The sequence below is a fragment of the Scomber japonicus genome, chromosome 23, assembly GCF_027409825.1.
Source record: "Scomber japonicus isolate fScoJap1 chromosome 23, fScoJap1.pri, whole genome shotgun sequence".
Lineage (NCBI taxonomy): Eukaryota > Metazoa > Chordata > Actinopteri > Scombriformes > Scombridae > Scomber > Scomber japonicus.
Window position 1 is genome coordinate 10,504,965 of NC_070600.1, and position 118,050 is coordinate 10,623,014.

The 118,050-nt window shown below is 40.5% G+C and overlaps 3 protein-coding genes across 8 annotated transcripts; 1 reads left to right on the plus strand and 2 right to left on the minus strand.

Annotated features, from left to right (window-relative positions):
- Window positions 1–39,977: 39,977 nt before the first annotated feature.
- Window positions 39,978–47,361, minus strand: il17rel (interleukin 17 receptor E-like). Its single transcript, XM_053314239.1, has 12 exons — window positions 47,284–47,361; window positions 46,626–46,697; window positions 46,459–46,513; window positions 46,193–46,356; window positions 44,618–44,662; window positions 43,892–43,949; window positions 43,647–43,792; window positions 42,105–42,170; window positions 41,959–42,016; window positions 41,093–41,224; window positions 40,466–40,525; window positions 39,978–40,354 (listed from the first exon to the last, which is right to left on the minus strand). Exons 1-12 carry the CDS (start codon window positions 47,359–47,361, stop codon window positions 40,233–40,235), a joined length of 1,056 nt encoding a protein of 351 aa, XP_053170214.1. The 3' UTR covers window positions 39,978–40,232.
- A 9,304-nt stretch (window positions 47,362–56,665) lies between these two features.
- On the plus strand, window positions 56,666–86,676 carry LOC128353194 (protein phosphatase 1H-like). Its single transcript, XM_053313868.1, has 10 exons — window positions 56,666–57,192; window positions 73,326–73,515; window positions 75,277–75,648; window positions 77,946–78,058; window positions 78,245–78,329; window positions 79,164–79,282; window positions 82,394–82,457; window positions 84,623–84,730; window positions 86,074–86,225; window positions 86,300–86,676. The coding sequence occupies exons 1-10, from the start codon at window positions 56,957–56,959 to the stop codon at window positions 86,445–86,447; spliced, it is 1,587 nt and encodes a 528-aa protein (XP_053169843.1). The 5' UTR covers window positions 56,666–56,956; the 3' UTR covers window positions 86,448–86,676.
- Window positions 86,677–96,562: 9,886 nt separating this feature from the next.
- Window positions 96,563–116,111, minus strand: LOC128353253 (ubiquitin carboxyl-terminal hydrolase 15-like). Of its 6 annotated transcripts, none has more exons than XM_053313940.1 (22): window positions 116,023–116,111; window positions 115,213–115,340; window positions 114,461–114,591; window positions 112,319–112,445; window positions 111,695–111,840; window positions 110,015–110,076; window positions 109,431–109,520; window positions 105,340–105,487; window positions 104,973–105,146; window positions 104,248–104,406; window positions 103,318–103,542; window positions 103,135–103,218; window positions 102,677–102,771; window positions 102,219–102,407; window positions 101,506–101,624; window positions 101,098–101,379; window positions 100,724–100,794; window positions 99,883–99,998; window positions 99,635–99,784; window positions 98,929–99,032; window positions 98,243–98,331; window positions 96,563–97,542 (listed from the first exon to the last, which is right to left on the minus strand). In XM_053313940.1, exons 1-22 carry the CDS (start codon window positions 116,109–116,111, stop codon window positions 97,027–97,029), a joined length of 3,294 nt encoding a protein of 1,097 aa, XP_053169915.1. In that variant the 3' UTR covers window positions 96,563–97,026. The 6 variants fall into 6 exon arrangements, with proteins under 6 accessions (XP_053169915.1, XP_053169914.1, XP_053169917.1 ...); XM_053313939.1 differs by having other exon boundaries at window positions 110,015–110,124; XM_053313942.1 differs by lacking the exon at window positions 109,431–109,520.
- Window positions 116,112–118,050: the final 1,939 nt, after the last annotated feature.

Consider the following 118,050-nt stretch of genomic DNA (forward strand, 5'->3'; position numbering starts at 1 on the left):
ACAGCAAAGTATAAAGCTTTATTTATTCTGATGCAGCACTTTTTGTATGGTTGATGGTCCACTGTGCATCTCAACCATACTATTCTGGAGTTTTTTAATTCACTAGTTTGTAATGGAAAAAGCAGAAATTCACACTTTGCTCACAATTCTCCTTTAAAGTTGCATGTTTCTCTCAGCTACAGAACAGTCATATGGTGTAATATTTGTATTCCTAACCAAGGTTCATGGTTTTTGATCAAGAGAGAACTTTACATACCTGCATCCTGTCATCATCACCTGCATGGGCTCCATCCACCTATACTTGACTTGTATTTTTGACAGTTGTGCCAGTTCAGCAGGTAGCCTTCTACTGCTAAATGGAGAGAAATTGATGAACTGATTCATTTTGTTGCTATTATAATAATCTTATTATGGCATTACTTCATCTTCAAGTGGGCATCCTCTCTCTCTCTCTCATCCTCTCTAAAAATACCTGGAAAGTGTTGTAATTTTTATGAGGTTCTTTCAATTCACTTGTTATAAAGTCATTGGATCATATTTCAGTTAAAAACTTGGTCTCCTCATGTGCTACTGTCTAGCCTGTCGGAACTTCCTGTAATCGGCCCAAAAGTCCGAACCATCTAAAAGATATTTTCACACTAGAAACATATCAAAACCATGGTTCAGTTTGATCCAGACCTGAGACCACCTATTTTCACTAAACCAAGGTTTGGCTGTTTGGTGTGGACTGTGGTCTGGAGGAGGTTTCACAGTTCAGATGAAAACAAGGTAGATTTGAATGCCCTTAATGTTTTTATGCTAGTTGTATTATGGTGTTCTTGTCCAAGAGTGCCACACACAACCACTCATCAATTAGGGACTAAAAACAAATGCGACATTTGCATTTTATTCACAAACATGGCGCCTGGCACAGCTCATAGAAAATAGTGATAGCAATAAAACCTGCCGTCTTCAGTCATCTCTGTAGTGACTAGGCTTGTTAATTAATGTCTCATTTGCATACTGTGTGATCTACTCAACTTTTTGTTAGAAAGAGGAAATTCTTACAGCAGTCAATCAACTGAAAGTAAAGTGCGTACATCTACATTCCTATCATTGTTCTCCATTTGTATGACAGTGACAGGTACAGGTCAACTGTTTAACAAGCTGTTATACATACACATACCTACACAGGATTTGAATATTCGTGTGCACAAACATACCTTTTGAGTCACTGTTTGCTATTGTGTTCAAAAGATTTGCATAAAAGACATTGTCAGGTTTGTCAACTTGCCACAGGCTAGATATGTCTCATCTGCTGAGACCTTTTACCTAGTTTTTAAAAAAAAAGCTAAAAGTACTGCTGAGGACATGAAGTTACCCATTTGAACTTAATATATATTATGTATTATTTGTGGCAGCTCAATACATAATGACCAGCATTCAAACTAATTTAGCTCCAATCATTCAGAGTACATTTGACATTAGGACTTTGTTTCACATCCCTGCAGCACATGCAGTCCATTCACAAACCAACACCAGCATTATATCAGGTGACAGTGGCAGCTCATAAGAAGATGAGACTCAGCTCTTGTCCTCATGAACATTTTAACAGAAACAAGCACACGGCTGCAACAGGATCAAACACACACACACACACACACACAGCTGACAGACAACACACACAACAGAGCCTGTTCTTATATGCTGCAGGCCTTCACCATCGGTTCCACATTGCTGCTTGTGTCTCATTTTCTGGTTGACTGTCCATGTCTTTTATAGGACCCAATCCAAATCTGATGCAAATATGAACAGAATAATAAAGTTAAAAAAAAAAGAAAGTTGAAAATATGCACACAAGAATGAAAAAGATATGTCACATCTGTTTTGTAGCTGCTCTTCTGTTTGCTTCAGACACATTTCAGGTTAAGTCACATGTGCTCAAGTTTGGACTGAGAGGAGACAGAAGCCAAACAAATCTGCTGTTGTTGTGTCTCCTTGTGGAGGGTTACAACAGAGCTGTCAGATAAAGACAAAAGATTGACTTAAAATCATGCATGTTGCCTGTCACAACTGAAACTGATTGGCAAATGAACATAGATCTGAACTGCACATTTTCTACTTTGATGTGAAGCATTTCCTGTATAGCTTTTTATCAGTTCCTGTAATAGAGAGACAGAGAGTGTGATTTGCCTCTAAACATGCACTGTCATCCTTATTTTTTTCCCGCTGTACGATAGGTGGTGTTTTTTTTCTATTTCCTGGCCATGTCATGTGTCCGGGTGAGACACAGAACATTCCAGCACTCTGTGTACCCAATATCTCCAGGTTTGTTCCATCCGGTAATTATGTAATACAAGTGAAAAGCTTTTTTGGAAGCTTGTGTGTATTTCTGTTGTGTATGTGTATTGGTCACACGTACAGTTTCTGTCATTCTGTCTTTTTGTAGTTGCCTCTGTTTGTGTCAGTGTGTTCTTTTTTCCTTCAGTGTCTCATCCGCCTGCAGCTGGAGGAGCTGGCCTTGTTTTTTAAGAGATGTTCTGTATTTTTTGGGAGACCGTTGTGTAATCTCATTAACGCCGGGTCTCTGCATGTGGGAAATGTGTCAGAGGCCGCGGAGCACTGCCATTGGCTCACAGGGCACACTCCCCCACCGTCCAGCCCCTCCTTTGCCTCCAAAGCGGGAATGCTCAGACGCCAGGGCGCCGTAGTCATGGCAACTGCCACTTCAGGAGGGTAGCGTCATGTAAATATCCCCCCGTTTTTCCCTCTTCACCCCTCTCCTCCTGTGCCGTCTTGTTTTGGTCTTACCTCTCATTCTTTCCATCTTTCTCTTTGGTTGTTTTTCCTCCTTTTGTCAACATCACTCTATTTTGGTCGGTCTCCTCTGCAGCAAAGTAAACCCACCTTTTTAGAACTGTTTGGAGTTATGCTTTGCTATGTTTTTAGTGTAATTCCTTACCTTATGATTACCACTTATGTGTGTCTTTACACCAAATAAGACTCTTGTAACTGCTTGTCTGTCAGGAGGATGACTGCCTGGAGCCTGTATCCAAATTTACATCCCTCCATCTCAACTCCCATGCCCATTTCTGGCCGCCCATTGATATACACACACACTTGATGACTATAACTCATCAGACATACACACAATATGTTTAAAACATTAAGGCCACCCACTCTTTCCATGATATATTGTAGACAGCCTCAGTGATTTCAAGTTAAAGTGAAGGTCATTTATTATTTTCACCTATTAAATCTACTTTAGGTGATGATATAGTGGACTCCCCACATTTGGATTATTACAGCGTCATCAAATAAATCATCTGTAGTAAGTAAATATTTCATAAGGGACAGTATTTGTAATTGGATTACAATATTGATAGGCTAAATCCCCTGAGAGCGTCAGTAACCGATAATGTCAAGGTATCTTTCTGGAAACAACATCACCGACACACGTCAGATGCTCACAGGCAGCGTCATTTTTCCTATAAGAGAAGATGAGATGAGTGTGTGGGTGTTGTTGTGGATTATCAGTGAAATGTCACAGGCAGATTCTTGGAAAGCTCCTGGTTGCCGAGCGGTCATCACGTTGCTCCCGACTGACCGTCCACACCGTGACTCACTCCTTCCGATACCCGCTGCCATCCTTTCACAGTCCTCCTCCTCCTCCTCCTCCTCCTCCTCCTCCTCTTGCCTCCTGAGCTGTCGTTGCAAATCAGAAAAAAAGAAAGGGAAATAGATAGCTGGAGAAGAAGAGAGAGAAAGAGCGAGAGGTTGTGAGAGTGGATGATGTTGATGGAGGTGCGTGTGTTTGTGTGGAGAGGTTGGGAGGGGTAGTGGGAGAGCCCTGCTGTTGAGTGTGCGCATGGCAACTCCTCTGAGTGTGTGTGTATGTGTGTGTGTGTGTGTGAGAGAGAGAGAGAGACAGAGAGACAGAGAGAGAGAGAGGAGACACCACACACCCAGAACCCCCCCCCCCCCCTTCAGAAAGATCTGCAGAATACTAAACACTAAAGGGGATCTCTCCCTTTCTTTTTTTACACACTGACACACTCCAATATGTGCAATAGTTCAACCAATTATCCAAAAGAGGAATCAAACACTGAGTCGAGCAAAATGAGCACAAAAAGGGGTGAAATTTCTGAGACTTCGGTATGATTCTGAGTCAGAGAAGGGAGGAAGGAGGGATGATGCAGGGGAGGAAAAGGCAAGGGAAGAGAAGCAGAGAGGGTAGGCGCGGGGGCGGAGAGGGGGAAAACCTGCAGTGCAACACAGTCTGAATTATTCATCGACGTCTGAGTGGGTCGCCTCAGACGGAGAGACAGGGGGAAAGACAAAAGAGGAGGTAGAGAGTGGCGTGGAGAGGAAAGGAGTGAAGGAGGGAAGATGAGCAGGGGAGGAAAAGATGAGAAGGAGGAGAAAGGTTTTGGGGCAAAAAGGAAAAAGAAAAGAGGAAAGAGCAGGAAGGAAGAGGAAAAGAGAAAGAATGAAAGGCAGAGTAAAAAGGAGAAAGGAAAAGAATAGAGGAATAGAAGGAAAGATGCAAAAGGAGAGAGAGAGGAGAGACGGGGGAAAAGGGAGGGATGGCGCAGTACTCTAGTCACGTTTGCACTGTCTGCTTCCTTCCTCTGCCACACACACACACACACACACATACACACACACACACACACACACACAATCAAAAACACACAAATACACACAAATACACACTGGCACTATTCATACACATGCTACACTAAACCACAAGCATGACCAGTACACACACACACAAACACACACACACACACACACACACACACACACACACACACACACACACACACACACACACACACACACACACACACACACACATACCTGAGACACTGCTTACACACCTTGATACAAGTGCAAGAAATCAAGTGTATGTACAAGAAGAAAAGAAGCCAGATACACACATCCCAGACATAAAAAACCCTACTTTGGATGATTTCTATATCCGTATGAGGTTAGAGAGGATACTCACAGTCACTCACCCACACACACTGGCAGACACACACACACATACACACACACTCACAGAGTCCTACACTATACATCACATTCAGACATCAGTAACAAAAAGCATCACACACATCAAGCATCTCTTTCGGAGGCTGCTTCAAAGAAGGGATGCATCAAACGGTCTCACTCGCTCACACACACACACACACACGCATACACCGAGACAGACCGAGGGTAAACTACACAAAATGTGGGAGGATCTGACATATACTGCCAAGCTATATAGAAGAAAGAGAGAATAAGAGAGAGAGAGAGAGACAGTGGGGGAGCGACTGAAGGGAAGAGAGACAGAGGTCAAATGAGGAGATGGAGTGAGAACAGCAGGAATAAAAGAGGTGGACGCACATATGCACACGAATCATAAAATGTCAAAGAGCTCACGAGGATCAAAGACGCACCAACATACCTGCATACGAGCTAGCTTCAAAGCAAAAATTTTTGGGCAAATGTTGGCTGAATATTGACTGATTACCATTTCAAATCTGAGATGAATACGTCTTAAAATGCTTCAGTTGTGCAGAGAAAGATGAAATGACTTTTAAGTGTGTATTTTATCAAACTGTAGTGGTGAAACACTCATTTCAAACACGTAGCGACAGGCGGCTTCACACAGGCGGGCTGGCTCACACGGCACAAAATGTACAGACATAATATCAGCCCCAAAGTGTGTGTATGTGGGAAAGAAAGAGAGGGAGAAAGAGAGACACGCTCTGTACATTTAGACAGACAGAAATACAGAGACCGTTTGAGGAGAAGGAAAAAAGACTCGAAGGGAAAAAAGTAGAAACTAGGGAGATGGAGAAAGAGAGAGAGAGAGATGGATGCAGAAAGAGGGAGAAGAGATGGAGAGGGGATGGAGACAGACAGCACTGCTGCAGTGTGAACTCTTTGTCCCTGACGCATCTCACACACACACACACACACACACACACACACACACACACACAAACACACACCAAAATAGATATAGCATGCAGAGGGAATGTCATATCAATGCCAAGCACAAAGCCAGACAGCAAACTCCACACACACACACACACATATACTGCACGACAGACACACACAGCTTCATGCATGTCAAAGTTGAGCAGTTGCAACCAAATAATCAGTTGTGCATTTGTACATAAGACACTGCAATTAATTTGTGTTTTTTTTTGTCTCATCAGAGCACACTTACCTGAACCATTCCCCTAATTTACATATTGAACTGTATGTTGCCAGATTGTGTTCATACCGGTCACTTCACAATGTGGATCCCTTTTTCCTGTCGATTATGTTTGGGTAACTGAGCAAGTAATAGTTATTTTGAAAGGAGCATCTGTGCTGGCCAGTGGTATTCAAAATGATATGACTATAGTCCCAGTCGATGTTATCTATTGCTGCTTATTTAAAACATAAATAACAGATACTAAATGCTAAAGTGTCCTTCCATTCCGTTGTGTATCGTCAAACAACATATTCTGTTGTCTTATTTGGTCTTCTAGGTCTACCTCAGGGTCACCACCTTGTTGGACATGCTTGGAACAGGGAGGTACCCTAATCTGATGTCCAAATATCCTCAGCTGACTCTTCTCTGGAGCTTCTTCCGAAGGTCTGAGCCTCTCACCTCATCCAAAAAGGTGAGCCTGTGGGGTTTATATGATCTCTTTGGTATAAAAATAGGTCCCTCTCTTGTGCTTATTTCCCTATTGTGACATTAAACAGTGGTTAAAAAGAAGGGACACATTATAAGGTAGAACATAGAAAGAGGAGTAAAGAAGGTACATATCTTTTGGCATCAGTTCTGACATCATTCTTAAGTCAATAAATGGTAACAGGTAACCAGAAGACTCTCAGCAACTCGTAGGAAAGCATTAAGAAAAGGGAACTGAAGTTTCTTTTCATTGAAGTAGAAGCAGGCAGGAGTTAAACAGAGTACAATCCTTTTATCCAGTTCTAAGTATTCTGATACCCTTTAGAGAATGTCTGTTTAGCTGATTGCACACGCCCTCCAGTCTGCGTTGGTAATCAACACACTGAAAGAAACTGCTCTCAAGAAACTTGTGACTCTGTAACAACTTGTATAGTTGTACAGAATCAATACATGTTCAATGTCCTATAGTCTTGCGTCAGGAGACTGCAAGTTTTTGTAAATGAACTTTTTGTTCTGTATAAAATGATTCTGTTAATCTACATTTTGAAGAAAGTCAGTATGTGGTAGTTGATGAAATTTTGAACATGTCTGCAACCCTGAGGAACCATTGGTTGGTTAAAATAACATCAAATTCAGTTTGCTGTTTCCAAAATAAAGTTGTCACATCATGCAACTTTTTAAAGATTTTATGAATGTTTTAGGTCTGAGTGACATGAAGTCAGAGAGAAAACTGGCCAACAAGTACAGCTGTGGACCATTTCTGGTCTCTAGTAACTACTGTATTTGCCATTATGCTGCCAAATGGACCTAAATCATGTTGAAAATGATGCACTTCATATGTTGTAAATTCAGAAGTTTAATTAGTATGTAATCACCTGGAAATAATAGGGATGCACGAAATATTGACATGTCATTGGTATTGGCTGGTAAAGACTTTAAAATAAAATAAAGTCATCAGCCTGAAATTAACATTTCTATCAATGCCTGGCTGTGTTTCCCTTTGTGGACTGTTTCACCTTGATGTTCCTAGTCCTTCCTCTACATGCTCCGCTTCAGACCCATTGCCTCTTCCCCTTCTTTCCAATTCAACCTGAATAACAAACCAGGGTTTAGTGCTTGGCTTGGATCCACATGTAACTAGCTGGAGCTAACTGGGAGACCAGTGAAGGCTAGCTGGCTGTGCTTCCCTCCAGCCATGCTATGGCTAACACTCTCCTGTCTACTTCCTATCTATTTTATGTAAAGCTCTATGAATTGTGTATGAAATGTGCTTTACAAATAAACTTGCCTTGCCTAACTGACATTTGGCAATTTTTTGGATAGTCAAAGTCATTTTTAACCAAAATAATTCCACTTCCGTCTTCGTAAATGTTAGTAAACTGATAGCTTTGGTTTCTACTGTTGGTCACACAAACCAAGCTGTATTTGAATATGTTCAATTGCCCTTGGGCTATTTTGAAGTGAATGTATTTCACAACTCTCTTCCTGTTTTAATTGAGACTCCTTTCATAGAATAACACTAATAATTCCTGAAATACTCATACAAACAATATTTACTCCTCTTTTGAAGTACGATTGTAAGAATCAAACCACAATCTTAAAAAAAGTGACATGGAAACAGATATGATGTAAATTGTTTTCAATGAAGTCCTTTAAAAATGATTTGATTTTGCCTCCAACACGCCACATTGCCTCCTCTTGAGTCACAGCAGTGCCCTGCAACTCCGCTGCCACAGCCAGGCACATTGGTGACATTTCACTGGTGTTGTGGTCACGATTCCACTCCTCTTTCCCTCTCTCTCTCGTTCTCTTTCCCATCCATCTCTCTTTCTCTCTCACTCTCTGTTTCTCAACCCTCTCAGCCAAATCCTTTCTTTCATGCCCACTTGTTTTCCTTCCCAGGCTGTCGTCTCTAATAAGAATTTGTACTTGAATGGGACTGGCTTGTTAGGCAAAGGTTACATAAAAAAATAATAACACTGCAAATTTTGGAAAGAAAAGCATGGCATCCTTTTGCATGTGTGTGTGTGTGTGTATGTGTGTGTGTGAGAGACGTGTCTGTGTGCATGTGTGTGTGAATAACTTGATGCTCACTGTACTAATATTATGTCTGCCATGATATAGCCACTATATAGGCCACTGGATACAGCTTAATGGTCAGATATAGCATATACTACAACTAATTGGGCCCCATCTGAGAACATTACATGGTCTATAAAATGGTCTGTGTGTAACCCTTTTAAACAAATATATATACCATGAATAAAGGAGGAAAGAATAGTGATGCACGTTTATTACTAAAAAGACCATCCAAGACTCAATGACCGCTGCATGAGCAAAGATCAAATGGCTGCATATATAAAGCTCAACTGACTCACTGATGGCTTTAACGTTGGTTGAATCCATTAGCTCAGTGGCACGAGCTGAGTTTGATGTCCATATAAGGCCATCTTAATATTCCATGTCTAAATCTAAGTCATTTCAGTTAAGACTATGATCCATCCGAGGCAGCGCTAATCTGAACACTGCAGTAGCCACAGTATATAGCGTGACTGAGTCATATTACACTAGACAGCTCCTGTAGTGTGTGTAAATTTGCATGTATGTGTATGTCAGATGTGCGTTTGTTAAGTGTGCATGTGTGGCATGCAACTTTTTAGTGTAATTACACATATCAGACTACGTTCTAGCATCTGTTTCGGGCCCGGTACTTACATCTGTGCGTTCGCATGTGCATTGTCTGTGTGTAAATGTTGCATGTTTGCGTGCACACATCGCAACATCCCATCTGTGTGAACTGGGTGCACGTGGAAACGCTCCTTTCCAACATGTGTGTGGCTCAAGCCTATTACAGCCGACGACTCCTGCGGTGCGGCTGGCAGGCAGTGAGATATGAGTGTCCATCTCTGCTCTTCCTCCTGCCGTGCAGACCAGCCGCAGTCTGTCACTCAGTGGCAGCGGATGATTCTCAACCACTGACTGAACATCCATAGCCACATACAAGGAGACGGATACCACTCAACGTATGTCAATTGCGGGTTAGGTTTAGGTTTGCTTATAGTTTATGACAGAGGACAAAAAAAAACGATGCAAAAAGCCAAGGCAGCTAAAAACCACCTTTCCATTAAGAAAGGAAGAAGAAAAAAACAGCCAAAACACATGTATAGTGCAGAAAAATTATGTAAGAGGGACAAAATGCCAACTGCATGTGTAAAAAATAGAAACAGCGAGAACAGTGTGTGGTCTCATACGAACAAGAATAACATGAGCCATTGGATTCAGCAAATTTAAAGTAATAGTTTGACATTTTGGGAAACAAAACTATAGTATTTTGGGGCATGCCTTTATTATAGACAGTAGAGAAAGAAATGAAGGAAATGATGAACAGAAAGATGCAACAAAGGATCTTGGCCAGACTCAAACCAGCCTCGTCCCAGTCCCAAAAATACGTTTTTTTGAACACTGTATTTTCTGTATGCTAAATATGAAAGTACAGCAAACAACTGGTAAACTTATTTTAGCACAAAGACTGAAAACAGGATAAAACAGTTAGGCTGGGTATATTTAAAGGTTGAAAAAAATACCAATTTGTACAAAAACAAAGTGTAAAAACGACATGTTGTACTTTTATGGGGTGAAGTGTGTAGGCGCTTGTCCAGGCGCTGGAATCTTCACTGGTTGCCTGTGATGACCGGACGGCCAAGAAAGTAACGTCATTGTTACATTTGGACTAAGTCAGACTTGCTCTTTCCAATTTTTATGCTAAATTAATAATCTAATTCTCAACAAGACAGAAAAATAAAGGGATTTCACAAAATGTTGAAGAGTTCTTTAAGGAATGACAAATGTCTCACTATAGTGTAGAGACAGTTTGAAATTGGGGCAAGTTTTAGCTTCAGGCGTGTAGCATGGTTCTTGTGCTCTGTAATGTTATGTAAGAATGAAAAGCAACCCGTTTCTGACAAAATTCATAAATATGTGTTGCTTTGTGAGATATTTAGCTATGACATACAATTTTATAACAGTGTGACTAAGAGAAAGTGAATTTGGACCACTGAAACTCTCATGTTATTGTCTATAAAGGGCAACTTATAGCTAGACAGATCATCAGAGGTTCTATGATGGTCAGTGAAAGCGTACACTGGTCCAAAATGCAACATATAAACTCCACACAGCAGTCACGTCATTAGAAAGCAACTCAAACCAGTGGCACTCCATGCATCTGTAGCATATTTCATGTTAAAAATCAATTCATGAAACTGTATTTCAACATATATTTTTTACTCAGGGAATTCATGCTCCTACTTATTGAACCTGTCAATGATTTGAACTGTGCTTAACAGCTTTATCGCCCACAGGTTAACCCTACTCCCTTCAACCCCTGCCACCAATACACACACAAGCACACGGGAACACACGTGCACACAGAGTCAGTATCCATGAAATGACATCAACCGCCAAGACAATCAGTGGTCAAGTTGATGTTTAAAGGTTTCCATGGTTACTGAGCCTGGTCACATACATGCGCACGAGTACGCACACACACACACACACACACACACACACACACACACACACAGAGGGAGATATGATTGGGGAATACCTGAAATTGACATCAATTAGCCTTAAATTAGCCTTTAACCTCTGGATTTGAAGAAAGAAGATTTGCAACATCAAACCCTAAAACATTGAAGTCCAGTTGAAATTAAACCTTTTTTGTCTACTACATATCTGCTCTGCAAATCGCTTATCCTGCGGTCCACTTTGATGGATGTACTTTTATCCCAATAATCTCTCAATCTAAATATAAAAATCAGTTAAAAAATGTCAATCTTTTTTAGAGCTATTCTAGAGGGATGATTAAATATGGTTGTCCGTTCATACAGCAGTTTTAAAACTAAAGCATCTGCACTTGCATTTTAGTTCAGTTTCCCTTACATGTGATAAATGTCACCTGGACATCCAGATGACCTGGATGTCAGAAAAACCAAACAGATCTGTCCTTCCATTACATTTGTGATAAATGCACCCTTTTCTTTTAAGATGGAGCAGCCCTCAATTGTATTATTCATATACAGTGGATTGCAGGATAGTCTTCAGCATGAACATTAATAAACATCAGATTGTGTTTTGCAAGAGTAACTATTATTGGCTTGACGGTATCCTGGTTTTACAAGGCCAGAAGCCAAGGTGATGCTGAGTTTATAGTAGGGGACGGCTGTTTTCAGTCAATCTTCTGCCAGGGTAAAGGTCAACCAAACCATCCTTCCATCTATCCCTCCATCCATTCATCAATCCATTTATCTATTCATCACTTTCCGTCTCTCTCTCTCTCTCTCTCTCTCTCTCTCTCTCTCTCTCTCTCTCTCTCTCTCTCTCTCTCTCTCTCTCTCTCTCTCTCTCTCCCTCTCTCTCTCTCTGGCCTCTTAGTAACCTCGCAGTGAACGAGAATGTCAGCGTTCAGTGGCATTTACAGCCCATTCCGGCTCCACTCAGAGGACCTTATTACACCTAGGTCAAAGGTTGGTTTGTGAGTTTTTGTTTTGTTTGTTTGGGGGAAGGGGTACACACACACACACACACACACACACACACATATACACACACATATACAGTGACCTCACCTGGCGGTCATGCATCTGATCAATCATCTGTGAAGGTATACTAGTTATTTAACGGACACAGATGAGGTAGCTATCACATGTGGTTAATCCACTGTGACATATTTGAGTGTGTGAGTGTTTGTGTGTGTGAATGCGTGAGTGGGTAGTGTGGAAGTGTTTCATAAATGTATTGATTAGATGAATGGCAAGAGTAAACACAGAGGCGCTACTGCATTATGCATGAAATGAGAAGATAGTTATATGTATATATGCGTGTGTGTGTAAATGACTGCATGTGTCTCTAAACGTGTGCAGATGTGTGCATGTATGAATTTGTTTGTATTTATTGTATGTGTGTGTGTGTGAGTGTGTGTGTGTGTGTGTATCTGCGTGTGTGTGTGTGTGTTTCTCCATGTACTAAGTAGCTTAGAAGTGGCAGCTGCAGCAGAGAGCACTGAATACAAAGACCCCCTCTGGACATCTACCCGTCAATCAAAGCCTCTCAGGGGGAGTGTGTATGTGTCTGTTAGTTTATTTGTGCTTCTGTCAATCAGCTGAACTGACGGCCCACCCATCTGTCCACCCATCCATACATTTGCAATGCATACATATATACATATGAGCAGCCATTACACAAAGTGACAAAGTGAGGTGATGAAGCTCTTTGTATTCTGTGGGATGCAAACAATGTCACTCCTTCTACATATAAAACCAGCAACATTACTTGGTTCAATCATCCTGGGAAGAGAATGCTTGTCTAAATGATGGATTTATTTTGCAGATGAATGACTCATTATCTCCTCAGCTGGATTTCTGACGTGGTATACATAAGAGAAATAAACAATTTAAGGGGAGGCGCAATGCTTTATATCCTCTGGCAATTTTTCCCCCTACTGTATCATTTCAAATGGCATGAGTTTAAAGAACCTAAAAACACATTTTCTGGATCAGCTTCTTACTACTACATGAACGCAAAATAATCGGCTGAAATTATAATCAAATGGTATTAAAATATTGTGTATCTGTATTGCCAGCTGCTGACAATCACATGTAATCAAACCACAACCACACAGTCCTGACAAAGAAGAACTCTTAATTACGTTTTTTCGTGTGGCTTATTTAGTCATGAATATTTAATGTGAACCAATCTGGCAGATCTCCTACATAGTTACTGTATGTTAATAACAAGCTAGCATTTTTAGCAAGAAAAAATAATGAAATGAATGATTGCTGCATGCCAGTTTGATGACACCATTTTTTTTCTTTTTTCTCACTAGGTGGAAAGTGCAAATCTATATTGAAGTTCTAAGCATCCTATACAGGTAGTTGTACTCACCTCAGTCATTGACATATGGTTCTTCACTTTCCCTGCAAACATACATCATTTTCAGCTAGTAATCACCTGCACTTTGATAAGGAGAGAACTGCATAACCAAAGATCGCAACAGTAGTAAACCAAAGTGAAAGCCAACTAGGAGGAAAAAGCCACATTATACATGTACGACACTTATTATGTTACTTCGGAATATTGGAAAATGTGAAAAACAGCCCCAGCAGGAATATGTTTTATGATCGTTGCAATCAAAAATACTTGATTTTGTAGCTGCTTTGAGATTGAGGAGCAATTTGTGAAGTTTATGGGATTTTTCACACTGGTTGTTTTGATTTAACTGAAGCAGGAAAGCGCGACAACTGGTTGGCAAATACTTATGATAAGACCACATTTCTCATAAATCCTGTCATTTCCTGTTTTGACGTTTTTTTCCAGTCAACCAGCATGGGGTTTGTTTTGATGATGACAGGAGAGGTTGAAGAGCCTTGCTAACTGTAAATGAGAAGTGATTTTTCCTGATAAAGCAAGGTTTGTTTGCACTCGTCCCAATTGTATTTCATCGCAAGGTATGGACATTACATTTATGACAAATTGTGATGTCAAAATCTTCCTAGTTGCACCTTTAATGCAGAGAAATTGCAGGATTTTTTCAAAACCATCACAAATATTGGAGAATGGTTGAATTTGCATCAATTATTGTGATTGCAAGATCAAGATTTCCTGGAGGGTCTGGTTCCTACTTTGTGTATGCACATTTATTGGTGCACACACTGTACACTGCATTGACATTCCCAGGTACAGTGTGCACGTGGAATCTGGCCTATTTGTACTTGCTCACTGACATTGAGTGTGTTCGACATGGTTGCCTTACAGTGTGTACCTTTAATTTGAGGCGGTTCTGTCCTTTTGTGTACAGTATGACTGCATACAGACTGTGAGTGTGTGTGTAGTTTTATATGCATGTGTGTTTACAGTGTGTGTGGCACCTCACGTGGAGGTTTGCCTCCCCTCCGGCTGCCTGGCAGCTCGGTGTGCTGGGACAGAGCCGGTATTGGTGCCAAGTTCCACACTCCACCACACTCACCTCACATGGCTCCCAGTAGCTCTCCCACCTCCAGTTTTGGTTATTTAAAAAGCATAAATTGTGCTTGGCACTTTGTGTGCTGAGTGAGATCCACAGAGCCTCTGAAAGCAGCTCAAACTGTGCTATGATTTAAAGACGCAACGAAATTCATGGGGAAACTGAAGTCAGTAATGCTTCCCCCGATAAGTTGTTTTGATACTTTATGGCACTGAATCAAGAATTACTGTTGTAGTATTAGCATTTATATCATAGCATACTTTGGTTTGTTGTATGCAATGATTTTAAAGTCAATAACTGACTACAAGGGTGAAATCTTCAGTCAGACATTAGTGGGGACGTAGTGGGTTTGACTGGGATTGACCTCCACAGCTCCAGTCCCAGCCAGAACACAACTGAAACACTAAAATTCCATTCTGTGTGTAATGCGGCTTATCTTGGACTTTTAGCTTAAAATAAAAAATATCCTGACAGCTCTTATGGAGCTCAGGATTCATTCAGAGAAGGGCTGCTTTATCACAAACAATCCCACCGTATGAACCTGGAAACAGTGTGTAACAGCTGACCTGTGTAACAGAACATCCCAACCAATCCTGTTTTAATGAAGTTACCGCTGCTGTGCCACATGCGTTAATGCACACATCACTATCAATTTAAACATGTACTTATCGTTTCTGCTGCTGTGTGATGCTGCAGGTGTTTACTAAGCCCAAAGGAAAGAATATGACTCACAGCAGCCTTGAGCAACAAACATTAGTACTGATGTTTCTGCAGCATCCCACCTTACATTTACTGACACTTGAATGACATTATTGTAAGATTCAGACAACCCAATATGTTTCAGACTCACCTAAATCCCAATAATAGCTGTATTTTGACAGACACTTCAATAGGTTATGTAATACATGTGAAATACTAGAGAAATAAAAGAAAACACCTTAAGACTCACAAACTGTATTGTGCTCTCTCTGCAGTTTTCATTATGGACCAATCTCTGCATGAAACACTGGAAACAGCTGTGCTCACTGTAAACAGTAACCTTACTGCCTCTAATACATCTATGGCCAGTGTGCATCTGGCTATGTGCAGCACCAAATTTCACCCCCCTTTTCACACCTTAAGACTCACAAACTGTATTGTGCTCTCTCTGCAGTTTTCATTATGGACCAATCTCTGCATGAAACACTGGAAACAGCTGTGCTCACTGTAAACAGTAACCTTACTGCCTCTAATACATCTATGGCCAGTGTGCATCTGGCTATGTGCAGCACCAAATTTCACCCCCCTTTTCTGATGCTTCGTGTTAAGCTCCGCTCTAGATTAAAATACCAGTTTTGAGGACCAAAAATATGCTGGGCTCGGCTCAAAACATCAGGGCTGAAGCAGTGGCGGCCTGTAGTACCTACTGGACGAAGCCAAAGCTTTGGCACTGCACTCATAGCTAATGTGTTCACTGTTGCTTAACATGAACAGCAACAAGCTGCAGCAGGTTTTCTGCGAATGATACACATCAACTGCATTTGGAGTAAGTTTGATGGTGAATATTGAGGGAACAAACAAATCAGCTTTCTTTCAGCTCCTGGGGGAATCCGATGTTGTGTCAAGTACAAATATTGTGGGGTGGTAGTGGGGGGTGATTGCGAGACTGACTGACTTCTACATACATTTTGAGATTAGTGTAAAGACATTGTGTGTGAAGTATAACAGGCTTGGTTGGTTCTACTGATCTCTCCTTTGTGTTCAAGCAAGTGTGATTTCACAGGAAATCTGCTTTGCAACACACACAAAAGAGAAGGGTGATCTCACTTCAACGCAGATGAAGTCAAAACTTTCAGCATTTCTTGCAGTGGCAGATTATGGAAAGAGTGGAAAGTGGAAAACTGGGAAACCCCAACCCTCCAGCACGTGAAAGGGTTCTAAGAAACATAACCACCAGCAATACCACTGGCATGAGAGAGGGGATACGTCTCCTCCAATGTCTCTTTTTACAGTAATTATTCAAAGGTTGTGACAATTCATTCAAAAATTATATATTGACGTTGAAAGAATGAACACATTTTATATTTCTGTATTTCTGCCGTGGCTGAATAAAGCTGTTTTTATTAAAAATGAGACTGTGAATGAGTAGTAGGTGCAAAGATGACCCTATTTTGTTTTAAATTAATGATTGAGATAGACACTATAGGTAAAACTGAGCTGTAGCTATCAGAAAAACACAGGTGGTCCATTACTGAATGTAATAACTGTAACCTGTACAGTACAAGAGAACAGCAGGGGAGAAGAACAAAGGGAACACACACACAGAGTGTAAGACTATACTCTCTCACCAGCCCCCTTGAATTATTTTCCACTTAGAAGTGAAAATACGCTGTGGTGATCATGTAAAGCTTCAGAGAATGTGTGTGTGTGTGTGTGTGTGTGTGTGGAAGAGAGCTGGCTCTGCTCCTACTGTGTGGTAAATATTTCTTCAGGAGGATCATACCAGTCTGTTTCCCAGAACAGCCACCCTGCTTTCAACCAGAACTATTTGTTATTAATTCCACTATTATGATCTTCTCATCTTCTTTCATTTGCCTCCCTGCTTACAGTCAGCAGCTGAAGCCCCAGGGTGTGTGTGTGTGTGTGTGTGTGTGTGTGTGTGTGTGTGTGTGTGTGTGTGTGTGTGTGTGTGTGTGTGTGTGTGTGTGTGTGTGTGTGTGTGTGTGTGTGTGTGTGTGTGATGGAGAAAAACAGAGTAAGAGCAACAGAAGTGTGAGTACGCAGAGCAGCATGTGACAGAAACTCCATGCACACACGAGCTGAATCAGGTGACGCCAAGGTCAGATCAAAACAATAACAGACATTTGTGCACGTGTGCGCACAGACCCGCACACAAACACACCTCCTCACTGCTCTTTTCTCACAAACACACTGCTTCACACACAGCTGTCAAAAGTCGGCCTCTTGCAGGGTTCGTTGCCTTTGTTTTCTCAGAAAACAACCTCTTTCACCCTTATCATGTGTCCAAACATTTTAAAGTCTCTTTTCAGATATTATTCAGAATATACATTTTCAGCATATCAAAAATGATTTTAAAAGTTTAAAAGTTATTTTAAAAGTTTAATAGTCATAAACAAATATACTGAACATCTTACTTTTAGCAGATTCCTCTTTAAACTGCTGTCGGATTCAAAGTTCAACAATGAGGAGACATGTAGAACACACACTTATACAATATAATACAGAACATTTCAATTATTAACTGCAAAACTCCATTGCTGACTAGTTGAGGGATTTTATTTCAAAACACATCTACTTTGAAAAATACTGGTTCAAATGTTTTAGCTAGCTAACATTTAAAGGAATAGTTTAACATTTTTGGGATATATGCTTTCTGATTTGTTATATTAGTGTTTCCCAAAATGTCTAACTATTCCTTTAATGAATACGTAGGATTTCTTCCTGATAGTACAATTTTCATTGCAAAGATAAATGTATTATAGACAGAAATATTACTATATATTATTATATACAGAGTTTGTATCCCATTTTGTTACCAAACTCCATTTGAAAAATCTTGTCACTTGTTAGATAAAACAGGCTCCACAAAGGTAATAACTACAACATTTAACAATGAGTTATTGCTTTCTTGCTTCGTTTGCCAGATTATCACAAAACGTGGATATCTCCTGATAAAGTGAAATTCTCCTGTGACTCTTTGGCCAAAAGCTTCAGTTTATCTGCCTTCCATACTCCTGGTTGGATCTGAAGAAATCACCCACTCCTAATAGGATTATGAGGACGCCAGCCCAACCACAGATCAGTCCTGAGAGGGCTGGATTGGCTTCAGTTTATCCCTGAACTAAGACAAAGGCTACAGATGGCTCCTTTTGTTGCGTTAGATAAAGGTAGAAGGAGGAGCACTCAACATACATACACTCAAACTGTTTTCCTCTCCTTGAACTTAGAGTACATGTTCATGAATGCAAACAAAATGACTAAGCAGCAATTTACTAAGCCTTAAAGCTCTGCATAATTAAGGGCATGGATGCTTTTAGTGACAGGCGGGTGCCATCATAGGTAAGTCACTAACACTGCGACAACATTGGTTAGGTAATGTGACCATGGCGTTACCCAGATTGACAGAGAATAGCGGTCACTATTTCAGTATTTTTTTTTTAAATTCATGAAAATCAATAGTCACCTAAAAAGGGCTTGTTCAATATTTGGTTCGACTAAAAGACCCTCTATGAATCAAATATTAAGTTTTTTTCTTCTTCTGGTAAGTACGTTTTGTTTGATGAAAAAATGATTTATTTTAATCTTTTATCTAAAATGTTCATGAAAATGTTATTGAATCCAAAAAACGGTCTCATTTTACTAAAGGTGTGACATCTTTTTGCTTTTTGGTCACCACATGCTTCTTCTTTTGTGGCTGTGAAGGACACTGTGTTCTCTTTTAGTTTTAGCTGCCTTTGATGATTTGACTCAAACATTCTTCTGCTAAAGCTGCTTTTAATTCACAAAAAATGTGCACATCATCTGACAGCACATGCCTAACTTCATTAAATGCGAACTTGACAAATCACAAATTAATGAAACAAGACTTTTGAGGCACCGATAACTGCTGCTTTTGTTAGTTCTCATTGTGATTTGCCCCAAAATTACTTCTCTGTGATACCTCCGTAGTATAACCCATTTAAACATTTCACACAAGCTGACCTTCCATCTGAGGACAACTTCCCTGCAGCTGATTTCCATACAAATTCAGACTCCCTTCAGCTTCACAGGAAGGGAAAAAGGGTTTAATTTCACCTTCCTTAGTAAAAATCACTGTCCATATTCCTCTTATCTCACCCACTGGGCACTGAGTAGAACATACTCATATGTGCACACACAGACACAGACAACTTCTCGATTAAACCCCTTCAAATCCAGCTGACATGATGCAAGGTGAGCTGGAAAACAGAGGTAGTGAGTGTGACCTACAGAAACCTTTTAATAGCTTTTCATTGCTTGATTTTCCCTTTTATCCATTTAAATCCACTTAGAATGGAACTCGGCCCCGTAGTGAATGACTGGGTCTCTCACCGTGAATTGGGAGAGAGAAGCTTTTCAAAGTCGGAGAACTGTGATTGAGGTCATTGGGGAGGTTGGCCGAGTACAGGAGGGAGTCATTTGCATTTGTGCCTGTGTGACCCCGCACCCGGTGGTAACAAGTCGATGAACAGAGCAGAATGGAGGGATGAAGGGGATAGAACATGAGGAAAGATAGATATGCAGCTCACAAGCATGCACAGACAAGTATTTCTTGTTCAAGTGTCTACTGTTACATAAGATCTACATTTGTTCATTATAATGAAAAGAACAAAAAAAGGGTGAGCAATCAAGAGAATACATATCTGCTCTGATCTTTTAAAAAAAACTGATGGTTTTACCTGATCACTGCCAGGTAACACTTTTATTCTCCTCTCTAAATTGCATATTACATCAAGTGGGCTATTATGCTCTTCTGCTCAAGTTTCAATTCATTTCCAGAAAAAAAGCACCATTTGAAATGTCAGGGAATAGACACTTTTTTTAAGTTGAACATCACCTAAATCATCAATTTCATTTTCTTTTCAACTAGATCCCACTGCTAATCTACTCTAAAATATCCAGGCTTTGTTCTAATTATCTTCACTATATTTATCTTGTCTAGTGTGAGCCCTGACATTGCGCTCAACAACATCACCGACAGTAATGGAGCTTGCTGAAAAGAGGCTCAAACCTCAGGCTCTGCTGTGTGCTTTTGCATTGTCCTCTATGAATAGAGAGAAACAGGCTCGCCCACAAACAATGATCAAAATTGAATACGATTTATTATTTGTGCCTGTGTACATTGTAATAGCTGTATCTATCATGCATTTCAAGATACTGTAGTGGTTTGTGGTTTTCTCTGATGTTGCCATGATTACAGAAACCATCTTTGATCGTAGAGAAGCACTAAACTGGAGATAATTGACTATTTTCAACTTAAGCAATGAGCTCATGCCTCTATCTTCACTGTCACCACTAGAGTGCAGAAAGTTGCCATTTTATATTGTGTCAAAGGAAACACCAGCTGTAAACTGCACATTGTCTGCAGGCACCATAAAGTGAAAACTCCACTCCTTTTTGAGTATCAAACAATCAGCCCTTATAGGCTTAATAAGGGCCTGGCCCCATAACCCTTGCCGCTTTGAAGCTCCACAGGAAGTTACATTTAGCCATATTTTGACACAGCAAGTCTGTAATTTAGTCCATCTGTCATTGGTGGTTGAAAGGTAGCGGACAGTGGGTTTTTTCTGCCAATACAGATGTATGCTGCATCTGGAAACGGTACTAATGAGAATGGTGAGAGCATAGACGGTATATAAAGACAGATGTAGCAAGGTGTGACATCATCCACTGGTTGCATTGGAACCAATTTGAAGCCCAGAGTTGCTACTTATGATCATCTTTTCCGTCTGGAGCCAGGACCATCCAAGTAAGGATTGTGAGGTGTTTTCTTTCACATTCTGAAACACCCCGCTACCTCAGACCAACCTCAGATTCTAACTTACCAGGAACACCAAACAATGCAAGCTTGTGCTAACATTAGCTAACTAACATGGCAGATATCAGATAACATTAAACTTAATGAAATAGTCAGTGCAAGTCGCAGCTGTCAATCATCGCTCACACTGTAGAAATCAAAGAATTCATTCATCTGTGAGTAAGTGGGAAGTGATGGAGAGTCAATTGGAGCCAAGTATTTTTTTAAGCCAGCATCTAGTGGCCATTAGTGGTATTGCACTTTAAGGTACTTGCCTCAAGCTGTGGTTGCTGTTGCTTCTTGGAATGAAGCAAAACAGTAAAGTTTCGGTCTTAAAGATATTCAAATGCTAAAAATATTGATTACTGAAGCTTTAAAGCCATCCACCCATGTTAAGGAGAAAGTCTCTGTCCCCTCTACAGATCACAACTGCTCACACTGTCAGCAGCACCATCCAAAAGCAGCACACCATCCATCTGGTTACCTGAAACGTATGTTTATGAATAATGATAATAACTTTATTTGTATAATATGGCATGTAAAGATTAATCCTAATGTGCTTTACAAAAAAAGATGAATGTTGTTGTTACGACATTGCAGTGTAGATCCACATCTTCCCCATATCTACCAAGTCTATAAACACTATTACAATACATTTGCTGGTGTGAAAATGCAATACAGACTCATTATTTTTTATAGTCGTACTAAACTAACATGCAATACATTTCAAAATAGTCAACAGGAAAGAGAAAGGCAAAGAGAGTTTCTTCTTTACTTTGCCAGTTTCAAATTACATCACATACTGCCATTTCCTTCCAAAATTGTTGCTTTTTAAAAATAAATAACTATTGATAAAAGACAGAAAAAAAACCTTTCTTAAAAATATGCATGATTATACATGTATATATTCATATGTTACATCTCTATGTATTATATCCTAAGCCTCTGTCAAATATATACAGTGAGCTTCACAGCTCTAAACATATATATATACATATACAGCTCTGGGAATAACTGTGAGCCAGGAAATAAATATGGATCCTGGGAGGGGCCAAGGAGTAAAACAATAAAATAGTGCTCTTGATTTAGTAATTTGTGCTGTCAATTTAACTATTTAGTCAGCTGGAAGTTTGAAGAATGTGAAAAAGAAGACGTTTCTTGGGTCAGTTATTGATCCACACCGTGCTTGTTTCAAGGCAGCCAGGAAGCACTCAAGAACAATGGATGTACGAAGAGAATATAATACATAATATACGTATATATCTTGTGCTTGCGTGGGTTGTCTCTGGGTGCTTGTTCCCACAGAACAAAAACGTTATAATTGGCATCTCTAAACTCTACATTTATGTCAGCCGTGTGATTGACTGGCTACCTGTTCATAGTGTACCCTGCCTCTCGAGATCGGGATCAGCTCACCTGCAACCCTTTATATATATTAATGGATTGATGTCTAAATGGAATGGTAAATGGACTGTACTTATATAGCGCCTTTCTAGTCTGTGCGACCACTCAAAGCGCTTTACATTAGACATGTCATTCACCCTTTCACACACATTCATACACTGATGGCAGGGGCTACCACGCAGGGTGCCAACCTGCACATCAGGGGGAATCTAACCATTCATACACATTCATACACCGTTGGCACAGCAACGGGAGCAATTAGGGGTTAAGTGTCTTGCCCAAGGACACATCGACATGTGGACTGGAGGAGCCGGGAATCGAACCACCAATCTTCCAATTGAGGGACGACCGCTCTACCTCCTCCTGAGCCACATCCCCCCCCCAACCCTACAACCCTGAAGCTGCATTTTTATGAACTGGAGCATTTCAAGAGCATGAAAGTGCTCTGTTATCCCATATTCCATGTTATATATTTAAGGTTCTCACAGATAACACAGTCCTGTACTTAAAGTATATCTACATCCCAGTTCAAGATCAAATTAAAACCTTATTAAATCCAAGCGACCCACAGTGATGGTGTATACGCTGAACAAGAAGATGGCATAATGGTGAAAACCTTCAAATCAGGAGCACCAATTATTACATCAAGCTCAAATTAATTATTTTTTTCTCCATGTCCCCTCCCAGGCTGGAGGGAAAGGAAAATCCATAATACATTTTGAAGTTTCTAGCCACGTATAGAATAGCGTCTTGAATTTGTACCTGTGTGTGTGTATTCACAATATACGGTGTGTGTGTGTGTGTGTGTGTGTGTGTGTGTGTGTGTGTGTGTGTATGTCACAGAGTGCACTATACCCCGAATAACTTGGCTGAGAATGTGAGGGCAGCGCCACTTGGATTTGTATGGTAATGCTTTTGGCCCCCAGCCAAAGTGGACCCTGCAGTTGAGTTATTCTACAAGAGCACTCACACACACGGTCAAACACACACACACACACCACGCCTTCACACTGGGAAAATAGGGATGCCCTTTACTCTTTTGGATGGAAAAAGAAATATGTTTCAATTAGCAGTTCAGTCCAAATACACCACTGTAAACACTGTGTGTGTGTGTGTGTGTGTGTGTGTGTGTGTGTGTGTGTGTGTGTGTGTGTGTGTGTGTACTTGTGTGTGGTGTCTGTGTGTGTGTGTAGAAGGGGGTGGGGGGGTGGGGCTTGTGAATAGGCCCATAGAGTCACTAACCACAGGCTGGCCATTACACCTAGTTACAGTCACCGCTGGATCGACAAGGAGACAGACAGTCTGCAACACTGACAGAACTCCACTGTGTGTGTATGTGTGTGTGTGTGCGTGTGTGCATGTCTGTGTGTCTTATATCAGGTAGGGGATCCCCTGAGTTGCCCCCGTCAGTACCACATGGTTAATAGAAAATGTAAACGCTCCCGAACAGGCAACAAGGCACAGAAAGAGGGAAAGGCGAGCTTTTCTCTTTCAACAGAAAGAGTCCTCTGTAACCTGGAGCTCAGGACTTCTAGTCTGTCTCTCCGTCTGTCTCCATGTAAGCTCTGAAAGAAGTATTCACAAATACAGATGTATTATCAACATAATGTAAAGTAGTAAAAATACCTGTTTTGCATGCAGGCAGAATGGTTCCCCTGTTTGATTTATTATGATTATTTACTATTATTAATTTTCTAAACTTACATTTTGCTAGTTAAATCTATAACAATGTATCATATTCAATAAGCTGGTCACCTGTTTTGCACATCACGCTAGCATTTAGCATATATTATAGTTTCAGGTGAAGCAAACATATTTCATGGGAACCAATGTGATCAGTGGATCTTCCATGGAGTTTTCCATTGATTTCAACATTAACAGGCAAACTCAAGCTGTAATTGTGTGTTCAGACAGAGCAAGAAGCGAATGTTAGAGGCCGTATGATTACATAGAAAGTCAATGGAAAGATGCAAGTAGACACAAATTCATCTGGGGAAGCACATATTGACACAAATATATGTCCATATAGCCCAGAGGTTAAATTTTAAGAAATAATTATTATTATTACATATTATTATTTCTTAATATGAAATACAGAACAAAAGTGTATTAAACAATTTGATCTAAAATATGACTATATATCTCCGATCAAGAAAATGTAAAGGAGTCTTTGCAAGAGTCTCCAAATTGGGACCAAAAATCACATACCTCAGTTAAGAAAAGCTGGGACAAGGGTCACACTAAATCTGTAAGATAAAATTCAATCTTTGGTGTCTAGTAATTTCATATGTTTGCACAAATAAAGTGTGTGTGTGTGTGTGTGTGTGTGTGTGTGTGTGTGTGTGTGTGTGTGTGTGTGTGTGTGTGTGTGTGTGTGTGTGTGTGTGTGTGTGTGTGTGTATGTAGAGAGCTCAGTTCTTGTTTTGCAATCAGAATCTACATGGGGACATAAGCAGCAGCATTCAATAAAAATAAATAGATAAATGCTCATTATGAAAATACAATGGCACTCCGATCTGTTATTTAAAAAAAAACAACATTGTAATGTGACATCCAAAAGGTTGCCGACCCCTGCTACAGCCTATATACTACAGACTCTCTGTCTCCGTCTCTGTTTACACACTGTGCTTTTGTTCTGTCGGTCTCACTTTTCTGTCTCCCCTTCTGTTGATACACAATATTACTATTCTTTTTCATGAGTTTTACAGCTCTCTCTCTCCCTCTCTCTCTATTTATACACAGTGTTACTGTTCCCTCTCTTGGCTCTTTTAAGAGCCTCTTGCTCTTGGACGCAGCCTTAAATGGAAAGTCTATACATGCTGCCTGTTTGTGAAGGCCAAAGAACTCCGTTCAACAGCTGAGCATTTATAATGGTTTGTTTATGTTTGAAAGGGCTTTCCACAGTAACCCACTGTCAAGTGTGGAGCCTGGATTCAAACGGTAGGCAACAGTAGCAGAGGAGTAGATACACACACACACACACACACACGCACACACACACAAAGATACACTGCTGTGCTTGAGAGCCTCAGCGATATGGATTTAATTAGTCTTATTATTCTAATCATAGGCTGTACATGACAGGCCATGCCACTGGGATGGGAGGAGGCAGGAGAGGAGTGAAGGAGGAGGGATAGAGAAGGAAAGAGGGGAAGAAATGAAGAGGAAAAAAAGGAGGGAGGGAAAGAAAGGTGGAAAAGACTGCTTTTGCGACTGATTGCTTCAATAGTGGGGTTATTATTGGTCGTTTTGAGGGATGGAAATTCTACACTAGCTTTAGCCTTCCAGGAAAGAGCTCAAATTTAATAAATTGATCGCTTGCTGGTTGAAGCTCTCCTTCTGTGCCTCTGTTTGATCACAGTTAGAGTTATTGGTCTGAATGGTGCCTGACTCTTAAGTGTGTGTTTCAGTCTTCATGCACGTGTGCGTGAGTGTGCATGGCTTATATTCTGACCACACATGCATACTACTGCAAATCTCTGGCATACTTAATGGGTCGTGTGTGTGTGTGTGTGTGTGTGTGTGTGTGTGTGTGTGTGTGTGTGTGTGTGTGTGTGTGTATGTGTGTGTGTGTGTGTGAGTGGGTGTGTATTTAAAACTGGAGATTTTTGATTGACGGGTGTCGAGGCTCTTTGCACCTGTCTCTGGCATCACTAATGGAGCTGTGAACACAGGAGGTGAAGTAAGTGTGCCTGTGTGTGTGTGTGTGTGTGTGTGTGTGTGAAGTAAGTGTGCCTGTGTGTGTGTGCCTGTGTGTGTGTGTGCCTGTGTGTGTGTGTGTGTGTGTGTGTGCACTTTAGCTGCTGCTTGATGGAGTGGTCCTCTGTGACATACACTCGGGTGGAGGTGGGTGGGTAAGTTGGGGGGGGGGGCATCTCCTCCTTGCTTTGTCGTTAATTGCCCCTACTCCATAACCTGCTGAGCCGCCGCGGAGGAGGAGGAGGAGAGACGGGGTGGGGGGGGGGGGGGGCTGGGTTGGGGGAACAAGAGTAGAGGGGGAGGAGTGGCGCTGTCTGCCATCTGCTCTGACTCCTGACCCCACCCCACAACCACGTGCACTCCACCCTCCTCTCTTCGCTACACATTACCTCTCCCGCCATTTTCAGGGTCCTCGGGGGATTGTTTCTTTTATTCCACAGTGAAAAGAAATCTTTGTATGCGCGTTCATTTTAGCATGTTGCTGTGTGTGTTTGTGTGTGTGTGTAACGTTGTTACCTTCCATGAACAAGCCACCCACCCCCTAATTACATTCAATGATGCACACGTGCCTCTGTATGGTTATTAGAAATACACAATGCACGCTTAGCGGTACCAAAAGAAGACAATTACTTACACAATACTTCCCTTCCACTGCTTGTCTGTGCAGCTGTGTGTGTGTGTGTGTGTGTGTGTGTGTGTGTGTGTGTGTGTGTGTGTGTGTGTCTGTGGGTGTGTTTGCAAATACACACTCGATTGAAACAGGGCGTTCAGTGAATTGAAGGAAAAAATCTCAGCCACCCCATGAAACACGTGGAAAGAGAAGGGGAGGAGAAGAAAAGGGGAAGAACTGTAAAGGAGATAAAGGGAGATAGATAGAGAGAGGGAGAAAAAAGGGAAGGTGGGAAAGAAAGAGGAAAAAATAAAAAGAGGGTGAGGCAGAAAAAAAGTGACAGAGAGAGGATCCTCTGTGAGAGTGGTAACAAGTGTCTGGCTCTTTGTGCCTTGATGTATTGTTCCAGTAGCAGAAGGAGACAGCCTGTCGTGGCTTGTGATTGACAACCAGATGAATTGTGGAACAGTCTTAAAATAGGTTGCCCAGCTGTGTGAGTGTGCATGTGTGTGAGTGTGTATGAGTGCGCACATATATGTTCTATTAAACAGGAGCAATTCATCCATTATTGACATGTGCTTGTCACTGTGGCTTGGTTTGCTGCATTCTGACTATATATTGGAGAATAGAATAGATGTTTGAGTGAGTTTGATTACAATCTCACATGCTAGCGTTGCTTGTGATGTACCCAACGTGACATATGTGGTATGTTTCCCTACTTGATCATACTTTGCTAAATGTATCAAGGTAGTTTAAAAAAAACACACACATTTATATAGGTGGATGCTGTTTTTCACATTTAGTTTAACTGCAATATGAATGTTATCCATCAAATAAATGTGTGGTTCAGACATGTTTTCCAACAGCTTTGCACCTACACATGAAGCACATAGTTACACTCCTTCTAATAGCAACACCTATTGCCCCAGATTGGACACAGACAGTGTATGACAGAGAGGCTTTGACACTGATTGCTGCTTAAAAGTAAAAAGAATTAGAAGGGGAAACAAAATGATGTATGGATGTATAACATGTTCAGCTCCACTGACAAATGCAAGCTCAGCATCTCTCACCCTCCTCCTCCCAAACCTCCACCTCTCCAAAATGGCAATTGCCAACAGTCCATCAGTGCTCTGGCATTAATGGGCTGCCCCCATGCCCCCCTGGGTATTGTAGTATAATTAAAGGGCATTCACCCTCAGGGCCACTCTGATGTCAGCGCCGAGAGCTGTTCCCCAAGAGGGATATCACATAATGCAGCGAGAGGACTTCCACCATCTGAAATCAGGTTTGTTTAAGTCAAACATGGCCTAGAGACTTCACAGTCACAGAAAATATTTGAAATGCATGTAGAAATATCACAGGAGTCATGCATGCATACATCACAATGAATTGTGTGAGTTGTAGCTGTGTGCTCCCCGGGGACGTCCGCCTCGGAAAGGTCTGAGGGCCAACGGGGCCAACGCTGGCCCCTAAGGTGACAATAATAATCAAGGCATGGAGGGGGTAGTGTGGTATGTGAGGTGGGGGGATCTAACCATCATGATTACAGCAAAATTGAATTCCCATAGGGGCCATATATGTGAGAGGACGCAGGCTGGAATATAGGCCAACCATATGGATATGCTGTGATGATGAAAGACACTGCTGCAGAGGTATACAATATGCATCCCTCAAGCCAAACAATGCTGCGATTTTCCTTTTTTTCACCATTTACCACATAAAGGCCAGTGAGTTCATCGGCCATTCCACCACTGCTGCAGTGTAACTGTAGTGTGTGGCGGCTGCCAGGGCACACTGCCAGCACATCATTGTATATCCTCGTATACTCTATGGCCTGGAATGCTGGACGCAATCCAAGCTGAGTCACAACCTTGATTTACCTACAAGAAGCAGGAAAGCAAATGCTTAGTCAACCTTAATGGATGGGTTCACATTTTTTCATCTTATAACAAAACTCTGATACCCATATGCTGTAATTGTTTTAAATGGTCGTATCAGTATCCTTTAAAGGGAAAAAGGAAAGTTTTGTTTCATGTAGCTACAGTACTGTACAATGTGTGAAGTGACAATAATGATTTTGCATTTTTAAATTTCAAAAGGATCCAAAGTGTAGAAGTGTTATATCTCAATCAAACCTTTTGAGGCTAAAACCATTTTATATTAAAGTTTAAAATAAAATCTGATATTGATATCAGCTGAGGCATGTCATAAACAAATATTTTGATATTGATCCCTTAGATTTGGTTTATAAAGGACCAATTGTGACCACAATATGTAATGAGCAGGACAAGTGCTCTTAAAGACCAGCTTTGTTATGGACATACTGTTTTTGAAATTACCACAAAAAGTCATTTCTTCACTGCAATTTCTTGTCGCTTATTGCGTGTGTGCGTGCACGTGTGTGCGTGTGTGTGTGTGTGTGTGTGTGTGTGTCTGTGTGTGTATGTGACACTCTCTACTGTATCTCTTGGCTCTGTTGTCAACCAGTTTCTTTTTCTCTCACTTTCTTTTTACCCATCATTCTCAATTACTCAGTATTAGCTGAATCCCCTCCCTCATCACACACTCTCTTTCTCTCTCATCTTTCTTTGATGGGATCCTGTTATCTTGCATATAATATGATTGTGGTCTGGTGCAGTGGGCCTGTACCAACAAATGCCATTGTGCATGGGGGGTTGGCAGATCCCTCTGAAGACATGCCAGTTCCTGTGCCAGGCAGGCACACACACACACACACACACACACACACACACACACACACACACACACATACACACACACACACACACACAGTAGTTATCAAGCAAAGCCCGACAAGTGGGGAGCTTATAGAACTGCAGAAAAGGCCTGGCATGCATCCACCCATAGGCCTCTTACCCCCACCCCCACCTTCTCTACTTAGCACAGTGGGGGGTCAGTACACACACACACACACACACACACACACACACACACACACACACACACACACACACACACACACACACACACACACACACACACACACACACACACACACACACACACACACTCCATCCACCCCCTGCAGAAAAAACAGCTTCTGTATTGTGCTTCTGTGTTATTCTTCCTTTTCAGCCAATCCCAGCTCTCACGGTGAAGACAGGAGCGCTGCGATTCGCCTGAGCTTTCACTCTAACAAAGACATCTCGATGGGATCAAAGCGTTTTGGGCTGACGCACACACAAAGAAAAAAAACATGCAACATGCTCCAGTCATGTTGAATCACATACTTGTCTTCTTTGTTTCATTTCAGAATCAAAACCCAACAGGGTATCTTAATGTGGAGCGACTAAGGATGGTTATTAAAGGGTCAGTTCACCCAAATTACAAAATAACACATTTAGAAGTGGTATACAGACATGCAGATAGTTTTGTTTTTTTGTTTTTTCTGGGTTAGGGTTTCTGTCACCACTCCTAATACAACAGAGATGAATGGGATTTTGATTTTAACACTCAAAGCATTGAAAAATTAAATTAAATGTAATTTAATAGCAACTTGTCTTTCCATAAAAACTGTCCCCATTACTGAAAATAATCTGTCAACAGCTTTCATAGGGATTATTTCTTCAGCAGTAAAATGAAAACCTTTGACAGCCAGATCTGTGGAGAGAAATACGTTTTTTGGTTGTTTTTTGTTGTAATAAAAGCAGGATTTAAAGCAATAGCTCTTGTTTGTCTTGAGATATACACTTATGCTAGTTAGGTGAGATTGACACTGCATGTCTGCGCAGTAAACATGAAGCTACAGAAAACAGCTGATTCATTTATTTTAGCAAAAAGACTGAAAACAGAGTGAAACAGTATAGACTCCACCTATCAGCAGCTCTCAACTTACTAAGTGACACTTAATATCTCATTAGTTTAATCTGTACAAAAAGTGTAAAAATGACACTTACAGGGGATTGCGTACCAGACTATTTCATGAGTAGGAGCAGTGATTTCCTAAAGTCTTGTTTACATTTAAAAAGAACTACAGTTAGGCTTCTTACTTCTTACATACTTCTTTTCCAGTTTTTGAGCTAGTCTAGGCAGCACAGATCTGTAAGGGAGCAAATGAGCATATTGCTTACAAGCTTGAAGGAATAAGCGTAACTATTTCTGATTGCTAACAAGCAAAACGCATAAGAATTTTTTCTTCCTCTGGCCTCTTCTTCTGGTAAAAATTTGAATCTCTGTCAGCCATATTGTCACCCTGCACTTTGCCCTCTCTTTTTCCAACAATGATGTTGCTGAGTGAGCTCATTGTGTCCCTCTGCTGCCTTTGCCATTGTTTTGTTGTCTTTATAGAACTGTATTGGTACTCCAGTCCACCTGTGCATGTCTCATACACACACACACACACACACACACACACACACACACACACACACACACACACACACACAGATGAGCGTGGAACCTCCACAGCTGCCTGATCGGCACGTGGCTTGACCTTAACTATTGATATGTCAAGGGTCACAGGTTGCCTTCCAACAGATGGACTCTGAGTGTGAGTGTGAGTGTGAGTGTGAGTGTGAGTGTGAGTGTGTGTGTGTGTGTGTGTGTGTGTGTGTGTGTGTGTGTGTGTGTGTGTGTGTGTGTGTGTCGGGGGTTGGTAAGGCTGCTTTTTGGTGTGTACTCGCATGGCTTTAAGCTGACAACAAACACAACCCAACGAGTGGGTGGGAGTGTGGAGCAGGCCTGGCGTGTGCCGGGGTCTTGACAGGTCAGAGGTCAATGAAGCTGACAAAGGCCATCAGCTCCACTGAGGTCACTCGCCCACAACTCCTTTTTGGCCATTCACAGCCTTTTATTACCGCGCTACCAGTGACCTGACATTTAACGGTGCGATTCTTAAAGATTGACCTCAGTTCTGTCAAAAAGGAGCGGGGTGGCTGCTAATTAAAAGGCAGGAAGTAAATCCAAAGGTTAGGTTTGATTATGTGTGTGTGGTAAATACAGTATGTGTGTGTGTGTGGGGTAGGAGGTACACATATCCACTTGTTTTGAATTGAGGCATTCACAGAGAGGAGAAGGATGGAAAAAAAATTGCCACCATCGCCACAAAATATTTCTCTCCAGTATAAACACAGAGAGAGAGAGAGAGAAAGAAAGAGAAAGAGGAGTTGCCAGTGTGAGAGAGAAAAGGAGGGATTTGGAGAAACAGTGGAGGGGTGAAAGAGAAACAGAGAGATAGGAGGCCATGGAAAAGGCCTTGTTTGCCAGCTGGGAGAGGCATGAGATCATTGCCCCGTGCTACTCTGCGCCATTATCCCCCTAAACCCTGCACTCCTCCTGTCTCTGCCTCCTATTATCCCCCCCCCCCCCCAATATGCACACACTCACACACACTTACACACTCATCTTACTGTTCTGTTTATTGATGACTCAAGCTTGCCGTTTCTTTCCGGATACACAGTCAACACTGGAGCTCCGGCACCTCGGGGCCTAATGGACTGATCTCGACTGTTTACAGCTGTGCCCTTTTCTAGAATGACTCACAAAGGAACAAAGAGGCCTCTGTGTGCAAGAGAGCTTTTCCTATTCTCGTCAACAGGACCTTACCGGCGATGTGCGCTGTACTTTTCTTCGAAAGCCCTCCCGTCTCTCCTCCCCTGATAAGCTTGTCATCTTCTCTCCGGGCTCCCTGTCTGCTCATCCCTTCAGTTTGACAATCCCTGCCTTTCATCCTTTCATCTACAGGAGGTTCTTTACCTTGTCATCCATCATCAATTTGACCCCACAGGACTTTTCAGACTCTTCCTCTCCTCATCTGCTTATCTCTTTATCCATCATTTTTTCTTTACTCAGACAAGCAACTAAGGATGGTCATTAAAGGGTCAGATCTTTCACCACTTATCCTGTAAACACAGTTGCTCCTGAACTTGCAGTACAGTTTCAATTCCTTCGCCCCTATAAGAAGAATTTCTTCCGTGTGCTTTGAAGGCCACAATGACAACCGTGTTCTCTCATCAATATGAAATCTCTCATTAAAATCTCTCATCTCCTCATCACACCCCACCACTGTCACCCCCCCTCCTCCCCCCACTCATTCTCTTTCTCTCTTCCACCCTTGAACCTTTCACCTTTATCCCAGTTACCCGGCTCTCCTCCTGCGTGTATGTATGTTTCCGGATATGTGTCTTTCCATGCATACCTGAGGGTGTGTGCACCTCTGTGTGTGTATACTTGCCTGTTTGACATCAAATTTCCAACCTCGTTGGCTCTAAAGGGTTGTGTTTGTTTGTTTAGAGCAAAGCCCCGGCGCGAGCGCTGCGTCGGCGCTCACCGATTAGCCCGCACGGGAACAACACCCCATCGGAATGTCTGGAATTCTACACAACAAGGATTAGCTCATCCCTGTCTGTTGTCTCTGGCCTCCGTGTTTGTCATTCTTTCACTCCATGGGCTTAGATGGACAGACTGATAAATAGAAAGAAAGTGGAATAGTAGTGGTAGAGTGTTACCTGAAGGCCTTAAGCATAATCCTGTGTGCCAGTTCTGATCTGATCTGAAAAATACTTGAATTGTTCCTTGTTCTTGCTAAGTTTCTAATTGTTTTGAAGGAAAATTTCACCAAAAACAGCTGCTGGCAGCCTACCTGGCATTTTTATCCCAGTGGATAACCGGCCAAGCTCAGACAGCATGACATCATGTTCGGATATTTCCAGCACAACAACAATGGATGATTGATTTCAGGAATTCTTTCAACAATCAAAAACATGAAAGATAAGATTGTCTTTGTAGAACTCTCAGAATCAGTTAATAAAGCAGGAAAACCTACACACATTAAAAAATAGACAGACTTAAAAGTTTCAGGATCAACTGGTTTTTCTGTGACTTTCCTATCCACTTATGAGAGTTGTTTGGAGGTTAACAAACGGCATTCTGTGAAGACTAGGAACCCACTAACTAAAGCTGTACCAGATCAGGAAGGTTAAAATAAAGTTGTCAGAGCGTCATTGCAATAAAACAACAATAAACAAATAGAATGATGATATATCACAGATTGGTTTTTACCTTCAGCATTATTGTTTGGCTGCTTTTAAGCCTCTTTTGTGTGCTTTAAGGTTTAATGCCTTGCTCAAAAGCACTTTTTGGTCGGTACAGTTTATTCAGTAGCAGCTCCACTTCAGTCAGCCTCTCAGCTGCCTTTCACACAATACTATATGATAGTTGTTGTGTTGGTGCCTCCCATTCAACCATCCTAAATCCTTGCTCTCATCAGTGGAACTGTAATATTTTCCACTAATGTGCACCATGAGTGGTAGCCATTCAATGTCTTGTGTATCCTTGTGTGCCTTTTCCCTCCACGTTAAGCCTTGGTGAACACCGCCATCTCCTGGCAAATATTGTAGAACAATGAGGGAAATGAAACTGGTGTGGTTGATTGCTCAAAAAACAGAATGTTTTTGTAATATGACCTCCAAACAATTCAGAGGCAGCAAATGTCAATGACATAATATCTGCAGCATGTTGTATCATTGTCTGATGACTGATGGTTAGCTATTTAACAGTAGCAGCAACACTCCATTTGTGCATCTGTACTTCTCAGGGGGAATGTCAAAAGGCAGAAGTTAAGTGACATTTCCTGTTGCATTCTGGGAATTGATGAAGTGTGAACTTCCAGCAAACCCCCCGCCCCCCACCACCACTTCCAACATTTCATAACCAACCAAACAGTTTGAGATGCGGTAAATTAAAAGAAATAAACTTGGCATTGGAAGCATATATTCATACAATAAAAAAAAAAGAAAATATCCCACTTATGTGATAATTGTTGGTACTTTGTGTATTTCACTTTGTCACTCTTTATTAATTGATTTATTTTAATATGTGATCTTACACTATGTATGCCTGGTGCCTGAAGATGGCACTGTCCACAAGTTTTTGACAACTAAGGCCTCCATATAAATGTCTGTTATTATTTATCATCATTATCACAGTTTACCATTTTAGTAATGCAAATACTAAATAATTGTTTTTGCAGATGTTAAATGCATTTTAGTTACTTCAACAGAAGAATTCTGTTTTTAAATATGTGGTGATTATGAAGGCAAAATCAGTTAGATTTTCATTTATTTAATATTTATTTTTATTTTTTATTTTTTTAATTTGTTTAATTTTGCAAATCTTTGTTTGATCTTTTTGTTAGACACAGAACTGTGATACTTTGTCTCAAAAATCACTCTTTCCTTTTTAAAATGGATCAAATAGTGACATTTTCTTCTTATAAATATGCGCATTGTCTTATAAAACATATAACTCTGCGCAGTGCTAGTTTTTGTTTCAAGTGGTAATTCTTCCTCACATGCTGCCAGGTAGCAACAGTCATCCTTTTTTTGACTCAGGGTGCTCAGTGTTGGACTTTTTCCAAGGATGCTGTGTTTATGATACATGATGTTACAAACAACTTCCTGTTGATATCAGAACTCTGGCAGCGAAGGGAAAAATTAAGGAAAAACCCACATAGATTAATGAAAGGAGAGTGATTACATACAGTTGGAGCTTTTATCTAAAATCTCCTGCAGCTAGAAAAATCACAAGAGCAGAGCAAATCACAACCATCTCTCATGCTGCCAATATTCCATTAAGTACATTCGCCTCAAGGTGTTTTTCCCCATAGTAGTCCTTTTACTCACTGCGGTATTAAGTCATTTGTTGTAGGTGTAACCTTGATTCTTGTATTGTTTTCCTTTTATCTTTCTTTCCTTCTTCCTGTTTTTGAGTATTGTGAAAGCACATCATGTTGTTGTTGTTAAGGTAGAATTGTGCCATGCACAGCACCCACATGAATACCTTTCCATGTGTTGATGAGAGCCAGATTCATATCGTTACTTTTTTACTATTCAGATGTTTTCTCTTCTAAAATTCAGGGGGAAACTGACAAATCCTGTGGTGAGATGTCTGGTTTGTAAAGTTTGCGTTTTGTAATGAGATGAAACTATGTGTAAGTCACATTTAAAGTTTAAGCACATAAAACATAAAACATTTAGGTGTGATCACTGTTCAGCACCTGTCTCTTGTTCTTGGTCTTGTAGTTTTGAGTGGGTGAAAAAAAGGAGGGGGTCTGTAAGGGTATGATTCCTGTATCACTGAGTAAGGTTCCCAAAATACATGTGGACAGAACTGAAAGAATATGAAATGCTATTTTCAAGTTTGATCTGTAAGCAACTGAACCAAATTGCTTGGTCATGCCAAATGTAGGTGAACTCAGTTAAAGAGGAAGAGCTGACTGCAACATTATAGTAGGAAGGAACTTAAATGTCAAAACTAAAATCAGCTGAATGGTCATTCAAAGAACAGCACATAAAAATACTTGACATTTCACTAAAGAACTGTATGTGCACTTTAAATATTTGACATGCCAGTTGTATCTAAGAAGTGACAGCTTCCAATATGTTCAAGTAGTGAAAGTGTCATTTGAAATGTGAGCGATGGCTGCAGTTTATTCAGGTTCATTGGATTTGAAATGCAAAACAGGCGAAGAGTTCCAGTAAAGAGTTGTCTTATCTTAAGTTCAAAGGTACTTGTCAAAGGTACGGAAGAGGATTAGGGCCACTGTGGAAAAAAAAAGTGCGTTCTGACTTTTTTCTCAGAATTCTGAGTTTAAAGCAAGAATTCTGACTTTTTTTCTCAGAATTCTGAGTTTAAACTGAGAAATTCTCGCTTTAAACTCAGAAATCGAGAATTCGAGAATTCTGACTTTTTTCTCAGAATTCTGAGTTTAAAGCGAGAATTTCTCAGTTTAAACTCAGAATTCTGAGAAAAAAGTCAAAATTCTCGCTTTAAACTCTGAATTCTGAGAAAAAAGTCAGAATTCTCGCTTTAAACTCTGAATTCTGAGAAAAAAGTCAAAATTCTCGCTTTAAACTCAGAATTCTGAGAAAAAAGTCAGAACTCCCTTTTTTTCACAGTGGCCCTAATCCTCTTCCGTAAAAGGGTACTTACATTCAAATCAGGTCAAATGAGTATGGATCAGAGCAATTTTAATACAATATAGTCCAACAAATTTAGGGGGCTGTGTAGTTGACAATAAATTAAGACAATGAGATATGGTTAAATGATTTAGTACTGTTTTTATTCCCTGTATGTACATTGTCATTTCCCTGCAAGTGTGTGTGCACAGCCTAGAAAATAAATGTTCCAGTTTGTCAAATGTCTATTATGAAATTCTTTGGATAGCATAAACTCAGAAATCTCTGATATAGGCATCCCAAAACATGAGACGGGGGAAGAAAAAAGAAAGAAAGAAAGAAAGAAAGAAAAACATGCATATGATATCAAACAAGGGAAAAGAAGGAATTTGTTAGAATTACCCTGTAAGTGAGTGAGAAGGTAATCATGAAGTCTTGAACATTTCGCAAACCCTTGTTTCAGTGCCATCATGACTTGTGGGTTTTTTTTGCTTTGTCACCATGAACAATAATGTGATTTGTCAACTCATAATGACTGGCTCATATAAAACTAGTGGTAATTCATTATTTAATATGGATGTTGATATCTTGTATGGTTTGCACAACACTATCCAATTACTGTCTACTATGAGGAAGTGTTTGCTGTGTACACAAGTTAAAGGAAATGTCAACACCTAGATGATCATTTGTCATTCAATATGTTCTTAAGCCCTTGTGTGTGTTTTTGCTCTGTGATAGAAATCTACAAATCTCTTAATTTGACTACTTCCTGTGAGGGGACTACTTATGCAGTTTCATTTCAAAAAGGATATTATTTTCCTCTCTTGTTTTGTGTATGAGTCATCAGATGTTTTACATGATCACTTACTGTGCGTTCTCCAGCAATCTAACAAGGAAATGTACTGCATCTCACCAAGGCCAAAAGCCGGACACATTAGTAGTTTTACAGTAACAAGTTCCTGATATGTAGAAATTGGTCATAGGGTGGATTGTGTGTTTGCTCATCAGTCAGGCCTTCTGTATAAGTAGAGTGCACAGAGAGTCTTCTGTTCTTTTACAAGTGTACAGTCTTGTTTTGACAAACATCATTTGATTATGCAAACCAAGTGGAAATCATTCCCAGAAAAAGTGTGGGTGGCATTAAGTATAAGAGGAAGTGATTAAGGCAGGGTGGAAGGGATGTAAGCACCATTGTCTGGAGGTGAAGGTTTCCAGTCAGTCATCAATGCAGACTAATACTGAGAATTACACGTCACTCCTCACATTGAGCATCACCAAGGAAGAACACTTGACCAGAATCAAGGAACAAATGGACCACAACCATAAAGAAAACTATAAGTTGCTAATGGAGCTCTGGACCCACAATATGTTATAAGTGATGATCTAACAAAATGTACTGCCAACTTTCTGGACTCAACTTCATCATAGAATCACGTCCCATCCACTATGGTAGAAGTATGAATAGGTGGCACAGTGGTACAGTTATCACTATCCCCTCACAGCACGAGGGTTCTGGGTTTGAACCCACTGGCCAGATGGGGAGTTTGCATGTTCTTCCCATGCTTGCGTGAGTTCCCTCCAGGCACTCTGGCTTCCTCCCTCAGACCAAAAAAATGCAGGTTAGGTTAATTGGTGCCTCAAAATTGCCCGTAGGTGTGAATGTGGGTGTGAATGATTGTCTGTCTCTATTTCATGTGGTCACCTGTAATTGACTGGCGACTTGTCCAGAGTGTTCCCCACCTCTCGCCCAATGCCAGGATAAGAGAATAAGTGATAAAGAAATGAATGAATTAATGAATGAATAGAAGTATAGATGGATGGATTGCCATGAAATTGCGACTTTGGTGATCACCTAACCAACAGGTCAAAGTTTCAGGCTGTCAAATATTTTGTTTTGTGACCACATTACCAAAAAGCCGCCCATTTAGTTTGCCATAAAGAAGCAGAAAACCATTTGGACTTGAGATGACATTAAGGAAGTAATCGGCTGGAAGTGTTTTAATGTCAGCTGGTGCTTAAGGACAACTCTGCAGCTACCTAACCTATTTACACATCCTGCAAACATAGCCTTTAGCCTTCATAACATCAGCCTTCACTTGGAGTTGTGTTTATCTACACCACAGGGATTTAAGTCCAATATTCACTCTCTTTCTAACTCTGTATTAAATAACTCCTGAGGGAAATATCTGGCCCCTTTAGCTGCTAAATGCTCCACTATGTTCACCGGTTTAATCCATCACCACTTAGATCAGAGCGGCTAGAAACAAGTTTGATGAGGGCGGTGAGAGTAAATCAAAAACAGTAAACAGAGGAGAACTGCAAGATCTTTCACATTACACATAATGAAGTGTTAGTAGGAAAATAACAGCTCCAGTATATACAAATGTGTTTGTGTGTGTGTGTGTGTGTGTGTGTGTGTGTGTGTGTGTGTGTGTGTGTGTGTTTCATTCTGAGAAGAATGGCACATACTGTAAGGGTTGAAATGCCTCAGCAGAAATATGTGAATGTAGTCACTCAAAATCTACAAAAGTACAAAAGAAAGGAAATTCAAAAGGAGATATTGCAGACAGTAGTGCTGGCTTGTCTGAACAGGTGTACAAACAAAGTGTTGTGAGATGTGAGGTGTTATGAAAATGCATTTCTGGGAAACTACTTTGTTTCAGTTTCAAAGTAGATCTGTTGGGTATGGGGGTTCTTGGGAAACCCCTTGAGGTTATGAACCAATACTCTTTGCAATATAGTACAGCCAGTAAATACCCGTTTGGTAAAGCTGTTTCATCAGATGTTGATTTAACTCACTGCCTCTATTTTCTAGTGCAGTTTTTGTCCCATTTTCGGACTTTTACCGTTATCATATTACGTAATGCTGTGACCTATGTGCTGCATTTAAGGCAAGTAAGGCTACTGTGAACTTACAATATATCAGAAAACTAAGACCTAAAGCTCTTAATTGTTGCTGTCCTGTAGTTTGCTTCATTAAGAGAACTGCTAAAATGACACAGTATCACATAAGAATACAGGTCATATTATTAGGAAAGAAATCCATTTTTTGTGTCTATTAAGAAAAACTGTAAAACATTTTGTTAGATATTTTGTATTTTTATTTAAAATATATATTTAAATAAGGACAGCAAATGACTTTTCAGGACAGAAGCTAATATTTTAAGATACAAAAATGAGAGTATACAGTAAATGTTAGTTTTCACAAAGAATACATAAACAGCAACAACTACTTATAACTAAGCAGCATATATACAGTAACAAACATACAATCTGAAATATCTGTGACAACATCTCATACTCTATTCAGCAGAGAACTCTATTTGGTTTGTGTTTCACACTACACTTTGGTGGTAATGCCTTTGACTAGAGCACTTTTCTTTTGGTCAATGAGAGAGTAAGTTGACTTTCTCTGTATGTCCATGCTGGAGTGAATGACCGCTGATGACCCCTCCAAGATGAGCAGGATGAGTTTGTAATGTAGGGACCACACCGTTAAGAGCAGAATCTGACAAAACACAGAATCAGGTTTAGGTTTCAGGTGACATCTATAGGCTATATTATCATCAGAAGTAAAAACTAAATCAATTAAAACAGTTGATTTTGATCATTATCTTACCTGTTTGCTTTTCAGAGGCACAGTAGCCTCCATTTCCTCTTTCCTTCCTCCTCTGATACACTGAAACAAAATAAACAGGGAATTAGATGAAGACATAGACCAATATAATGACAAATTCATTCAAATGAGTTGTTTTGCACTGTCCAACACATCATTGGTACTTATTATTTTTTATTAAGTAGCTGTAAACACTTCATTTGGTTCATATTCAATACATCCAATGATACATATTTGTAAAAATCAAACAAAAAATGTTTTACAAACACAAATCTTCCTGAGATTCCACAAGTTTGAGCAATGTCCACTTTGTTAATGCTGGTATATGATATGCACTGTGATGTGTTAAAACAGAATCATCTTGTTTGCTTGCTGACGAGTTGTGATTTGTGCCTGATTACAACCACAATTATATTAGAAATGATTACTTAATAGACTTTAATCAGGCATCAAGGAGAGGGAAATCCCTCAAGCAATGGTGTGCAGACTTATAAGGGGCGTATCTGTGAGTTTGAAGGGTGGACATTGGAATTGGGCCTAAATCAATTTTGGTATTGTAAGTGTTGGACGCCAGACAGTATGACGCCAGAGATAACTGCAGCCCTGAGTTTGATAGCTTCATTTACATACCAGTTAACATTACGTGCAGCACCAGGGTGACAATTATTATGGCAGACAGGCAAATACCAATAGGCACAATAACCCAGGTCAAGGCCAAAGTGCCTTGTTTGGTGACAGGAAGCTTGCGAGATGGTGATTGATCTGTAAAGAGAATTGACAGTATGAAGACTGATGGACACATGGCACCTGGCTGTCAGACAGATTTCTTATGTTTTAAAGGAACAGTTGGACATTTGGAGAAATATGTTTATTCACTTTCTTGCCGACAATTTGATAAGATCAATACCACTCTCATATCTGAGTGTTCAATGAAGCTGGCACCAGTAGACTGTTAGCTAAGCTTAGCAAACGACTAGAAAAGGGGAGCAACAGCTAGCTTAGCTCTGTCCAAAAGGTAACAAAATCAGTCTACCAGTACCTGCAAAACTTGTTGACATGTTATATCAAGTTTGTGAGATAAAAAAAAACTTGCCCTTGATTACATTCTTCATGCAAAGCTAATCTAAGCATCTCCTGGCACTAACTTCATATTTAGTGCACAGAAAGGACATGGCATTAATCGACACATCTATTTCTATTCAAGGAAGTGAGTGATTGAGCATATCTCCTGCAATGTCAGACTCTTCCTTTCATGCAATATCTTCTGAGAAAGAAGAAGCAAATTTCAGAGTTTATCAGACAAACTGATACAGTTAGTTTATGCTTCCCACAGTTTCCAAATCTTTGAAGTTCACAATAATGCCTGACGTTAACTTACTGGAATGCAAATGACAAGTGGGTGCATCAAAGACTGTATTTGTTACTTTCCACTGAACCCATAAATTTACACTTTTTCACAATGATGCCAAGGAACCAGCGAAGTGAAACGTACTTACCACATTTGTCAAAACAATGCATGTCTGTGGCAGCATACTTCACATCAACCCTCTTTATCTGTTCAAATACAAAATGTGTATTCAGTTTCATTGTCTATTCAAAAAACATGCAAGTTAAACTCACAGGATTTATTACAGGAACCTACCTGGAGGCAAGCGTTGCCTTTGCATAGTTCCCCTGTCAGGTTTAGGCCAACAGATTTATGTTTTTCCTTGGAAAGAGACAAAAGAAACGTGAAACTTTTAACGCTCCATGTGTTGTGTTGTGTTGTGGTGGTTGTCACGGTTTCTGTTCTGTTTTTTTTGTTTCTTTCACAGTATGGGAGAAAAGAGATGGTTTCTGAAGCATGCTATTTAATCTCAGAGTACAAAGACACATGATCCTGTAACGACAATTCTGAACATGTCATATTGTTGATATCTGCAAATGTCTATCTTATTATAAAGGTGCAATTACCTTTAATTGCTTTGATCACTAATGCTAGTTTATACTAACAGTGTTTTCAAATGGGATTAATAGTATCATTATTTATTTATTGTTGGTTTTTATTAATGATTTACCACATGAATTAAACACAAATGAACTATACTTTGTGTTTATGTTTTCAAACAAATATAAAAAACCAATACTGAAAATAGGGATTGTTACGCTCCTTTCACACATGCAGTCTATCCCTGAAATGCTCAGGAACATTTCCTGCATGGGGTCATGTGTGAATGGGAGCAGGTAAAGATGTTGTGGGAAATCTGTACAGTCAATCTCCCACCTCAAGATCGAGTAATATTTCTGGGAAAACGCCCGTAAGTCTCTGTTGTGAATGAAAATAGTAACATCGCAGGGAATGGTACATAAAGGTATTTCACATGGCTCAAAATACGGGTCAAGTTCTGTGAGATGAGTGCAGCTTGGTTTTGGCTAATTTGTTTTGAGTATAAACTTTCTCATATTACAGTTACAGTAAAATATGTTTTCGGTATCATTTGGGGTCAGAAATAGGACATGCGTCAACAATATCTTGATTCATATTTGATCAGGGCTGCCTTTATTTTGGTTAGCATCCGTAAGTGCTGCATTACCGCCATCTACTTGAATTGTCCCTTGTACCATCTTTTCCAGCATTATGTACCATGGCATGTGTGAAAAGATGCAAGTCGTTGAATGCAAATGTTCTTGAATGTAGCTGCATGTGTGAATAGTGAAAATCACTAGCGGTGCCAGAAAGTTTATCCCAGTAATTTACCGGGACTATGTGGAACTATGTGTGATTTACAGCGAACAATAGAAAGATTTGAGACGGTAACTAGTTGACTGAACGACTGTGACAACCGCCAAAACTTGAACAAAACTCAACACTAACAGACAAACATTATATTGGTAAAACTGATAAGCCTCATATGCGGGAGTTGGTGCTCGATACATGAATTACAAAAAAAAACCTTTGAAAGTGGGTGTATACAGTCGAAAAAAGTTTTGGGATCACATAGACTGTTTCCTAGCAACAAAAAGAAAACATACAAGAAACTAACAAATAAAAATAAAGCGATATGTGTACGATTGCAATCTCCCACCATCTCCCACCATCTCCTACCATTATCAAAACACTAACAAATAAGGGACCTTCTTTTTCCAGTCTGCCCAACTAAGTCATAGGGGACTTAGGTTCCCATGGTAAGTGCACAACACTTACCACACGCACGGAGTGTGTCTCAGTAGTTTGGCACATGGTAGATGCTTCAGATTTCACACACAGCCCCACAGAGAAAGTCGCATTGATCTGTGACAACATCTTCACCTCTTCGTGACCCTGTTGTCTCTTCACAGACACCTCCGGTGCTGGAAATGATTGTAATGCTGTTATTATCATGTCATATTCCACAGTAACTGACTGTTGTGTGAAATAATCAGATGCGCCAATGTGACATAAATTGTTACCTTGAAATCTCCCATCAACAAAGGGACACCTGATCCAGGACTGAGAGCCTGCAGTGAACTAAAGAAGACAATTACAGTTAGATTTGATCAAGTGGATTTTGTTACCTCTATCAATAGAGCCAATGTACTGTAGGTGTTTACCCCTCAACTCTTGAACTATTCCTTTATCACAGCTATGTTGTAACACTAACTTATGTTATTCAAGCCTTAATAAGAACAGCAGTTGCACAATAACCAATCTTAGGCTCTACTCTATATCCTTGTTTGATTTCCAGCTCAAAAGACTCCTAATTTATCTAATACTGGCCATTAATGAAGGCCCTCAGTTCATCGTCTGTCGGAAACAGATGCTTTTTTTGTGTCTCTTTAAGGCCCACCCTGTTTTTATTGGTTAGCTCTCTGCAAACTAAGCAGGCTTTGTAAACAAACAATGGTAGTTGGATTTAATTTTTTTCCCTGCTCTTCCTGCAAGTTGTGGATCTCTGACTATATTTAACATGGACATCTGACATGGTGACAATATATAAATGACAGAAAAGGTCAAAAACATTTTATGTCCCCTTTCAGTAAAGACAGAGAATCCCACGTGTGAGAAGTAATGCCTACTAACTAACTAACTAACTAACTAACTAACACAATGGTATTGGTACTAACATGATTATGTTAGCTGTATTATTTCTTTACAGTGAAACTCCTGAAGCACCAAACGGTAAAAGTTATCCTTACCTTCATGCAGAGTTGAGGGTGTGCATCCACTTTGGTAAATGTTACCTGCAGAGCAAAGTTTGATGAATTAGTTATACATTTAATAACAATCTTTACACACTAACAGTGTTGCTACTACTTAAGTGGATGTGTAAGTATTTAGCTTAGGTCATAATGACTACATGAGTCATGTTTTGTTTGGGTTCAGATTTAATTGCTCTTTGGAATCAGATGAGACTTCCCGCGTCACTGGTAGCTATTTTTATATCAACAAAGAATTCCCTTCTCAAGTGACATCCTTCTCAAGTGACATGGCTTCATTGTTTATCCAATGACATTCTTTCCAGGTGTTTTATACAGTATAAGCAGCTGGTTGGATATGCATACGTTTAGTTTGACGTATAACAACAACACAACTCAACACGATGTAACCCAAGGAAAAGCCCACACTCAAGTGATGCGTCACACCGTGTACTTTAATATGTAAACACTACTCAGTGACATCTTCTGAGTAACAGAGACGTACGTAGCATCAGTTACAGCCTCATTTGAAGTTTGTTTTGCTGTGATCATCTAACTTCCTTGTATAAAAGTGTGTTCAGTGTTAGAGGAAGATGTTAGCCCATATTCAAAACAGCTGGTAAATTAGTCAGTGGTGGAAAGTAACTTATTAAATTTGCTAAAGTTCTGTTAAAGCACTTTACTTATTTTCATTTGATGCTACTCTATACTTCCGCTCTCCACATTTCAGGTAGAAATATTGTACTTTCTACTCCACTACATTTATTTGACAGCTTTAGTTACTTTTCAGATGAAGATTTAACATAATGGATAATATAACAAGCTTTAAAATATTCCACATTGTTAAAGATGAAACCAGTGCTTTATAACCTTTTTGGCTTTTGAAATCTTACAAAAAACAGTGTGTGGTCTTGGTCACATTCATACATGTCTATGAGCTCCATCAAATAGTGATCTTTCCCTCTGAACTCACATGGACAGATGTATGTATCAGAGCTTTGTTTCGTCTTTCTTTCCACATTAATCATATCATGAACTAAACTTGCTCACTGTGAAGTAGTTGAAAATAGCTCCATCTCCAGCTGCTACAACAACAACATTCTGCTCTAACACTGATGCTACAGTATTAATAATCTGATGATGTCATATATAATGTGAATCAGAAGGACCAAACCACTACTTAACACTGTAGTTACATTTGGTTGTTAATACTTATGTTCTTTTACCTAAGTAGGGTTAGGGTTAGGTTAGTAGAATTTTTCATGCAGGCCTTATATTTGTAATGGAGTATTTCTACATAGTTGTATTGGTACTTTTTACTTTTACCAATATAAAAGGATCCGAGCACTGCTTCCACCTCAGACAGATATTCCCCTCCAGTAAAACCATGACTGGTTCAAACTACTGACAACTTGTTATGATTACTCACCTGTTGAGTAAGTGTCACAAAGATCAGTGACTAATCAGTGATACTCTGATACCCTGATGATACATACTGTAGGATTAAGATCATGAGTGACTCGTGATCTCAAAACTTTGCACTGAAGCTACTGAACATGTCAAAGGTTTACGTACCTTTTCTCTGCTAACATTCTGTGAGGATAGGGGCAGATCTTCACAGATGCCATCCTCTCTTTTTTGACACAAAGATACTGCAGCAGCAACTGGACAAGCAGGCTGCCATGATAGCACCTCCTCCAGTGGGTCAAAAGTAATTCCAAGCCACAGCTCCTCCAGACCTGCAGGGATAACACAAGTGATATCACAATCTTGTCAAAGAATATGTTATCAGTTTTTACAGCAGGGAATCCCCTATAACTAAACACGATGAGGTGACTCACGGTCTTCGAACGGGCATACTCGGACTCTGGGGGCATCAATCACAGCAGACCATCCCTGTGAGGAATTTGATAGTGAAAGGCAAAAGGTAAACCCCTGTACACAGTTCTATACAAATAGAAACTAATCCTACATGCTGAAAACCAACAGTGTTGACAGGAATTCTTACCTCAATGCAGAGGCAGGGCAAAGGTCTGGAATACGGGAGGGTGACTCTCTTCACAAGTTCCTCTTTCTTTATCTGAGTGTAAACAAACCTTTATAAAAATGTAGTCACATTTCTTTGACATGTGAAATGTTGCTTATATGCACTGTGTATGTAATATGTAATACTGTAAATTGGGCCATTTTGCATAATGACTACTTATAATTTTGATACATTAAGTACATTTTGCTGCCAAAACTTTTACTTAGGTAAGGTTTTCTTTTTCTTTGTGCCATTGCTGGAAAAAAAATCTGAGCACTTCTTCCACCACTGTCTTCAACCTAACAAATACACACAAACAACCAGTGTTTCCAATCAACCTTGTCTGCATATCTCTGGATTGTGGGAGTACAAACGATCAACTACAATATCTCCCATAGGCACAAGGAGAACACAAACAGAAAAATCCCAATTGAGTCACTGGATCCCTGGATGAATCCTGGATCATCTTGAATCATCACTGTTTTCATCTGCTATTGACATGAAGTGTACATGTTCCATATTTATATCTTCTTGCACTGCTCTGTAGTACTAAATTCAAGATCCCATTGGGTTAGAGCCAATATTTCACAACACAAAAAAACTATTCTGATTCTCATTTCCTATTATTAGAGGGACTAACCAGGGCATTAGCCCCTGTGCCAGAACAGATGAAATGCTTAAGGCACAGGCGGAGGTAGTAGTTGCGATTTTCAAGCATGTCCGTAACATTGACACTCAGCTCCTTCTTCTCTGGGTTTACATCATACGACAGCCTTCCAGCTGAAACAGAAAGAATCCAATATTAGTAAAACTCACTCATCAGTACATGTGAGGGCTTACATCTCTCCTATTGCAGTGGTATTCAAACTGAGATATGTGGCTGTAAGATGAATTTGAGGCTTAACACAATGATTAACAGGTCAAAAGGGTTGTATGTGAGACGTATTGCTTTATTTATTTAAGAAACAATTTTACTTACTAATGCATTGTGGAACATGTCTTCTCAAATCTTCATGGTTGCATTCTGGCGTGAAAAGTAACAACTTTTAAAAAGTCAGCATGGGGAAGAAATGACTGCAAGTAAAATGTGACAAAACTTTCTCAACTCTTAGATAATTAGTATTGCTACACTTTTCTAACAGTGTTAATTATCTACCCTTATCTCAACATAGGTGGGGTCAAAGTTTTTACCATAGTGATTGTTTCTATCAATTATAAGGAAACACTTGGGGGATTACACATTGACTTAAACTACTGACTAAACGATCCATCCTCAGATACAGCTTCTCGTTTACTCATAAGTGTGTATGTGTATGTGAGTATGCAGATGTGCAAATGAGAACATGTTCATACTTGGAGCATTATAGGTGCCAGTCCATGTTATGCCACAGTAGTTCGGGAACGTTTTCAATATTATTTGTACTTGTTGGTTCGGTGCAATGTCAGTACAATCATCCACAACCTCCACCTTCAGGAAAAGGGAAAATAATACATAAGCTGTCACACATCTGCCACAGAACAGCAATACCTTCATGAAAACCTCTTAATGTGTTTGGACCTATATCAATACCTAACCGATGTTTTGGTGATAAATGAGCTATTCTGAAAGTTCATTGCTTATCTATAATATAAAAAATACACAACAGATTAAGTTTTCTTAAGATTTCATTGTGAAATGAAAATGTTTATTAATGCAAAATCATCCAGATGTTACTCTTCATTAATTTGCTCTTTTAGTGATGGAATTTACTCCCTTAAACTCCTATTTCCTACACTCAATACTGTCGAGTAAATCAGAATCGATATTTGGGTGATGCCAGCAGTGATGTTAACAGTACCTGCTGTCCAGACATGCTCTCTCTAGATGCTTTTTCGAAACTGAGGATTCTGCAGTGGGTCAACATCCCTGCTGTCTCTGTGCAGATGGTCATACCATGGATAGGCTCTGGAGAAAAACAGTGATAGCAGCTTTAAGCCAACCAGCAATTCATTCATAATCAAAACTACTGCTGCATGTTTTACATTTTAATGACAGAGCGGACTAAAGATTGACGTAATCCAAGGGATTTCCCCATGCCAGCGTGGAGAGTGAAACTATCCATAGAGGTTATTACATAGTGCTGCTGATGCAGACAATTGTATGTGTGTGTGCCAGCATGTGTGTGTTTGGCCAACACCTTATCAGATCAGGAATCAGGAACAGAAAATGTCACATATTCATGATCAAAAAGCAGAAGTTTGATAGTGTTTGACTACGTACATGCAACTTCCTTCCCTGTTAATCTGCATTTTTCTGCTTTCCATGCTCCTAAATATGTCATCTTTGATAAGCATCTTTAACCATGACTAGCACCAGCATAGACATGACTACAATCAAAAAGTACTTCCTCATCAACACAAAGTTAAATAATCACAACTTCTGTAAGTGTGAAGGTCAGTTCTAGAGAACAAACAGTAATTCTGCTGAATAAAGATGCTGCGGACAATATTTACACAATATCCTGATTTTAAGAAGCTAGCACCACCCTTCTGATTAGGACCTTATTCTTACCCACCAGAATTACTAATATTAAAAGTTTAGCAGCCCAAATGTTTGGGTGACTCTGTTTGCTTGACTGAAGATGAGATGCTCTATACAACAGCATCTCAAGAACAAATAATGATAAAAAAGCCAAACATTGTCCTTAAAGTTGCCCTGTAAAGTTATATTTAAATGAAATACCCCTTTCACTCAAAAATGTGTTTTTCTTCTTGTTTTTTTTCTTGGAAAGCTTGAGCTTCACTGTGCCGAAGGGTGTGTGTGCAGAATTTGACACCAAAAGGGTGTTCTCACATTCATCTACTGAAAATGGAAAGTTTCTCTGAGCTCACAGAAAATCTGAGTTTAAGTTGCACTAAGCCTTAATGATGAATGAGTCATAGACATTGATCACTTTAGCAGAACAAGGTAATTGAACTTTTTAATGGAAAGAATAAAAGCAACCAGTAAATATTGTGTCTATTTCAACCCAGCACATGTACATACCAGTGAGTTGTAATACAGTTTTGATTCTGAGGTGAAGCGAGCACTTCTGCCTCCCTTCACAACTCATGACTGTAGATAGGCTGACGTTGTGGAAGACGGAAAATGCGTTAAGATCTGCAGAAGGGTTCTGACATGGAGGAGGGAAGAATTCTACAGAAGACAGAAAAAAAACAAGTGCATATATATTTCCAGTATATACACTGACAAATATTAATAGATGCAAGAGCATGCAATCGAATAGAAAAAACACTGCTGACTAACAAAACAACTGTTGGAGTGTTTTGCTTGCTTTGCCAGTAAGGTAATACTGATAGAGTGCATTGGAAGTCACTGGGTAGTTTATGTGCTTCCATGGAAAGCAGTAGTCATAACCAAATTAGGAATCAATTGTACAGTACAAACATGCCCCTAGTGAAAACATGTATTCTTTTTTCTTCCACTATTGTTTATTGAGAGGAAGAAAACACAGTATGCACAGCTTCATGTTCTTCAAATACACATTACAGGTGTATTCTGCTCAGCTTAAATATCAGAATTTGAATTTGAGGCCCACATACAGTACCTGCCACAGTTTTATTAATAAGAATCAGGCATTTCTTTTCATGGCATATCAGGTAGTTAGGTAAGTAAAGTTTCTGATTCCTCATAATAGGTGGGGCACCCTGCTTTTATTAACACTTACTGTTCATATACTGACTCATAATTCGTCATCAGTCATTAATACATATTTGATTAATATTTCTGCTTGATTAATCTTGTGAGTAAAAACATTCACAATCACATTTTCTTTTTAAATAAACACCGGTCAAACTTGTACATTTGAATATATAAAAATGTGTATCAGCTGAACAAAAGAAGATGCATTATATTTCCAATTTGTGCACTGTGGGTCACATTTAGGAAAAGTCCTGCTAAAATAAAAGTGTATAGGGTGCTGCTCTTAAATGTAGCAAAAGGGTCAAATTTGACCATGAACAGTATGTAAGGGTTAAGAAGTGTTAATATATTGTAACAGATGGTTTTGGTGTCACATCACAGTTTTAAAAGTGGTTTTATAGACTTTTACAGTGAATTGCACAACATAAAGACACAATGTAATATTGTCTCTCAGCACACACAGTACTGGTTGAATCTTTGTCAAAGTCATGTCAGGTGTGCATGTATGAGTACAGATGTGGTGTAGCAGTAATATTGGGCTATACTCACCATCTGGCTTGGTCGTGCAGCCGAGGCCCTGCAAGAAGAGGAGAAAAAGAGTCTGTGAATCTTTTATAGTAGGAATGGCTCCATTAATAAAGTTAAAGAAAAGACCAAAGGTAACATCAGGACAGGGGATTCCCCGACAATAAGGAGCACTTTATATCCTCATTGCTCCTTCATGTGAAACCCAACCAGTTTTGTTTTTGTGCTGAAGGTTGTTTAAGTCTGGGCTTTTTAAGCTGTGTTATGCTTTGTGCTTCGGAAATGAATGTCAAGCTGATAGACCAAAACAACACTTGACACGTGCAAATAATGCAACAACGTGCATCACCAAGGTCGTCAAGCATTACTGTACTTGGCTGAATTCCAAATATATATTTGTTTATTCATAATCCAGGAAATGTACCCAACAAAAACTATGTCATTTATTTACAGTTTAAAAAAAAAATAAAAATCTCAAAAGAAATCCCAGTGGTATTTTGTTTTTGCAATATGTGTGCCATTTTAACTTTGTTCATGATTTAGTTATAAGATCTATCATTCTGTAATAGTAGACCTGTGTCAATACAGGATGTGAGTTCAACACAAAGTCAACACAGTTCACAGTTGTTTTTAAAAGATAGTTTCAGTTATCTAGAAGGAAAGGTTTTTGATTTTTCAGTTCTTTATCTTGTACTAATAATGAGAAAACATAGATGCAGCTAATTTCTTCAGAGTTTATAAGATCAGAGTCTGTTCACTGAGACAGAAGTAAACATAGTAAGAGTTTCCTATCCAGCCTCCACCCAAGCCTTAAGTCATGTATGTCATTTAAAAAAGACTAGACTGAAATAACAGTAGTAATAGAGGCCATCAGCAGTATGATTTAATACTGAAGACCTTATTTAGCAGTACAATGAATATCTGTGAGTATGTAGTGCTAATGTTAATGCTCTTGAGGATGCAGTTTTACCTGAGAACACTTGGTGCTACAACTCTTTATCCTCTCCAATCCCATGTTTTCTGCTGAGGCTCCATTCAAAAAACAGTGAGACATCATCATCAATGTAATGAAGAGGATCATTTTCACCAGCAAGTCACACTTCTTCTACTCCTCTCCTTTCTCCAGGTCCTCTAATCTGTAAGTTACTCTTGAGCTCTTTATATTCCTCCTCCTCCTCTTTTCTTTCCAGCAGGGCTGAGAGAGGTTCTGATGAAACTTGACTGGGAGACCACCTGGTATGATAGTAAGTCAGATGCTGAGGATTTTTTCTGGTTAATTTTGGTGATATCCAGCTGGGGAGTGATGGGGAAGACAAGCACACAGAGTGAAAGATGAGCTGCTGAAATGAGAGCATTTATATATATTCCCACTAGAGGCGGAGCCTCAGAGAGTATATCTATTACTGGTAGTGTGTGTGTGTGTGTGTGTGTGTGTGTGTGTGTGTGTGTGTGTGTGTGTGTGTGTGTGTGTGTGTGTGTGTGTGTGTGTGTGTTGTCAGTGGTGGTGGTGGTGGTGGGGGGGGGGGTACACAGAAATATGCATTTGGACTTTTCCCACTCCATTTCCAATAAGACTTTTACATAAGATTTTACATTTGTCACAGCAATGACCCACAATTTTGTGGAAGTGATATCCTAGCCTGCCACCCATGCGCACAAGTAAGTACAAGAACAGAATAAGTGGTACGTGTGAGTCTGCATTTACTGGAAAGAGACACACCAAACAGCAACTTTGTTTTGTTATTGCTGCAACTGCAGACAGAGACCCACTGGGTGGCATGTGGTCTTGGAGTCAAGTTAACCTTGCAACATCTTCTTCCAGGGAGCAGAGTAGGAACATTACAGGCAAAAGATATAATTGCTATTTTGTTAAGCATCAGCACAAAATAAAAATGTTGGAGGGGCTTTTAATGAACGTGTTACCCAAACTTTGGCTGGTGAGTCAACAAGAACACATTCTTTCACCCAGGGTATCTAACTGACATTTAACTCCCAAATGATGTACTGCTTTGAACTTCCTCCTGGCTTCATGTTACAGTACAACTGTATGCCCTAACATAGTCAACAGGGCTGTCATTTGGTCTGCTATCTGAAGGGAGGTGGATTATCCTTGACTGTGAAGACTTATATATTTTAGAAGTAATAATAGTATCTGGTCACTTAGGAGTGCTGCAAACAACTCTAAACACAACGCTGACGTATTAGCACCAATATAGTGAACTTGCAGTGGTCCAGTATTTATTGTCCTTTTAGCTGTGTTTTCTGATCTCTAAAAACTTCTGAGGGAAATAACTGGCCCCTAAGCAGCTAAATGCTACAATAGGTTCACTAGGTTTAGTCTGTCCACTTTTTTGTTAGCACAGAAGAGTTTTCAGAGCTTTCTCAACAACCTTCTTTGACTAAAAATGAAACTTTGATAGAGGTATATCATTATCTTATCTATCTTCCCTGCGAGTGAGTCGGGTGTCTCACACAGCAACTTTCTCACACCCGCTGTTTTATTGTGTTTATCTAGTCAGCACTAGTGGTTATTAGTGTTGGCCAAGTTACCCTTCATCTGGACATGTTAAATTTGAGTGACCACTTCCACATTACACATTTGATCTAATACTATTTTAAAAACATAAGATCATAAGATCAGCTGGCACTATCAAGGACAGAATGTGTTGTCACAGAGAGGACTTACCACAAAACCACTTAGAGGAATTTCAACACCTGAACTTCCTAGACATCCTTATGCTGGGAATGCCTTGAGGTAACACTTCCCCTTGTCCCCCAAGTACCAGAATAATCTCAGGTCATTTGATCGTATTGATAACTGTTAATCACTAAAGTGATATCTGGGTCAGCGCAGATAAACACATGTACTTAACTACTACAGTAATAGTATCAGTGATGGTTTATAATAAGGGACAGCACTTCTTTGAAATGTGGTGTTGCGCAATAACATCAAAGTCCAAAGCATACAAAAGTCGAGACAATGGGATGAGTGTAAGCTGACTGACACCAGGCTTGGGTTCAGCCCAAACAAAGCATGACCTGAAAGACAGACGTTCACTGTTAATTCACTGCATAAACACAAAATATTTCAAACTTAAAGAAAGAAAACAAATAGCCCAAACCATTTGAGCCTAATAAAAGGATGGCAATTATTCAGCTATGTTTTCATTGTTGATTCATCCTTATAATAGACACACATCTGACAGGTTAAACAGTTTGCATGTCTGCCACTTTTTCCCATAGACTTCTTGCATCAGTGAAAATGTGAGAACAGGTAACGTAATACTTTCATGAGCCATAAGCCTAAAGTGAAGATCAATTAAAGAGCCATCGACAGTCATTGGACCTGTTCACTGTAGTATTTCTTTACAGCTCTTATTTCACAGAAGATCACATGTAAGAAGGTTAAAGTATTTCCTGAACAAACTGTAAAAAATCATAAGTGTTGAGCATGTCCGTCCACTTTTGTGTAATGGCTCTATCTGCTGGGATTTAGCGTGTATTACAATATGTGCTTTTTTCAGTGGCATGGCAGGGTTTTTTATATGAGGTCATACATATTAGTGGGCTATTTGTAACTAGGTTTTAATTTAAGTTGAGCCATCAAGTCTGCAGTTACAGTATAACTTTAGGTAACCCATGAATTGTTTTAGAATCGAGGGTTCATTATTTTATAATAAGTCATCAAGCCTGCAGTTTTTAATGTAAGTCATTGAAAAGGTAATTCTTCAAGTGGAATAATCTATAATATTAAAGCAAGCCAAAAATAAAATAAGAATAACAACTGAAATTTTCCTGGAGATTAGTCTTGATTTATTTATGTTATTTGTCTATGTATAAGGGACAGTGCACATTTTAACTAAATCAATGTAAATGCATTGGGTTTGACTCAACAGCTTATTTGGATCTGTGGTCCTGACACAACTTAAAATTGATACATGAATAAAACACTTACTGTGCAAAGGTTTTAGGCACTTTAGATGTTTCCATTCTCTCCCATTATGCAGTATCATCAGGGAAGGGTCTGGTTGCTTTCATATTTATTTTGCAGCATAACTCTCCTCAGTGAGTGCTATGGCCCCCAGACAGACTGATCTCAACATAGTGGACAATAGCCAAATCAGTATGAGACAATGAGACAACTTGCCAAAACCATTGAAGAACTGTAGCAACCTTAAAAAATGTGTGCAGGGGTACTGAGGATAACTGCTGCTTCTATAAAAGCAAAGATATGAATATCCTCACTTTACCTTTAGTGCCCAAAACTTTTGCACATTGCATGCAGAATTACAAAATAAGAGGGAAAACTGTTGAAATATCACAACTCTTTGACCTCACAATCTTTCACAAACAACACAATCAGATACGTATAAAACAGCACAAACAAGTTAATCAATGAAAATGGGTCTATATTAACCCTATTTTAAGTTTGATTTGAAAGATTCTGCATTCAATTGACATATAAAACCTTCCATACTAAATAAATGATATATCTGAATGATATGACAGTGGTGATAATAATTGGTTTTGTTGAAGAGTCCCTTAAGCTCTTAAGTAGGCTAATTGTAAAATTAAAATTCCAGTTTGGGGTAAACTTTTAACGCAATAGTGGAGAGAGTCATTGTACAGTTTTGGGGAATCTAGATCAGTTTAAAAAAAGTCCGAAGTTAAAGACACACTATAATGCATTTACAATTTTTTATCAACAAATAATAAAGCCATTCCCAACATATTTTCCTCTCAGTAAAGTAGGTCTATGTGTCATTTAAAAGCGCTAAAAAAATGTAGGTGATTTCTCAAAACGTGATCACTATTCTACATTTTTGTCTTTACCATCAAACATAATTAAATTAAGTTTTTTTTCATAATAAAGTTATATAGGCTATGTGTGATATTTTTCTTACCGTTTATGTCCTCCACAGCTGCATGTCAATGACTGAAATGACTGAGACTGACGTTCCCTTTTCTCCTAGTGGTTTATCAAATGGAAACCGCCCCAGTCTGGTGGGGTTTGTTTTTTTTACATGAATACCAGATTGATTAGCTGGATATAAAACATATGAGTTGTGTCAACTGCCAGACAACTATCCAAATCTATTACACCTGCTGGGCGTAACTTCAGAAAGTTAAAGGGTCGTTTCAGACTTTTTTCATTTAAGAGAAGGCACAATAAGATTAGTGTAGGCTGCCGGACGTCTCAGGATTGACAACACTGAGTTTAGAGCGCTTATTCTAGATGAAAGTGATGACACTGCATAATGCCCCCAGTGGGTCTCTACAGCCTTTAACTGCTATAGGCCGGACTTACCTTTAACCTGCTGTCAGCCCTGATAAGCTGCTCATCCTACACTGAGAATTATCCATCTCTGCTCATCCTGCACTGTGAGAATTATCCATCACTCCTCATCTTGCACTGCAAAAAAAGTGAGCCTTGAATATTTTTTAAACATTTTTTTTGCGTAAATTTGCTTAAATCTGTTATAAATATAGTTACGTCCAATAAAGTTACGTGCATGTTTCAGAAAAGGTGACAAAAGCATTTATTGGATAATTATTTCAAGCATTACTCCTGTAGACTCCTTTTAGACGAGTGAGATGAAAAACATAATGGGAAGGATTTAAATAGAAAAAACGAAAAATGATATCTCATATGACTGGATGTTTAATATATTCTGTCTTTTCATTGTTTAAAAGTTGAATTGCTAACTAGATCTGGAGACCATGCGTAGAGCGAACACTTTTTGCAGTGTGCGTCCACGGATGCGTCACATGACCCGTTAATCGCCCGTGTATTTCCGCTTTCCCGACGGCCGATCTGTTATCAATGACTCTCCATGGGGATGTGCTGGATTTTACCTAAAGCATCATTGCTTGTTTTCGTCATCCTCCCCTCCTGCTGCGGCCGCCGTATCCGCTGTGCATGAATGAAACCATAACCATCTGAGGGTCTCCTCCTCCACCTCCTCATCCTCATCCTCCTCCGCCCTCCTGTTCTCCATCGAGCCTGTCGTCGATCAGCGGGGCCGAGCTGGGGGGGAATCCGGGTAAAGGGAGCCGTGGCGCTACACACCGGCCGACGGACACCCCGCCGAGACGCGCCACCAACATGCTCACACGGGTCAAGTCCGCCGTGGCCGGGTTCATGGGTGGGATCATGGCCGGTGGCAGCTCCGCCGGAGGGGGAAACCCCGGCTCGGAGCTACCGCTGAAATTCCCATATATGAGACCCGAGTTCTTGGGACTCTCCCCGGATGAGATCGAGTGCTCGGCTGACCACATAGCCCGGCCCATCCTCATACTGAAGGAAACCAGGAGATTACCGTGGGCCACCGGATACGCTGAGTAAGTAACCTAGCAGCTCTCAAAGCGACTGCTGTGCCATCACAGTGGCATTACATGTGAAGCATCCGTGTTCAGTCTCACGGAGGCCCAAGCACTAGCAGGTGTTCATCACAACAGTTTATTTCAGTGATCTGCTCTTCCACAGCTTGACAGCTAAGGGCGTTACACCAGCACACTTATTGGGTCCCACTTGCATGAAAAGACTTGAAGCAAAAGCTGCACCTGTTGTGACCTACATCCAACCATCTCCAACATGGCTTTTGCATCCTCCCCTCCAATCTCTGATTCACATTCAAATTGCCTGGTTTGAAATGGCACTCACAGAACCTATGTTGGGTTTCATGTGTGAGAGGGTGATGCTCCTTCTACCAGCAGCATCTGATCATAAATGGTCTATAAATGGGCTCTATTTATGGCTAGCTGTGTCTCAGTCTGAGATGTCAACAGCTTCTAGATCCAGTTTAAAAAGATCCAAGCAGAACCACATGGTGTCATTATTATAATATAAGGAACCACGGCAACAGCACAACAATATTCTGGCTCTGCTTTCCTGAATAGTCTTTGACACTGGTTGCAGGTCTGAAAGTTTGCTGCTGTTTGTTAAAGGATAATGAAATGAAACATACTTAACTGTATGCATTTCATTGCAGGTCTGACAGTATCAACATAGCAAACAAACATCTGTGCTCTTGTGATCAGATCCACAAATCTGGTATAAAAATATACCGAAAATCCAGAACACAAGAGATACGCTATTCCACAAATAACTCATTTACAAGTGCAGTATAGCAGCTCTCCACACTGTGGTTGTCAAATCTGCCTTGTTGAGTGTGCAGAAAAGTGTATAAGAGAAAAGATAATAAGAGAAAATACAAGTGGAATGATGTAATCAGAATAGCACCGTTGGTGTATGTGGTGAATTAATTGCTATCTAGTTAGTTGACAAGCCTTACAGTGTACTAACTGTAACTGCATATACACACAGCATTGTACCATAACCCTAATGGTTTAGGCTGCATTTACGCCAAATCCGGCCAAGTGGCACTTTCCCACATGGTTGTGCGGAGGAGCGGGCGTGTCACTACATGAGCCATTTGTGTGACATCATGTTGTGAGCTATAGTAATGATAATAATAACCAGAATGTGAGACCTAAATTACAGTGGGTTCTAATCTGGTGGCTGGTGCACAATGTCAAATTAAGTGAGATGATACATAGATGAATCTTATCATCCCTCTCCATTGTGTTGTCTCCATTGTGCTGCCATGCTGATAGTAGCACAAGAAGAAATACTAACCAGAAATCCCAACTTGAAGCACAATATAGCTCCAAGCAAGTGCACAGCGATTACGGTCATTGTACTCCCTCCTGACAGGGTTGTACAGCTCTTTTATCACCAAGCACTTTCTTTTCCATCTCCATATTTGCTCGGTAAATAGTGGAATGCTACAATGCAGTAACAGTAAAGGTGAACATTTTGATTGATTGTTGATTGATTTTTTATTAATGTGTCATGCACCAGAAGTGCCCAGCCCAAATGGGTTTACAAGACACTGAAACAAACAAAGAAAAGAACAAATAATAACAAATGAAAACCAGATAACGAAATAACGGGCATTATAGCAACTAAACATATAAACCATCCTGACGCTTTTTCCAGGATCAGATACATATTTAGCCAACTTTCGAACCATGTTGAACAATGTTCATGTTCCCATGGGCGTCTCCGCTCTGAATGCCAATTTACGTGATCGGGCACTTCAGCATGATGTCATTTTGTGCTTTTGGCAAAAGTTGATTCTGGAGCATAAAGCGGGGAGTTTTTGGGGCCTTTTTCTGCCTTTTTGTCAAGCAAAAATCGCAGAGCATAGTGTAAGAACTGTGTCCTCGATTATTTCTTCTCCAGCATTGTACATGTTCATTGTGGTTTGACAATAACTCGAAAACAATACATGACAGACACATAATACCTACACCACAGCCGCCATCCCTCTAGACTGTACATGATATGAATATATTTTGGAATATCTTGCTTCTCTTGTTTATTATGCCGAGGAAACAATAATAAGCGACCCAAGTGTCTTTTTGTTATGCGATCACTTTATCTTTGCCTAACATTTTCTTGTAACAACAAATCATTATACTGTATTGTTCAAGTAGATATGGATAGGAACAGGATGTGAGTAATGTGTGTGTAGATACCATTATCTAAGTTAGTGGGGGAAATAAGTATTGAGGGCGTCAACATTGCTTTTGGTAAATATATTCCCAATGAGACTATTCACATGAAATTTTCACCAGACTCAAGACTCAAGAAGTCCACACACTTAAAGAAATACATCTTTAACCAATTTCAATTGCTTTGTGAATCATGAGACTGACAACTTGGTAATCAAAAAGCTTTTATAGCCCATCACACCCAGCTTATATACACACAGATGAGAGGTAGAATTACTTTACTTACAGATTTCAGCTGGTTCCTTGCCTGTCCTTTCCCCGTTCAATACTTTTTCGCCCTGTTTCATTCCACTTTATGACACATAACTTTATTATGGACTTTAATATCTTGACGTCTGTGGATTTCTTGAGTAAATACCAAAGTCTGATGAAAATTTCATGTTAATAGCCTCCTTGGAAGTATTTACTAAAATAAATGTTGACGCATTCAAGACTTATTTCCGCCACTTTAGCTGTCAAACTACATACTTGCTTTCTCTATTTTATCATGATTGTTTCCCTCTATTGCACAAAAGTTCAGTAATCTTGTGTAGAGTGCAATCAGTTCACAAGTCCAGTATGTTCTAGAGGAAGCACTGAGATTTTTCCACTCTTCTCCTCTTCCTGAGGTCATCAAGTCCCTGTTTGATTATATTGTTGCTGTAGATTGCAGTCTGTTATATTACCACAGCACATCTTGTTTTCCACAATTTTAAACAATACCTATAATTATCTCTATCAGCCCTGTATGTTTGGAAGCAATGAATCTCCCACAGTACGACACATGACAGATTTATAACACAAATTAAAATGTACACCAAGTACTTTCAGTTTTCCCAGACTTCATGAGCTCTATAACTGTCCATTTAAAAGTTGCTGCTGTGTCTCTCCATCACCAATTACATCATTGGGGATGTTCTTGTTGTGACAACCCCAAGATTTAACAGCTCTAACAGGAAGTCCTCCCAAAAATATCCTTTCCTTTCCAAATGGTATCTGACAGATTCTTATTATTTTTAGGGGTTTTTTAATCAGTTCTGTGCTTTCATTAAAAGTTAAGTTAAATTCCTTTAAGTAATGAATCCCCCATCTTTAAACCTGAAAAATGCACCAACAGTTCATGAAAAACATTATCATCTTCATCATACTTGTGTTTTTATGTTGGAAAATGACACATGTTTGTTGCCAGTTTTGCGCAAGATTTGCAGACTCCTGGTCTGGAAGGTTGTTCTCTCTGGATATTCTCACACTGGGTCATCATCATTATATCACTGAGAAAGTTAAGATTTTTGAAAATATTCCGAGGTCGAGATATTTCTCAATACGTATGTCTGCAAGCCCACTTTTCTTTCAGTCTCACGCTCACATACACACTCATGCACAGACACTCAGAGCATGCAGGAACTATCTCTGTGGGACCAGTGTGGTTAATGAGTACAGCTCCAATCAGCATTTATCTGTAATTAAAGCTTCCAGTGTTGTCATTACAGCAGTCACTTTGGCTCTCACCTCACACCTAGCCTCTTATAGCTAAAACAGGATAGCAGCTCTACAGATGGCAAACTCTGCACATACATTATTGTGTAAGGTGAAGCTCAAACATCCAACTGCAGGAACAAGAAGCCAAACACATTTGTGAGCTGAGGGGGTACTTAAACTTCTCATTTAACACAATCATCATGTCAGATGTTCCAATTTATCAAATTCTTTGTTTCATGACCGAATACTTGCAAAACTAATGACATTTCCTTCAGCCTCAGCTGCTTAATGCTCATTAGCAAATATTAGCTAACACACTAAACTAATTAGATGGCAAATTTGGTGATCATTATAGCTGATAAAATTCAGCATGTTAGCAAATTTGACCAAAGGCATCGTGCCTCCTCAAATATGAGTGTTTATAATATAATATATAACTCTGCATGCTACACACACTGACTTTAGCATCAGAGGTTTTCATTATAACCCACTTTAACATCAGTGTTAATTTGTTGTCCTTGGCTATTATTAGCAGAAATGCACCCTACAAAAACAGAATGGAAATAAGGACATTTTTACAAAGAGTCAAGAGCTAATTAGTATATGAATAATTTTACTCATGTACCTAAGTCAAACGTTAGCTACATGTTTGTGAGCTTTCTTTACTTAACATTAAATAAGCAGCATTGGTTAGCTAACGTTAGCTCTGAGTTAAATCCTTTAAGTTGACATTTTCTTGTTCAATATTGACATCAAATGAAATATTGTGTCAGTAAGCAACACTCTCTCTCAACATTCTCACTCCAAATCACATAATAAATTACACTTTTTTTACACACCAGGCACTCCTTTAGCATCATTTTTGCCAAGGTGTCCTGACCAAGCTATGCGATGAGTTAGGGGTGAGAACAAACTGTCAGTGTTATTCAGTTCTAGTCCTAGATAGTTACTGATAAGGGGACATATAAGCCAAAACAGATAATTACTGCTAACTGCTTGGTTTGTTGTTAAGAATAATGTGAAACTTTTCCCATGTTATTTTGCCAGTGTCATTATTTTTTCATTTACAGCCTCATAGAGCCACTAGCACAGTTGCTGACTTCAATTTAGTATCATTTCAGATAAAGATAAAGTTCAAAGTTCATGATCATTCGTAGTTTAGCCATTAAAAAGATGAGGGATTCAATAAATAGTTTGGGACTTAGTAGTATGAATAGGAAGGGATATATAACAAGGTGGAATTCCAGTAGCTGAAACAATCATTCTCTCCCAACTTGATCATCTACCAAAAGAAAGAAAATAAATTGAGGCTGAGACACGACGTCACCATTTGCATCATTTGGGACAAAGGATATGAGTTCATTCAAAGAACTTATTACAAAGGTTACACCACCCATACAAGCTGACATCATCCAGATATTAGAAAAATGTTTCTGAGTAGAAACACTGATACCAATACTGAATCAAAGAATCACATAATAAAGTAGACCTTTTTTTACACACCAGGCACCCCTGTAGTGTTCTCGTGCAGTGTGTCAAAACTCTGACTAAACACCAAGTTAAACCATCGCCAATGAAGACAGAGTCGTAGTAAGGTCAACCATTTACTGTCACACCTCTTCATTAACATGCTGGTGAAAACTGTGAACAAACCATACAAAATATTCAGTATCCGTGTTTTTAACTAAATATGACATTGCACGACCATAAACATAGATTTACATCACTGTATGCACTTTAAGTAGAAGTTAAAATGTCTACTAGCATGTTTCTTAGCTTGTAAATAAATGTAAATAAACTAATTTTTAACCACTTATCAAATCTACTTTTTATCAAAACATTACTATTTATCTCTTTTTAACATTCTAAACATTAAATAAATGAACTTACGGCATTGCTTCTATGATGCTTTTAGCGGACAGAGACAGATTAAATTCAGAGCATGCATAAGATGTCTGCCATGCTTTTCTGAGCAACCAGGGAGTGAACATAAACAGGAAATGAGCTATCAGGAAGTGACTTGACAGGATGTGAAGTCATCAGTAATCAAATATCAAAATAAGTCTTTCTTAAAGACAAGTTAAACTTAAGAGAAGATGTCAATACATTGTTTTAACTGAAACAAACACAAATAATCATTCAAAGGAGAAATTTGTAAGAAATAAAAGAATGCCTTAGAGGCAGCACACTCCCCGTCTGGCCTGCATGAGGCCACTTAAACTTAAAAACTTAAGGGAGTCCATAACATCAATCTCTATCTCAGTCTTTAGGCAGAAGTAAAACAACTTCTGCCGCTGGCCTTAGAAAGGCTTTGCCTTGGTCAGTTGTCTTCACCTGGACCTTTCTTACATAACCATCGTTCCCGGGGAATGTTGCAATGATCATAGCCATGGGCCAGCAGTTACGAGTGGTCTGCTTGTCCCTAAGGAGAACGAGATCTCCAACTTGAAGGTTTCTGCGTGGTACTGTCCACCTTTGCCTTTGTTGCAGAGAAGGTAAGTATTCTCGGCTCCAACGGGTCCAAAACTGGTTAGCCAGTGCCTGCACTTGTCTCCATTGTTTTGAATAAAGGTCTTTATCAGTAAAGTCTCCAGGAGGAGGTGGAACTCCTGATTTCTGTGTCAGGAGCATCGACGGTGAGAGGATGAAAGGTTGTTGCGGGTCTGCAGACACAGGTAGGAGTGGACGTGCGTTCAAGATAGCCGTGACCTCCGCCATCAATGTGCAGAGCACCTCGTGGGTTAGGCGAATCTTTTGCTGCAAGAACATTGAATCAAGGATTCTTCTGGCAACACCAATCATGCGCTCCCATGAGCCTCCCATGTGGGAGGCATGTGGCGGGTTGAAGTCCCAGATGCATCCCTGTTCACTAAGGTACTTCTGCACCGTTTTGTCCATCCCCAGCTCCTTGCAAGCTCCAACAAAGTTGGTCCCACAATCAGATTGAAGCTTCTTTGCAGGGCCTCTAAGTGCGAAAAAGCGCCTTAGAGCGTTTATGCAGCCGGATGCATCCATTGACTCAATCACTTCAATGTGAGCAGCTCTGGAACTTAGACAGCTGAACATAATGGCCCACCGCTTGCTCTCTACTTGTCCTCCTCTGGTGCGTCTGGCAGTAATGGACCAAGGCCCAAAGACATCAAGCCCCACATATGTGAAAGGAGGGCAAGTTTTGAGTCGTTCAGGTGGTAGGTCAGCCATATGTTGCTCTTCCAGCTTCCCACGCAGTTTCCGGCAGGTTATGCATTTGTGGAGAACTGAATTGATTAGCCTTTTGCCACCCAAGATCCACAGTCCTGCCGCCCTGACTGCTCCCTCGGTCAGGTGACGACCCTGGTGTTCCACCCGCCCATGGTGATGTCGTATGAGCAGTAGGGAGATGTGGCTATCTTTGGACAAGATTACAGGGTTCTTTTCCACAGGTGTAAGGTGGGAATGCTTTAGTCGGCCTCCGACACAAATTAGTCCATCCTCCAAGAATGGGCTGAGTTTTCGCAAGGGGCTGTCTTTGGGTACCACTTTGCCAGCTTGAAGGGCTGACACTTCTTTTGCAAAGGCCGCCCTCTGTGCTGCTTTCAGGATAACATCCTTTGCTTGGTTCATTTCATCCACAGTGCGTGGCAAGTAACACTTATGCCATCCTCTGCATGTGCCGTTTTGGTTTGAATTTTTGTAGGACCTTGCCATGTGGATAAGAAATGCCACTCCTCTCACTAGAGAGTTGAAGGTGGAAAAATGTTGAAAGCGATCAGAGGTCAGTACGCATTCTTCCAGGTAAGTAGTGCAGGTCTGCACCTGTGGTCGAATTTCTGAGTCATTTTCAGGTTCAATGAGCTCAAAGTTCTCAGTGGTTCGTGTGGCCTCTGCCGATAGTTGACGTAGAAATGAAGGTCCTGTGAACCAAGAACTCAGTCCAAGGTGGGACGAAGGTAAGGACCTCGAGGCGTGGTCTGCTGGGTTTTCATCTGTGCGTACATAATGCCATTGTTCTGGTTTGGAGGATTGACGGATACGTTGCACTCTATTGTGGACATATGTATAGAAACGTTTTGTCTCGTTACAGATATACCCGAGCACCACTTTACTGTCCGTATAAAACCTGACAGAGTCCAAATTAAGATCTAGTTCTTCTCTGATGAGATCTGCCATCTCCACGGCAAGAACAGCAGCGCAGAGCTCGAGCCGTGGGATGGTAGGCTCAGATTGGGGTGCCAGCTTGGCCTTGCCCATAACAAACCCCACTTCGACCTTGCTTTCTTCCTGAACTACTTTCAAATAAGCCACAGCACCAACCGCCATGGTTGAGGCATCTGAGAATACACACAATTCTGTGTGCACTGCTTTGCGAAGTGAGGTTTGTGTGTATGTGCGAGGCACATGAAGCTGTTTTAAGTCTTGGAGAGAATCTCTCCACGCTTCCCACTTCTTCAGCTTGTCTTCTGGAAGGGGAGCATCCCATTCAGATGGTTGAGAGGCCAGTTCCCTGAGAAGGGCTCTTCCCTGGATTGTGACAGGTGCCAGTAGACCTAGGGGGTCAAAGACACTGTTGACAGTAGATAGGACTCCACGTCTAGTAAATGGTTTACTAGCAGTTGATGTTGCGTAGGTAAATGTGTCTGATGTGATCTCCCAGAGTAAGCCTAAGCTCCGCTGTGTGGGTGCCGTTTCTCCATTGAAATCTAGGTCTTTGATGACTGGAACACAATCCTCTGGCGGGAAAGCTTCAGTCACTGCCTGACAGTTTGACACAAATTTGTGCAAGCGGAGGTTCGACTCGGCGAGTGAGGCTTGTGTACGCTGGAGTAGGTCAATAGCCTCTATCTCTGATGGCAAAGATATCAAGCCGTCATCCACATAAAAGTGCCTTTTGACAAACTTCACTGTGTCAGCACCATGCTTCTGGGCACCTTCTTCAATGGCTCTTCGCAGTCCATAGATGGCAACAGCAGGAGATGGGGCATTGCCAAAAACGTGGACCTTCATTTGGTACTCGATAACTGGCTTACTGAGGTCATTGTCCTGGTGCCACAAAAATCGGAGGAAGTTGCGGTGGTTTTCTTGCACCAAAAAGCAGTGGAACATCTGCTGGATGTCCGCCAGGATTGCAACTCTCTCCTTCCTGAAGCGTAGGAGGACTCCAAGGAGAGAGTTATTAAGATCAGGGCCCGTGAGAAGTGTGTCATTAAGAGAGACACCAGAGTACTGGGCACTGGAATCAAAAACTACCCTGATTTGGTTGGGCTTTTGTGGGTGATATACCCCAAATGACGGGAGATACCAGCACTCTTCGTCTTGATCCAGTGGCGGTGCTACCTCTGCATGACCATTAGTGAAGATCTTCTCCATAAATGGTACATACTGGTCCTGCATCTCAGGTTTCCTCTTGAAGTTTCGTTGCAGAGATGCAAACCGCTTGACCGCCAGCCCTCTGTTATTTGGCAAGCGCTGACGTGGCTCTTTGAACGGTAAGGGGGCAACCCAATTGTTGGCGTCATCTCTGTAGACACTTGTGTCCATTATTTTTAGGAAGAGGATGTCTTCTATTGATGGAGCAGGCTTATTGTCATGCTCATTCTGGCTGAACACTGTCCTTCCCAGCAACCTCTCTGGTGATTTACCAGGCCTGTTAAAGCTTGGTGGAGTTTCCTTGACGTGCATAAAGCTCGTACAAGGTTGAAAAATGGAGTGACGGCCACTATCCAGCACATGTGTCTTGTATGAGTTAACTGTCGGCTTATGTACGTTACCCAAGCACACCTCTCCTATCACTACCCAGCCCAGATCCAGACGTTGGGCAAAGGGAGCATCATGTGGTCCATTTATCTGTTGTCTGACCTTGTGTGCTCTGAGCACATCTCTTCCAAGTAGCAGAAGTATTTCTGCTTCTGGGTCCAGTTCTGGAATATGTCTGGCTATGTGATGAAGATGAGGCTGGTGCAAAACTGCGCTGGGTGTAGGGATCTCCGCCCGATTGTTCGGGATCTCAAGACATTCAAGGAGCGATGGAAGAGAGATGAGAACGTTGCCATCCAGTGACTCGATCTGGAATCCTTCTGCTTTCTTGCCATATGTTTCTATGATGCCAGAGCATGTTCTCAGATGGTACGAGAACGGTGTACTCTCCACGCCGAACAGTTCAAAAAATTCTGGTCTGGCTAAGGACCGATTGCTCTGGTCGTCAAGAATTACATAGGCTTTGATGGCTTTGTTCTTAAAACCCTTGGGATAGATCTTTGTGAGGCAGATCTTAGAGCATGAGCGACCCCATTGACCTAGACCACAAACTTCAGTGCAGCTTGTTGTAATATCGGTCACATTATCTTCTCTCTCCCCGCCATTGTCTTGTGGCGGTGGAGAAGCCATGACAGATTGAGGTGATGGGCCAGGATGCATGGCTGCATCATGATTGGTGCTGTCACATTCAAAGCACTTCACAAAAAACTTGCAGTCTTTGGGGAGGTGAGTGGTTGAAGAACAGCACTTGAAACATATACCCTTCTCTTTTAGAAAGGCCTTCCTGTCTCCAAGGGATTTGTTTCTGAATGTCCTGCATCTTTTAAGTGGATGCGGTTTGAGGTGTAGTGGGCAGTTCTTGTTAGGGTCATTATTGGTTGTAGAAACATCGGTTTTGTGTACTGTGATGGGTTTGTTGCTGAAATTCCTCACAGTGAATTTTTCTGGTTTTGCGGGTGTTGCATTGCTGCTTTGATGAATGAAGCTAGGGTAATTTCGCTTCTTTGCCTCATAGCACACAAAGTCACAAAAATAATCAAAAGGAGGGAAGCGACCATGGTTGTCCTCTTTGTACCATGACCCAGATGACACCCACTTCTCCTGAAGCCCATAAGGGAGCTTTTCCACAATTGGTCCAATTCCACGAGAGGTATCTAGATACGATAGGCCCATGAGATATCCCTCCTCCTTGGCGCCTCGTATCTCCATGAGCAGATCTCCAAGTTCACGTAATTTAGTGTGATCCTTGGCTGAAATCTTAGGAAAGCTGTCCAACCGCTGAAACAGTGACTGTTCAATTATTTCAGGAGCGGCATAGCAGTCACGCAGTCTCTCCCATGCTTTGTCTAAGGCTCGTTTGGGATTGTTTACATGCACTGAACGTATGCGTCTCACCTGTTCGCTGGACTCTTTGCCTAACCATTTGGTCATGAGGTCCAATTCTTGGGTTGCTGTGAGATTAACTTCAGCCACTGCATTGGTGAATGAGGACTGCCATGCACGGAAGTTCTCTGGCCTATCGTCAAATTGGTACAGTCCTGACGTAACCAAATCTCGTCGTGCTAAATATTGTGCAAATGGATCTGGGAAAACGGATGTTCCAGCCGGAGGCATACCTTGGGGAGTATGGTACTGAGGTACGTTCATGAAGGGATTTTCCCCTTCTGCCTTAAACTTTGACTCAAGTCTGGTTGACTGAGGTAGGTTTGGTGCAGGTAGTTGAGTTTCGTTACCTTTTCCAGTCTTGGGCTTGTTGTTGATAGGTTGTGATCCTGTAATGTGTACAGTTGGTCGTGATGTCTTGAAGCTGTCTCGTGAACCCGCATTTACTGAGGGTTCAACCGGGGGAACCAGTAAGATTGGGGAGGGAGACTGATTCTGAAGCTGAATTTGAGATTCAACATAATCACTGGTGCGTCGCAGTCTGATCTCTTCTGATTCAGATTTTATATTTTCCATTACATCATGCATTTCTGCAGCATCTTCCCACACTTGTGCCTCTACCATAGCTGCATCTGCTTCTCGATGTAGGGTTAGCACTTCCAACTCTGTGTCTATCCTAGTGACTTCCAACTGATTTTGAGCATCTTTTGTTATCCTTTCTGCTTCTCTGGCAGCCTTTTCTAATTTCAGTTTAGCCTCTTGGCTAGCATATGATGCTCTCACCTTGGCAGCTTCTGCTTTAGCTCTAGCACGAGCCACGCTTGCCGCTGATGCCGATGTCTTGCTGCTTTTAGCACTAGATACAGATGACTTGTTGCTCGTTGCCATCTTGACCACTTCAAAACATCAAATGATGCCTTTTCACTGTAGTGTTCTCGTGCAGTGTGTCAAAACTCTGACTAAACACCAAGTTAAACCATCGCCAATGAAGACAGAGTCGTAGTAAGGTCAACCATTTACTGTCACACCTCTTCATTAACATGCTGGTGAAAACTGTGAACAAACCATACAAAATATTCAGTATCCGTGTTTTTAACTAAATATGACATTGCACGACCATAAACATAGATTTACATCACTGTATGCACTTTAAGTAGAAGTTAAAATGTCTACTAGCATGTTTCTTAGCTTGTAAATAAATGTAAATAAACTAATTTTTAACCACTTATCAAATCTACTTTTTATCAAAACATTACTATTTATCTCTTTTTAACATTCTAAACATTAAATAAATGAACTTACGGCATTGCTTCTATGATGCTTTTAGCGGACAGAGACAGATTAAATTCAGAGCATGCATAAGATGTCTGCCATGCTTTTCTGAGCAACCAGGGAGTGAACATAAACAGGAAATGAGCTATCAGGAAGTGACTTGACAGGATGTGAAGTCATCAGTAATCAAATATCAAAATAAGTCTTTCTTAAAGACAAGTTAAACTTAAGAGAAGATGTCAATACATTGTTTTAACTGAAACAAACACAAATAATCATTCAAAGGAGAAATTTGTAAGAAATAAAAGAATGCCTTAGAGGCAGCACAACCCCTTTAGCATCATTTTCGCCAATGTGTCCTGACCAAGCTATGTGATGAGTTAGGGGTGAGAACAAACTGTCAGTGTTATTCAGTTCTAGTCCTAGATAGTTACTGATAAGGGGACATATAAGCCAAAACAGATAATTACTGCTAACTGCTTGGTTTGTTGTTAAGAATAATGTGAAACTTTTCCCATGTTATCTTGCCAGTGTCATTATTTCTTCATTTACAGCCTCATAGAGCCACTAGCACGGTTGCTGACTCATGCTTTGGAATAAAGAAAAGGCCAAGATAAATCCAAGTCATTTAGTCAAATCTTTTGTTGTAATGTTTGCCAAAAAGGTCATAATTGTGCCAAAAGTGCTTTGAGCTTTTATTATTTGTGTAATTGTAGACTGAATGGGTTCTGCTGCTCTAAGGGACAGCTTTTTAGGGATTTGGAGTGCCTCACAGCCCCATTAGGACTATATATATTTGTTATCTAAACCATCCATCCCATTCAAACTCTCCCATTTTTCCCTTGTATTTAGTCACAGTCCGGTGTTATGCTGACTGAAACCTTCAGGAAAAAGTACTGCATTTGGACTGTTTCAGTATAACTCGTAACTGTTTTGCCATTTTTGTTCCTTTCATGTACAGAGTTAAACAGAGGCAAAGCTTTCAACCATTGTGCCTCACCAAATAGTAATTACATCCTCAGGGCCGATGTCTGGCCCAGAATCTGTTGCAGAGGGTAGTGAAACAAAGAGGGCATTAGATGTCTGACAATGGAGGGGGAAATTAGGTTTTGTGCCTAATGGGAGGAAAGCTAATTGTTCAGAATGAAACAAAAATTTAATTGGCAGGGAAATATAATGACTAGATGATTAGTTGTAGGGGTACTTTCAGTCACACATAGACACACACAATGGCACCACCTGTGCCTTCCATGAAACACCGTAACCTAATACGATTATTGAGTTGAATGCCTTGTAGTCATGAAGGATGAGGATTGATTTGGCTGATAGTTTTACATTCAGGGTTCAAAAGTGCACGTAAACCTGTATTTTTGTTCACATAAGCGTGTAGAATCAGCAGCACATATTGATGCCACTCACACAGGTCATCACATTACTGTGTTTGTTGACAGCGGATTAGATAAAGCAGACAAAGGCTTCCTGGACATATGCGTATCAACAAGCTCAAAAGCGGTCGATGTGTCAGAGTGTTTTATGGCCGTAATAACTCAGAGGGCATTTTCTACCGTAATTATGGGTGCAGTGGTAACGCATTAGGTTTGAAAGCAGAGCTGAGTAATCACAGTGAGTATCAGGCCCCTGGGCATGATGGCTTTTATAATGCATGTACTTGGTATGGTAAGTGACAAGTTTCAACCAAAGTAGTGACTGTCTTAGCTCAGCAGCTCCCTCAATACTGTATGGCTAGGACACAGGTTCATGTTTTTAGAGGCTCCAGTGATTTGACTTTTTATACTGTTATTTGGTGAGGACACAGCTCATGGTTTAAAAGCTCATCCATCAACATGTACTGTAAATGTCTTGTATTGGACAAGAATGAAATTGAAAGGAAAGTCAGTTTGAAAGGGCAGCTTTAAACTTTCAAATACAAAGTCCTTCTCTTTTATTAAAACCCAGGTAGTATCAAGGACAGGTGCAACAGACATCTATGCAAGGCTTTCTCTTTCTCTAAGTCACCATGTGATCCTTTTTCTTTCTCTGCCATTCAAATTGATATATTAAATGTGTATTGGCCATGGGTATTGACCAAACTATTTTGATAGCTGAGTGATCGTTTTTAAGGGCAAATTCTCTCATTTCAATTTGTCAAATATGAATAGCCTCTGGTTTATTACAGTAAACTGAATATCTTTGTTGGCCTGGGCAAAAGAAGACAATTGGGGATGTCAACCTTGGCATTGGGTAACAGTGATCAACATTTTAGCAGATGTATTGACATTTAATTGGATTGTCAGATTAACCGAAAATGAATTTAGTTGCAGCCTTTGCGACAAAGAAAATCGGCACATATATAATGAATAAAATATAAACTTCTATTTATGTACTTAAACATACTTCACACTCATGCTGTGTAGATGCTATTATAATTCATATATATTGCTTAGTCTCTTTTTTTTCTCCATGACTGTCCTCGTTCTCTTTCTCTCTCCATCTGAGGTTAACAAGCATTTAAGACTGAGAACCAACAACGATGTGGCCTAGCAGCAAACAACCCACAGTCTGTCTAAAAATAGTCATGCCATTTTCTCAACTCTCGCACTCACAACACCCTCCAGAGACGTCTGTCAGACTTTGAGCTGTCTCCACAATCTCACTTTTTTTCTTCACCATTTATTGGTAGCTCGGTTACATTAGCTATCATTAGCTTTTGAGTGGGTTTGTAGTGACCTTTAAGATGGCCGGTAAAAGTTAGCGCTGCAGATTAAGTGTTTGTTTGCTTTAACTCAGAAAAGTCTTATTTCGAATGTATCACTTTTTCTTAACAAGTAGAAACTGAATCATATTCTTCAAATGATTTCTGTTGAAACAAAAATCTTCAGTTACATGATTTTTACTGTCAGGGTCACATCTACCTTTGCGGACATCAAGATCATGTCCTCAGTATTTTTAGGAGAGAATTTAGGAGGCTTTTTAAACCACCTATACTTCTATGTTGGATGTGCTTTGCTTTTTAACAGGCTTTGCTATTAGGTTCCCATTTTGCCTCAGCACCCTGAGAAAAAATGTACACTCTCCATCCAATCAGGGGGTAGCACATGCACCGCACCTTCCCCTCCATAAAGGCCTCTGACAGCCATTGTTTGTCTCTATTTTCTAGTCAGCAACATTAAGATCTTCACTGCAAGTCTGTGCTCACCATCTGGCTTCACAGCGACAAGCTTGGTTTTCTCAGCATGTTGGATACCAAACTGTGTTCCTCCAATAATATCAATAATATCAATCTACTGCAATACTATGGAATAGACTGATATTATTGTGCTTACCAAACATACTCTTTCACTATTCATTTCTGAATTTCTCCCTATGAATGTGTGTTTTTTGGGGGGGGGGTTTCTGAATATCAGCACTACAAGTAAACAGTGCCTTTCATTTGATGTGTGCATTGCTCCCTTAATAGTAATAATAAAAAAGGAGAATAAAAAACAAGTCTACAGTCATGTAACACATGGTATATGTGGCTCTCCCCAATTGTTAGTGGGTTATATATCTGGGTACTGTCTCTCTGAAGGCACAAGTAAAGCAGAGTAAGGCTACACACACACACATTTGTGGGCATTTATATACAGTCAAATAGAAACAAAGACGTCTGGTTCACCTAGAAGCAACTGTCCCGATCTGTCCTGTATCAGGAGTCAGGACACTACTAGCAGAGCAGTACCACAAATGAGTCAGGAACAGGAAACAAACACAAACCTCAGGCTGTGGTTCTGACTAATTGCTGTGATCCTGCAGTCAGCTAAAATAACTATTGTTTGTTTCATCCAACAAAAAGCATCTGATGTCGACTTTCATTCAACCGCTCGTTCCCAACCATAGCTGTCCGACTGGGAAAGTGATTCATCTGAGGCTTGTAAAGAAATTTTAACTCACCATACTGGAAAAAGTGCTTATTAATAGCTGTAAATAAGCTAAGCAAAGCCTAAATTGGGACTCCGTCTGTATTTATCATACCCACCTAACGCTCCATTACCCTGTCCTTCCTCCTGCAGGGTGATTAATGCTGGTAAGAGCGCATTGAATGAGGACCAGGCATGTTGCGAGGTGGTAGTGGCGAGAAGGAGGCCAATGAGCTACTGCCCCCCCTCCACGCCCAGCAAGACCCCCACCGCCAAGAGACGCAACTCCCTGCCCAACGGAGAGGGCCTGGGGTTGCGCATGGAGTACGGCAAGCTGGGGGAGGTAAGAGAGAGTACACATGTACACACTCGATCACAGAGGTTATACAGTGCACATACATGATGCATTTAGAAACAGCTTTGCTCACAGACAAACACAGAGAGCAGTGATGTAACTAGCTTAGCCAACAGTTTCAGTGTACGTTCACACCAAGTACTGTATGTGAAATCTGGTCGTGGCACATTTAGAAAAATAAGTATAAAGAGTGAGGGTTTATGTCTAGCTTTTTTTTTTTTTTTATCAATGAATCGATTAATTAGTCTGTAAAATATCAGAAAATGTCCATCACAATCACCTAAAACCACATTTATGTCTTCAAGGTGAAAATATTATCAATTTAGTATCATTTCAGATAAAGATAAAGTTCAAAGCTCATGATCAGTCTAGCCATTAAAAAAATAAGGGATTTAATAAATAGTTTGGGACTGTATGAATAGGAATGGATATATTGCACGGGGGGAATTCCAGTAGCTGAAACATTCTCTCCCAACTTGATCATCTACCAAAAGAAAGAAAATAAATTGGGGCTGAGACACGTCGTCACCATTTGCGTCATTTGGGACAAAGGATATGAGTTCATTCAAATAACTTATTACAAAAGGTTACACCACCCATAGAAGCTGACATCATCCAGATATTAGAAAAATGTTTCTGAGTAGAAACACTGATACCAATACTGAATCAAAGAACTTGATCAGGTATCAGTGACAGTGGGCCAATCGTGTATCAGGTATTTGTTACAATGTCTTTACAAAGTTAGGAAAGAAATGTTTAAGTTCAAGCCCGAATCTTTTCCAAACAGGGAGGCCTACATCTTATTCACTAAACACTGGTACTGGTTTGGTTCAAAGCCCACGTATCAATATCGGTATTGGGACTGAAAAAGTCAGATCACTGCATCCCTAATTGTGAGTTCATGTGATTTCAGTTAATAAGTCCTGCTTTTGCTGTTTATACAGAACAGAGTGCATCTACCAAAAAATGAAATATTATATAATCTGACTTTTCTACTTTGCTTCAGACCAGTTGTGTTGTTTCAGCAGGAAATACAGCAGAGGACCACTGTTTGACAAAGACTGTTTATACAGATGTGTGAGAGACCTTCACAGCTTTCACACAGGAGATATGATGATTTATCCTGAGTCTCAGTCATGACTCACACTTACTACAACTTCCTCCCAGAGCCTTAGTCATTTATTTTGAATTTGGCTTCAAATGTCATTCTTCTCAACAAATAACATGTTTTATTTTTTTAAGCACAATTTTAAGCTGAATTTAGACCATTTTTTGTCTCCAGGCTGATTTATATCCGTCCGAAAACATTTAGATTTTTAGTCATATATTAGTCCAAGCTGCTTTTTTCCAGCTACACCCCCGCTCTTCCTGGAAAATACAACATTACTGCCAGTTTGTAACAGTCAGGATGGAAAATTGAATCCCTTTTGACGATTGATAAATGATGACCTTTTCCCACTGTAGGTCTGTTATGATGTTAAGACATGGGAAAGAGATTCCACCCATAAGTGACCAAACTGTTCCACAATATTACACATATGTGGTCGTATGTGTCTGAAAAAGTGTGAAACGTTTGGGTACGTGTCTTAAAAGATACAGTTGAACAGGTGAATTTGGCTTTACAATAAATAATGGTTGTGATCGTTGTGTTTAAATGTGATGAAGTTTATGAATTTTCTTTGTTGTTGTGTACTGTTACCACTTGATGTGAAATCAACATATGCATATTTTGTATATGTGTGTCTGCAGGACAGTGAGGGGCTGGTGTTTCACTACTGGGCGTTGTTTGACGGCCACGCCGGCTCAGGTGCAGCAGTTGTCGCCTCCCGTCTGCTGCAGCACCACATCGCCTGTCAGCTCCAGGCCGTCATCGAGATCCTGCGCAACCTGGCCTCTCTGCCCCCTACCATCATGGGAGAGGAGCCCGACAACAACCCCTACCTCCAAGGAAACACCCCAGGCCCTCACCGCTCACTGACTCGGGCCGCCTCGCTGCGGGGCGCGGCGGGTGCACCAGGCTCACCGTGCAACACACCGCCTCCTCCTCGTTTCTTCACTGAGAAGAAGATCCAGCATGAGAGCCTGGTGATAGGAGCCATAGAGAACGCCTTCAAAGAGATGGTGAGAGATAAGTGCTTTCAAATGTTCAGTCATTACCGAACATTTTTATGGCTCTGCATCAACGACAGCTGTGGCTAGAGGTATAATGTTTTCCGGCTGTCTGTCTGTCCGTCTTTCTATCCCATTCTCATGTGACTGTCTCTGGAAAACTTTGGGGGAATTTTTTCAAATTTGGCACAAACGTCTGATATGATAGCATTTGTAGCCTCATATCTACTGTCATGGCAACGACTTTGTGTACTGACAGAATCATCTTGATTGTCCAGGCATGTGAACACATACACGGAAAACACATAAATTCCATCAAAGTTTTCAATACAAATATTATATGAGTCTGGACAAACATGAATGTAAACTGCGACTTGACTGGTCCATGAGGGGGTATTGGTTAGTTGAATTTTGCCTGTTATCTAAAAGAAATGTACTGTCAGGTTGCAGAAAAATGTTCATTGTCCTCATTACATTATATTTCATTACATTTTTTATCATCTACAGTGTTCTGGGCTTAGTTCCAAGTCTGATCCTGTTAAAATAAATATCCACCTTAAGTTATTTAGGCTATTGTGACATGTTATAGCAGGGAAAGCACAGGTCAATTAAGTAATTTAACTAACATTTAATTAACATCATTGTTGATGTTAGCACATTGGAATGGCTTACTGCTTACTGGGAAAAGTCTGTTGTTTTATTCAAACAATATAATAGAAAATAGAAAACAGTGCAAGAAAATAATGTGAAAGAAACAGTTACTCACAAATTAAGTTATATTTTTTCATTTTTGTTGAATTATTATTACGTCAATGCATAGATTTATATTATATCAGAACAAGAATATTAGATCAGTAGAGTTATTGAATCAGACAAGATTGGCAATGAGTTGTTTCAACAGTGAATTAATCATGTATTTATCTTCACTATCCGTATGTTTGTAACAAGTAATAAGTGAATATAGTAATAATATAGTAATAAGTGAATTTTCACATATTACTCTCAGTACAAAAACAACTTTGGTGATGAGTTGAGACCAAACTTCAAAAATAATGTGGTAACATGACATATGGTTTACTTACCCACACAATGATACACTGTCCAGAGAACAAGAAGGCACACACACTGACAAAAATAAGCACACACTGATTATATTCAGACCACAGCATTATGCTTTCTCATTTTAGAGTTTATTTAGATGGATTGGAAGCGTCTGGCCTGAAATCATGCCCCCTGGCTACTCGTCAATGAACTATACACATACCCATTATACTGCATATTTCTGCTGTTCTGTTTAGTACAGAAGCACTGTCTGGCTAAATACATCTCTAATTAGTTTCTGTTGAATTAAAGGCATGTAGCTGAATATTTAGTTTATTATAGAGGAAAATATGCATCTGTGAAAGTTGAGCCAAAAATGTTTCATTAAAAACCAGAGAAAAGTATGTCCCTGTCATAGTTTTTTTCATTCTGTCCAGCTGTGCATTTCCTTGTCACTATATTGTATTGTACACTTCTTCTAATTTGCTTTAAGAAAAGATGCTTTTACAAGTCTGTGCAGTATCACCACTAGATGGCAATAGTAAACAGTCATGCTGCACCATGTGGCACTGAGACTTAAAAAAAAAAAAAAAAAAACCCACAAAGAAAGCTCTTCTCAGATCAACCCCTCGCCACCCCTTCTCCAAGTGAAAGGAAGCACTCTTACACTTGATTGGACATCCTTTGTAGAAGATTATCGCTGCATCAGTTAAAGCTGCGGCCCCTGTAGGAAGATGTCAACCATGTAAAGGCTGCAGGAGAAAGCTACTCTGCAGAGAGCTCTGTCTGCAGAGTTTCTGTACAAACCTGCAACTCTGTGTGAAAATGTGGAAAAATATAATGTTATATTCCTGATGTAGAAGGTTTGAGACAGAAAAAGGATAAAAGGAAACCAATACATGAATACACCTTTTGACATGGACAGACAAATCCACTAGGCAGAATGTGCTGGACATGCAAAGTCAAGTCACAAACCTTCTCACATATCACCAACTACATTATTTATGCACAACACACATTCTTGTTTACTGACATGCGGTCAACAAAAGGTTCAGGTTAAACCGATCAATAGTCTACAACGATGCCCACACCGCCCTCTGAAAAGTTTTCTTACTTTGCTCCTTTTGCTCATTTTCCTTTAGTTTTTTTCTATCCTTTTCTACTGGGTCTGGGCAGTCATATTAATGAATATTTATGAGAGGTATTGAACAGAAAAGGCTCAGACTATATACAGTATTTAAATTTGCCTCTTTCTCTGTCTCTCCCAGGATGCCCAGATTGAGCGGGAGAAGCACGGCTATAACATCACAGGAGGATGCACCGCTCTCACAGTGGTGTACCTGCTTGGGAAACTATATGTTGGGAACGCAGGTGACAGCAGGTGTGTATGTTCCTAGTTAAAAGCTCTGTGAAGGCCCCTAGGGAGCTGGTGATACAGTATATGTCAGCACATCGACATGCCGGGGCAGAGTCAGATGGGGCTGCTCATTATGTTAAATGTAAGGGTGGATTTACAGTACATTTCTACCTTTTTCCTCTCTCTCTCTCTCTCTCTCTCTCTCTACAGGGCTATCATTATTAGAAACAATGAGATCATTCCAATCTCGACAGAGTTCACACCAGAGTCAGAACGGCAGCGACTCCAGTTCCTGGTAAGAAAATTGTGTATTGATTTTTATATAGAAAACCTATGTTCTATGCAAGAAATGATCTGAGTCTCTTCACTCAAAAGTACAGCGTTGTTGCATAATAGCATTGAGTGTAATCTGAATCTTGACAAGTATTAAGCATATGTAATAAGGTTCATCATACAAATCTATACCATCCTAACTGAAAGTACTAACTCTTGAGACCTCACTCACCTGAACTGGTTATTCTCTATGTTGTTTTTTCACTGTGTTCAAATAACACAATCAGAAAACCCACCGATGTCCTTTAGAGTTGTACAACACTAAATCAGCCAACACTCACCAAGCTCGTCAGCCAAGAATAACTGGCTGTGATTGACCTTTTTATAGTCAGTGGCAGTAAACAAGAATTCTGCAGTTCAATGTTTCCTTTTGATTTCATAAATACATGTCTCAAGGTTGTTGCCTCTTTAGCGGTGAAAAGCTCAGTGCTGAATTCCACTCTTCTTCAGCTGGCTCTCAACAGTAGCGGTGGAGGAGTGTTAGCATTTAGTTGCTGTGTGTCTACCGATATATATGTACAGTATATATGTAGTACATACATATATATATAAAATAGACCACTCACTACACAGTTTGGTCACAATTCTTCAATAACCAAATTTAAGGAATCTGTTGAAGTGCATGTTTATGTTGTGTGTTTTATTGAACTAGCAGATATATTATCAGATTTTTAAGGCTCAAATTAAAAATGTTACTGTGCTCAAATCTCCTTAAGTGAAGACTGTTTTATGCAAATCAGCCACATGCTTATTCCCCTGTTGATTGACATGAAGGTCATCGTTGTCTGCCCTGCAGGGTTTCATGCAGCCTCACCTGTTAGGAAACGAGTTCACGCACCTGGAATTTCCCAGGAGAGTTCAGAGGAAGGAGGTGGGCAAGAGAATGCTCTACAGAGACTTCACCATGAACGGCTGGTAAGAGTCCCCTCTGTCTCTTTCATTTTCTCTCTTTTCCACACCAATAAACATGAAAATGTGTGCTGTTACTCGACGTTTTATGAAAACTTGAATGAAACAGCAATCGAAATCAACAAAATTTGAATGTGTTGGTCGCAGTGTGGTCTGTATCTCTACTTCTACATCTTCTTCCCCCTCTTTTAACTGCTGCTCACACTCACACTTTAAAGAGACCAGCATAGAGCTAATGAGGGAGCAGCCTAACCTGATATGATATAATGATACGGCAGAGATGGTCCCGCACAGTGTGTGCAGTGCTATGTGGGTTAGCAAGACACCATGCTGTTTTAATGTGGCTTCAGTAGAAGCCAGTAATGAGACGTGCTTTTACTGACTTTCTCAGACTGACACACACATACACAAACAGGAGCATACTTTGTGTGAATTGTGGTGTGTGATGTATATTTCACCATAAGACCGCCCATCAGAAGCAGATATATTCTTGCCAACATGTGCCACTGTACAATACGGACTACTGTTACATTTCTCAGGATGTAGTTTGGAGTTCGGAGCAGTTTCTCGGCAGGACTGGGTATCATTTCAAAAGTTGGAAATGGATGGTACCAAAAATACAGGAGCTCCTGAGAGGACACAATTAAATGTGTAATTTTAATCATTTAGTTTTTGGAATAGGAAAAATGCCAAACACATGTTCCAAGAGGCTTTTGTCCTCCCAGCAGTCCAAAACTAAAAGATGCTCAATTTACATGAATATAAAACAGAGATAAAGCAGCAAATCCTCACATTTTAGAAACGTGAGCAAGCTAATTTTGATAGACATGCTTCAAGCTTCCTTTCCAGAGACTGTCCAATTCTTTTTCCTACTTTGTTTTTATTAGAGTAAAATCAATTTGACTGATTGAAGAAATTGATTTTCTGAGCGTGATGAAAGTCGGAGGCATCCATCAAGACTGGAGCCTCTATAAGTTGCAGGTGTTGTCTTACATAGTCTCTTATCTGCAAATGATCACAATAGTTGCAAATTAATTTCCTGTCGACTCATTTTCTCATCTCTAAACAGATCATTCAAACTCTGCAATACTGGAAAAAAGCATGCACTTTAAATGAGCAACCCTATGAAATAGTGGTATGATAAATGAGTACAGTGTGTGACTGACTGTTGTTTATCAGAGTGTGTGCGGTGGTTAAAGAAGTTGTATCTCCACCTCTCAAAAAAACGAGACTGATAGAGTTTTATGTTTTTGGGTCGGGAAAAGTACACGTCTCAGTTGTGAGACAGACAAATGGCAAAAGAGAGAGACATGGCCTGACAGACAGAGAAAAACGTGGTCAGATTTGAAGCCTTTTGAAGCTGTTGATATTCTCTGCCAAGTCTAATCTAGCAAGTTTAAGTACATCAGCGTTGGCGATGGAGTCTTTCAGTCTGACATCAAAGCTCCACTTCTAAGTGCCTTTTCAGATCTTCTGCCTCCATTTGTGCACTTGTGAACCTTGTGTTGTTTGCTTGTGTATTCTAAGATCCCAACCCTCGCTTTGCTTTCTCTGACTACAGTTTTTTTAGCAGCAAAAGCACTTGTTATTACACTCTGGAGAGAGTCATTTGTAACAAGACACAAGCGAAATTAAAAACTGTGGGAAAATTAGAAGAAGAACAACAGTTGGGTAATGTCTTTTGTGGCTCTGGAGCTTTTTAAAGTCTCAAAACATAACACAGCACTGTGTGATGTGAAGTTGTATTACAGATAGTGTGGGATTCTTTATATTTGGAGCTCACCTCACACTAGGGGCTAAAATATTGAATATTTCATGTTTTTTTTATTTTTCTGTGGAAAGTGTGAAAATATATGAAAGTGTGACAATAAATTGTAGGATAACCTTTTAATAATGATGACAGCACTATAAAAAATATGCATTTACACATAAGCTGTGTCCCAATTCAGGGGCTGCATCCTTCAAAGGACGCATTTGAAGGCTGATTATGTCACAACACCGTGCGAAGGCTGTCCCAATTCGAAGGCTCCTTCGAATGCAGCCTACAAATGCGGCCTTCTTTTCCCTCTTTTTGGAGGATGCACCGCTACTATTCTTCGCGGCCTCCCATATCCCAAGATCTTTTGCAAGCTGCTGCTCAGTCCTGAAATAATAACGGTTGATGCTCCCTACGGAGGGACCTCCAGAGTCGCCTTCAGAGGCTGCAAAGGCAGCGTCCTTTAAAGGATGCAGCCCCTGAATTGGGACATAGCTATAGTCATGAACTTAAAGTAGCTTTAATTTTCTTTTTGTTTTTTTTATGGCACTTAAGCAGAACAGGCTGTAAACACAAGACTAGTAATTCAGTACAGTGTTGTCAACTTTTTAAATCAGCATCTCTCTAAATGTGACAGTGTTAGCCAGCTAGCTCATTTTTAGCTGCACATTCTGAAACCAATTAACTATAAAACCAATTATAAAGGTAATGTGTGTAAACATATTAATATGTGTAAACAAGTAAGTCCAATAGTCAACTCTATTTTGGTCTCTGCCAACTTCAGAGAAAAAGATCTGTCTCTTGAGCTGCTGAATGCTCCACTGTGTTCACTAGCTAAATGCTAACTTTGTCTTGCTAGCACTGAGTGATGGATAGGTAGAGTACAGTGGCTCTATTACTGTTTTTTTAGCTGAAAAAGGACGAGAGTGGTGAAGGCAACCAAAACATTAAAGCTAAAAGATGCTAAAATGCTCCGCTTGCTTAAATGTTAGTCATGTGTACAGGTCTCAAAATTACACATAATCGTTTGAATTGAAAAAATATGTTTAGTGCAGCTACATTGAATATTCTCACAAATTACATAATTATGTTTGAATTTCCCCAGTAGGTGTCTCTACCAGTAAGAGAGAAAATCACTGGACCAAAATTGCTCCCGGGTCCAGCGTGACACAGGGAAAATATTTTTAAAAGTTTTATTAAAAGAGATCTCCAAAGTTTCCTTTTGTTCATCTCACTCCTCTTATGTACTTATTTTTTCATAGTGTGTATACTGTATACTTGTGTGTCAGACAGAAAGAAAGACGAGAGAGAAAATATACATTCACTGCTTTTTTGTTTTTCTTTTCTCTCCTCAAACACAGGGCCTATAAGACAATTGAGGATGAAGATCTCAAATTTCCACTAATATATGGCGAAGGGAAAAAGGTAAGAGAGTGTGTATCTGCTCTGGAATTCACAACTTCAGAGGAAACAGTAAATCACTTGCTCTAAGATCAGTGTCACACACACACACACACACACACACACACACACACACACACGCACCAACACACTACATGCCTGCCAGCCACCCAGACAGTGGGCGAACACTTGGTCTCTGATGTGCAAGTAACACATTGTGCATGTGAGTCAATGCGGCGCACACACACTTGAGAAAGGAGGCGGTCCATCGGTTTCACTCCAATAGTTACATCTAACACACACACAGACATTCACACAGACACACACCAGTCGGGAGATGACAGTCGTCTCTCTGAGAAGTGAAGTTAATCCCCACTGGGACAGCTGGGGAGAGATGAGAGAGAAGAGACCGAAACTGGAAACACACTCCACCAAATAAATTGCACAACACACTTCAAAACTCTCAGTCATGTCAGTTTGTCTCATATTTTCAATCAATTCAGTTTGATGCAATGAGAGACATAACGAGAAAGTCTATCAGAAAGGAGCACAGCATCTGTCAACCACACAGCGCCATTGTTGTCTGATGAATAGCCGTTGAATTCAAAAGGGGAGCAAAAGCAAAGGATTTTCACACAGGCATGAAAGAGTGGAAAAATACTGACAAGGAATTTGATAATTAAAGGAACTGAAAAACCGTGTATGTCTCTGGGCTTATTGCTATTTTACAAAGCTCTGAACAGTCTCATGAATTGTGAAATTTGTTGAGCGATTTGAGTTTTATGGCAGACCTAACCTAATTTAGTGCTAATGTGTTCGTTGATTTTCATTCTGTCAGACTGCACGGGCAAAATCTCATCTTAATATTGAGACATCTACATTTCCCAATGTATCTGGAATAAGACTAATGTGCCAGTAGTAAAACACACCTAAAACACATACTGTAGCTATATGTCAACACAATGTAATGTGAGCAGTTAGCACCAGCTCCACCGCCCACCCAGTGTCGTACATCGGCAGGTTGACAGTTAACAGACACTGCCATTGTGGCTACTGTCAGACTGTCATAGACCATGTTTACATCCATATGTTTGTTGGCAGTGAAGGGGGCAGTAGTAAGCATCTACTATATGAAAGTATTTGAAGTTAGATAATTGGTAGTAAATAGGGCTTGGCCAAAAAATCGATTTTTTTCTGGCGATTTTTATTTATTTATTTTTTTTTTTTAATTTTTTTTTAATTTTCTAAAGACCAGCTAAATGTAGCAGTTTAGTTTATTGTAAGATGTTGGCAGATGAGAATGTTTTTTATGAGGGCAGGTGCACAGTTTTAAAAATAAATCTCACAAACTGATGTGATGTGTACAGTTTTTTGTAAATATGACTTATGATGTATTATTACTGTAAGTGTTTGGTTCAACCTGTTCTTGTTTAAGGAAATAAAATCACAATAATTGAAATATAAAATCGTAATACTTGTTTAATCAGAATCGCAATTTAAATCTAATCGGGACCCAAAAATCGTTAGAGAATCGAATTGGCACAAAAGCATATCGGCCCAGCCCTAGTAGTAAATACCAAACGTTTGTCTCTAAAGAGGACATATCATGCACATTTCCAGTTCTAAATTTTTATTCTGGGGCACTACTAAAATGTCTTTTTATGATTAACAGTACAAAAAACTCCTTATTTAAGTTTTTAGTGGCCCTTTATGCAGTCCCTCATTTCAGCCTCCGTCAGAAACAGGCTGTTTTAGCTCCTGTCTCTTTAAGGTTCCTCCCTACTCTGTTGTGATTGGTTAGCTCCCAGAGGCTACATAAACTAGTAGGAGATTTTTCTTTCTTTACTCGAAATGGAAACTTCTCGTATACATCTGTGCATGTTTGAACCCAAATTTAATCCGAAATACGCAAGTTGGCGATGCAAACAACCTGTGGAAAAACCTTAGCAACAACCATAGCAACAAAGGCAGTGGAAGTAGATGGGGAAGTAGAGGTTGACTTTACAAACAGGGCCAGGGCTTTTGTCTTTCAGGGACCATTTAACGTGTTAACCTAAAGTATTGGACGTTGGACTGTGTTTAACATAGATGTACAACAGTATAACACCATTTGACAGAAAATCACAAAAAGTATGAAGTACCTCCTTTAATCTAACTAACTAAAAGAAATCTAACTGCATGTTTTTCAGGCTCGAGTGTTGGCAACCATCGGTGTGACCCGCGGGCTCGGTGACCATGACCTCAAAGTTCATGACTCCAACATTTACATCAAGCCATTCCTTTCCTGTTGCCCCGAGGTAAGAGCTAGCACTGCGTATTACCTTCTGACAAACTTCCAGTATTTGAAGACTTGAAAAGTAAACTTAAGTTGCCTTTTTTTTGAAAAGGGTGCACTTTGAAATGTAACTTCAACTTTTTTTTTGTTGCATCTGGGTCATTTCAGGTTCACCTAGCTACAAATCATCCATGCCTTTTAAAAGGAACTGACATGCACTCATGAGCACCTTGTCTTATTAGACATTCTTGTAATGCTCTGTTACCCTACCAGTTCATACATTCTGGCAGCAAAAGTCTGATTCCTTTCTCTGTCGTTTCAGCTGAATATCACAAAAATGTCCCTTTTCTGGTGCTCACACCATTTAAAAGCACATGGAGTCTTAGTTTCATCAGCGGTTAGACTGTACTTCATTTTTTCATCCTAAGGATTTACAAGCATGAAGGATTGTGGGCTAACGTGTCAGTGTCTATCTCCTTAAACCCATGGACTGTTTCCTGTAGCTGATACAGTTACAATCTCAATCAATTGATTTCTTAATTATTCAAATCAGTAGTTCAATCAGTCTTTCCTTCTTCTGTCTTTCCTCTCTGTCGTAAATGAGAGGAAATGTGTCCTGTATTTGACTTATGCTTCTTTTCCTGCCATCATAACTGCACTACAGTCTCAGGGAAATAGCATTTTGCAGCTTCTCTGTCTGAACAAGGTCATCGGCAGCAGAGGAACTTGAGCTCACCTATCTGCCTGTCTGCCTGTCTGTCTGGAGCTGGTTTCAAAGCGCTTTCATCTCCTGATGTAGTTTGTCTTATAAAGTTTTGCTTTTTTTTTTTTTTCCTCCCGGAGCTCTGCTGCTTGATCTTTTATTCATTAATACCAGGGTTCATAGCTGGTTCACGCTGAAGACTTAACGGCTCTCAGCACTGTTTTTCCGTCTGTGTCTGTCTTTTTCTCTCAAACATTACTCTCACCTCTCGCCAAAGACTCGAGTGGTTTCTCAAGATGCTCTCAGTGAATGAAAGCTGCATTGAGTATTGAATGCATCAGTATAGTTGCGAAACTTAAGCCGCTTTAACTGAATGTACTTGATCTTTGCAGCCACTCAAAAAAATCTTTCACTTTGGTGTAAAGTTATAATTTCAAGTTCTAATTGGTTGTTGTTGACATAATCATCATTAAACAGTAGCAGTTCATTTTACCCTTGACAAAATACCCTCGATATACTTGAATAAAAACCTTACTTAACTCCATACTCGCACCCAAAGAACATATTAGATTATATAAAAATACAAGAATTACCTTTTTAAGCAAGAGAAAAATGAGTCAATTCAAACTGAAATCCTTCATGCTTTGTGTTTGGGCCTGCAGGTGAAGGTGTATAACCTGACACAGTATGAGCACGGGGCTGACGATGTTCTGGTGATGGGAACCGACGGCTTGTGGGACGTCCTCTCCAACCAAGAAGTGGCCGAAGCCGTCACCAGCTTCCTGGCCAACTGCGACCCTGATGATCTGCACAGGTGGGATGCTTTCTTCCTTTCTTTCTCTCTCTATGGAAATTGAATGCTTCATTGCTGTTCCCTCCGCTGGTCAGGTATACAATGGCAGCACAGGACCTGGTGATGCGAGCTCGCGGCGTCCTGAGGGATAGAGGCTGGAGGATCACCAACGAGCGCCTGGGCTCTGGAGACGACATCTCGGTCTTCATCATACCACTGATGTACGGCAACCGTCAGCCCTGAAGATGAACCCATGAGGACTAGAAGGGCCTGTTCGGCTCTTAAACTAACAGGATCGATCCTGATCTCAGTACCCCCCCTTTCAGTTCCCCCGGTGCTGTTTGCACAGTTGTTTTCTTACTTGGACTAAAGTCAAGTAGAACATTTAGATGGTATTTCATGTCTCTGTAGGAGTTCAGGATTGGTCAACTACCAAATGTGGCTGCTCAGGGGAACTGCAGTCGATGATGGAGGAACAATCTTTGGAGTTAAATAGGATGATGGAGGTTGACTGTTCCTGAACTTCTGCAGACATATGAAAGCTGAAATGGTTGAATGCTCTTCCAAAGTGAAGAAAAGACAGATTTCTTTCTTCTCCTTCCCTCTCTTGCAGTGCTGTAAACTTGTCTGTTTCTCTTTCTCTCCTCTCTTTTAGTCCTCTTTTCTTCCCATATGCTGTACAGTCAACTTGTTTATAAAAAAAAAAAAATTACCTCCTTCGTCTTGTGCCCATGGACCGAGCTGACAGGTCAGCTGCGTTTTCTGTTTAGCCACAGTGTGGCTTTGAAAGGATTCACTCGCTGAAGAACTGCTTCCAGATTGCTTTACAGATTACAGACTGATTGCAGCACTGAGATTTTGGCTGGAACCTGCATTGCTGTTCATCATTTTGGGAGGCCTTTGGTCAGCAAGAGCCCAGAGTGGCTGAAATGGTACATCACATGAAAAGCCGAGGGGCGTATTTCATCTGTTTCACAAATCAGTTTTTACTGTTGAGTGAGAAATCTGAGCATCCCTCTATCAATTCCAAGGATATAGTTTGACAAAAAAAAAGGTTTCTGAACATTTTTTGATAAGGTTAATGAAACTTGCATCATTTTAAAAGCTGTACATGCAAGAAATACGTTCACTGTGTCAAGTCATTTAATCTGATGTTAGGTTTTTTTCCTGGAAACGTGTCTTTAATTTGATCAAGCAAATGAGGTTGTTTGCAGTTAGCTTTACAATGAAAGTTTCAAGCCATAGACAATAAACAATGAGCTAAAAAGACACTAACACAAACTACACACAGTTGAGGGGAACAGCAAAGATGTTGATTTTGGAGGTGTCATATCTACTTTGCTGATGAGAGCTGTGAGACTCAACCAAAACAGTAAAGTCGCAGGGACATTAAACCAAAACGCTAAAATGGTGCGCTAACAAAAATGTCATGAAGACTCTCTTTGCTTTTGTCACTATGAGTATCATAGCGATTTGATTGATTGTTAATATAAAAATATGAATTAGTGCAGCTTTAATGCAATATAATATACATGCTAATATGTACTCTGAAAGAAGTAGAAGCAGTGAATATTTACCTTTTATAAATTCCTATATTGAAAAACTGGACACTAGATGAAATGACTTGGACATCAGTGTAGATGCACTTTAGGCTGACACCCATCAGTCACTGAGGAGCTGCGATATTGGGAGGGGTGGTAAGGCAAATATTCCCTGCAGCAGGGAGGAGAATTAAATTCAGTTAAAAAAAATCATGATATACAATCAAAAATGAGCTGAACAAATACTTCAAGTTAAAAAAAATCTTTCTTTTGCTTTAACATGTTTGGCATGTTTTACTAGCTGAAGACGTTTGACCTGCAGATTTGGGAATAACGATGTACCGTGTTTGGATGTAGCTATTTACTGTGTGTCGGTGCATGCAGTGACATATTGTAGGCCTGGGATCATGACTAACAGTGCAATGTTTTACACTGCTGTTTGTTTTTTTATATGGACCGAATTTGTGTTTCCGTAACGTATTGGAAGAATTAGTGACGATGTTATTTGTTTGTAACCGTGCAGAGACCACACATACATAGAATTATGAGGTTGTTTTTCCTTTATCTTATAGCTTTATGCTAATTATTCTAAAAGGTGATTATGAAGGAAGGTAATGAAACTAAGAAAATCCTCTTTTTTTGAGATCAGTCACCAGATTTCAGATAGAAAAGCGACCGTCGAGATTCCTGTCATGACCTCAGAAAGTGATGTGCATGTGTGTGTTTACGGCCCTTCCCTACATTATTATTCTGTATCCATACAGGCTGCGCTGCTCTGCCAGCTGCATCGGGTTAAGATGCAGGAGATGAGAGGTAGAGTCAATTCAGTAGAAAAAAAGGTTCATTTTAGAAAAAAAAAGTCTGACTACCATGTTGAGGAGAAATTTCTGTCAGCATGAAATGAACCCTGCAAACTGCATGTTTTGTAGAAGCCGTTGGAGTGGATATATAGAGTTTGGGAGTAGCACTGGTTTACTTTAATGTAAAAACTTGGCCTGCAAAGTGAGAATCTCCTCCTTTCATAAAACAGGGATAGCAGGTGAATGAATGAATCCAAAGATGCTCATTTGGAAAGTGTGCAGTGCCAGGATGAGGAAGCCATTGTTAGATCACATGATATGTATGTGCCATTGTGTTGCTTTGGATATTTATCATCTTTACTTTTTGTTGTAGTTGACGATGATGTCGATCTACATTCCTCCAAGCAACAGTCATTTACATTTACCTGAAGATCATATGGTGCATTTTTCCTCCTGTACATTCCATGAAAGAAATGTTTCATATATTACATGTCATTGTTATGTACCTGTTGCTGTTTTTCCATCAAATAAGCTATCTGGCTGTTAGTTATCTATGTATTGAAAGCCTGTTTTTTTGTTTTTTTTTAATTTTTCTGATTTTATTTGTGGATCTTTTTAAGTTCAAATTGTCCTGACACCACCCGAGATTTGTCTTAGCATGAGTCACAGTTTTCCAAACAGCCAGACTTGACAGTACAGAGTGATGTTTTGGACTGTGAACACATTAAGACAACGTCTGAACAGGCAGAGAGTCGGAATATGTGTTGAATGTTCATCCTTCTACCCATCATTAAGCCTTTTTCTCTTCGATGAATGTGAAAGAGTGACTATATCATTTATTTTCTCATCCTATTGTGCCACCCAACAGCTGCACATCAACTCAGGTTCAATTATGAGGTGCGGGAAAAAGTGGATTAGTTCCTTAAAGTGGTGTTATCGGTTCCACTACATTTGTAAATACGTGGGAGTGACTGACTGTGTTCAGGATGCTCTTAGACTTGAAGGTTTACTTTGTCCCTTCAGCGGTGTAGCTTATGGCTGTAGGTTTCCCCTTTCTGAAGTTGCTGTAGTTTGACATAGTTATACTGCTGTTGTGTGTTTTTTTTTCTCTAGTTAATTGGTTTCAATATGGGACAATGAGAAGAGGTTTTTCTGTAGCAAGAGGAAGTTTGAAGCCCACTGGGGAACCGTTTTAAGTGACCATTGTGCTACCCCCTCAACCTCGCTGTCTGTGAATGTGAAATGTACATTTTGTATAACACAAAGAGAACTTAATGAACTCTAAAAGAAATATTTTTAATGTTTCCTTGTGCAACTCTAACTTTGGGGGAGGAAAAAAGGCAATGTTTACCTTCAGTGTTTCTTTTCCAGAAATGAAAAAAAAAACAATAAATGTTGAAGATCAATGTAAGAAATGTACAATTGTGTGTCATTAAGAAGAGAAAGAATGTAAAGTAGAGGTTAAACTCAATATGTAAGCGCTCAAAATCGATAGTTCTCCGTATCTGTCCAACAAAAAAGAAACATAAGTAGAGAAGAGCATGAGGAGCTAATCAATATAGTTGCTGTTTGTATTCTCTGGGTTGTTCTTAAGGGAAAGCAACTAGCAGAAAGGTTTCACTGGCTTCCCAAAGACTAGTTGAGACTTTGTGAGTGGACAGCAGAGGGATTCATTAGTGGAACTACAGAGTGCTCACTGAATCTCAAACATTTCACAGGAACCACTCTGACAGAACAGGGTTGATTCATACAGTACAGTGTAGACTACTGCGGACCCAGCACCAGCAGACACTGTTCTTAATGATGATTGGGTTAACCGGGGTAAAAGCTATTATCTAAGATTGATTGTCTGTATTATATCTGCAGAGGAAGTGTAGAGAGAAACAGGTGAATCCTCATTTTGTTGTATAATATAAACTGGTACAACTGTTAAATCATTAGGTTTATTATAAGGCCAGCTAGAGGGCAATAACAGCTTGTGCATTTTTCCAAACCCTCTACTGCCCTGCCTCTAAGAGACTATGTGAAATGTGAGAGAATGAACATTTATGTTTTAGTTTGAAAGAATTGCAACAACATTCCCATATCCCATAGTAACTCTAAAAATATCTACCCTGTTTACCCCATATTATAGATTTTGACACATTTAACTGTTTTCTGCTAAGATGAGAGCTTTTATTAACAAATGTTGTGTTCTCTTATGATATAAAATAATTCTCCTTCACTGTCACAAAAAATGATACAAAAAAAAAAAAAAAAAAACTCAGTTTGTGAACCCCCCCTGCCTGCTAATAATGTTCATACAGTCCCTAAACTGGCATAACTTCTACTAATTATGTTATACAAGTCCACGGCTGGTTCCAGCTCCATGAATAACATTTACATATGAAAGAAATTCTCTAATTTTCAAAAGAAGTATTTGTGAGTGTGCCCAATTAAGTTTTACTCACTACATCCTGAATTTACTTAGATACTCATTGCTGCTTTATTTTAAACCTGAGGACACTCCTGAAAAAAAGATGAATTAAGACAAAACCTGGAGAGAGAGAAAAAAACACTAACATAAGTGATGCATCCTTTTTGGGATTACTTTATTTAAGAAACAGTAATAAAAAAGCAGATATATTTTTAGCTTTTCATGCATTACAGTTGAAAATATCCATCGACATTCCCACAGTTGGTTAGTTTACGCACATCCGTTTTGATGGATACTTTATAATTGTAAAGGAATGTGACGTTTCCATTCAGTTTATAATGTTTAGAAACAATACAGAGCTCAGTCTTTAACGTTGATCCGGTTTGATTCGTCCGTCGCAAGTCACCATCGCCGGCAAGGCAGTAGATTGCGCAGTCATCTCCAGAAGGGGTAATATGACAACCCGATCAACAGCACAAACTACTACCTCAACCAGCGCTTGGCCCCCGGGTGTGTCTTTGCCTCCCTTTCGTCCTCTTCGTGATCTCCCCACTCCAGTTTCAATTAAATCTCTTTTTTCGGTTCAGTGCTGCTGTGCGTAAAAGCGCACGAAAATGGCGTGCGCGTAAAACGTGGCCGCCGCAATAAAGCCAGACAAAAACCCCACCCAAAGAATCGGAAAGGGGGAGGAAAATACCTCTTGTACCTTCCCCACGTTTCCTGCACCCGCTGTTCTCCTCAGATGACCTCTGTAAAAATGTCACACAGAGTGGCAGGTAGGGACGCAGAGGCTCTCCGTGGATTTCCTGAGCAGGCAGAGGCGATATTTACAGCAATGTCAGAGTACAAAGAGCTGATTGTGGTATTGATTCTCATTTAAAACATAATTAAGATTAAAATTATTTATTATGAATAATAATGAGTCGAACGAATAAAACGATTTATAGTCTGATCGAAAAATATTATTGTCTCAAGACATCAAAATATTCAATGACGTGTAAAAATCATCCAAAGCACACATTATTTACACATTTTAACTAACATGAAATAAAATGGACATTTTTTTAAAAATACAGGGAGGAAAGCAAGGGATGCTAAAGCCTTCTCGTGCGCATACAGAGCCACAGATTAAAATGAGATCACCAAAAAGTCACAATAAATTCGCAGCTTTCATTCCATATAAACATTACCAGGATTTTGTTGGATCTGAGGTAAAAATGAAGTAAATCCACATTAGTTCCTGACACAGTTCTTCACCTTGCAGCTCAACTGCAGCAGACTGTTTTATAATCTATTGTTGTCTGTTTCGGTCTCTGCGTCGTGAAGGAAAGTTGTCCCGTCATCCGATCCGCTCCGTTTCCACCGCAAACATGTCCACGAGTCCACATCTGAACGATATGCGCGTTTCGTTGCTTCCCTTTTCCTCCACAAACGCCGCATGTCAGGTAGGTGTGGAAAAATGAGTGGATTAGTCGGAGCGGCGTGGATAAAATTCGCGGGGAACGTCAGTACGGGTGTAGGCGCGGCCAGAGAGGAGAGGAAACACAGAGCTCCCACTCTGACGGGGTTTTTTCTGACCGGTGAACATCAGCAGTAAAAGAGAACCGGTCAGAGTGCGCCATCCTCTGGCTGCATCCAACTCATCACAATGAACTCACCCAGAAGTTGACATGTACCTGCAGATCATCACTTTAAAGACATGGATTCATTTGGAGCAACATAAATGTATTTCTGGTGTACTATTGGTTGTTTTTATTTAATTGTATTATTTTTTTTATTTTTTTATGTGACTATAAGAAATGATGGTAAAGGGCCTGTCTGGCTTGTTGAAATTAAATATTGTAGATTTAATTTGTTTAATTAAAAAAGAGCTATTAATGATTATAACCTGTTTTAACTTGTTTTGTTTTGTGACTTTTTGGCTTGCTTGTTTCTATTGTATTTTATTGTAAAGCACGTTGTGACTTCTATTCTAGTAAGATACAGTAGGCTACATGTACATTTAATGTTTCTCACATATAGTACTTCATATTTTATTATTTGTAGGCGGCTTATTGTTTTTCTCTCAACAGCTAATCAATGAGAAATGTCTGTTTAAGTTGAATCACCTTTGTATATTGAAACAGTAACTTGCTGTGGCTTTTACAGATGTCTAAAAAATCTTAACTTTTTACATCAATTCATTATTTGCATTATCTATCTTTTTGAAAATTAATCTGTGAAAAATTAGTATATAAAGTTTTTAAAACAGCCCTCACCTGTCACAGACCCTAAGATGATTTGTGATCTCGAGACATTTAATTCACAGAATACAAAACAGAGCAGCAGCACAGCCTCAGATGTGAAAAGCTTCAATCTTTCTACATAAATTAGTTATTGAGCATTAAACTTATTGGTGATTAATTTTATGTTGGTGAACCAATTTATGAATGGATGAGTAGTTTACACATCCGGTAGGTGGGTTCAGGTGAATAATGGGACTATCATAAAAATAAAATCAGAATGATCTTAATCTTTTATCAATTCTTAAAAAATTATTCTGTTTAGCACACCCTAGGGGTCCCTGAGGGGTTCCCCAGCAACAGGGGGAATCATTTATTTTCACTACAATTCTGTCCATAAGTAACACACAGGCAGAATGTATCCATGGGTATTTCATTTCATTTCATACATTCACACAATAAATCATATAAAAGCAAAAATCTTACCAAGTGGGGGTCCGTGCTCTAATTTATGTCAGTTTAGGGGCCCTTGATGTCACAAAGTTTGAGAGACACTGGTTTGACAATAACTTCCAGTGACTGGTGGGAATTTGGTCTCAGTTTCCTCTGAGCGAGTGATGCACTGCTCTGCACACTGTCGCTCCCTCCTCTCCTGCCTCCTATTGGCCAGCAGCATGGAGGCTGCTAGGGGGAACCTCCCAGCTGTGAGCGGGCAGAGAACCCGTCAGAACCCGGAGAGAACACCGTGTTCCTCCTCACAGATCAGTCTGCAGCTGCTGCTACTCATACTGAGGTGGAGGCAAAGATAAAATGGAGGGCACATCTCATTTCAATTCTTGCTAAAATAAATAAATAAATCAACACTTCATACAAGGCTGAAAGCTTTACAGTATATATTTAACAGTGAATGCAGCATGGTCAGTACATGCTAGTGCTGATGAATATTGATCACTGCAGAACAGGAGGTTAAGGTTTTCTGCATCATTATACTTGCAATTAAAATATTGATTATAGTCTACATACCAGAACCAATACTAATAATTTGGTGTTTTTCTGAGACTGATTAGGGGAGATAGATCATTTCTCTTTTCATGAGTAAAGAAGGTAACTAACAAGTGTACCATCTATTATTCATGAGAAGTACACAGTAGAACACATCAGGGGAAGCTTTGACTGGCAGATTTGTAGAGACGCCACAGATAGAGACACCGCAGTGAAGAAAACCAGAGCAGGACCCGCAGAAAGCTTTACACAACTTTATTGAAGATTGTGTATAAATACACATGCACAATTCAAATGTAAACCCAAGTGAACTCAAGTGCAGCCAAACCTGGAAACCCCCTTAATGTCATCATGCAAGGATGTCTGGATTATTTTTTACAAAAAAAGTCCCAGATCAACAAGAGCCATCCTTAGTTTTGTTTTCTTAAAAATATTCCCTCCCTGACAAGAGCACAGGCAAGACTTCGCAAACTAGTGTGTTTATGTGGACTGGAGCCACAGATCCCCACCTCCCACCCCAACATTTCAGGTCTTGTCAAGATTTTAAATATATTGTCTGTTTATTATTAAATGCTTACATATAAATAAATAAACTTTATCAAATGTGCACTCACAGAGTGAACTCTTATGTACAGAATTGTATAAGCCTATAGTAGCAATCACATCTCACTCAGTCAGGATGGAGGCAGAGGGGGAGGTGGAGGGAGGGGTGAGTCGCCCCCCAAAAGGCAAGGCAGCGCTGAGGAAGTAAAAGCCCACTCAAGTCGAAGCACAGAGATGCTCGTCAAGGCTTGGAGCGCGTCTAATATTCTGAGGCAACAACAGGTACGCTAATGCTGTTAACAATGGAAAGAACAGGTAGAAAAAGAAAACGTAAGAGGCGCACTCCACCATGGAGAATAGTTTCATCATGAGTTGCACTGATGGAGGAATATCCTGCAACCATCTGCCACAAAATATTTTCACTGTATCATGATCCCAAAAGCTGAAAGGCCTTTTAGACGGACTCACCCCCCTGAAAAAAAAAAAAGTTCTGTTTTTTTGTCTCCCTCCCTCCCCATCCTCCTCAAAGCTCAGGACCACAAAGAAGCATTTTCCACCTCTGGGGAAGAAAAAAAAAAAGGGGGGGGGGGCGCATTCAGCATTACTCATCACATTCAACCAAACCAAGAAAGGGAGCCATGAAAAGAGAAAAAAAGAGGAAAAAAAATCTGTCCCTATGAAGAAAAAAATCACAAAAAAAAAGGCATCAACCACATACATCTGGTCAGTGTTCATTTCATTCAGCATACATTCTGGCCCTTGTGTGGATTTAAAACAAAAAACAAAAAAAACATGGCTGCGATATAAAAAGCAGTGTCTTACAAACAATATGGACATTCGAGTGTTCGTGTATGAAAGGGGGAGAGGGGGGGGAGGGGGGTGATGTGAGACGAAGACGGCACGTGATTGTGATGTGCAAACAAAAAAGGCGACCGGTCCGAGATTAAGAATTTAAGGCCGAGGTGATCCAAACAAAAGACGGTGCCATCTGATGTCGGCGAAGTCACCCATGTTCCTAATCTCGCAGTGCCTCTAATATGATGATGATGAAGAAGAAGGAGAAAGCTTTAAAAACCACCTACGGAGATAGCTGAAGAGAAGGTTGGTTTTTTTTTTTTACATTTGGATCTCTGAGTAACTTTCAATTCATGCCCACTATGTCCATTTAAGACAGAGTGCTTCTAGATATGAACAAGAAGGATTTCTGAACAATCCCTATGATTTCCTAATTCAAGATATGCGCTTACAGAGTCTGTCAGGAGTCCAATCCATGACGTCTTGATCCTGCTTCATTTTAGGGTTACGGTAATTTCCGACAGAGGAGGCTAGAGAGACGGGAAAAGCAGGACCTTGAGAGATTAAGGTTCATGCTGATACACTGATAGTCTGTCTAAAAATGCAGGATCATTGCAGCAGCAGCAGTAGCAGCAGCACAAAGCTAGGACAATTTGGCTGTTTGACACTTAATAAACTCACGCAGCTACAGGCATCACTTCCCTACGTTGAATCTAGACGGTAGACGCGTCTCACCACTGGTTTACTAAAGGCAGCTTCCTAACCTTTTTTTTTTTTTTTTTAATGTGAGAAAACCCTCTGAGTCATCATTGAACATTTGCAGTATGTCTGGCAATAATAAAGTTTTTTTTTAAAAAAGAAAAAAAAAGTGGATGGTTGGTGATTGTGCAAGTTCAAAATGTTTCAGCGCATCATGAAACCACATAGAATTCAGTGTTTAAAATATATACAAGATCTAAATGATACTAAAAATGATATGCCAATGATGCATCGCTCTCAAAAACATATATATATATATATATATATATATATATATATATGTATATATATATATATTTATAAAAGAACAACAAAGGAAAACAAAAAGCAAAGGAGGAGACTCATAGCGCCGCACGGAGGAGCGTGAAGCCTCGGAGTCGGTCCGCAGGTGACGTTCAGTGACTCTTTTCAGAGAGCAGGTGAGCTAAATCCTTTAGAAAAAGTAAATGGATGGACGTGGCAACACACTCTCACACGAGCACGAGCGCACACACACACACACACACACACACACACACAGTGATCCAACCACAGAGGGCCCTGATTATTTTTTTTTTTTAGCGTTGTTGCGTACCCCGGCAGCACTCTGACCAAACAGCCTTCATCCCCACAGCGGCTCCGCCTGTCGAGAGGTCGAATCCGAGCGGCTGGGTGGGACTGGTGGCGCCCGCTGCCATGCTGTGTGTCCATATGGCTTTGGATGGAAAGATCCCAATCTCTCTCTCTCCATTTATTTCATTTGCCTCAGTTGGTTTTCATGGTGACGTCTCGATTGGGCACCTCTTCCTCCTCCTCTTCCTCCTCTTCTTCTTCTTCTCCTTCTTCTTCTTCTTCTTCTTCCTCCCCCTCCTCCTCCTCCTCCTCTTCGTCTTCCTGCTCATTGTCGTTCTTCCTGCGCCGGTTCTCGTTCAAGTCCTCCTCATCGCTCAGGGCAGCGGAAGCAGAGGAGGCGGAGGCCGAGGCCGAGGCAGAGGCAGAGGCAGAGGCAGACGCGGAGGCAGAAGCAGAGGCAGAAGCGGAGGCAGAAGCGGATGCGGAGGCGGATGCGGAGGCGGACACGGTGGCGGCTGCGGCAGATGAGGCTCCTAAAGCAGACGAGGCTCCCTTCCTCTCCTGCCTCTCCTCATTTTCGTTCTCCTCCTCTTCTCCCTCCTCTTCCTCCTCCTCCTCGTCCTCCTCTTCCTCACGGTCGAGAGCGAAGTAGCCAGTGCCTTTCACGGTGTCCTGGCGCTGGTAGAACAGCACGTACCCTGCTTTGGACTGCAGACACACACACACACACACACACACACACACACCGAAGTTACTTAGGGCTGGCTCACTTACAGATCATTTGCTGCACACGTGATCATGATACTGAGTCACGCTGCATTCATTACAGCAGACTCCAAGGACTGTTTGTGGACATTAGCGTTAGCTTTTACCTAACCCGGATACAATACATCAAACGGTAACATTCATGCTTGATATTGCACATGTTTCTTCATTAATCTTTAACTTTTTAAACTTCATATGCAGGCAGAACAACAGAAAGAAACATCTGTGACCTGCAAGGAACATCAAAGTCTTTATTTTAAGTGCTGCCAACAATCCTCTAGATACTGCAAGTGTCTTTTAGCTTCTGAGGTTTAAAAGCCTTTAAAAACTTACCCAACACCCCCCACTGTCAACTCATGTTAACAAGACTTAACATTAGCTGAATCTTTGGCTTGAATCACTAACTTTTTTCTACTTGCCAATTACTGTACATTTGAACCATCTAACCGCAACAAAATACCCCTAAAACCCAGAAAAGAGTCCTCAGTACTTAATTAGCATGAGCACAGACGGATGTCATGGAGAAATCAGTAAATTACTTTGATGAACTCAAGCATTCTAGTCTGAGTCCAGCAAAACTGCTTCTGATGAATAAATGAGCAGAACTTGATGCCTTGCTTTCCCAAAAAATGAGGACACTCACCACTATTTGATCTTCGTTGGCAGGCGACACGCTGCTGTCATCAAAGTTGTACCACTTTCCGTCATCTTTGTTTTTAGCATAAGCAGTATCTGGACAGGAAGAGATTAAGAGACATTACTATAGTGTTCCATATGCTCTCCTCTTAATAGGCATCCTTTTACATACTGGTTTTGGTGTTGTATAGCGCTTAAACTTTAATAAAACTTCCACAGTTTTAAATGGGTAGAGTGTAAGAATTTCACTTATATATGCAAATCTGTCTTTAAAAATGCAGCCAAACCCTGCTGTAATGCCTGTCGTGAGCATCAGAGTAAAACAAAGCTGATAAAGAGCAGCAAACACAAGTCATGACTGATGCAAATATAAAGCTCGTTAGCGTTCTGCAATCACTGCTTTTCAGGCGTGATGATAAATACTGTATTTGCACAGCTTATTTCCCGGTGATGCTGCAAAGGAACACACAGCTATAATAAAAATGGAAGCGCTGGCTACTCATCAAAGCACATTAACAGCTCTATTACAGGATGAGGACAGAGACAACTCATCTATTAAACATGAAGCTGAGCAGAGGTCTCACTCATGTCTTGTTTTGGGGGTTTAATGGTGATATTAAGCTGCATGAGTAGAGCAGTAAACCGATGGGGAGGGTTATTAAACGGCTCTGCGACATGTGCGGCGAGTCTTACAGTGGCCTCCACCCATCCCGCCGTAGTGGTTGGAAACAGCGATGAGGTCATAGCGGCAAGGCCCAGCATTGGGGTTAATCAGGAACTCGGACATGTCCAGATCGCTGTTGATGAAAAAACAGAAAATCATTACCTGCTATGTACAAATATCAGTTCTCATAGCAGTTTTAAAGTGTCTAAATGGGATCAAAAGGCACCAAATAAGATTCTGACCACAGCTGACAAGAATCGTACACTGAAAATTTGCAATAATTGTACACTAAGTGTTAAATTTAGATGACTTAGTGCAAGTATTGAGTAAAGAAAGTTTGTATTTTACTGAGTCTGCACATAATGAAACAATGGGAAAACTGCTGAAATCAGTGTTCTACTGCAATGATATACTGCCCTTTCTCTGTGTGTGCACGTGATCTGTCAGAGGCTACTTTTGGGGACATTGGGGAATTTCAGACTTAAGACCAGTTAATCAGGGGTGACTTGTCCAATTAGGGACCAAAGCCATGTCTCCAATTGGGAAAAAGTTCACTTTTGGGTCAGTGGTTAATGTTAAGGGTTAGTTTTAGGCAAGTAGTGGCGATGGTTTGGGTTGGGGTAAGTCTCCAGGTAATTAATATAAATATATGTGTCCCCAAAAGTAACCATGGTGTGATATGTGTGTGTGTGTGTGTGTGTGTGTGTGTGTGTGTGTGTGTGTGTGTGTGTGTACCTGAGTGGGAAGTCAACCAGGGAGTCCAGTTTATCCCTCATGTAGCGACTGTAGGAGAATCGTTTTAGATGGACCACCAGCACCGGTGGCAGAGACCACAGGTCCAGCTTCTTAGTGGCCTGTTGGTGCTGCTTACAGTTCGGACAGTACCTGCATGCGCACACACACACACCCAAACACGTACATGTAAGGAAACAGCACGCAACCTGCTCATTACCTGTTTGTTTGGCCTAAGGGCAGTTTCTCACCAAGGGTCCTCTGCTCCCAGTTTCTCCTTCGTGGTGAACAGTTCGATGCAGTCGTTCAGCTTGAAGAATGCCTTCTTCTGAGGCTTGTACTCCATGCTCTCGTGCTTATCAAAGTCCTGTTTACAGTCACAGACACACACACACACACACACACACACACACACACACACACACGCGCAGCTATTTGAACAAACACTTCTCATAGCACTGCTGTGTCTCACTGGACAAGGATTACATCCCTGTCCTATAATAGAACAAAACAGATCATACATTACTCTGAAGCAGCTTAAACATGAGTATTGTGCTCTAACAATATCTGTTCACAAGTTATATATAGGCAGACATGTCATCAAGCTACTGTAGGATAGTGTGTTATCTATAATTACACTCTAATTAAAACTATATTTTAAGGTTTGGTGAGCAGACAAAGAGCAAACCTGCCTATTAGAGTGTGAAAGCAAACATTTACTGTTTACTTACACACATTCCATTTGATTTGGTGGAGTGTAAATGTGTGTAATTGTACAATTATGAATATACTACATTTGATTAAAATCAGTAAGAGCAGTGCTTCATTTTCAATTGAATTATTTTAGTGTTGAAATGAATCATTGCATCTTGGCAGACATTTAAGGCCTTTCTTCAGGATGCAGTGGCTGCTGCAGAAAACAAACCTGTGACCTTTTGATTACGAGACAGTTGAGCTCGACGCTGAGACTTCCTGCTGCTCCTGTCTGGGTCACGCTGCCATTTTTTTTATAACGTGGTCTGTGTGCATGCTATTAAGTGAACCAGCTGCTCAGATACGGTGAGCATCTTCAGTTTCTGTTGTTGGCTTTACCTCGACAACTGTCTCGTCAAAGTACTTCTTCTTGATCTCCGGTTCCCAGTCCAAAGAGAGATAAGAGCGGTCTGGAAGGAGGTGGACAGAATGTAGAAAAATCCCATCAGAGGAGCCTTCTGTCATTTCAGCTTCTCTTATTGTCATTATTTCATCTATATATCTACGGGGTCATTTATTCAGGCACTGAAATGATTTGTTTATTTTTCTATGCATTGATTAGGAATTTAATCATTATCAATTTAAAATTAGAAACTGCTTCAAATAAATGCCAGAAAATATAAAAACAAATAAATTGATAATGGAGTATGGAATGGTTAAAATCATTGCAAAAATATATTTTGCTTGAATTTGGGATTTCTGGGTCCACTGACCACTGAGTCGAAGGTGTCCCTCATCAAACCGGATCTGCCTGGTGTCCTCCTTGATGAGGGTGAAGTCCGTTTTGCCCATGTTATTGAACTGGAATGTAAAAAGTCTCTTTCTGTTGTGCCCGGCCGTCTGCTGGACTTTGGTGGAGTTCTGTGGACCGACCATGCCGTTCTCCAGTTCATTGTCCCCGCCCACAGAGTCCTCTGACTGGCTGTTGTCGTTCTCAGACGGCAGCTCCTGATCCTGACTGGACTCGTCATCCTGCTCATCCGTCTCCATCTCACCTGAAATGAGAGAGAGCAGAAAAGACATCACAAAAGGTCACAACTTTCATTATGATGTGTTTGTGTGTGTGTGTGTGTGTGTGTGTGTGTGTGTGTGTGTGTGTGTGTGAGAGTTTGTGCGCTCACTTGGCGACCCCTCCTCCAGCAGTCCATTAGTGGCATTGCCGTTGACAGTGTGCTGTTTGGACGACTGCGTCTCTTCACAATCCTCCTCATCCTCCTCCACAGAACATCGCACGAACCGGCTGCAAACACACAAAAGTAAATAGTCTTTGTCAAATCCAATTCTACACTGTTTCTCTGAATGCCATTAAGATGTTGTCAACCACATGGTATGACTCAGCTCCACTCAGCTTGCCCTTTTCAGTGGTTTTCCATCAGGCAAAAGTTGTACATAGTACCTGGTACTTTTTTTGTATCACCTCCACAGAGGTTATATGTGAGCTGAGCTGATATTAAAAAGTCTGTTAAAAAATCTGTTTCCTCATTCGACCACCACTGCACTGTCTCTCTCTCTCTTTTTTAAATGAATCAGGAACCTGGCAAAGTCTAACTTAAGAGAGAAATGTCCCCCAGAAATGTCTCCCCTTCTCCTAAATCGACATAAGAGTACTTCTTTCTTATGAATGAAGCTGTGGTGCTAACAAATCAGTCATAGTCATCCCTGCAAACCCTCCCCTCCCCCACTGAGGAGTTACTATCAGCAGTGGAAAATGAAATCCACAAGAGTCAAGTAGAGTAGAGTCAGAGCAGAGCCAGAACCATGCAGTGGAAATACAGCTAAAGTGGCTTGTAGTGTCGATGAATGTGTGATCAGATGGTGAGAAACACGAGCCTACCAGAGACGTAGGAGCAGCATGTTGTAGAGTTTGTCCTCACTGAGGGTTCTGGGGACGGCGATGAGGAAAGGCTGTCCGAACAACGGCGTGCTGGTGTGGTTGTAGCCTGACTGCTTGTACTTCTCCCTCAGGTGCACTGGGATCACTACGTGGTCTGTGTCCTCCACCCTGTTCACCGCTACCTCAAACCTATAGAGAGAGAGAGAAGTGTGTCAGTAGATTGTAAGCACACTGGATAAGCTAAATCACACATGTCAGAAATACTGTCAGTGAAGAAACTGTTCATTCAAAAGCTGTTATTAAGACAAGTAAAATCATAACATGATTTAGGCAAAAAAAAACAAAACTTAAATTTAGTCGGTCACGTGGATGCAATCTAGTCCAAATTTAGATAACAATGAGGTTGTAATGTGAGAACAGATAACACAGCATGTCTGTCAGCCAAGCTTAACACTCACACGTAGATATCATCTCTCTCCATGATGCTGCTGAGGTTCTCGTTAGTGGCGAAGATCCGGTGGAAGCGGTGGTTGTAGATGTCAGTTACAATCATCTGTGGGGGGGGGGGGGGGGGACAAAGTCAGTCAAGACAGAAAGAGTCAAAAACTATTTGAGATTGAAGCTGATTAAACAAAGGTGTGGAATGGAAAGTTAGTTCTCAAAGAAGTTTGATACACTGTCAGTATTTATTTTGGTCTCTTATTCTCCATTTTTTATTTTGTTGTTTATAGTCTGCTTGTTCAAAAGGAAATGGGTACTATATTTTCTCACTAGCTACTGTGGCTGGGTGGGCAGTGTTAAAGGGAGTAGACTATTTTGGTCTGTGCTGTCTGAGGAAATGTCAGCATAATAGTGTGATAAGACAATAAGTGAGCAGGGTTACTGCCCAGAGCAGAGCTGGCTGCAGCATTATTACCTTCTCAGCAGGCACACCAGACAGGCTGGAGAGGGAGGTACACAGGTCGGAGATGTAGCCCACCTTCGGCACAGTCAGCTTGTACTGAAAGAGAAACACATCACCATTAACCGCTGTCTTGAAACCATCACATCACAGTGTGAAGTTCCAGTTCGTTTCCAGGCAATGCTGTGTGTGTGTTACCTGTGTGGGTTTGGCCATAGGGTCCAATCTGACCAAATAAACCTCTAGTGTGCGCTCCTTCTTCATGGGTAGTGGTAGAGTCAAGTAGCAAAAAGGGTCGAAAGTCACAGAGACCTTGGAGCACACGGGACACACCAAGGTGGACTTGAAAAGGCCATGGAAGATGTCCACAATGATGGAGTCATTCCTCTTGATGTGGCTCTCCCACGCTTCCTCTGCCACCACCTGAAAGACAAAAAAACAAAATGTCAAGAAAACAAAGTACAAAAAAATAACAAAAACATAAATACAATCGAACTTGTTTCCATCTTTATTTTTAGGGGCCCTTTGTGCCTTTATTCAAATAACAAGGGGACACGAGAGAGAAATGGGTGATGATAGCTTGAATCATTGACTTATTAAAAAGGGTTTTTAAAAAAAAGGCAAAATGGCAAATACAATACTGCTCATTAGCCAAAAAACTATAATTACAATAACATAGGGCTGGGCAATATATTGATACTATATTGATATTGTGATATGAGGCTAGATAGATTGGCTAGATTTGCCTTTTTTTGTGGATCTTGTGATAACATGATTTTATGATATTCAAAATCTAAGACATAAGTGTTGTCTTAACTGGTTTTTAAGGCTGCATTACAGTAAAATAATGTAATTATTTACCTTTACACACTTAGTCATTGTATCCACTTCACTGATGATTATTTACCAAAAATCTCATAGTGAAAATATTTTGTGAAAGCAACAATAGTCATTCCTAAAATATTGCTGCAATATTGATATTGAAATATTTTATCAAAACTTTTTTTTTAAAAAGACACATTTTTAATAATGTATTTGATCAGACTACTGTTGTGTCATCAGTGTTAATATAATCAGCCAGGATCTAGGGTTGATGTCATTTCTGGCACTTCCAAAACTTGGTCTCACCTTATCAGGCCTGCCATTAGCGTCCTTGAGCTGTATGTAGGGCTTCTTCCTGATGCGGTTCAAGTCCTCATGAAGGCCGTCCAGGAGAAAGGCCAGCAGCTCATGAGAGTCCTGCTGCTGGTAGCCCGAGAACTGGGGGGCAAAGCGGCCCACCTGGGTCTGCAGAATGTAAAAACACATGCATGGGTTAAAAAATGACATGAGGGAGGGCAAGGAAAAGAAAAGCAGAGATATTTTCTCCCCTATACTAGACATCTGTCCAATGCAATCTGTCTGTCTTTAGCCTTAAAAGTTCAGTCTTCACATAATTCACAACATCTTTTAAGTCCCAGAAATGCAGATTTAGCCGCCACAGTTTCATGCAAGCCTTCATGAAAACTTCTGATCTTTGCAGACTGCTAAATCTTTTAGATTTGGGGAATTCAAATCATTTCTGGTCATCCACAGGGATAAACACTTGTATGTTATGCAGTTCTTGGTCTGCTACTTTCCTACTTTCATGTTTGTATCTTTCAGAATAGAAATCTTTACATCTTAGAGACATATTTTGGCTTTCAGCTCAAACTGCCTGTACACAGATTTAAAAAGGCAACAGCTCAGATATCGCTTTTACAAGCTTTCCTATCCAAATATATATCAACAGTTCACTGTTTTTGTAGAGAACTCAATATACAGAATTGCTTTCTGTTGTTTTTCCCCATTAAAGGTTTATTGCAGGTAGTCACCTTGAAAGGCCTTGGGGTGACGTAGCTATATTTGCCCAACCACAGCTGCTTGATGAGCTCCGCGTAGGCTCTGGCAATCTCCCCCTTCATGCCCAGCGGGTTGTCCTCATTCAGCTCGTCTGTGTACTTGTCTTTGAGGAAGTACTCCGTCAGTGGAGAGATATTGCTTAAACACTGAGAGGGCACAATAACAGGAGAAGACAATAATAAGCAGAGAGCAGGTTCAAGCTTCTTACACGTTCTTCATTTCAAACATCTGAGCCATCGCAGTCATTTGCCAAATACCTGCCGTAATGTGTGCAAACAAAGACAATAGCTTCCTCTACTTTCATAGACTGTGTAGAGATCCCTGTAGACATGCTGTTACCTGCACAGCAGAGTTCATAAAGCAGGTGTTGCCCAGGTTGGAGAGTCCACAGAGACCTGAGCGCTCACTCTGCCTGCTCTGGTCTGAGTAGTCATAGCTGTTGCTGTAAGGATGGTAGGATGGCAGACTATAGCTCGAATTCTTCACACTGTGCAAGAAACACACAAACACAAAGGTTATACAAGGTTTGTCAAACTGCTGCAAGCAAGGAAAAGGTCAAGAACAGCAATTTGCACACATAAAAAAACACAATTCTACATCTACAGTATGTATAGTTAACCAGAATATACTGCATCAACATGATAGTCTATTTACCATTATGATACATACACAATACATTCAACAATGCACTAAAAAGACCACCACACACTTCCACTACCTCCTTTAACACTGCCCCCCACCCGCAAAGACTTCCTAGACAACCAGAGAGAGTATAAAGCTAGGCTTCCCCAACTGCAGCAATGAGCAGACCTCTGAGAGGACTGCAAGGTAGCGTTGGTCGTTTCTGGCTCCCACTGGTCAAGTGAAACAGCTGTGATGGCGGTGGAGGCAGTGGCCTCGCAGTTCAGCACGCGGTGATCAACCCTCCTGCTGTCCAGCTCCACCGCCTCAGGCCTCAGGCACCACCAGCAACACAGGAGCATGACATCTCAGCCCCGCCCCGGCCCATGCCGGCCCACATGTCCGCGCGAAACCAAACGACCAGCAGCCGGTTGCGGTTCGGCCCGGGTTCGTCACGTGCAGAGCTTGGCTTTTAGAGGTGGGGAACAAAAGTCCAGTTCCACTCTCCACTGATGTTAACCTGGCTCAACCCAATCCAGCTCAACTAGCAGTTTGAGTACAATCCAGAACAAGTTTAGGCCTAAATTTGACTTCCAAGTACAGCACAGGCCAACAACCAAAACCACAGAATGCAAACACACAATAAACACACTCTTTCTCTCCTCCACTCTATTCAGAGCTAACTAAGCAGCTCCCCTCTTCTCCTCTCCTCCCTTCTTCTTTTTCGGGCTCGACCGCCTGTCATCTTGTTATCCACTCTGCCTCAGATCCCTTCCCTGCGTCCTATCCTGTCCTCTCCTGTCCTGTCCTCTCCTTTCCTGTCCTGTCCTGTCCTGTCCTGTGCTGTCCTATCCTGTCCTCTAGTCGTCTGCTCCTCCCTCTGGCCTGCCTGCTGCTCTCTGCCGCTCTACGGCTACCGGCAGATATTTATAGCAGCATCAGCAGCAGCAAAAGATGCTCAAGACTACTGCTACCGAAGCTAGAGGTGCACAGGGAGAGAGAGAGAGAGCGAGAGAGAGCGAGAGAGAGAGAGAGTGGGGAAGAGGGAAAGAGAGAGAGGGATAGGGAGAGAGGGAGATAGAGGCAGAGAGAATAGGGGGGAGGGGCGGACAGTAGAAGGGGGTGGCAGGATGGTGGAGGTGGTGGTGGGGGGGGGCTGACAGAAGAGAAATGAGATGGGGATGGAGGGAGCAGCTGATCCACTGCATCCAGCTGAGGCTGCAGTATTCACAGGCCTGACTCTCTTCAACACACACACATACACACACTCACTCATGCCGACACGCCATTTATCGCCTTTTCTCACACTTGTGTAACGCATTGTATCGCTTCCTCTCTCATCTCGACACACTAACACACAAACCCTCGCTCTCATTCCCGCTCCACCCCTTTAAAACACACACACTCCTCCTGAGTGAATCACATACACTTTGGCACTCCCCTCTTTCATCATCTTTTTTTAAAAAGAAAGGGGGGGGGGGGGGTTCTCGAAAAATCAGGTAAAAACCTGAAGAGAGTGACGATTTTTAATGACACTGGCTGGTATGCGTGCGTGTGAAGCTGAGCGATGAGAGGAGCGGGAGCAGATGAAATGTATTCTGAAGGTCACTTAGACTGCAGAACGTGTGCATCGCAATGAGCTGGGGGGGTGGAGGAGAGGTTGGGGGGGGGGGCAGCCTGCCAGAATAAGGGGACGCCGCCTCGTAAAAACAGCGGCACTCACCGCTGCTGAAGGCTAAACCGACCAGGTAAAAACCGCATAATCGAAAAGATGAGTGTTATGTAATGTGGGAACACTTCATATGAAAAGAAGAAGAAAAAAAGAGGCCCCATGCATAATTCAGAGGAAACGATGGCATTGGAAGTACAGTGAATCAGGGACAGAGGAGCTGCTGTCAGTTGAGATCCAATCCGCCCCCCCACTCCTTCCTCAAATCAACCCAACGACACTGTACAGAAGATACAGTACAATCCAAAGCTGTGACACCACCAACCAGTAACCAGTAAGGTTGTCTTTCACTGGACAGCTAGTTGAGTGTAGGAAGGATCAGGCTCAGCTTCTTTCAACACCTTCCTTCTTTATCAATATTGATTTTTTTCCAGGTGGCTGTGCTCGAGGCTATTATTTCTGCATACCAACAGTGTTGAAAAATGCTAATGCAGAGTATCTATATCTAACACACACACACAAACACACACACACCGGCATGCAGTAAATCACACACATAAAGTAAGAAGGAGGGGACAGAAAAAGTCTACTGGGCAGCAGAGGCGACAGCTCCACCCACAGTCGAGCAGTGCTCTCTAGCGCAGGGCTGACGGAGCCTCCAGGTCTCGGTGCTTCAGCTGTAAACATTTATTTAGGCTACAGCAGGTTTAACTTACATCACACACCTGCCTCTTATCCAAGATTTAATACAGATTAGGTTTGTTAAGATGCTTAAAAAATGTCACTAAAAACACTGATTAATAGAGCTGCATGATGAACCATATACTATGATTTTCTTTTAAATTAGCCGATTACATTTTAGCACCGAATAAATGGAACAAATTACAAGTGGTATAGAAATTGGAGAGGTCTGTGTCAGTAGATCATTTTAAGTGTCTGCTGTTGTACACTGTTCCTGCTTTGGTTGATTTGTAGACATGAGCGCTATTTGTTATTTTTATTCACCTTTTTCTACAATTTCTTGTTTTTATTGTTGCTGTATATCCTTCTTGGCAGATTGGTTGTTATTTGGTCATTATTGACTTTTTGTTGTTTTTTGTGGGGGGGGGGGGGGGGGGGGGGGGGGTTTAAATTGTATTGCCCTTGCCAGAAATGTTTACTGGTTATTTGCTTCATTTAACATTTTACTGCTATGTCTGTGTCTGTTATCATATATTATTTATCCTTCTAACCAATATGAATGTGAACTGGGAATTTCTTTCCAAGCAAAAATTACTAAAAGTTTCTGGTTCCGGTCTCTCATATGTAAAGATTTATTTAACTAAATTGAAGACCTCTAAGCAATACCAAATTCCTTTTTTAAAAAAACCTATTTTACAGCATTTCATAGACTAAATGATTAAAGAAGAAAAGAATCCAGATTTGTTCGGGGGGAGGGAGGGGGAGATTACAGAGGAGCACACAAACATGCCAATGCTGAGAATTAGCCTCATCCCCCCCAAAAAGTGCTGATATTTGATTATTGTAATGTTGTAACTACATAGAGATTAAGAGTGAGAGATCGAGACCTTGCAGCGCTCATAATGAGATTAAAATAATGATCACATTTAACATAATCATGCAGCCCTAGCCGAAGCTATCAATCAGTGAGATTTATGTATAATCAGATGTAAACTATTAACAGTCATGATTAAATGCTGACTAAGACACCCAGAGGCACCACTGGGCCATTAATAGAGAGCACTGCTGTCGCTGAAGAAAATTCCAGAGATCAATCCCATCAGCCCCCATCCCCCTCCCCGCAATCAGCTCTTATAGCTGAAACTGCAACATTGGGAGATAACTTCAAGCCCCAAACCACAGCCAGAGATAGACCTGTGCAAAACAAAGTCTGACAATCTTCACACTGGGGAAAGTGTAAAAATGCATCAATGGGAATGAATGAAGAATGAGGATAAATTGAGCAAAACAGGAGCTGAGAAAAGGTTTAAACTCATCCAACCCAAGTCGCTTTCTTCAGCTATAATTGTTTATAATTTTATAAGTTATGGTGCCACTGGCAGCACCCAGCCAGGCTCCATCTCTGGCTGCTGGTGTCCAAACCCACCCCTCAGCTATTCACCCCACTACTAAGCCTTACTTCCTGCTGTTGAAGCTGCTGTTATGATTGTTTGTGAGAGATGAAGGCGAGATCTTTGGCAAAGCAGAGAGATTGGAAGCACCAGATGACCTTCAAAAAGATAAAGAATAGATCATGAGTTAGAGAAGAGGAAATAAAGAGCTGTTCCAGAAAGGTACCAATTAAAATCAAACTGAGATGAATCAAAAAAAATAAATAAAGTGAGGGATATGTCAGCAACGAAAGGTCAAGCAAAAGAGGTAGCCTGAGGCAGAAGTCATAGAGAGAAGAACATTTGGAGGATGATGAGGTGCTGTGGTGATGTAGCAGGAAAACTTTAATAAGATTTACACAGCTTAGAGTTTCCAAAGGGGAAGCGACGGAAAAGTGTTTCCAACAGCTTTGTGTGTGAGGAAATCTAGCATTAGAGTAACCAAACTCCCTTCCAAATGAATAGTACACTGCCTATATGTCTTTTTTTTGGGGTCAGTGGAAGGTAATGATTGGATACAGCATGGAAACTGTGGTAAAACACAACTAACGCCTTCCTTCAGTCAAAAAAAAAAAGAAAGAAACATAAGCCAGGGCATGTGCTGCTCACTCACTTGGGTGCTGTGGAGCCTCGGGGCCATGTGCCATCCTCATTCTTCTGCTCTATTACGAGAACCTGCAGGAGACAGCATGAAGAAAGAAACTGAGACTCCGCCTGCTGTTGCTTGTTTAAAGATAGTAAACATTAAAGCGTTTGCTCATCTGCATTCTGAACAAATATCTTTATTTATTTATCTTTTTTTTTTTTTTTTTTTAAATGCTCGGATGGACGAATAATAATAATCTACTTATTATGTCTGGTTATCCTTCATCACATTTCCTCTTAGTTGTTTTGTCTTTATTTTGCCTTTTAATACCCCCATCTTACACTTCTGGTTTTACTCACTTTATTTTATTTCATTATATATCTATTATATTTTATGAATCTCTTGTTGTCCTTTATTTTATTTGGCTATTCTGGATTTGTACATATTTAATCCGACCCCTGGTGTTTCCTCATTGCAGATTCATGATAGCGTTCATGCACTTCCTGGTTTTATAGACTCATTATTTACAACATAGTTATTTATTGTTTGTGTGAGGTTTGAGGGTTTGAGGGTGGTGTGTGTGGGGGTTGGAATGTTTTGGTGTTTTCATAATATAAAGCACTTTATGTTACATCGGTATGTATAAAAAGTTCTACACAAATAAAAATCTTATTGATTGAATGCTGAGAGACATATTTTTAGGAAAGCAATGAAGGGGCTATTCAGATTTCACCAAAATATCAGATTATACTCCAATCTTACAAAAAAAAAAAAAGACATTACAACAGGATGCTTTTTGTGTCTCTCCACCTACTTTAGATGACCCACAATCGATTTTTCAAAAGCCGCCAAGAGGACAAACAACCTGTTGCGACTGCCAGTAAAATCCTGTAGTGGTTTCTAATGGGTAAGGATGGGGGGAGCTGGATGGCTCTTATCCGCTGCTTCACTTAGTGAGGATTTGTACTCTGGAACAGCTGCTGGCAAACAGGACAGCCCCACCGTCTCTTTGGCTCTTTGTGTCCAGGTGTCTGAATTAATCTGGGCTTGTATTCTGCTCTCTAGTCGGCTGCCAGGTGGATGCCAGGACATGCGTGCACATTTTAAGCAGCTTAAAAGATGAGGTGGGGTGACGAGAAGATTTTGTAACCATCTCATTACAACGTAGTTTTACCGTATTGTCTCAGCCTCAGTGTTACAACTCCAGCTTCTCCTGAATGTGTGTCAAGTCATTTAAATAATCTATGTCTATTTTTATATTATATTTCAATTATTTAATGGTGCATCATGAAAACTTGAGCATTTTCAAACCAGCTTTCGTGCCTATTGTAAAGGTAACAGTAGGATTAGTTAGACTGCCCTCTGCAGGTTATGATAACCTGTTGGAAACAGAGCAGTAAAAGAAATATTTTAATGCAGCTTTGCCCTCCTGTGACCCAAAAAGCCTGACTGGCAGAGAACACAAATATGGGAAAGCTATCTTGTAAGGGTGATTGAAATATGTGTATATTTCACTGAGCTCAGGAACTGTCCACATAGCATGCCATATTTGGACACCTCTGCATCAATTTTGTCAAATACACTTTTTTTTTTTTTGGTGGAGCCTCACAAGAGGAGAAAAAAATAAACTCTGTATCCAGAGGGTGTTGAAACTATTCTCACATAGTTCAACTTTTAGATAAAGTTAGAGAAATGAAAACTCCCAACCTGTCCTTGGTAGAGGCCCGCATCTTGGATAGTGCTGTCAGGTTTGTTGAGAGGCTCAAAGGTGTTGCTCATGTACCGGTTCCAAAGCCTGGTCTCCTTCTCATCGGGGATGCTGAACAGCTTCCTCATCTCCTTTTCTATCAGGTCTGCAAAAAATGGCCAAATGTAAGAAATTCTGACAGAGAAGTTAAACACAGAAACGACTGGGAGCTTACTAACTAACCAACAACAACCTAACCACAAAGACAGCTATTCTCTTTGCTTTGAATGAAAGCCTGTGGGATTTTATGGAATGATAGCTTATGGTTGACAGAGACTGATGTAATGAAATGCGGTTCTATGTCTGGATTTTAGAAACCATCTTACGTTGAATTTATTGCTGCTGAGGATCTTCTTGTACACACATCTATGTACTAGAGATTCTGACAGTTGTGGGAATTCATAGACATATTATTTTCTTTGTTTGCGTCCAAATGAAAGGGCGGCTTAACCAAACAAAAATGAAAAGTAGTCAAAATCCACATTGTGAAGATATAAAAAAAGAACTGAGTTTCAGAAACAGAGGTTGTTTGAGTATGAATAGCAGAGATCAAGGACAGTAAGTCCAGAGTGACTCATGCCTACCTATTGTGTCAGCTTTACTAAAGCGTCTGGTGATCACATTGTCCATGTTGCTGTCTTCACAGAGCTTCAGCTCCGTCAGGTACACCTCCACCTTGCAGTGCTTCACGAACATACCCTGTTCCACCACCTGGAGCAAAATAAAAACATAACGGGGGCATTATTCACAGCTCACATAATTTCATCATTTACTCTATAATGAATTAAAAACATATACATTGCATGATATCAGTATTAGATACTATAAGTCTAGGCACATGAAAAAACAAATGAAACTGCGCAACAGCTGCTCTAATGAGAGACACACACACACGCGTTACATGAATGACCCTCAGGATCATTCAAAACATTTCCAACCTTTTTGTAATATTAAAAAGGTGTTTCATATCTGGATTACATTAGCTGTTTGTGATAAAACATTATATATCAACCGGCACATTTTAAACCAAAGACAAATCTTTGCTGCCATTATTTCAAACTTTTCTGTTTGTCATGATACAAATGAACTCTTCAGCTTTGACTATTTGCAACAAAATTAAACCAAACAAAGAATTAACACCAGCCATCAGCTCTTTATTCTTTAGCTAGAACTGATAACCCTAACCCCATTATGCCAGCAATTAAAGTACACCACCTTTATTATCTTATACTCAAAATCTATCTTAAAACAACACCTTAAAACACATTGGTCACATTCAGACTGTGCTAGCTTTGGTGTGTCATGGATAGCAGAGTAAAGTTTGCTGCCCTGGCTGCCACTCATCTAGTGCCCTGATAGGAACAGAGTCAGAGTGAAGAGCCTAAATTAGCAGCACCTCGTGGAAACAGCTGAGGGTTCCCGGCCTATTTATTTCACTGCTGAGCCCCTCCAACACACATGCATGTATACACACACACAGTACCAACTTCACAAATGTCCCAGAGAACTGAAACAGTCCTGCACACACGTCTCAGATTCTCTCTCACCCCTCCACCCCCCAACCCTCCGCCTGCTTCGCCCCTCCCTGCCCCAAAATCCACTGATCCCCGGTGGGTCCATCCTACCCCGCAGCACAACACCCATGTGTTTGTAAGCTAGGAGCAAAAGCCCGACTCATCACCAAAGTCTTGACAGAATTTCTCAAATCAGAGCCGAGCCAGAACCGTTCACCCCACCCACCCCTCCACCTCCCATCCTGCTTGTGCCTCTCTCGCACTCCTCTTAGAAGCGTTCGCTCTGCTTCTCTCAGTGTGACCTCAGTCGGCATTCCTCCACTTCAAAAAAACAAGGACACGCAGGAACACTCCACCGGTGCTGGCAGTCAAAAAGGGGACAGTGAAAGGACCCGTAACGCCAAAGCTGCGACTACAATCCTGTTTAACGCTTGTGCTCCACCCCGCACCTCAGGATGAAAACCACGCAGAGGAAACAAGAGGGGTTTTTTTTAAAAAGAGGAAAACTAATAATGAACCTCCTGCATGTTGTGTCTCGCAGATCGCTCCATGTAGCTTTTCAGTCATCCAGAACGTTGCCTGAAAATAGAAACCCCGCGGCTACCCGATACGTCCTGCGACATACATGGCAAAATGGGAGGGTCAATGAAGGAGGGGAGAAAGAGTGAGAGCGATAGAGAGGGGGGAGAAGAGGAAACCTTTCCAGCAGCCATGATGCCATGACTAGCAAGATTTCAACCAGGGATTTGATACTGCAGGTCTGGTAAAGTTGTAGCTGCCAGGATAAAGTATTCCACTGACTAATCGCTTGTAGCCACACATACAGATATTTTTTCTGTATCTTTTTTTCACAATAGCAAAACTTGTCTTAAAAGTACTCATTTACCCTAAAAGAAATGAATGCTGTTCATGATAAGAATGAATGAAAAGCTTAGGAAAATCACTGCTGTTTTCTTTTCATGGAACACTCTTATATATCAGTAATGTTAACATGTGTTTTCAGCTTTTGTGTATCTCATGCACCTCTGACTGACCAACCACTTCAAAATCAACACCAAATATCACCAGCCTTTAAATCTCCCTTAAAAACCAAAACAAACCATGCTACACTACTTAGCAGGTAATCATAATCATATCAGCAATGCAATGAGTTGTGAGGACTCAATTCATAAAATTCATTCACAGTCTTCACACCCATGACTGAAAGCTTACCTTGCGCGCAATTGGCTCCTGAACCTCCGACAACCCATACCAGCTGACGAGCTTATTCCAGCCCTCCGTTGGGACAAGGATGTAGTCCAGCTCGTCAATGAGGTGCTCCTTGATGGCCAGCACATCCCCATCTAGAGGCAGAGAGGCGGTGAGAAAACCAGGTATGAAGACAGAGGAAAGCACATTCAGCCGCACAACAAGGGAGGTTGTTAAATAACAAAATGACTTACACTGGTGGCCCTGCGCTGACTGTCTCACACGACACAAAACACATAAAGGTATGCTGGAGAGCTTTCTATGAACACTCCAAAAAAAAAGACTGTGCTATAGTGTCAGTGAACAATGTTGTTTTTTGTCCCTTTTTTACTCTTTGTTGCTTCTTCCAGAATGATGAAGCTATACTGGCATGTGAGTTTCTGGTGTGATGTGTAATAAAACGCCATACAGCTCCAGAAAGTAGTTATATTGGTGATTTATATGTGACCGTGTTTGTATAAAGTAATGTCTTTATTTTACCCTTTCATATTTATCACAGCACTTTTCACTTCTTTTGCACTATTTTTATGAACAGAAATGGTTTCACCTGTGCATAGTTATTTCTTGTGTATATTTCTGAATATGGATGTGTTGTTATTTGATGTAAGTGCATTGAAAGCTACGAAACCATCCTTACACGTGTAAACATACTTGGCCAGTACATATGTCCTGATTCTGATTTAGGGTCTCAGGAGGTGAAGCATCACTGGTCTTACCTTTAAGAAGACCAGAGTTATCAACTGGTCCTGGGTAGACATTCTGGTCTCCCATCTGGTATTTGTCCCAGCTATCAAATCCCACATATTTCTTCCACTGTTTGAACCAGTGACTGTCCACCAAGTACCTGCAGAGAAGACAAGATGTTATATTTCAGCTCTGGTACAGTCATACTGGACACAACAACAGTTAAAAAGGTTTGAACTAACGCTTTAATATTTTTTCCCCACACACACTGGATGGTGATAATAGCAACACTTTGGGCAGGTGGAGGCTACCTTGCCCGTCATTAGCCTCGACAAATGTGACTTTGAAAAGGCAAACATTGCACAGATTGACAGTTGTAACAGTAGCACAGTTGACCTGCCTAGCCAGCTGGCTCTGTGATTTTGACAGGTGCTTCTTTTCCGACTCCGCCCTGCTGAAAGGCGACGGATGAACCCACTGACAGAAAAAACTCCACCACTTGGAGCTTCGGTAGGCTAGCCAGTTAGCGCTTAGCTTGGCTGGCTAGATCAGATAAAAGCGAACCGTAACCTCCCAAGAACATGTCAGCAGATTCAAAAACAACCACATGCCAATTCAGAAGTGGTGAAATAATCACCAGGAAACAACATGTGAACGATATGTGGTCGTTCTTCATAGCCACACATGAAGCTGACAGTTAGCTCCAGCCCAGCTAGCTCCGAGCTAACTGTCAACACGGCCCGTCACCTCGGCTTTCTCCTCCTCCGTGGCACTGACAGCCGAGGCAGAGCCAGCCGACAGCCAGGCAGCAGCTTTAATAAAGGTTTAAGCTCACATCTTACCAAGTGTCTCCCTTTCTTAGCTGTGTTTTCAGCAGTGCCGCGACCTCTCCTCTCTGGGTATCCAGATCGGCCGCTCCTCCTTCCGCCATCTTTCCTCAGACATCACCCGCTGCATGGTGGGAACGTATGGGGGGGGTGGGGGGGTGTCCTCCAAGACACGTAGTGAGTGACGCAGAATATTTTCAGCCAATCAGGAGCTCACAGGCGGTGCAGCAGAAGCATGACACCAAGTGGTAAAATGATTCTAGAAAAAAATGATCTAAAAGTGCTCCATCATTGTAGCTGCACTGCCTTCTTGAGGTGAAATCCCTATAATAATAATAATTACAAAAAAATAACAAAACAAAACCACTCTCTAACCTCTCTCTGTCCAGGCAAGGAGCAGTTATTTTAAATACTTTAAGATGAGATAATATAAGATAAGATGAGATAATATAATATAAGATAAGATAAGATAAGATAAGATAAGGTAAGATAATATAAGATAAGATAAGAATAAAGAACAATAGATAATAAATATAAAAGCGATAAAAACAATAGTAGAAACAATATAGGAAAATAATTGTAATAGTAATATTATGTACAAGAGTAATATTGGTTTTGAGTGAGTTGTTATTGCACAGATTTAAAGTGAAAAATAAAAAAATATGTAAATATTTGTATATGTGTGTATGTGTAAATATATATACACATGTACACATATTAAATAGTTGTACTCAAGTAGTAGTATACCTGAAATACTAATATTGCACAGTCATGTAGACATTAAAATGTCCAAATTGTCCAGGTTGGGGCGGGGTGAGGTCTTCTGGGAGCAGTGCTGATTATACCTTGGATATTGGCCCTACTCACTTTAAACACAATTGCTTAAAGCAGTGTCACATTCAATAAAGGATAATAAAAATTTAAAAATTAAAAGAACATCATACACAAAAATACAATAAAAGCATGGATTTCAAGATGTTGTGAAATATGGAGAGATTATAAAACTTTTTTTCTAGTCAAAAATTCTAAAAGACACTCCAAATATTATACAAATGGGAATCTGTGCAGATGGGTTTTTAAAAGCTTGTTAAACTGAGGCACTGACTCTGCTGACTTGTGACTGAGAGACTTTGCTCTGCAATGTTGGAGCTAAAACAGTGAAAAGATGATCCCCCTTTTTTAAACCTGAACCACTGAGCTTTTACAGGAAATGGTCCTCTGATCTGAGGGGCCTCGGTTCAGAATGCAGGGTTAAGAGTCCCGAAATATAAGGTGGAGCCACACCATGTAGGGATTTTAAAATAATCAGAGTCTTAAATTGAATGCTGTAACAAACAGGGAGTCAATGTAAAAGAGTCAGGACCGGAGTGACGCGATCTATCACTGGGCCCAGTCTGAGAGGACTTTCTTTGTTGCCATACCTGATATGAACAAATTTACCTTGTGAGAAATTATACAGTCTCCTTTATTGAGTGACAGTGAAAGAGTGAAATGTATCTTTTCATAATGTTTCTCTGAGGACAACTTGAACCACTTAATTTTAAGTGTCCCTAAACTACTGAAAAACAGATTCAGAAGTAAAAAAGCTTTGGTGTCAATATAGATAATCACTTAAATTTAAGAACTTATATTTAAGAAAGCACATTATCATATCACATATTTCTACTTTGGAAATTTAGCAAAAGCCAGATCAGAAATATTAAGAAGCTTCTGCAAAGTGAATATGAGAATATCAATTAGAACCAATAAAAAATTGTTGAAAATTATGAACATATAAAGCCACGATGAGTAAGTTAGAATAATACAATTACTGTCACACAGTGGGGAAATGGTTCAAGACAACATTTATTTTTGCATGTTTATTTAAAAACATACTTACACATTTCTTTGTACAGACATTATGTTACAGTAGACAATATGGCATATATCATGGTATATATCATGTTAGTTCTATGACTACTTGCAGTGCTACAGTATTATAATTTTCACTGACATTCTACAGTATACTTTCATTACAGTCTTTTATTCATGTTTCCACTGAAA

Excerpts from the sequence above, each read along its gene's own strand:
- il17rel (XM_053314239.1), bottom strand. The coding sequence starts at position 47,361 with ATGCTTGAAAATCGCAACTACTACCTCCGCCTGTGCCTTAAGCATTTC. Across the intron at positions 46,357-46,458 it reads AGTATGCCCGTTCGAAGACC|GTCTGGAGGAGCTGTGGCTT; the intron begins GTGAGTCACCTC and ends TTATCCCTGCAG. Across the intron at positions 43,793-43,891 it reads TGTTGATGGGAGATTTCAAG|CACCGGAGGTGTCTGTGAAG; the intron begins GTAACAATTTAT and ends AATCATTTCCAG.
- LOC128353194 (XM_053313868.1), top strand. The coding sequence starts at position 56,957 with ATGCTCACACGGGTCAAGTCCGCCGTGGCCGGGTTCATGGGTGGGATC. Across the intron at positions 73,516-75,276 it reads AGTACGGCAAGCTGGGGGAG|GACAGTGAGGGGCTGGTGTT; the intron begins GTAAGAGAGAGT and ends GTGTGTCTGCAG. Across the intron at positions 78,059-78,244 it reads GGGAACGCAGGTGACAGCAG|GGCTATCATTATTAGAAACA; the intron begins GTGTGTATGTTC and ends CTCTCTCTACAG.
- LOC128353253 (XM_053313939.1), bottom strand. The coding sequence starts at position 116,111 with ATGGCGGAAGGAGGAGCGGCCGATCTGGATACCCAGAGAGGAGAGGTC. Across the intron at positions 105,488-109,430 it reads AGCAGCTTCAACAGCAGGAA|TGTGAAGAATTCGAGCTATA; the intron begins GTAAGGCTTAGT and ends TTTCTTGCACAG. Across the intron at positions 102,408-102,676 it reads GAGAGAGATGATATCTACGT|GTTTGAGGTAGCGGTGAACA; the intron begins GTGAGTGTTAAG and ends CTCTCTCTATAG.